The following is a 133,195-nucleotide window of genomic DNA, read 5'->3' as shown; positions in this document are numbered from 1 at the left end:
CACTTCTGACTACAAGGTCCTATGGACCTTTCAAAAGACTCACTCTAAAGGACTTTGGATAGTCCAGCGATTTTTATACATTTCAGAAGTCGTTTTAAACCGTGAAGTCCTTTGTAAAATTTCAGGGAACTCGGTCAATCCGGGAGCCCTTAGCCGACTCCGCTGGGCTGCTCCCCAAACCTGCAGAGAGGTGCAGGACTCCGTGTGCCTCTCTCTCCAGGCTCCCCGCTAACGTCTGCATCCCTGTGGACGGGCAGCTTGGTGCTGGGGCTGCTTCTCCTGGTGTTCCTGACCTACCACCTGTGGAAACGCTGCCGGCCCACCAGATGATGACCTGGGCCCCCTGCCCCGCCTGGACCACACGGAGGGGGATTTTCCTTCCACTCAGTTGCGACTAGAGGATGTTTGCAGGGTTCTGGACAGCAGGGGGGCTGACCGTGGACCCCTTATCCTGATAGCCAGCACATCCAGGCTCCCCAGCTGGCTGGGCTTCCCCTCAGTGGGGACCCTGGGGAGCTGCCCCCCCCCACACACGGTGCAGAGCTGGAGAATAAAGAGCATCTGGTCTGACCTCAGTGGTTCCTGTCGTGGTCTGAGGACACGGGGAATCCCCGGCACAGCTCCAACCATCCTCTGCTCTAGGTGACTCTCCAGAGAGACAAGGAAGGACAGGACACCCCAGCCCCACGTGGCCAGGGGTGGGGGGAAGAGGCGTGTGCTCTGTCTGGTGCCTTTCCCTGCATATGGGGACACTGGCGCTTAATGAGTAACTAGGAGTCCTCAAAAGAAGCGGAGAAAAGTATTTGTTGGAGGGAAGCACGGGCAAAGACACAGAAGAGAGGTGGCTTGATAAGGGAAATTGCATCTCTTTTGGGGTGGCTGGAGGCTAAAGCGTGGGGAGAGGCGAGAGAGAGGCTGGAAATGATACCGGCAGATGAAGGGCTGTGGATGCCAGGGTCGTCAGCCTTCTGGAACCGAGGAGCTATGGGAGAGTTTAGCGCGATAGAGGATGCGGTGTGAGAAAGTTCCCTCTAGTGGTAAGGAAAGGTAACAGCCTGGGACGGGGAACTGGGGACCGTGGGTGGTCCACTCGCTCTGTGAACCCGTACAGCGGACTAGGAGCCGCGGAAGCGCAGACCAGACCCCTAACCCAGCCTGGTGGGGAGAGGGGGCCTTTCCCCACGAGGTGAGCTACAAACTCGCACGGAGATTGGGTTAGGCTGAAGACCAGGCTGAGCACAAAGGCTCCGAGTTGAAAATCAGAAAAGGGGGCGGGAGCGGCGCTCAGTCCCGGAGTTGGGGGTGGAACCATCCCGCCCACTCTCAGCAGGGCTTCCCTGGTAACCAATGACACCGGTTGCTAGGGGACCATGCTAATGAAGGACTCGCCCACTACCAAGATAGCAAGCAATCCGGCTTCATACCAGAAACCAAGCCCTTCCTAGGGATCCATTTTGGAGTCTGGCAAAATTTAAGTTCCGGGCCTAAGCCAGGAAAGCCAACCAGCACACCTAAAGAGGAAAACGGAGAGAGAGTGAGTGCCAATGAGAACCTAGAGAAAAGGGTGGCCTGCGCTGGTTATTTCCCAGAGTCTCCCCGCGGGATCCGGGCGCCCTCTGCCCTCAACCAAAATGGCCGCCCCCGAGGTGACAGCGCACTGTGAAATATGGACGTCCTTCCGGTCCCGCTGCCCTCAGCAAAGATGGCGGCAGTGGAGAAGCGGCGGCTGGCTGTGGCCCAGGCGGCCAATTTCACAGGCAGCGGCCGGCCGGGGGTGTCCCGAGCAGCGGCGACGGCCGAGAGTGAGGAGGACTTCCTGCGGCAGGTCGGCGTGACGGAGATGCTGCGCGCGGCCCTGCTGAAGGTGCTGGAGGCGCGACCCGAGGAGCCCATCGCCTTCTTGGCGCACTACTTCGAGAACATGGGCCTGCGGTCTCCTGCAAACGGCGGCGCCGGGGAGCCCCCGGGCCAGCTCCTCCTGCAGCAGCAGCGCCTGGGCCGCGCGCTGTGGCACCTTCGCCTGGCTCACCACTCCCAGAGGTGCGGGGCTGGGCCGGGCCTGGGCGGGTAGGGGCCGCGGCCGGACTTCAACTCCCAGCGGGCTCCGCGCGGCTCCCCACCCCCGGCGCCGGCTCTCGAGCGCGGGGCGTGGTGGGAACTGTAGTCCGCTCTGCCTGGCGCGGGAGGGGCGCGGATGGCGCCGGGCTGCAGGGCCCCGGAGGGGCCACCCGAGTGCTGGCGCCGGTAGCTCTGGCCGACTTGGGCTTGGTGATGCCTATTTGCAGGTGTTGAGGTCCCCCTTGCAGCCTACCTCACTTTTGAAAATCATGGAGCCCAGACAGGACTTGCCCAAGGTTGCAGAGCCAGTCCTCCGAGCCAGGTCTCTCCTAGCTGCCTTGTTCCCAGCGTGGTAGCATCCCCGTCCATTCAGCCAGAAAATGAATATTTACAGGGCTGGGTCGTGGAGATAGAGAGCAATCCAGGTCCCCTGCGGGCAGGAGAGATGTCCAGGAAGGGGCCTGCATGACACACAGGGAAAGGTGTTGCAGGCACGAGGCCACCGGGTGCACTGGCCTGGAGGCTGTGGGGCTGCAGTGTGCGACCCACGGGGGAGGGGAAGGCCGGGAGCCTTCGCAGGGCTGAAGCATGGAGGGGTGGAGGGGATGGCGCCTGCCCCCCCACCCCCTTAGAAGCGGGTGAGGGAATGGTCCGTGTCAGGTGGATGGGGAGAAGCTGTTTCACTCGCAGCATCAGCCAGACAGGGTGGGCACTGGATGTGGGTGGGCTGGGTCTTGGATGGGGGTAGTCCCCAGAGAACCCAGGAAGGGGGAGGAAGCCAAGCAAGGGAGCGTTTCAGCCTGGCCCCAGCACCCGCCTCCCTGGGGGCAGCCCTCCCGAGAGAGTCAAGGTGCGGACCCCAAGCAGGGGAGCACAGAGAGGCTGGGAGGGAGCCGGATGTGGGAAGGGGTGTGGAGAACGGGCATCCCATTCGGAGCACCCGGTCTCCACCACAGGGGAAGGGCAAGCGGGTTGTCCAAAGTGACAGCCAGAAAAGGGAATGGCCAGGGCCACCCCTGAGATGGGGACCTGGCGGGGAGCAGGCTGGTGGGCATTCACGGGTTCTGGTTGTTCAGGAACAGCCCCAGGTGGTCCCTGAGATGGGAGGTCACTGGTTTGGGGGAAGTTTCCAGAGTGGCTTGGGGACCGTTAAGTTGGGAGCTGGGAAAACCTCGAAGCAGGAAGGTGGACAGTTGGGTCGGCAGCTGAGACGTGTGACGGGGCCGGGTGGTTGTCACCTGGTGGCGGGGGGCTGTTTGTGAAGGCTTAGGGGAGCTGAGAAGAGCCCAGGACCCGATTCTGAGGAGCCACAGCCTCAGTGAACCCACAGGAAAGCGTGAGAAGGCAGAACAGACATGAAGGAGGGAACCAGAAGACAGGGAACCAGGACATCTTCCAAGGAGGAGAAGAGTCAGCGGCAGGGTCACCACGTGCGGTCGTTCAGGTCAAGCACTGCACAAGCCGTTCACTCCATAGACGTCACAGAGGAGGACCTTTATGTGAAGGCTTTTTGCAGAGCTTTGCCTAATTTATGCAAAGGCACCTTGTGGGCTGGCGGCGGCCCTGCGTCCAATGGCCCTAGAGATGAGGGCTGAGAAGCATCTGTTGGATTTAGAACCAAGGGGGCCATTTGAGTGTCCTGGGGCTGCTGTAACCAATTACCACAAACTTGGTGACTTAAAACAACAGAAATTTATTCTCCCACGGTTCTGGAGGCCAAAGTCCGAAGTCCCGGGGCAGCAGGGCTGTGCTGTCTCTGGAGACTATAGAGGAAGGTCCTTCCTGCCTCTTCCAGCTTCTGGAAGCTCCAAGCATCCTTGGCTTGTGGCCGCATCCTCGCAGCCTCTGCCTTGTCTTCCCATGGCTTCTCTTCTGTGTCACTCTCTCAAAAGGACACTTGGCATTGGATTTAAGGCTACCTCACCCCATCTCCAGATCCTGAACTAATTACATCTTTCAAAGACCCTATTTCCAAATCAGGTCACACTCACAGGTTCTGGGCGGACGTGCACTTGGGGGGGCCCTATTCACCATACTGAAGGGGTGTTGGAGCGGTTCTCAGGAGGAGCAGAGGGAGAAGAGTGAGCAGGGTGAGCGGCCGGTGCTGGTGGTGCACCTGGTCTCCCCGAGGCGGGGCTGCTGCTGAACTCAGAGATCCGTTCCCAGTGAGGAGCCCCATAACCTCGGCTGCCGGGTCAGAAGCAGAAGTCAGGCCAGGCGGGTCCCCCCGAGGCTGGGCAGCCTCGTCCCTATGCTGAGGGGTGGGCCGGGGAATCCCGGGGCTGCTCTTGCCAGCGACCTGAGCACGAAAGATCTGGGGAGAACTCAACCAAAATCCCCTCTGCTGTTGTCTCGAAATCACACGTGCTGGCTGCTAGGACTGGTGACAGCGGCACTGAGATTCCACCGGCGCTCAGAGCACAAACACAGCAGACCCGGCATGGTGGCCCAGGGCCGCCTTCTAAGCTGCCACGTGCTAATAGGAACAGCAAGAGTGCCAACCGCTGCAGGTCCCCGTGGCCCCAGAGAACATGCAAAAGCACCAAAGGGTCTGAGCCAGTCTCCTCAGCTCCGAGCATGCTCTGTGGGGTGTCCCGGGCTCTGTGGGGTGTGGAGCAGCCTCCCTGCCCCCACCCACTCAATACCAGGAGCCCTCTCCATTGTGACAAGCACAGACATCCTCAGACATCACCCAGTGTCCCCTGGGGGCAGAATCTCCTCAGACAAGATCCCCCAGATTATGGGATTCCACGGACCCCCCAGGAGACTACGTCCCATGACCATCTGACCTCTGAGGTCCTGGAATGCTGCACACGTTTAAATACACGCCTGAGTGGGAGGGAGGGGAGGTGACCCACAGACGCTGGGGGCCACCCTGGTTTACACCGCCTGATTCAGTGGGGATGTATGCAGGCATCTGGTGTGAGCAGGGAGAGGACCCAATTTCTTTCCAAACAATTAACCAGAGTCACTCCTCCTCAGCACTGCTAACACTGTTGGGGGGTGGGGGTTGCGGTCACTCTGTGCGGGGCCGTCCTGGGCCCTGCAAGTGTTGGGCAGCCTCCTGGGTCTCCACCCACCCAGTGGTGGCAACCATAACTGTCACCAGTGTCCCCTGGGGGCAGAGGCACCCCGTTGAGAGCCCCCGGTCTACCTCGGAAAGTCTCCATGTCTCCGTGACAAGACCCATAAATAGGTTCTTTTTTAACAAATGCCCACGTGCTTTGCAAACTGCTCCGTGTGGGAGCTGACACAGGCGGAGCCTGAGGACCAGAGCCCAGGACGGCAGACGGTGTGGGTGCTCCCTCATGGCTGGGAGCCCCCGGGAGGGCGGCCTTGAGATGGGGTGTGGCCTTCCTCTGGCTTCTTGCCTGACGCTCTCATCTCACTGGACCGGAACTGCCCCCCTGTGCATCTTCCTGCCCGCGACGCCCATGGTACACAGAACCTGGACAGCGCTGAGTGGCAGCTGGTGACAGCTAATGATAGGCGCACGCGGGCCCCTGCCACACGCCAGGCACAAAATCTACCCTCTGTCCTCCCAAGAATCCTGAGACGCAAGGACTAGAACCCTTATTCTCCAGAGGAGGGAAGCAGAGCGCAGTGGCTAGATCCGGTGCAGGTCTGGGCCAGCCAGGAACAGCGCTGAGCGCACAGGGTGCTCAGGGGTCCCCGCACGCCACCGCCTCCAGGGGGAGTGATTCAGCTCAAGACAACTAGTGGGTCGACCAGGTTCCTTGGGGAGGCATCAGGCAGAGCTGGGCGGATGGTGGACGCTCAGGCCCCATCAGGACGAGCCGTCAGGCCACAGGGACACACCCGAAACCTCAGTGGCCTCACACGGCTGCTGCTGGGTTGGCAGGGGCTCTGCTCACTCAGGCTTGCGGGGAGTGGACCCTCCACGGGAAGTGGGCCATGTTCTCGTGGGGGTGGGGCGGCCTGCCTTCAAGACGCCCCCGAGATGCACTCACCCCCCCGTATTCACACCCTTGGGCAGCTGCCTGCGTTGCCACCCTGCCGGTCACTTGCTCCAGGGTCCAGCGCCGTGACCTTAGCACACTCACACTGCCCCGTGGGGAGAGGCCTCCGCAGGGAGCCTTCAGGGGACAGCAGCCCTGCCAGGGTCCTGGTTGCAGACTGAGCCGGGACCACCCAGCCAAGCTGCTCCCAGTTCCTGACTCAGGCTGCAATGTGATCTAGGTGTGGCGGTAACTGCCACGCGGCCACGGAGTTGACACGGACATCATCACTGCCAGGTCCCCCGGACCCACTCGTCGTGATGAAAGGAGTTGATAACAAAAGCTCCTGCAAGGGGTTATTGTGAGGCGGCAGCAGCTAACACGGTGCCAGTCCTGGGAACGGGAGCATGGCGCTACGTCTGGCACCCCCAGCGCTTCACGGAGTGATCTCACTGACCTTAAAGCGCCAGCACATCCTAAGGACCCAAGAAGTGAGAAGTGAATCCCAGATCGGCAAGACCCCAGGTCCTCCCCCCTCCCCTCTGGCCCTCGGTTCCTCCTCTGTAAAGGGCCTTGACCCACAGAGCTCACTGGGTGACCATGTCCATCCCTGGGCCCTGCCCTGGGCACCTGCCATGCTCCGGCCCAGCGTGGACCGGGCTCGCACCCAGCGTACGGGTACGCTGACCCGTACAGGTCCCACAGATAAGAGTGGAGCTGGGCTCCCAGAAAAGGCGAATGTGAGCCCTGGGGGTGCCCCTTCCTCTGTGGGACCCTTGGCCTGGCCGCTGCCCTGAGCCCCACTTCCCCTTTGCTTTAGTGGAGGTGGAACTGGGCCTCGGCCGGCCGCCGGCTGTTGAGAGGAGGATGGGAATGAGACCCGGGTTATCTAGATGCCCAGGCTCACCCCAGCCCACTCACTTAACCACTTGTGAGGCTCCAGTGTGGCCAGGGCGCGTGGCGGGACCTCAGGGTCCTCATGGGGCAGGCGGTAAGTAGTGTCAGCGCCGTGGCTGGTCCCTGACGTGACCGTTGGGTCTGCTGTTGCAGCAGAAGGCAGCATGTCTGGGTTGACGTGGCCACCTGTGGATAAATCTTTACCCACGAAGACAGGCGGCAGCGGGTTTGAGCCACAGTGTGGGTTACTGCCTCTGGGCCTGCAGGGGTGAAAAGAGGCAACCCAGATTAAAAGGTAGGGATGTGTCCTGCCACAGTGACACCCCATGGGCACACACATCATCGGTGGAATGGAGAGTCCGTGGGCGGATGCCCATCGTCGGAGTCAGCAGACGTTTCTGAGGCTCCTGAGCAGTGTTCTGGGCGCTGGGGTTGTAACAGTGACCAACAGATAAACTCCCTGACATAGGCCCCTGGGCTGAGCTGGTGGGAGGGAGGGAACTCGTGAGGACACCACAAAGAGAAGTACAGGAAGGGGTTAGGGGGTCAAGGAGGGTTCCCCCCCCCCATAAGGTGACATTGAGCAAAGGCTCAAAGCTGTGGGGAGATCTGGGGGAGGGCGCTCCAGGTCAGGGCGCAGCTGGTGCAAAGGCCCTGAGGCTGGACGGGCCGGCGCGTTGGAGGAGGGGCCGGGGGGCAGGGGCGGGGCTCTGGCGCGGCCCGACGGCCCCTCCGCCCGCAGGACCGCCTTCAACAACAACGTCGGCGTGGCCTACGAGTGCCTGAGCGCCAGCGGGCGCAAGAAGAAGCCGGGGCTGGACGGGCGCACGTACAGCGAGCTGCTGAAGCGCATCTGCCGGGACGGGGAGGCCCCCGAGGAGGTGGTGGCGCCGCTGTTGCGCAAGATCCAGTGCCGGGACCACGAGGCAGTGCCGCTGGCCGTGTTCCGTGCGGGGATGCTCACCTGCTTCGTGCTGCTGGAGTTCGTGGCGCGCGCCGGCGCCCTCTACCGGCTGTTGGAGGACCCGGGCCTGGCCGTGGCTGACCGCCACGTGGGCCAGGCCGTGCTGGACACGCTGGAGGGGGCCCTGCAGGCCAGCGACGACACCGCGCCCGCGCGCTACCTGGAGGCCGGCTCGCGCCTGGGGCCCGACAGCCTGGCGCTGGCCATGGACCGCGCGCTGGTGGCCCGGCGGCCCAGCGCCCCCATGACCCGGGAGGAGTTCCTGGAGAAGGCGGCCGCCCTCTTCATCGCCAAGGTCAAGCCCGTGGGCTGAGCCCCTCCCTCGGCCGCCGCTTCCTCCACCCGGATACCTGGGGCCCTCGGGGTCCGGCTCACCGGGGCCAGGACTGGGGTGTCCCTGCATGCCAGGGGTGCAGGGAGCCCCCCCTCACCCACCTTCCCACCTGGAATGATGCCCGAGCCCCCTTCGGGGGGAGGCCAAGGGTCCCTTCCCGCCCACCTGCCAAGGCCCCTCTCCTCAGCAGAAATAAAATCTGTTCCCCAGGCTGACCTGGTGTGTGTGTGTGTGCACCCGTGTCCAGCCCCCAACACGCTTCCCTGGAAACGCTCTCCACTCGGGCGCACTCCGGCCAGCCCCAGCGGGTCCCACCACTGCCCAGAAACCCCAGGGAGCCCCTGGACTCAGCTTTATGAGAGCAGAGGGCATTGGGGCCTGGACGCACAGCCCCGAGACCTGGGAGGCATGGCTGGCCCCCAGCCTGCCCTCCACGAGCGCCCCGCCCCAGCAGTTCCTCCCTGGACCTCGGCTTCCCCAACCACCAAAGGGAGAGGTCAGCTGGGCAGGTAGTCATGATGGTGACGACAGAAACAGCTAACACGTCTGAGACCTGACAATGTCTTGACTCACCGCCGCCCTATACGGAAGGTAATCCACTGCCCGCATTTGGCATATGGGGAAACCAAGCCCGGAGGAGTGAAGGTCGCAGCACCAGCAAGGGGCCAGCAGGGATCCGAACCCGGGCCCGCGCTCTGTAACCCAGAGCCACAGCGCCTTCACCACCGCCACGGGGCCCGTCCGGGATCCAGGCACACCCGTGAGAGTCACCAAGCACCCTGGGTGTCCCCCTTTCCGCCAGCAGGAGCACGTCCTGGACGGAGGATTCCGCAGGAAGCAGATTCCCAGCCCAGGACAGTTGCAGGCGGGTGACTTCACTCTCTTGGCCTCAGTTTCCTCCTCTGTTAAATGGGACCCAGGGCACCCCTATTTTGATTGAGGGAGATCACGCGGGGACAGAATCTAAAGCCTTTTTCGAGCTACCAATGGCAGGGACCTCCCTAGCCTACCATTTCCCAGCACCTGCCGTTGGCCGGTAATCGATACACCAGTGAGTTGCGCTGTGTTTTCCAAAAGCAGCCACGGCTTCCTTTCTGTTCCCATTTGCTCTTCCTGAATCTCCCACCCCGCCACTAAGGGGCAGGTAAGAGGTGGAATCTGCATTCCCTCTCCTTGCACTTGGTGGCTTTTGTGACCGTACTTGGCTTCCACGTCAGGGTCACAAAAGGCGGGTGCCGGCGGGGGACGCGGTGGCCTGAGGAAGCACAGGCCACACAGAGGTTCCCAACTAGAGACTCCTGCTTTGCAGGTAAATGAATGAATGTTACTATTTCAAGCCACGAAGTTTGGGGGTCATTTGTTACATAACCAGAAGCTTCACAAAGGTGCCCCCTCCGTCAGCATTAGCTGTTACTGACACCGCACACAGAAAATGGGCCGCCGTGTCAGCAGGCTGAGGCCCTTAGGGGGCTGGACGGCCTCGGGGAGCAAGCTGTGCTGAGGGCCCTGCGGCACGGAGCTCGCGGCCGGGCAGGACATCCGCATGAAATGCGCAGTGCAGGTAGACTCATGGGCCCCAGCAGCCTCCGGTCAGCTCTGTGGTCCCCTGGGCTAGATGCTGTGTAGCAGGTGTCACTGGTGCCACCAGATCCCCTTCCCATCTGCCGAGGCTCACAGCTGCCCCACCAGAGACCAAGCCATGTGGCCCAGGAGGCCTCATCCCCCCATCTGGGGCAGGATTGGCCAGTGACCACCAGGGGTCGTGGCCAGTGAGTGACCACAGGGGGATCCAAGAGCTGGCCCGCTTGCCTCAGGGGATGCTAACTCACATTCCAGGGTCCCCCCCCCCCGGATCAGGCTGAGGCCAACTCCATCTGGGGTCACCTGCCCTGCCCTGCCACCTTCCCTCACTGCCACCCCTGAGTCACCATCACGCCTGGTCTTGGGTCCTGAAGTCCTGGTTTGACCTTTACAGGCACAGCGCGGGGAAGCTGAACTGTTCTGCTTATCTGACCTCACAGCAGTGTGGACGCTCAGACTCCCTGCCCTCCAAACCCCCCGCCCCCACAGTGTTCACTCCACAGCACCCCGAAGGCTCCTCCTCTTCCCCAGCTTCTCTGGGGGAAGGCGTCCTCCTACTGTGTCAGGGATCTCTCCTCTCCTCATGCTTCCTCCTCACTTGGCATCTCATCCTGGCCATGGCTTCCATTATTGCCTGGTCACCAAGGAGTCTCAAATTCACGTCTCAGGCCCAGCCCTGCTCTGCTCCAGCCCTGGAGAGCCAACCACTTGCTGGGCGTCTCCTCAGGGACATCCCAAGGACATCCCAGGCCTGCCACATCCAGGACGGAGCCTCCGCTCAGCCCCCCTGACCCTGGGGCTCCTCTGGAGTCTGTGGTCTCCGAGGAAGCCCCCAGTCCACCCAGGACCAGGGCTCAGCCTGGATGCCTCCCCTGTCCCCTCAGCTGGCCCTTCTCTGCATCCTGTAGGTTGCACATCATAGCTTCATCCTGCCTGCGCCTCCCCACACTGGTCCAGCCCTCATCCTCACTGCCCTGGGCGACCCCACCAGCCAGTAGGAGTGCTCCAGGGAACCTGGCCTCAGTGCTTGGTTCAGGAACAGCATGTGACTCCCAGCTGGCCAATGAGATGCAGCCCTGGGACTTTTTCTGGGGTGGCTGAGCTGGGAGGACCTGGGCCTGGATCCTGGAGCCATCTGGTCACCACAAGGCCTGTGAACAAAGTGAGCACTCAGGAAAGCTGAGCAGAGAGACTCCCCAGCTTCTTTCCTTGACTCTGTCCCCTCACTATGCCCCAGGCACACCTCAGGCCTTTGCACGCGCTGTTCTCTTTCCCTGTAACACTGTTCCTCCAGACCCAAGGGGCTCACCCCATTCTGGTCCCCACTCAAATGTCACCTCCTGAGAGGCGCCTCCCCTGAGCCCCTATCCAAGATAACTCTCCTGCTCCACCCCCGTTGCTAATGCCTCACTATCCTTTATTTTTCTTCATAGCAATTATTGCTATCAGAAGTTGCTTACTTATTCAATAGCTTGCTTATGTCCTTTCTCCCTGTCTCCCCAAGGGGAGGGATTTTTACATATTTTATTCACTGCTGTACCCCCGGCACCTAGATTTGTCTGTGGAAGTCCTTGAATTAATTAATCAATTTTCCAGAGGAAGACTCTGACGCTCATAGAAGCGAGGGTATTCAGTTCCTGTGGCTGTCATAACAAACCACCGCAAAAACAAAACAACACAAAACAAACAAACAAAAAAACCAAAAACCTCAGAAAACCCCACGACAACACAAGTTCATTATCTTACAATTCTACATTTAAGGACCATTTCCAAGTTCATGACAGACCTAGATTTGAATTGAGGGCTCTTCTGTTGCATGTGATGGAAGGCTCAACTCAAACTCGCTTAATAAGAAAAGAAGTAATTTATTGACTTGCACCATTGCAAGGGGAGGCCAGGCATGGCTGGATCCAGGAGCACAAACAGGGTCTTCAGCACTTTCTCATCAGTTGGCTCAGCTTTCCTGAGCACCAACTTTGTTCACAGGCCTCGTGGTGACGAGACGGTCCTATAGCTCCAGGTCCAGGTTCTCCCAGCTCAGACGTCTCAGCAGCATCGTGTCCCCAGAAAAAGGCCAAGTCACATGCTGTTCCTGAACCAACCACTGCAGCCAGGGGGCCTAGGGTACTCTGATTGGAGGACCCATCCCTGAAGCCAGGGCTTGAGGATCAGTCCAACTGGAACCTTGCAGACTAAGAGTGGGAGACCCCATGGGAAAATGGAGGTGCTGTGGCCAGAAAATGGGCAGGTAGAAACCCCAGATGTCCACCACCTCAGGATATTTCAGAGCCTGAGGTGCAGGCTTTCCTGGGGGACAAGGCCTCATGTGGGACCAGCTGGAGGGGCCATAAACCTGGTACCTCTCTTTACATTTCCAGGGCCGCCCCCACTCACCCAATAACTCCTGCAATAACTCCTGTGGGGTGTACGCAGGGAGACATCTTGGGAAACGTCTCTGGAAGAATCATTATTAATTCTAATTACTATTCATCAACAAGCTGCCACATGTCGAGGCTATGACACTGGTGCTATGGGCAGAGAATGAGGGGCAGAGAATGAGGGACAGAGAACGCTTGGAACACTGGACAAACGGGCGTGCAGCCCACTTTACAGATGACGGGCCCCTCCAGGTCCCTCGGGGTGCAGGGCAGAGCCCCCTTACTGATGAAGCTGCTGCTTTGCCCAAGGCTTTCTCAGACTCCTTCCATCCCCACAGATGACATCTTGTTTTCCTTCCCCAGACGGGTTTACCTGCCTGTCCTCAGCGGGGACCAGCACAGGGCCAGGGCCAGGTGTCGGGGCAGCCAGGGGAGGAAATTAGCTCAGCTCAGCCCGAGGTGTTGGTGCAACTGTTGGCTGCCCGGGTCACCTGCCAGCAAGGCCACCACAGGCCTCGAGTGCCACGCCCACCCTCGTGGGGCGCTGTCACCTGCGGACGTGCAGGGATGGAGGCCAGGCCCCATCCCAACTCTCCGACCCAGAGCTGTGTGGGTGTCCGGGCCCGGGGCACAGCCAGGTCAGCGCTCTGGCAGGGTCGGGGTAAAGCCCAGGGTGGGGTCAAAGGTCGGCCTGAGACGCGGGCACAGCCAGGGAGGGTCAGGGCTCTGGTCTGGGGTTCGGCCCGGACGGGTGCCGAGTCCACGCTGCAGAGGTGTGCCAAGTGGGGAGGGGGCTGCGAGCGGCGGGACCCTCCCGGCTCCAGCGTCCGGGGGTGGGGGGGGGGACCCCGGCCCGGTCACAGGTGGGGAAACTGAGGCTCGGGACGGCTCCGCCCTGGCCCCGCCCTGCAACGGGACGTCACAAAAAGGCCCCAAAAGCGCGGCGGGCCGAGCCAGGCGGCGCAGCTCAGCCCTGCCCGCGGCCCCGCGCACTCGTCCGAGCTAGGGCGGCAGCGGCGGCCTCCCCAGGTGTCGGAAGCGGCAAAGCGCCTGCGCGCGCGGTCCCCGGGTCCCGGCGGCGCGCTCGGCGGCAGTGGTAGGGGTCGCTTCCCGGCGTGCCCCGCGGGCGGGCGCGCAGCGCAGGCGCGGGCGGCGGGGGCGGGGCGCGGAGGCTGAGGTGAGCGCCGGGCGGCGGTGCAGAGCTACTGGAGCGCCCGGCGGCTCCGGGTGGCGGTGGCGGCGCAGACGAAGAAGGCGGCCCCGGCCCCGGCCCGTCCCGCGCCCCCACGGCCCCGCGGCCCCAAGTGCCCCCGGCCCCGGGCCCGTCCGCCGCCGCCATGGCCCGGCCGCTGGTGCCCAGCTCGCAGAAGGCGCTACTTCTGGAGCTCAAGGGGCTGCAGGAGGAGCCGGTGGAGGGCTTCCGGGTGACCCTGGTGGACGAGGGCGACCTGTACAACTGGGAGGTGGCCATCTTCGGGCCCCCCAACACCTACTACGAGGGCGGCTACTTCAAGGTGAGCGGCGGGGTCAGGGGGCGGCGACCCCCTCTTCCGGCTCCTCGGGGCCCCTCCCCCGCCTCTGCCCCCTGCCCCTGCTCGCTCCCTTGGCGGGACCCGTTCTCACTGTCTCTCCTCCTCACGGGGTTCCTTCTCTCTCCCTCTCCTCCTCGCGGGGCCCCCATCTTCTGTCCCTCCTCCTCTCGGGGCCCCCTCTCTCTACCCCGCTGCCTGACCGCCTCTGGCGAGCTACGGGCCCTCGGTCAACCCCTCTGGCCCTAGGAGTCCCCGAGAAGCGCCTGTTCCCTCTAAGGCCGCTTCATGTCCCCAGAGGGGAGGCCCGGGACCCTCCCTGTTTCTATGGGTGCGGGGCCCTTGCTTCCCCCAGCCCCTGGTGCCCGTCCCCCTCCTCCCGGCCCTGCCCGCTGCCCGGAGCGGACAAAGAGGCCTCCCCAGAACCAGCCAGCACTGTTGGGAGGGAGGGAGGCCCGCCGCCTGGGGGCTGGCTCGGCCACTGGCTCGGGTTCCAACAAAGGCCCGGATGGGGTTGGCAGCCGGGACCTGCTTGGAAAGCGGCCACCCTGGCTGATAGCAGGGGACCCGGCCCGCTGGGCTTCATCCTGAGCTTTACGTAACCTGTTCTCTCCGGCCGTCGCTCCCACCCTCCGCCCTGTCCCCGGGAGCCACGCCACAGAGCCCACCCAGGTCCGGCCTCAGAAGCTTAGGCTCTTCTGCGCCCCGGCTGGCCTTTCTCAGGTTCCTCTGAGCAGGCGGCTTCTTGGGCCCCATGTCGCCCGCCCTGGGTCGCTTGTGGGCGCTCTGTGAGCGGGGAGGTCAGGGCTGTCCCCAGGACCGGCTGTGTTTCTGACAAGTGTGACGAGGGCTCAGGCCAGAACCTGGACAGGATATGAGTCCACATGTGGGCTTGGAAGGACCCTTCCCAGATCAAAGGACTTTGCTCCTCGAGCCAGACGGACAAGGCAGGGGGTCTCCTTGTGAGAGAAGCGGAGCCTGGGCCCTCAGCTGGAACAACCCCATTGCCGCCTGCCAAGAGCCCAGCAGCCAGGCTGGGAGGCCCGGGCGGGGGCGGGGTGGAGCTGGCACTGCCCGGACAGATGTCTGTGTTTGCACTTTTGGCTAACATTTTAGCCACGCCTGGTCAGTGGCCTGGACGGGGCAGGCTGGCCTGCTGGGGTGATTCTTGAGTTGAGATTCCCTCGTTACTGGGGTGGGATGGGGGGATGAGCATGGACAGTCCTGGGCTGAGTTCTGATGTGGAATCCGTCTTCCCCGTGCAGGACACGGGTTGGGGGCTGGTGACCAAATGGTTTAACCAGCCCTCCTCCCCCAGCCTCTTTTGTCTGCATCTGGGAGCAGCTGGCTGTGAGGATAAGGGCCCCACTCAGAGCTGGAATAGCATGAGTCCCACCCTGAGGCCACGCCAGGGCTCTGAGCAAGGGTGCTGGACTGGAAAGAAAGGAAAAGACCTGGGTTTCTGGCTATTGCCCACTGTTTGCAAGGGATTGTGGGTAGGACCTTCCAGGCTGGCTTTGGGGGGATGATCCTGTTATTCTAGAAACCTGGGCTAGGGAGGGGCGCTGCAAATCTGATCGCGTTCGCCGCGAGGGTCTGTCCTCGAGGAAGGCAGCGTGGGACCCACAGTGGTTCTGCCACCCTCAGATCCTCCTGTTCTGAGGTGGTTGGCTGGGGAGTGGGGGAAAGATGTGGAAATACAGGGGCTGGAAGTGCCCGGGGGGCACCATCGCTTTCCAGCACCTTCCTCTCAGCCCGCCCGGCCTCACCCACTCCTCCTAACAAGCCAGAGGGGCTCCGGGCAGCGTGTGCTGAGGGGTGCCCCAGAGACCTGGTTTGGGGAGCCCCTCCACAGCTGCATTCTGTGTGCCCTCAGGCAAGGTACTCTTCTTCTCTGAGCCTCAGTTGGCACAGCGGTAAAGGCATCTCTGGGACTTGATGGGTGTTTGGTGAGGGGAGGCCTGTCCCCCTACTCGCTAAGGAGGCCTCAGCTGGTCTCTGCCTTCACTTAGAAACGCAGCCCTGGGCTTAGCGGGACCAAGGGGCAGGGTCTGAGGCCCGAGTTCCAGACTGACTTCAGGCCTCAGCACGTTCACTCCAGAACAGAGGGCCTTCCCCCGAGTGCCCCCAACACCCCCTGCCCAAGAGGACGATTCTTTAAAGATGGGGGGCGCGTGCAGCAGAGGTGTCCCACGTTGGCCCCGAGAGCCTGAAGCACCATCAGGATCCCAGGACTGGGGCTTAAACAGGCGAGGCCGGGGCATAGCTCTCCCTCGCAGCCCTCCCCCGTCTGCCCGTGACCTTCCCGTTTGCCTTCCTGACCCCCCAGGGCTGATACCTGCGGGCAAAGAGCCTGTCCGCCTGGTGCTGACTCATCTCCACCCCCGGCGCCTGCCCAGTGAACACCCGTCTATTTTAATCCTCCCCACAGGCTGGAGACTGAGGCTGGGAGCCCAGCGCGGTGCTTGGGCACCCGGCTCCTGGGGCTGGGCCCACCACGCTCCCTGGGGCCAGGGCTCTGGTCCCCCCAGAGGCCTGGGCTGGGACAGGCCTGGAGCTGCTCCCTGGCGAGTGCCCACCCCCCCCACCCCCCGCCACCGACAGCAGGGCAGGGATTGGGGTCGTCAGCTCAGCTCGGTGACCCCGAAAAGCCCTCGGCCCGTGAAGGGCGCCGGAGACAGACGAGTCCCAGGCTGACCGCTGTGTGTGGTCTTGGGCGGCCTGACCCGGCCCTGGCTGAGCCTCTGTTCTCCCCCACCAGGCGCGCCTCAAGTTCCCCATTGACTACCCCTACTCTCCGCCGGCCTTTCGCTTCCTGACCAAGATGTGGCACCCCAACATCTACGAGGTGAGCCTGCTCCTCCGGGGGGCGGGCTGGGGCGGGGGGCGTGTGGACGGGAGCCTCGTGGGTGCTGACCCCCCGCCCCCGTGCCGCGCAGACTGGGGACGTGTGCATCTCCATCCTCCACCCCCCCGTCGATGACCCCCAGAGTGGGGAGCTGCCCTCGGAGCGGTGGAACCCCACGCAGAACGTCAGGTGAGGCGGTCGGCGTCGGGCAGGCCAGCCCTGTGGATGTAGACACGGGAGGACGCAGCTCCCTGCTGGGTGGCAGCGTTTGTGGGAGCCACCTCCCGCCAGAGCCCCCATCCCTGCCGGCCTCTCCCCCATTTCCTGCCATCCCTGCCCCAGCCACCTTCAGGAACGGTCTCTGGGACTCCTGTGGCCGTGTCTGCGTGCCCCTGGGGTCCCCCCTCCTTCCTCGAGCCCCAGGGAGCGCAGCCCTTCCATCCCCTGGTGCTGTGCTCACCCTGAGCGGTCCGGGCACTCTCCTCCTCTCCAGGCTGGAGTGAGAATGAGTGGCACAGGGGACCCACTCCAGGCAGGATGCCCCAGGGAGGGGACAGGCCTGCTCCAGCGGAGGGAAGATGGTCCTGGCCTTGGCTGTCCACCCACGTCCCATCCCAGGAGCCCGGCACGCAGCAGAGGGCAGGTGGAGGGTGGCGGACCGGGTCGGGGCATGAGGCTCCCGGGTGGACCGCCCCCACGCCGACTCCTGTTGCCTCCCCTAGGACCATCCTCCTGAGCGTCATCTCCCTCCTCAACGAACCCAACACCTTCTCACCGGCCAACGTGGACGCTTCCGTGATGTACAGGAAGTGGAAAGAAAGCAAAGGCAAGGACCGCGAATACACGGACATTATCCGGTGAGTGGGCCTGGGGCCTGGGGAGGCAGGGCGGCCCCTCCTGAGCCCTCCTCCTCTTGCCGGAAAAGCTGGGGTCTTTCTCTCGTGAAGCCTGTGGTCCACATGTGTACTGTCGTGTATGGACGTGCCACGTGTGTGTGCATGTCTCATGTGCGTGGCGTGTGGGAGCATGCACCTCACACAGAGATAAACACCCTGGTGCCCGCCAGGATCTAGCAGGGTCTTGCCACATCCTTCTGCTTTGACGCTGAAAGGGCAGAGATCCCGCCGGTACCCCCCATCCCCCGTGCACGTGGACCCTGCGTGCTGGGCCGTGCGCGCGTGTGTGTGGCCACGTGCTTTTCCCCACGCGGTCTCCTCCGGGACCACGCTGTGCGGGGTGTTCCATCTTTTCACCTAACAGGAGTGAATTTCGCTATTTTGAAACTTGGAGTTATTCTCTAAAGGCAGCAAAGCCGAGTGGTATGAGCACGTTTAGGAAATAACTTCTTTTACGAAAAGTCAGTTTCTCTTGGTTATAAAAGCAGCGCATCACTTAGGAGTTTGCCAGGGTGAACTTCTCTCATTTCCGTTGTTTTCTGTTTTTCCCCGTGAACAGGCAGGTGCCCGGCCTCGCAGGGGAGTCTGTGTGAAACATTCCCCAAGGGCCTGCGCTCTCTGCTCTGTTCTGTTCCTTGTGTCCCATGAGCTGCTCTAGGAACCCCTGGGGTTTGTGACTTCTTTCATGACAAACTAAACACTTCACTAAGTCTCCTCCAAAGAAGTTTTTAGTCTGTCATTTGCCTCTTAGAAAAGGGAGTAGGTCAGACACGTGTCTCCATGACGACCCAGCCCCCCCCAGGCCCAGCGTTCACCCGGGGAAACAGGTCCTCGTCCTCACCCGCCTCCAGGCGCATGCTCACCCACCGTGTCCGCGCAGCTGTGGGGACCTGTGCCCGTGGGCCGGCCGCGCGACCCCGTGGCGGGAGCTCCAGAAAGCCCACCGGCGCTGTCGGGTGGTGGGACCCCAGGCGCAGCAGGTGCGGTCAGAGCTCCCGCCGGCTACCATCAGTTGGATAAAGCCCCGGACGGAAAGCACGTGCTGGAGACACGGTGCTGGTGACAGGAAGACGCTCAAGTACAGAGAGGAGAGGACCCGGGACCCCTGCCTGGTGGGGATGTGCCGAGCGTCCCGCCATGGGTGCCTCCCAGTGGCTGGCCCTTCCCCTGGGACTGCTGAGCAACCCCGCCCGCCCCACCCGCCACCCTGCACCCTCCACCCTGCCCCTCACCCACTGGCCCAGCCCAGCGCCGTGGCTGCTCCCACCTCAGCGGCCAGGGCCGACCTGCGCTTCTCTTCCTGATGAGCTGACACCCTCCCTGTGTCTGCACAGCCCTCGTCCTGGCTCAGAGCCCGCGTTCCGCCCCCTCCCGCATGCGTGTGCTCGTGCCTGTGCGCGCGTGTGTGAGCAGAGGCCCGTGCACGCGCGGGGGCCGTGAGCGGTTGGGCCCGTCTGCTCTGCCCCGCCCCCCCGCCCCGGCCATCCTGTCGCTGGCCCCCGTGGCCCGGCCGTCGCCCCGGTTGTCCTACTCTGTTTCACGGGAGCGAGCGCGGGGGCCCCGGGGCTGCCGGCCGCAGTGAGGCAGACCCCGCTTCTCCCCGCAGGAAGCAGGTCCTGGGGACCAAGGTGGACGCGGAGCGGGACGGCGTGAAGGTGCCCACCACGCTGGCTGAGTACTGCGTGAAGACCAAGGCCCCAGCGCCCGACGAGGGCTCGGACCTCTTCTACGACGACTACTACGAGGACGCCGAGGTCGAGGCCGAGGCCGACAGCTGCTTCGGGGACGACGAGGATGACTCGGGCACCGAGGAGTGCTGACACCGCGTCTCCGCAAATAAACTTACAGATTTTACCTCAGCCGCCCACTCTCTGCCGCCGCCACTACCTCCGGACACTGCGTCCGCCCTGTCCCCTCCGCCTCCGGGGAGGCCGCTGCGCTCGCGGCCCCGCGTGGGCCGGACGCCGCTTGGGGACCCTGGCCCGCTCGCCCCACCCACCAGCTGGAGCCAGAGACTCGGGGTCCCGGCTTGAGAGCGGACAGATTGACTCGGGGTCACCTCTTCTCTCTGCTTGCGGTTGTTTGGAATCTAAATAAAGCGACTTTATGAGAAGCCCGAGGACCAACCTCTCCTTGGCCGTGAGGCCAACGGGGCCCAGGCGGGGACGCAGGCCCTGGTGCCATGCATGTGACCCGAGACCGGCAGGCGGCAGCCGCCCCTCCGAGCCTGGAAGCTCCCCAGGGGTCTCCTGTCAGGTTTGCTGATTTGGGGGGAGGGGCCGCAGAGACCGGGGTCTGGCCAGGCGGGGGCGTGGGGTGTGTTCTTGGGGCTGAGGGGTGGCCCCGGGGGTCCGAAGCCCCAGCTCCTGGGCAAAAATAAAGTTTTATTGGAACAAAGCCACACCCATTTCTTCCCCTACATTTGGCTGCTTCTGAGCAGCAGCTTTAGAACTGAGTGATTGCAACCTAGCGTCTGGGCCGAAAGCCAGAAATACCGTCTGGGCGTTTACGGGAAAGTTTACCCCACCTGCCACCACCCTTGGGCCTGTTGGTCCAGCCCCTCTGCTCCCCTGGGACCCCTTCTCCCCGTCCCCAGGCTGCTGTAACAAACAGATCCAGACTCGGTGTTCACCCTTCATCATGCTCGACTTGTGTGGGTCGGGGTCACATCGGTGTGGGGAGGGAAGGGTGCGTGTCCCTGCCCCACCGCCTAGATGACTGGAGCCTCAGGGCCGGGAGGATGAGGGCCCAGGAGCCAGGCCAGTGCCCACCAGCCTCAGGGTCACGCGGTGCCGCTTGCCGTGCACAGGACAGATGGGAACAGGCGTGAGCCCCCAGACCCAAGGGGAGGGGTTGAGGACCCACCCTCTAGGGAGCGTCTGAGGCTGGAAGCCGGGGTGTAAACGCCCAGCTCTTGTCCCCAGATCCAAAGGAGCTTGTGCACACAGTTGCCACGCACCGGGGCCTCGGGATCCTGTACTCCCACCCGGGGGCCTCAGCATTGGGTTTGCCCAACGTTGGGTTTGGGTTCAACGTGGATTTCAGGTAAACAAATTGTTTTTACTCTAAGATCATCCCATGTAACGTTGGGGACGTAATCATACCAAAAAGTTACTTGTTGTGTATCTGAAATTCGTCTCTTCTTAGTTGCCAAAATATGACGCCCTCCCCTGCCCCCCAATACCAATGAAACCTACTTCCTGGGGTTATTAGAAAGATTAAACAAGGTAGGACACGTGAACACCCTATAAATACTCATTTTTCTTAAACTGAACCCTGGCCTCACAAGCCGTCCTGGGTGAAGACAGCTCTAGCCTCACGTGCCAGACGCAGTCAGAGGAGAGGTGGACAGTTTGCATCTGGCCTCAGAGCCCCAGCATCGGGGCGCTCTCATCCACCTCTGTGACCCAGTTTTCAGCCAAATCTTCTTTATTTATCACAACCCTTTCAGTATCAGAGGGAAAAACGCTTGACTCATCACACTGACGCAAGCGCAGGAGAATTTCACTGTCTTCCGTGACTGACAGGGCGGGGGTTTCAGGCACAGCTGGAGCCAGGTGCTGGCTGTGCCCTGATTCTGTCTCCCCCTACCTGTGGTCAGCAGAATAACAGCTCTTGAAAACATCCATGCCCTAATCCCAGCATCTCTGTCACTAGATGCTGGAAAAGGCAGGAAATAATTCTCCCCTGGAGCCCCAGAGGAACCAGTCCAGCCCACACCTGGATTTTTGCCCCATGAAGCCCATTTCTTGCTTGCAGCCTCCAGAACTGTGAGAGAGTAAGTTTGTGTGGTTTCAGGCACTGAGCGTGTGATCAGCTTCCTCTGTGTGGGCCTCATTCTCATGTGGACGCCTCTCACCTTGGGCCCACCCACACCCAGGGTGACATCTTTCCAAGTCCAGCAGAGAGTGAGGGCTGTCTGAAAAGTTTCAGAAGAAATGCGGGCCACAGTCTTCACTGAGCTGGTTTAGGGCTTAGGGTGGCTCTCTGCCCTGAACCAAACCCTGTGGCCAGGGGTGTGCTCTCATTGGCTGGTTGGGGGTCACGTGGTGTCGGGGAGCAGCCAGGAGAGGGGTGGAGTGAAGGAGGGAGGACCTAGCTGAGCCCGGCTAGGACCCTCGGATTTGCAGGAGCCCCCCAGGTACTCATAGCACACGAGTGTTCATACCATCTTTCTTCAAAATTGCCAAAATCTAGAAGACCCCAGATATCCATGGACAGATGATGGATAAACACAATGTGGTCCAGGGAATTCCCTGGCGGTCCAGTGGTTAGGACACTGAGCTTTCACTGCTGAGGGCCTGGGTTCAATCCCTGGTCAGGGAACTACGGTCCCGCAAGCCCCGTGGCATGGCCAAAAAAAACACAAAAAACAAAAAAACTAAACAATGTGGTCTAGCCAGACAGTGGAATATTATTGAGCCTTAAAAAGGAAGGAGATTCTGACACCTGCTACCACAGGGATGAACCTTGAGGACATGATGCTCAGTGAGAGAAGCCAGACACAGAAGGACAAATACTGTCTGATTCCACTCACGGAGGGTCCCTGGGGGAGTCAGATGCACAGAGACAGGAAGTAGATGGGGGGGGGGGCCAGGGGCTGGGGGAGGGGCTGGGGAGTCAGGGTTTCATGGAGACAGTTTCAGTTTGGGAAGTTGAGAAAGTTCTAGAGATGATGGTGGGGATGGCTGCACAACAGTGTGAAGGTGCTTAGTGCTGCTGAGCTGTGCACTTAAAAATGGTTAATATGGTGAATTATGGTGTGTGTATTTTGCCACAATAAGACAACAGGGCAAGGAGATAATCCCACTAAAACCACAAAACACCATGTGTGAGATGGGAGCTTGAACATGATGGGACAGTAGATGCTAATGAGGGTTGCTTGTCAGTTTTTCAGGTGTGATCATGGTGACGGGGTTCTGTCTTCAGAGAGTCTGTATCTTTCAGAAGCACTTCGGAGTGAGGTGGAACCAGCCAGAGCTGTGAATGTCACCTCCCCCACAGGAAGGGTGGGTGTGGGTGGCGCTGGGGGCCCGGGGCCAGCATCATGGAGGCCCCGCGATCCCCAATGCTGCTGCTGCTGGCGGTCCTGGGAGCCCTGTGGGCAGGTGAGCGCGGTGGGGAAACTGAGGCCCAGAGCTGTGGCACCCGGGGTCTGGGGGTGGGAGACAGGGCACGGGGCATCAGAACAGAGACTGGAAACAACTCCCCCGTCCTCAGAAGGGACCCCACTGAAGACATGTTGGCTGCCCCAAAAGCACAGTGCGGCTTTCCTTGAAACAGCCTTGAAAAGAGATTGTGGGGTAAGCAAAGAGCAAAAGGCCGAGGATGCCCGCCGTCCTGGGGGTTTCTTTTCTGACAGTATGTGAGAATCCATTCCCTTTTGCTGGAATATTTCTGGAAGGAGGCTCCAGAGCTGGGAGGCATGGAGGGAGGGAAGGAGTTTCACTTTCCCCCAACAGTTTTGTGCGGGGCACGTGGATGACCTAGTGAGAAGATAATAAAAATTTTTGTAAATGGGAGGGATGTGGGACTTCCCTGGCGGTCCACTGGTTCAGACTTGGCGCTGTCACTGCCGGGGCCTGGGTTCAATGCCTGGTCAGGGAACTAAGATCCCACAAGCCTCAAGGCGTGGGGAAAAAAAAAAAAATGGGGAGGGCATAAATTAGGAGTTTGGGATTAACAGATACACAGTACTATATATAAAAGAGATGAACAACAAGGTTCCACTGTTTAGCACAGGGAACTATATCCAATATCTTATAACAACCTAAAATCGGAAAAGAAACTGAAAAAGAATATATATCTATAACTGAATGACTTTGCTGTACACCTGAAACTAACACAACATTGTAAATCAACTATACTTCAATTTTTTAAAAAGTGAGACCAAAAAAAAGCATTTTAAAAAAAAGTGTGAAGAGGGTTGCTAATGGCGCGGGGTCCCTTCCTGAGGTGATCATCTCACAGCTCAGTGCAGTGGAGGCTTTGCAAAGTTTAGCAGGTGGATTGAGGGTCTGTGAGTTTTATCTCCAATAGCTGTTAGGACTTCTTCTAAGTGAAGCCTGAGGGCGAGGCGAGGCCTTGGGGCAGAGGAGAGGCCCCATCAGGACAGATATTTTACATTCTTTTCCTTTTGACTTAATTCTGCTCTTACAGAGAAGGCGAGGGAATCATGCAGATAACTTCCATCTTCTCTTCCCTAAATTCCTCGTCCAGTTGCTTTATCATCCCCTCCGCTCACATCCCGCCCCTGGGTGTGTGTGTGAAATATAAATAGGTATGTTTATCATTCTTTCTCTGAGCCCTTTGAGAGTGGGCTGCAGATGTGCTGCCCCTCACCCCTAAGCGCTCCAGCAAGTGTTCTGAGAACAAAGACATCCCCTTATGTGACTGGTAGATTCTCAGCATCTATCCGCTCACCTACAGACCTTATTCCAACTGTCGCCACGGGGTCCTCTGTGGGTCACTGCGTCGTCCTGCTGTCCTCGGTCCCTGCGCTCTGGAAGCGTCTCCATGTCCCCCAGGTCCTCTGGCCAGTGCGGGCCTGTCAGCTGCGTCCCCAGACTGGGCTCCGGTGGTGCGGTTCCCACAGGAACCACGGAGGGGGCTGTGTTCGCCCTGTCCTGGTGGATCCCCTCGGCCGCTTGGAGAAGCTGAGGTTCACCGGGCTTCTCCAAAGTGAAATCAAGCCTTTCCCCTTGTAGTTGTCTTGAGGGGAGACTTCGGGGCTCTGAGGCTAGAGCGTGCTCCTCACCTCACCCTCGAGCTGGATTCACAGGACGTGGGGCAGATGCAGGCTGTTTGCCCCCCAGCAGCCCGCAGGAGGCAGGGTGTGCTACGTATGCTTATACACAACTCCAGCTTGCAGGGGCAGGAGACCACAGCCCAGAGAGCGAGGCAGCCTAGCCAGGACTGCCCAGCAGGGAGCGACGGAGCTGGAGTTTGAGCCCCCGCTGCCTGCCTCCGCAAATCATGAGTGCCTGGCCAGAACCGGCACCTGGCGGCGTGAGATGGAAGGACGGCGGTGGTGGGCATCCCACTCTTCTGGCCTGGCTGGGTGACAGTAGTTCTGTGATCAGTTGGTGACCCAGCAGGATAGGGACCCAACCATCCACCCGTATCCTTTCTCCCTCCCTTCTTTCCTTCCTTTGTTCTATCCATCCATCCATCCGTCATCCATCCATCATCCGTCATCTTCAATCATCCATCCGTCATCCATCCATCCATCATCCATCCATCCATCATCCATCCATCACCCATCACCCATCATCCATCTATCCATCCACTCATGCTTCCTTATTTGCTGAGCATATATTGTATTAGACCTGTTGTAAACAAGACTGGCACAGAGCCTGTCCTTGCATCACTCATAGGCTAGTGGGAATAGACAGGCAATGAGCAAGTGTGTGGGATACAACACCAGGGTGGGGTGAGTGCTTGGAAGAGAACAGAGCTGAGTAAGGGGAGGAGGTCTGTGAGGAGAAGACTTTTGAGCCGATACCAGTGAGACAGCCAGACTTGGGAATGTCTGGGGGAAATGCACTCCAGGCTTCCAGAACGGTACATGCAAAGGCCCTGAGGTGGGAACGAGGGCAGTGCCCTGGAGGAACAGCAGGGAGACCCAAGTGCTGCAGTGGGTGAGGGCGAGTGTGAAGGAAGCAGGGTCAGCTGATGTGTGTCTCGTGGGTCATGAGGAGTTTAGATGTTTAAAGCATGATGGGGAATCCCAGGAAGATTTTGAGCTGATTCACATTAGAGCACTTTTTATCCTTTTAATTCATGATTGGTTTTAGAACAATTTTTATAGCAGCTTTATTGAGATGTCATTCACATACTGTACAATTTGCCCATTTAAAGGATACAATTCAGAGAATTTCAGCGCATTCAGAGTTGTGCAACCAACCCCATAGTCTAATTCCAGAACATTCCATCCAGGGCTGCAGAGCTGGAGTTGCAGGGTCATGGCAGGGGTGGGGCACCCAGCCCTAACCTGGCTTTTTCTCTCCCCATCCCCAGGAGGCAACACGTTTGAGACCCACATCATTGGGGGTCGAGAGGCTGCCCCCAACTCACACCCATACATGGTCTCGCTGCAGAAATCCGGCTCCCACCTGTGTGGAGGGGTCCTCGTGCACCGGCAGTGGGTGTTGACAGCTGCCCACTGCCTGACCCATCCGTGAGTGACCCTGCCCTGCCCCACCCCCATCCCCCCAGGTGTCCCCAAATCTATCCTGTCGTCCCCACTCTCACCTGAGAGATTTAAGCCAATTGTAGCATTGTAAGGGGGTCCCCTTCCCCTCTGCAGTGATTGCTGAGGCCTGTGTATGTGACATTGACCTTAGGCGTGTGTATGTGACATTAGGCTGTGAGGATTCCTGGGGATGGTTTATCTGCTACAACAAAGCACCTTCCAAGTGGACAGAGTCAGGCCCCTTGTGACACCCAGGAGTGTGTCTCCCACCTGTGGCCATGTGGACAGAGCAGGTCTATGAGGGTGGCAGGGCCAACACAGAGAGGAACCTGGGTCCCTGATGCCATTGTGAAGCCACCAAATAAACCCATCCCAGAGCTGCCCTACCTCTGGTCTGGCCTGTAACAAAGACCACAGATCAAACTGGGTGAAATAACCAAAAGGGATCTGTTGGTTCATGTAACTGAAAATGCTAAGAGGAGGCAGCCTTCAGGGATGGCTTGATCCAGGTGCTCCCATGAGGCACTCAAAAGCCTGCCTGTCTCTCAACTCTGCTGTCTTGCCCCTTGCCCACATTATCAGGCAGGCTCTCTCCCATGGTGGCAAGGATGGGCCCCCTTAAGTCCTGTAAAAAGAGCTTCTTCCTCTCTAGTTTGGGCAAGGTTATGAGGATAGGTACTGATGGGCCCAGCTAGGTCACTGCCAGCCTCTGAACAAATCACTGATGTTGAGGCATAACATAAGCGCTGTCTGGAGCCCCAGGCTGATGGTGGGGGCAGGGAGGGTCAGCATTTTTAAGACACACACAGCACAATCCCCTGGCCGGGCCGAGTCTGGGGAGGGGTGGGAGCAGAGAAGGCTTCCTGGAGGAGGTGGGGAGAAGAACGGACTGAGCAGGAGCAGGGGAAGGACCGCAGAGAGAGGCCGGGTGAGGGGGTGAGAGAGGCCGGGTGAGGGGGTGCGGGACACCAAGTGCCCCTGAGGCTGCAGGGCTGCTGCCCACACCCTGATCCTGTGCCCCCAGGACACAGCTGCTGAGGCTGGTGCTGGGGCTCCACGTGCTCGGAAACCCTGGCCTTACCTGCCGCATCAGGGAGGTGGTCCTGCACCCCGAATACAAGCCAGCCCCCCATCTGAAGAATGACCTCGCGCTGGTTAAGGTGCTGCCAGTGGGAGAAATGGTAGTTCCAGGTCCCCTCCCTCAGTGTGGTGTTCCCCTCCCACAGGGTCCCCTCCCCCAGGGTCCCCTCCCCACTGTCCCTCCCCCAGGATCCCCTACCTCATCGCCCCTCCCCCAGTGTTCCCCTCCCCCAAGGTCCCCTCCCCCAGGATCCCCTCCCCCACTCACCTGCCCCTTTCTGTCCCTGTAGCTGGATGGGAAGGTGAAGCCCAGCAAGACCATCCGGCCCCTGGCCTTGCCCCGAGGACGCCAGGCAGTGGCCGCAGGAGCGCGGTGCAGCGTGGCTGGCTGGGGTCTGACCCACCAGGGTGGGCAGCTGGCCAGGGCGCTGCAGGAGCTGGACATGCATGTGCTGGACGCCAAGATGTGCAACAACAGTCGGTTTTGGCACGGTGGCATCAGCCCCCACATGATCTGCCTGGCGGCCCACTCCAAGAACCAGGCCCCCTGCAAGGTGAGGGTGCTGGGGTGGGGGGCGCCTCATCGGCCAGCAGCTGGGCACCCAGGCAAGCCCCAACTCTCCCCAGGCCCTGCTCCCTCCATTCCCTGGGAGTCCTGAAGGTTGGCACGAGCGTGAGCCCATTTTTCAAGTGCAGAAACTGAGGCACAGAGAGGTTGCCCATGGTCACATAGCCGGCGGCAGAGCTGGGGTTTGAACTCCAGCACCCAGGAAGATCAGGGCATAGGTAGAGCATGTGCAAAGGCCCTGCGGTGGGAAGAAGGCGCAAAGAGAGTTAAAAGGAAAGGAAGGGAGGAGGGAATGAAGGAGGTGGGGGGAGGGAGGGCACAGGGAGATGGGGGCAGGGGTCTCTGCCCTGGAATCAGCCTCCCACCCCCACCCGCCGCAGCGGGCAGCGAGGTGACCGGTGCTCTGTTGCCTTGGCAGGGGGACTCGGGAGGACCCGTAATGTGCAGCAGAGGCCAAGTGGCCGGAATCCTGTCCTTCAGCTCTACGGTCTGCACCGACATCTTCAAACCCCCCGTGGCCACCGCCGTGGCCCCCTATACGTCCTGGATCAAGAAGATCATCGGCCACTAGCGGCCCACCTCCCTAACCCAACCCTCCAGAGATGGCCCGACTCCCCTCCTGTGCGCCAGCAGGATTGCAGTGAGGGGCAGCCGGTGGCCTGCATGTGTCAGGGAACCAATAAACTGTAATAAGGAAATGGCATGAGCCGGCCTGGATTCTGCCTCATGCGGCGGGGGCCGGGGGGATGAGGGTTCCCCATTTGCAAAACAGAGGTTGCAAGTTTGAGGCTTCCCAGGCAGCTCAGCAGCTGGCGAGGGCCCCAAGGGCGCTGGCAGGGGGCAGCACTGGCCACTGGGTTCCGAAGCCAGATTCCCTCTGGCAGGGGGGTGGGCTGGGCACTGGGGAGCCAGAGGGAGACACTGAGAAAGCAGCCAGGGATCTTCTTCCCCCTCTCTTTTTTATTTTGGTACCGCCTTTATTGAGATATAATTCACATGCCATACAATTCACCCTTTTGAAAAGTGTGTAATGCAGTGGTTTTTGGTACATTACCAGGGTTGTGCAACCAGCCCCTCTGTCCAGTTCCAGAACATTCCATCACCCCGAAAGCAACCCCATCCCCTCCCCCAGCCCCTGACAACCACCAACCCACTTTCTGTGGATTTGCCTGTTCTGGATGTTTCCCATCAATGGAATCACACCCTGTGTGTCCGCGTCTGGCTTCTCTCACGGAGCATCGTGTTCTCAAGGTCTGTCCACGTTGTAGCGAGTGTCAGGGCTACTGAGTGACGTTCCCGGGTGTGGAGGGACATGTGTGTGTATCTGCTCACCTGTCCGTGGACACCTGGGCTGTTTCCACCCTGGCTGCTGTGGCCGTGGGTGCACAGGCGCGTGTGTGGCTTATGTAGCGCCCTGTCTCTCCCTCCTACGCGGCGAAATGCACAAATCTCACTCAAGGATTTGCTGCTCTGACAGCAAGGACAGATGTGAGCGACCCAAGCCCTGCAGCATTCACATCCCTGACCCCAGAAGATCGCTCAGCCCCTCCCAGGCTTGTCTTGAATGGAGCTTTTGCATAGTTACTACAGCACATGGGCGAGAAGTTAAAGGGACAAAAAGCCGCCAAGGGAAAAAAGTGCCCCACGTCATCCGTCGATACCCTTTTTCCCAGGAAGTAACTGCCTCTGGTGCCTTCCGTCCTCATCTGAGGGTTTTCTAAGCAGCAAAGGCCACCGCTCAGGCAGCCAGCCCGGCACTGCCTCAGCCCAGGCCAGGGAGCAGCTCCCGGCCCCCACCTGCCGCCCGGATCTGCTTGTCTGGGCTATGGGCCCAGAAGTGGAGTTTGCCCATCAGAAGGCAAGGGCTTTTCCCCTTTGGTGATGGCAGCAGAATTTCTTGTCTACTGAGCACAGACTGAGTTCCAGGCCTCCTGCAAAGTGTTAAGATGCTTTAGGAAACCCTTGCCATCTTTATTTCAGAGCCAGAGAGAAGGAAGGATGAAAAGGAGGAGGAGGAAGACGGAGACCACCTCTCTCTCTTCTTTTCCAAACTGCTAAAGCTTCTTTATCTTTTTTTTTTCAATAGACTTTATTTTTCAGAACAGTTTTATATTTACAGAAAAGCGATGAAGATAGCACAGAGTCCCCGGGTGTCCCTTCCCCTTTGGTAGACATGGTTATTATCATGATACGTGTCACAATGAACCAATCTTGATACATTATTCTCAACCGAAGCCCATAATTTATTCACATCTCCTCGGGTTCCCCTGAAGTCCTCTAGGCTCCAGGACCCCTCAGGGTACCCTGAGATGTTCAGGCCTCTCTGGGACCCCTCTGGGCTGTGAGGGTTTCTCAGACGTGCCTCGTTTGATGCCCTGGGCAGTTGGGGGTGGGGACACAGGTCAGGAGTTTTGGAGAGCAGCCCTCTCTGGAGATTTTTTTTCTCTGATGTTTTTCTCATGATTGGATAACCCATCCCAAGATTGATGGGTCTGGGAGGGGCAAGTGCCTCGTTAACATTTAACTGTTTATGGAGGTGTCACCTGTGTACAGAATGCACCCAGGTCACAACAGCCCAATGACTTTCCTTCCACAAACCAAACTGCAATATCCACATTTGGCCCTCATCCAGTCCCAGCAAAGAGCTCCTAAAACCCTCGTAATGAGCTCTTTTCAGCCACACCTGAGTTTATGTCAATGAGCCCCTTTCAACCACACCTTTCAACCTGAGGGACGGGGCTAGAAGCCACTTCCAGCCCCACCTGCCAGCCTGGGGTAGGGAGGCGGGGAAAGGAGGGGGCGGGAGACCCAGCCCCAGGAAAACTCTGGAACAAAGAGATGTGACGAGCCCAGGCCACACGTGGGCCGAGAGGGGGCGCACCCCACCCCCTTGGTACTCTCTGGACCCACCCTCTATGCTTTTTCATCTGCTCATCTGTATCCTTGGTCATGCCCTTTACTATGGAATAAACTGGAAAACAGGGGTAGGTGTTTCCCTGAGTTCCGTGAGCTGCTCTAGCAAATTTTTTTTTTTTTAATTTTATTTTATAGTGGAGTAGAGTTGATTTATAATGTCGTGTTAGTTTCAGGTGTACTGCAAAGTGACTCAGTTATACATATACACATATCCATTCTTTTCTAGATTCTTTTCCCATATAGGTTATTACAAAATATTGAGCAGAGTTCTCTGTGCTATACAGTAGGTCCTTGTTGATTACCTGTTTTATATATAGTAGTGTGTATCTGTTAATCCAAACTCCTAATTTATCCCCCCCACCTTGCCCCTTTGGTAACCATAAGTTTGTTTTCTATGTCTGTGAGTCTGTTTCTGCTTTGTAAATAAGTTCATTTTGTATCATCTTTTTAGAGCCCACATATAAGTGATATCATATGGTATTTGTCTTTCTCTGTCTGCCTTACTTCACTTAGTATGATCATCTCTAGTTGCATCCAAGTTGCTGCAAATGGCATTATTTCATTCCTTTTATGACTGAGTAATATTCCACTGTGTATATGTACCACATCTTCTTTACCCATGCCTCTGTCAATGGACATTTAGGCTGCTTCCATGTCTTGGCTATTGTAAATAGTGCTGCTATGAACACAGGGGTGCATGTTTCTTTTCGAATTAGAGTTTTGTCTGCATATATGCCCAGGAGTGGGATTGCTGGATCATATGGCAACTCTATTTTTAGTTTTTTAAGGAACCTCCATACCGTTCTCCATAGTGGCTGCACCAATTTACATTCCCACCAGCAGTGCAAGAGGGTTCCCTTCTCTCCACACCCTCTCCAGCATTTACTATTTATAGACTTTTTGATGATGGCCATTCTGACTGGTGTGAGGTGACACCTCATTGTAGTTTTGATTTGCATTTCTCCAATAATTAGCAATGTTGAGCATCTTTTCATGTGCTTGTTGGCCATTTGTATGTCTTCTTTGGAGAAATGTCTATTTAAATCTTCTGCCCATTTTTCGATTGGGTTGTTTGTTTTTTTTATATTGAGCCACATGAGCTGATTGTATATTTTGGAGATTAATCGCTTGTGGGTCGCTTCGTTTGCAAATATTTTCTCCCGTTCTGTGGGCTGTCTTTTCATTTTGTTGATGGTTTCCTCTGCTGTGCAAAAGCTTTTAAGTTTAATCAGGTCCCATTTGTTTGCTCTAGCAAGTTAATCAAACCCGAGGAGATGGGTGGCAGGAACCCCAATAGCTGGTCAGGCAGAAGCTCAGGGGACATGGTGGACTTGGGATGGGTGTGTGGGGTGGGGCAGACCTGTGGGGCTGGCCTGTAACCTGGGGGTCTGCACCGACTCTGGGCAGAGAGGGTCAGAACTGAGTTAAATCTTCAGGATGGCGTCCTCTGGGCATAGGAGGATTGCTGGGTGCTTGACAAACACCCCAGGCAAACAGCCCTGTGTAACCAGTGCCTAGGTCGACAGACAGAGCAGGAGCCCCCCAAGCCCCCTCCCCAGCAAGGTTCCCACCGCCGGATTCCCATCCCCGAGATGGGTCCTGCCTGCTGTGTGTCCCCGAGGATGCTGCTCTGTGCCCGGGTCCTTCCCTCAACACCAAGTGTGACAGTCCTCCCGCCTGGCCATCCACACCATTCCCACGGGGTGTTCCATCGAGCACCCCGCTCACATCTCCACGCTCCTGTAGACCAGGGGTCTCACCTGGGGCAATTCTGTCCCAGGGACACGGGGCCACAACTGGGGACATCTGTGGTCCCTAGGACTTGGGGGCTCCAGCGTTGAGAACATGGGGCCAGAGAGGCCGCTCCACACCCCACGGTGCCCGGGATACCCCACAGATGGTGAGCCCCCCATGGCAGCATGCGGGGTTGGGGAGCCCCGATGGAGGGGCCTCAGCTTGTCCCTGAAGGTTTGGGGCCTCACAAAGCCAGTGCCGCACTCACTGCGCTCCCAGCCAAGGGAGAGGGCTGAGCATCTGACCCCACTGGGCGCACCCCAGCCTTTCCTGTGTGCATCTTCCAGCCTGCAGAAAAGCTGAAGACCCTGCAGAGAGCGGCGGTATCCCCCACCTCTAGAGCTGGCACGGTTGGCACTTTGCACGTTCCCTGCCTGTTCTGGACGTTTCCTGTCAGTGGAGTCACACCCCGTGTGTCCTTCTGTGCCTGGCTTCTCTCACTGAGCATCGTGTCCTCAGGGTCCGTCCACGTGGTGGCGAGTGTCAGGGCTTCTCTCCTTTTCAGGCTGAGTGACGTTCCCATGTGTGGAGGGACCACATGGCACTTGTCCACTTATCCGTCGAGGGACACGAGGGCTGTCCCGGCGCCCTTGGCGGCTGTGGGTGCGCGGCTGCCCTCGCTGGCCGCCGCCTTCCCGCAGTTCAGCTGCGGAAGGATTTCGGCATCACACCGCCACCAGGGCCACCGGACCCTGCAGTTTTCAGGGATCTGCGCCATCCTCCAGTAAGTCCCTGATTGGGAGGAGGGAGGGCCGGCGGCAGGGACCTGGGGTGGCTCCAGCTGGACGGAGATCAGTGGAGGCCAGGCGGTGTTTGGAGGCCCGGCGCCCTGGAGGGGGAAGCTTATCTTCGTCCACAGCTGTTGCCTCTCGCCCAGCTGAGCCCCACCCCACGCCCAGGTGAGCAGGAGCCTGAGCGCCTTAAAGGGACAGAGTGAGGCACTGGCAGCAGGACATACTGGGGGACTCAGGGCACCAGGGCATCACCACAGGGGGTCAAAGGGCACGAGCGAGTGGCAGGGCTGGGCGGGGTCTCTGGTCTCTGCCGGTTTCAGCTGACCGGCTGGGGGTTGGGGGACGGTGGGAGAGGAACCCTGCAGGGAGCGCGTTTCCCAAAAGCAACCCTACACCTGGCCGCTCACAGCAACTGTGTTGTGTCCTGGAATAAGGGCCAGGAAAGCAACAGGACAGCTCAATGCAGTGTCCCCAGGGCCTGGGAAAAAATTGCCATAAGGGCTGAGGTTGGGGCCTTCAGGGAGACTGGACCGCAGGGAAGATCCAACATTAATTTACAGGGAGACCTCAGACGGGTCTTCGGATCCCAGCCTTCGTGTCGCGTCTTAGGGTGAAGGCGGTGGTGTCCTCACGCGCAAATGGTTCTGGAAAATGTGAGAGGGAAACACAGAGACAGAGACACGGAGAGACAGAGAGGGACAGAGAGAGACGGAGACAGAGGAAGGGGTTGGGGCACGCACGTGGCCAAGGCCCCTGGCTGAGAATCCAGGTGCAGGGGGCTGCTGTCCCCAGGGTGCCTCTGTAGGTTTGAGGACTTCTCAAAATAAACTGCTGAGAAACAGAGAACCCTCCCCTTGTTCCACCAGGACAAAGACATCAGCAAACAGGGTGAGGAAGCCTTGAAACGCCAGGACACCTTAAGGCTCAGCCCCCGCGAGGCCCAGGGAGGGCTTCCGTTGACAGCAGCGCCCCAGGTGTTCAGGACATTGTGCATCACAACTGTGCAGGGAAAGAATCTCTGAATTCTCCGCCATCTCGGCGGGGGAGGCTGGATCATCTCTCACTTTCAGATGCTTTGTTCTGTTTTGTTTTGTCTTGTTTTTACCTATCGGACTTGTTTGCTAGGAAAGATCACCAGCCCCCGGCCACGTTCATCTGGGGGAACCGCCTGTCACTTTTCCAGGGAGAGCAGTAGTTAAGGAGGAGAAGCCAAAGGAGGTCAGAGGGCAGCAGCTTCTGTAAATCCCTCCCGGGCGTGTCTGCCCTTGAAGCCGGAGCTGGACTGGCCCCAGCCTGCAGGGAGCCTCCCCTGGCTCCCAGCTTGGCATCCGCCCTGCCCACCCCACCGGCCATGTCAGTCAACCCGAGCGCTAAAGTAACCGACCACCCAACCCTCTGTACCATCTCCTGGGGCCGCTGCAGCAGAGCGCCACAAGCTGGGCTGCTTACATAGCAGAAATTATGTTCTCACGGTTCTGAAGGCCACAAGTCTGAGACGGGGTGTGGGCAGGGCTGTGCTTGCTCTGGGGAGTGGGGGTGGGGGGGTGGTCCTTCCCGCCCCTCCCAGCTCCTGGTGTGGCCCACGGTCCTTGGTGTCCTGGGCCTGTGGTCCCATCACCCCAGCCTCTGTCTCCATCTTCACGTGGCTTCTCCTCTGAGTCTGTCTCCGATTTTTTATTTTATTTTTACTTTTTAAAGATTTTTTTTTTTTGATGTGTACCATTTTTAAAGTCTTTGTTGAATTTGTTACAATATTGCTTCCGTTTGACGTTTTGGTTTTTTGGCCCAGAGGCATGTGGGATCTTAGTGCCCCCACCAGGGATCAAACCCACACCCCCTGCATTGGAAGGTAGAGTCTCCACCACTGGACCACCAGGGAAGTCCCTGTGTCTGTCTCTTATAAGGTCATTGGATTCAGGGCCATCCTCATCCAGGATTAGCTCATGTCAAGACCCTTAATTTAGTTACATCTGCAAAGACGTTTTTTCCAAATAAGGAAGGCCCCATTCTCAGGTCTGGAAGCAACCACTGCACCATCCTGTACCCCCAGTTCCACGCCTTCCCTGCCCAGGACCCTCTCCCCCCAGCCCCGGACCCGTCTACAACACAAGGAAGATAGAAGACTAAGACCCTCCCTCGCTCGGATCCCTCCCAGGGCTCCTCAGCATAAAATCCACACCCTCACCACCAGTCACCACCTGGGGAAGGGCTGGATTTCAAACTCCACCCTCTCAGAAAAACGCACTGAAAACCTTAAGCTGGGGACTACCCGGCTGGCACAGTGGTTAAGAATCTGCCTGCCAATGCAGGGCACACGGGTTCGAGCTGGCGCCCTGGTCCGGGAAGATCCCACATGCCGCGGAGCAACTAAGCCGGTGCACCACATCTACTGAGCCTGCGCTCTAGAGCCCGCGAGCCACAACTACTGAGCCCGCGTGCCACAACTACTGAGCCCGCGTGCCACAGCTACTGAAGCCCGTGCTCTGCAACAAAGAGAAGCCACCACCATGAGAAGCCCGCGCACCACAAGGAAGAGTAGCCCCCGCTCGCCACAACTAGAGAAAGCCGGCAGGCAGCAACAAAGACCCAACACAGCCAAAAATAAATAAATAAATAAATAAATTATTATTTTTTTAAAACAGAAACCTTAAGCTGGAACATTTTAGCAATGGACAGATGGGTGTGACAGAGAATAAAACCCTCATGTTTTCTTTCCCCTTGTCTTTGCGTTCAAAACGTTTCATAGGAAGAAGTAGAAAGCAAACAAACCAAAGCAGACATCCAGGGACAGGACGGTGGCTGGTGTCCTGAGTATGAGGCCTGGAGAAAGGACGGCTCGGAGGCAGCCAGGGCCAGGTGGAAAGGGCCGGGCGGAGACCCGGGAAGGCGTGCCGGGTGACAGGCACAGCCAGGCAAAGGCTCGGGGCCAGGGACAGTGCCAGCAAGGCTGGAGCCAAGCGCGGGGGAGGTGAGGGCGCTGAGGCCCGAGGGTCGGCGGGGCCGGGCCCCAGGGAGGAGTTTGGCTCTTCCTTCTTCCTGCCTGGCTAGAGCCAGCGGTGGCCCGTCTGTGCCAACAGCAGACCTGGGAGGCGCTTTCCTTGCCCTTCTGTTTGTGGATCTCTGGACCGCTCCCAAGGCGCCCGCAGGCCTCAGAGGCCAGTGGGGGAGACCCAGGGAGGATCCTGGCTCTCCCATGGCCAATTAGGGGCGTCCGCAAGCCCAGGCCTTGCCGGCTGTGCGTGTCCCTGCACGCACGCACAGCCGGCAAGGAGCACGGGGTGTGCACGGGGTGCACACAAGGACAGAGAGTTGGGGGGGCGAAGAGGAGAGTTAAGGGTGACCGGATCGGCTGCTTTCGACAGGCAGGGTCAGAGGTGCCCCGTGGAACACAGGGCTGCAGGACAACCAGTGACATCTGAATTTCAGATGGACAACAGATCGTTTTTAGTGTAAGTATACAGCAGATAGTGTGTGGGATATATTATACTAAATAATTAGTGATTTTTCGCAAATCTGAAATTCAAATGTAACTGGGTGTCGTGTGTTTTTATTTGCTGAATCTGGCCACCCTTGCCTGGGCTGATCCTGAAAGGCCTCTTCTTAGAAGCAGAAGGGGACATGGGACCCTCCTGACCCGGCTGGAGCCAGGACCCAGCTGAGGAGGGAGGGGGCAGGGAGGCACCACTGTGTTCTGGCAACCCCACGATTTCCCACGAGATCCGCCCTCAGCCCGGCTCTGGGCCGACGGGGGCACAGAGGTCCGCCCAGGCCCGGAGGTGCTTTGAGGCCAGCTGGCTGCTTGCCCCCCTCCTCCCGCACGTCCCTCTCGACCCCGCTCCGTGCAGCCTTGCTGAGCCTGCCAGTGAATCTCCAGGAGGAGAGGCCTCTGTCCTGGCCCCTCTGCCACACCCTTCCAGCCTTTTCCTCCAGGATCCCGGGCCGTGAGCCGGCTCTGCCCAGGCTCCTCCTCCAGCTGCCTCCCGCTGCCCTGCCCCCGACAGGCTGCTCCCAGACTCACAGCTCAGCCCTCCAGGGGCTGCTGCCCCTCCTCATACACGTGTCACCTCCAATGTCGTCACCTCCAAGAGGCCACCTGGCCCCTCATCTAAAGCGGTGGCCCCTGATCGACATCACCCCATTTTTTTAATTGAGATGATTCACATACCATACAATTCACCCATGAAAGCGTAAACAGCTCTGGTACATTCACAGAGTTGAGCACTCAGCCTCACAATCAGTTTTAGAACATTTCATCACCCTAAAAAGCAACCCCGTCCCCGTGAGCAGTCACCCCCTCCCCCTCCCCAGCCCCGACAACCACGAACCCACTGTCTGTCCCTGTGGATCTGCCTGTCCTGGACGTTTCCCATCAGTGGAATCACACACATCGTGTGTCCTCCTGTGTCTGGCTTCTCTCACTGAGCATCGTGTTCTCGGGGTCCATCCACGTGGTAGCGAGTGTCAGGGCTTCACCCCTTTTCGTGGCTGAGTCATGTTCCTGTGTGTGGAGGGACCACATTTTCTTTATTCATTCACCCATTGATGGGCATTCGGGCTGTTCCACTTTTTGGCTGTTGTGCTGCTGTGAACATTGCAGCAGAAGTTTCTGTATGGACGTGAGTTTTCAGTTCTCTGCAGCACGCACCTAGCGCTGGCATTGCTGGGTCAGGTGGTCACTCCGTTTAACCTTTTGAGGAGCAGCTGCACCATTTCACCTCCTCACCAGCCCTGCCCAGGGTTCCACTTCCTCATCTTGTTATTTTCTACCCTTCTGATGAGGGCCATCGTGGTGGGTGTGAAGTGGTGTCTCACTGTGGTTTCTGCCTGCCTTCCCCTGAGCAACTTCTCATGTGCTAATGTTATTTGCATGTCTTCTTTGGAGAAGTGTGTTTTCAGATCCTTCGTCCATTTTTTAATTGGGTTATTTGTCCTTTTTAAGAGTTAAGGGACTTCCCTGGTGGTCCGGTGGTTAAGACTCTACGCTCCCAATGCAGGGGGGCCGGGTTCCATCCCTCGTCAGGGAACTAGATCCTGCATGCCACGACTAAGAGCACACATGCGACAATGAAGAGCCCACAAGCCGCAATAAAAAAAAAAAAAAAAGATCCTGCACGCCGCAACGAAGACGTCACGCGCGGCAACGAAGATCCCCCATGCAGGAGCCAAAAAAATAAATTTTTTTTTTTAACTTGAGTTAAAAAAAAAGAGTTGAGTTGTAAGTGTTCTTTATATATTCTAGATACAAGTCCCTTATCAGATACATGATTTACCAGTATTTTCTCCCATTCCTTGGGTTGTCTTTTCACTTTCTTCTCTGAAGCACAAAAGTTTTTAATTTTGATGAATTCCAATTTATCTGATTTTTTGTGGCTGTTGCTTGTGCTTCTGGTGACATATGTAAGATACCATTGCCTAATCCAAGGTCACAAAGACTGCATACCCTGGTTTTGTTTGAAAGTATTTTGTCATTTTTAGAAGTATTTGTTGTAAAACACGGGGACCTCAGCGTAGGTGTTCCAGCCAAATACAGGACGGCCAGTTACATTTGAATCAGGTAAATGGTGATACTTTCCTTGCAAAACTGTGTTCAAACACCGCACGGGACACTTACACTAAGAAATTACTCATTCTCTGCTTGAAACTCAAACTTAACTGCTGTCCAGCTATTTTTATTTGCTAAATCTGGCAGCCTCACCCCAGGGGACACATCCCACCTGTTCACAGGGATCCCCATCGCCTCCCTCGATTCTCTTTAAATTTTTTGCACTATGGCAAAGTACACATAAGTTGAGCAATTTACACTTTGAGCGTAAAGTTAAGATCTTAAACTTGGAAAGACAGCTGGCCCCCGCCCGGTCTCGCAGGCCCCGCCCCGTTTCCTAGCAACGTAGCCTCGCCCCTGGCCGCAGCGCGTGGCCCACCCGGGTGGTCACGTGGTGCCGCCCATTCGGCTTCCGTAGCGCGAGTCGGCCGGGTCCGCGCGTGCGTACATGCGTCCGCGCGCGTGCGCAGGTGGTGGCCGACTCACCGTGCGCGCCCCGCCCCGTGACGCCGCCTGCGTGCGCGCGACCGGCGGCTGTCTGGTTCTTATAGCGCCGCGGGCGGCGGTTGCGCGGGGACGGCGGGACGGCGGGACATGGAGGCTGTGCGGCTCGTGGTGCTGGGGCTCGTACTGCTGAGCGCTCAGGGCGACTTCGGGGCAGGTAAGGACCTTGGGGAGGGGGCGCGAAGCCTGCTGGTGGTCTGGCCTGGCCTGGCTGGGGGTGGCCCGCCCTCTGCTCCAGGGGAGACCCCAGCCCGGGCGAGAGGGAGGAGAACCCGGCCGGTGGAGGGAGACCCCGCCTGGGGGATGGGGAGGGAGACTCCGAGCTGAAACCGATCTGCGCGAGGCAGCTTAGGAGGGACTTTCCTGCTCGGAGTGCTTGGGCGGGGGCCGCAGGGGAGCCCCCGGGCGCCCAGGCCCTGGCTGTCATCCGGGAGGTGGGCTATTGTCCTCACGGGGGCGCGGGCACCCAGGCACGTGACGGCCCCTGAGCCGGGTCGGCTTTCCGGCCGGAGGGATTGTCCTTCTTCCCGGGATTTAGGTCCCGTGTCTCGCTCTGGCTCTGCACTTGTCCTTGGAGTCGCCCGAACACTTAAACCCTTGTGGGGAGGCATACACTATGCTTCTTTCGTTTTTGTCTGATTTCGGGGCCCAGAAGAAGGTGGAGGCTGGTCCACCTTCCTGTTTTTACAGGGATGGAAACGGAGGCCCCGGCCGGGAGGGGAGGTGTTCTAAGGTCACCGTGAGACCCCCGGCTCAGAGCAGGAGCTGTGGGGGGACTGTTTTCACAGACTCTCAAACGGAGCTCCTCACGGGAAGGGCAGCCTGATGGGTGGGCAGACGTGGTTTAGAGAATGCTCACAGCAAAATGGGTTAAGGCGTGCTTTTCTGGGAGAAAGCAGGGCAGCCTCTCTTTTGCCTGAAAGAGATTTTTTTTCCTGTATGGAGCGCGACTTCCCGTTTGGTTCTGGGTTAACGATTTATAGTGACCAGCGTGTAGAGAACAAAGTGCAGACCAGCAGGGTCTGGGGCTCTTCCCACAAGGGAGGCAGGAGCAGGTGGGCTCTGAGGGGGGTGGCAGCTGCCCTGGGGCATGGGAGGGGCTGCCCCTTAGAGAAGCTTCACCGGCTTACTGCTGACCTACTTTTAGATCTCAGTTCGCCTCTTTCTTTTGCCTCATAATCAAAACGGCCATTTATTGACCGCCCTGTGGACGAGGCCCCTGGCAGGCAAGGTGAGTGCCTGGCAGCCTGATCCCTTTAGACGCAGCCCTCGCCAGCCAGCGGGGAAGGAGGGCCCTCGGTTTTCTGCTGGGGGCACAGCTCCTCCGACCCATCACCCTTGTCTGTGGGGTTGCTCTTACACACTCACACCACGTGAGTGTGTGCAGTGGGCGGTCCTGGTTTATTTACGCCGAGTCTGAATCCCCCTGGGACTGTATCTGTGCCTTGTCCTCCTTTTTCACTTTCCACCTTTCCCAGGGACTCTGGGAAAGACCTGAAAGTCTGGGTCACGCGTCCTTTTTCTGCCTGGGGTGAGTGAGTTCGTGGCAGTGTTTGCCTTTCCTGGCCAGGTCAGCTCTCCAGAAACCTGCCTCAGGGGACTCTGCTGGAGCAGGTGTCTTCGGTGCCCCCATCGCCTGAGGCCCCAGGTTGGTCCTCCTGCTGGGAGAGCCCTGCTCTCCAGGCTGTGCAGGGCCCCGTGGTCCTGGCGCGGCTGGTGGGCAGGCACGGACTTGCTAGCTGGGTCCCTCTCTGAGCCTTGGGTGAGGGGCCGGAGCCCCGAGCCCGCAGGATTGGAGGGGTGAGCAGCCCGGGGCTGGCCTCCCAGAGGCGGTCTCTCCTGGCCACCGCCTCGTCCCGATAGCTCCCTCCAGGATGTGTACCCAAGGCCTGCCTGGCCCTGCGCCCTGCCCGGCCCGGCTGCCGAGTGGGCACAGAGGAGGGGTGGCTGTTTTTAGATGAAGGTGACTTTACTTGAAAACATGGGTTGCAGTCACATGGTCGGGAAGGAAGGTCAGGCGCTCTCGGGTTCCCAGGGCTCTGGGAGGGCCTGCCTGTGCACGGCCGGGGCCCTTGTGAGTTTTTGGGGGTGCTGCCCTGGGCCTCCTGGGCGCTGGGCGTGGCTGGGGGTTGTGGAGGGTGGGCTTTTCACCCTTTTTCCATCACCGCCCCCTGAGGAGCATTTTGAGGCATTCTTTCTAATGGCCCTGTCCCAGTGACCTGTCAGCGTCACAGATGTTACATCCCCAGTGGCAGCAGTCTCTGCGGTGGCCCTGGGGGCCACAACCCAGTACCCACCTTGGAGTGACCCAGCCTGTTGAGGATGGGTGACCGGCATGTGGCAGATGACTGGGGCGGACGGGCTGGCTCCCTTGCTGCGTGTGTCCCTCCGGCCAGGACAGGGGTGTTGGCCTGCGGGGCCTCAGGCAGGGAGGGCTCTCCCGGGCCAGGCTGGCCAGCCCGTTGGCCTCTGCAGACCCCTGGGAGGGGTGGAGTTGGGGCCCACCTCTGCCCCTCTCTGAGAGCTGAGGCCCCGCCCTGCTGCCACCTGGAGGAGACCTGCGGGCACTCCTCTCTCCTCCAGGAGGCAGGGTGGGGCCTGGGTAAGACCTGCCTGAGCACCCCTGTCCGAGGCTCTAGGGTGCAGAGGCAGGCCCTGTCTGGGCGAAGCGCCACCTCTGGCCTCACTTCCTGCCCTGACTCACCTCCCAGCTCTGTACGGAGCTGCTGGTTCTGCAGTCTTGGGAAATCTTGACGGAGAAATGCGGGTTTCCGGAGGCCTTTGGTGAAAGTGACGCAGAGGTCCAGCCTCACGCCTTTGTCTGCCTGTAACCGCCTGGCCTGAGGCCTGAGTTGCCAGTGGGCGGACGTGAAGGTCGGCCTGTCCCCGGGGCCTTGTGGCCAGCCAGGTGTGCTCTCCTACACGGCCGGTGCACACGCATGTGCCGCGTGTGCCTCTGCACCTACGTGTCCATGCACACGTGCGGGCACTGCTGCGGGTGTGCCCCCAGGAGCGAGGAGCACCTGGAGCTGCAGAGGGGCCTCCTTTGCTTCAGTCCCTGCTGGCCCGGACTTCTGAGACATCCTGTCCCCTTTTGAAGAAAGAGCCAGCAGGTGGCCAGAGGCGGGGCGGTGAGGGCTGGCGGCTCAGGAAGAGGCCCCGCCAGGCCCTGCACGTGTTCTGTGCACGCTCTGGCCTCGGGTCCCGCCTCTTCCACCCAAAGGAGGCTGGCGTCCCCCGGACCAGAATGCAGCCGGGGCGCTGGGGCCTGCGTGCGGCCAGCCCACCCAGGACCTAACACACAGGCCCAGGCGCGATCTCAGATGCCCAAGGAGACGTGTGCTGTGCCCGCAGTCGTTGCAGAAAGCGGCCCAGCTGTGAAGTCTGTGCTGGGATTTGAGCTTTAATTTTCTTAGCGACTAAGGAGTCCATGAGGACGGGGGAGCCCGAGCAGGCTCTGCTGTCCTGTGCGGCCGGACACCATCTTCTCGTGCTGTCAGGACATCTTGCCTCTGGGTTGGACTATTGGGCGTCAGCCGGAGGGTTCCTGGTGCCAAGTCCAGCCGGGGGTCATGACCTGTGATCATTCTGCTTAGCTTCATGTGCTTTGTCTGTGCTCACACAGTTGTGCCGTCAGAAGTCACCGTGTGACCCCAGTGAGGAAGCGGGAGTCTGGGGTGGCGGCCTGCCCGGTGGGTGTTGGGGCCCCGCAGCCTGGCTGCTTTCCTACTGGCTGAACTGTTCCAGTGCAGGCCTGGATTCTGCTTTCACCTCATTTTATGCCAGAGGCCTCTGGGCCGGCTCCCTCTGTGCCCAAGTCTTGTGGGCGTGGCCTTCTCCAAGGGTCGCCTCGGGTGACGGTTCTGGAGAAACAGGCGCTACCTGGTAGACACCACTGTGCCTTGGACCCGGCTTTATAAAGTCCCCACTGTCCCCAAGGACAGCGCGGGCAGCCCTGTGCTGCCCCGGGATCCCGGGTGGCTTGACAGGAGTATCCCCAGGACACCTGCTCCCAGCCCTGGGATAGGGCTCTGGTGTGGACATTCAATGAAGGTCAGCATCTGGAGGTGCGGCCTGACCCCCAGCAAAGGGGTCCTCATTCTGGTCTGCCATCCTGGCCCCCTCCCTGAACGCCCAGAGGTCTGGGGTCTCCTGCCCCTGGTCCCCGGAGAGGAGCCCTCCCCAGCTCAAGCCCAGTCTCCTGGCTCCAGAACTGTCAGCGTGCTTCTCACTGTCTGGTTCTAACTGGCTTTACACTTTGGTTCGTAAAGAGAAGGTCGTATTGAATGGGGAGGCTTGCCTGGTTGGAAATTGAGCGGAAGGGCTGCTGGGAGTCGCACCAGCGTCCCAGGCAGGAGGACAGACTGTCATTTGTATGGGGGTTTGTGGCACATGCGGCCTTCTGGGAAGCAGGCACCTCCAGGACGGGGCCGCTGCAGCCCCCTGGCCCCCGTGGCCTGAGCACACCTGTCCCACCCACCCCGGGTGGCCTTGCCTTGGTTGTGAGAGAGAGGGGGAACATGCAAGACTACCCAGAGCGGGGGTGGTGACCTGGGCGGTGATGGACTTCAACTTTCCGAAAAGGCCTTTCGGGGCTGCGGGGCTGGACCCAGCAGTCGCTGCCCTGGTCCTTGTTCTGGGACCGGGGTGGGCGCTGCTGCTGTTCCCACGCCCAAGGCCCAGCCAGTTAGGACAATTCCTGGCAGAATCCTGCCCCAGACCCCGAGGGGAGGGCCTTCCAGGAGCCCCATGCGGTTCCGGGCCCTGGGTACCAGCCCTGGCTTCTCTCCCTCTGGGGAGTTGGGGTTGGGAGAAGTGGCAGACTCTTTGGGTTCTCCCCTGACGCCATTCTCTTCTCTTCTTTGGCTGCCCAGGGAGCAGGATCTGGACTTCCGTAGATGATGATGGCTCCAGAACCCGCCTCACATGCACCTTGAATCACAGCGCCACCGAGATTGTGGGCCACCGCTGGGTGAAGGGGGGCAAGGTGCTAAAGGAGGATGCGCTGCCCGGCCTGAGGACGGAGTACGAGTGAGTGAGGCTGCCCCAGCAGGAAAGGGCGGGGCCTGCTTGGTCTCCAGGGCCTCTGGTCAGCGAGTACGGAGGTTGTAGTCGGTGGGCTGGCTCTGGAAAGATGTTGGGAACGGGCTCAGACAGGGGTTTGGAGACGGCCGAGGCCCGGGATGCAGGGGGGTCCAGTGGCTGCCAGACTTCACCACCTCCAAGACCCGTCCTTCCTTCCGGCGCCCTGGGGACCCCGGTTCCTGGCTTGCTGGGTTCTGAGCACCACCGGGGCCACTGCGGAGCCTTGTCTGGGGGGAGGAGCGGCTCTGGAAGCCCAGGGCTCCTGGATGTGGGTGTGGGGTAAGCCGCCTGCCGCCCCTGCACCTCCTGGTCCCTCCTCCCCGGGGAGACACCCCCCGCCCCTGCCCGGCAGGGTTTGGACAGAAGCTTCTCGGCTCACACCCCGCTCACCGCGTCTGCCTGCAGCGTGGACTCGGACGACCGCTCGGGCCAGTACTCCTGCATCTTCCTTCCAGAGCATGCGGGCCGCACCGACCTGGAAGTGAAGGGTGGGCTCCTGGGGGCCCCGGGCCTGAGGGGCTGGGGTGGAGGCGGGCAGGGCGGCTCCATCTCCGGCCCCGCGGCCCCGGGGTCAGACTCCAGCTCGCCCTCCTCCCTGCAGGGCCCCCCAGCGTCAAGGCGGTGAAGAAGTCGGAGCACGCCACCGAGGGGGAGACTGTGGTGCTGGCCTGCAAGTCGGACTCCTTCCCGCCCGTCGCCGACTGGCTGTGGTCCAAGATGACCGACTCTGGGGACCAGGCCATCGCTAACAGCTCCCAGAACAAGTTCTTCGTGGTCTCCTCGGAGACCAGGACGGAGCTGCATATCCCAGACCTGGACCTGAGCTCAGACCCCGGCAAGTATGTCTGCAACGGCACCAACTCAGAGGGCGCTGGCCAGGCGGTCATCACGCTGCGCGTGCGCAACCGCTTCGCCGCCCTCTGGCCCTTCCTGGGCATCGTGGCCGAGGTGCTTGTGCTGGTCACCATCATCTTCATCTACGAGAAGCGGCGGAAGCCGGACGAGGTCCTAGATGGTGAGCCGGCCCCACACACCCTCTGCTCCCCTCCTGGTGGGGGGACCCCTGGGGCCGGGGCCGCTATCCGGGAGTGTGGGGCTGAGGGTCAGCCCCCTTGGCCACCGTGTCCCAGGGCCTCCCTGGGGCACCTGCCCCCTTCCCTGGCTGGGGGTGTCTGTCGGCCCTTACGGCCTCACCTGCCCCTCTCTCCTCCTCACTGGGCTGCCAGCAGGCGTCCTCCGCGGTGAGTGCTCCTCCACTGGCTTGGTCTCCGCCTGTGGAGGCTGCTTTGGGCCCAGGGCTGTGGCACCAAGGGAGCCCCTGGCCTTGTGTGATGGGGCCACTGGGGCGCCTGCCCGTGGGCGGGGCTGGGGGCCAGGCAGGGCCCCCAGGTGCCCCTCACACTGAGACCCCAGACAGCTCACGTGAGGGTGCGTGTCCTGGGGCGGGCTGGCCCCCACATTGCAGTCGGGGAAGCTGAGGGCAGCGCCCTGCGGGATGGGGCCGCCCGGTGCGTGGCCTGGTGTGCAGACCCGCCGCTGACAGCCCGTTCTCCTCTCTTGCATGTGGCACCTGCACAGATGAGGACGCTGGCTCTGCGCCACTGTAAGTCCCTGCCTTGCTGGGGGCGGGCGGGTCGCTGGGCAGAGCTGGGAGGCATGAGGGGCAGCTGTCTGGTCCTCCCGTCACCAGGAAGAGCAGCGGGCACCACGTGAACGACAAAGACAAGAACGTTCGCCAGAGGAACTCCAGCTGAGAGGTGAGGGGGGAGGGGAGGGGAGGGGAGGGCGGGGCGGCCGAGGGTGGGGCTCCTGCTCCTGAGGCTGGTCCGAGTGCCCCTTCCCCTTCCCCTTCCCCTTCCCCTTCCCCGCAGGACCAGTCTGCAGGCGCCCATCCCAGCGTTTGCACAACCCCGTGCCCTTTCCTCTTATGGAAACCCACCTGGCAAAAGCAAACCATGTTGTGCATTCAAATCACGTTTTCTCACCTTTTTAAAGAAAAACTAAGCTAGGGTTTTCTGTGTGTAGAATTCTGCCCCTTAGGGGCTTTGCTTTTCTTTTTTAACCATCTCGTGAGCCCCCCAGGGGAGTCGTGAGGTTTGTGTGAGGCCCCTGCCGCCCCCACCACCCATCCCCTCGCATCCCCTGGGCTGTTGGTCTCCTGGTCTGGGTGTGGAGGACAGACGGCCCTTTTTCTGAGGCTCCCGCCCCAGATCCACCTCCTGAGGCTGCTCGGTTGTGTGGGGCCAGAGCCAAGTCCCTGCCCTTTACAGAAGGTCCCAGGCGGAGCCGCAGTGCCAAGCATCCTGCCGTGAGAAGCCAGTGCTGTCGGGTCACTGCAGGTCTGAGCACGTGGCCGCCCTGAGGGCGTCACCCTCACCGCTGCCCCGTCCACACACCCAGGAAGAGGGTGTCTGCTGCTCTTCTCAGAGCAGGAGCCACTGTGATGGGCCTCTCTCCCCACCCTACCTTCCTACTCCCCAATAAAGTGTGACCCCTCATCCTCTCCCGGCTCCTGTCTGCGCCGAGCCTGGGTCTCACCAAGAAAGCTCGTGGGGCATTCAGCCGGTGAGGCGTAACGAGGTTAGGGTGCATGGGGGCTGGGTGGTGGGTAAAGCCGGGAGTGGTGGACGGACCACTGCAGCAGGACTGGCTCTCCAGTTCTTGTAAGCCTGCTTCTGCCCTTCAAAGGGTATCTGGACAAAACCAGGGCATCCTTCCCACGGGCCCCCAGGTCGGGATGGGCAGCCATTAGCCACCGCTGCCAGGCACCCAGCTGTCCTAGTCAGAACGCTCCCGGTGCCTTCGGTGGTCTGAGGGGCAGGTGAGCAGCTGGGACCTCGCTCTGGAGCTGCGAGTCCGGAGGCACATCTGGGGTGGGGGCGGGGTGCCCCTCTTGGGACTCTAGCTGGGGATGGGGGGCAGCCCAGAGAACCCCAGGAGCAGCTCTGCACCAGCCCCCGGGGGGAGAAGGGGGTTGCCTGCTTACCCAACCTGCATCCCGGTAGCTGGGCCGAATGGGGAAGCATAGGTGGGGTTGAAGGGGGTGGGGGAGCAGGAGGTCATAGGAGGTGGGGCAGAGCCCTGGGACTCTGGTAAGTACCACCTAGGCCTCCCACTGGGCACACCTGGGGAAACAGTGCCAGAGGGGAAAGGGTTTGTCCAGGGTGACCCTTTTCCCACACCCAGGGGCTGTAGTCACCCCATGTCCCCCTCTGGAGCCCTGCCAGACCTGCAGGTCTGGGTGAGGGTCTCAAGCCACCTACTGGTCAGTGGAGGCAGGGGTCTCAGAGTGTTGGGCCAGCTCTTCCCAAATCTCCAGAGAAGCCAGAAATCTGGGCACACGTGTGAAGTCTGCATTTTTCAATGTTGGGAAAAACAAATCACAACATACCAACACCTCAAAAATTGACGGACTTGGCCCCCTGGCCACCGGTTTGAGGCCCAGTGGGTTCTGAGGTGGGACGGAGAGGGCCTCTGCCCAGCAAATCCCACAGCCCCGGGATGGGGGTGGGTGGGGGGCAGGGGGAGTGGTTTGGGCTGGACCAGGCTGCCCCCTGTCTGCTGACCAGGTGTGTCACAAGAGTCACCCGCAGGTCTGGTTTCCCTGAGCACCCACGGGGAGAGTAGGGGTTCCTTTACAGGGGCCTTGCACCGCACAGTCTGGAGGAGATGCCCCCCAGTTCACAGGAACTGAGCCCGCTGGTCCCCGAAGCCCTGGGGCTGGGGCTAGGGGCTGCGGCTGGCCAGCCGTTCCCTCCAGCCACCACCAGAGGGCACCACGTGCACACCCCCGAGGGCACTGGGGCCCAGGAAGTCAGGGGAGCACCTGTCTACAGAGGTCTTGGGATGCCCTGCCTGTCCTGTGTGCCTCCCAGCTGGACACGCTGGGCCCTCGGTCCCGGGCACCCACCATCTAAACTTCTCTCGTCCAAAGGATGTACATCCCTGCTTGTTCACTGGGCCACGTGGTTGGCACTGACGGTGTACATGGGTCCGGGGGTTCTGCCAGCACAGAAGGAGGTGATGATGAGGCTGGTTCCTCTCTGGGGATGCTGGTGAGGCTGGGATCCATGTTGGAGGGCACGTGAGGTTGTCCCCGGCTCGGGGTCTGTGTGTGTCCTCACCGCACCCCAGCTGGGGCTCCGCCCACCTTCCTGCTGCACCCCTGGCGCCCACACACTTGGGGCTCGGGAACGACTGCTGGTTTCTTTGTCCAGACAGAAAGTGCGGGATTGTCCGCAGGCAGCGCCTTGGGGGACAGGAGAGGGTGGCATGTGGTGTGGAGAGGGGACCAGGGCCCCAGAGAGGGACGCTGCTCACACGTGCTTTTAGGAGAAGCCTGACCAGCAAACGGGGCCACTGGGCAGACGGCTCTGCATGTTTCCCTCACTGAGCATTTGATGAGCACTGGCAGTCTTCGGCCCCCTGTGCCACTGGGGGCTGTTCTTGGCTGCAGCCGCTGGAGCTGCCTCAGTTTCCCCAGGGGTGGGACAGGAAGTCACCGGATGCAATGAGATCATCTTTGGCAAATGCCTGGAGGCTCAGGACCCGGGGTCTGTCTCGGGGTCCCAGTCGCTGAGGCAGAGGGGCAGGGCTGGGCGTGCCTTCCTTCTGGGGCACAGGCTGCCCACCCCTTCCCTGGGCCCACCGCCCTCTGGACTGGGAGCCGTTCGAGGATGGGGACGGGCCCTGCGCTGGAGGCATCGGGGGCGCCTCCCAAGCCCCAGCCTCGTTCCTCCCCCACTCGGGGGCCCTGACGAAGAGCACCTCTGTTGTACACCGGGGGCACCCCAAGGTCCCATGGCGGCTGGCAGCGAGAGAGGAATTTAGGGGTCTCGCCTGGCAGCAGGGGGCAGAGGTGAGAAGGAATGGGCCAGGGGTGTGGGGGTCCCGGGGGGAGTAAGGTCCGCAGGGAAAGGAAATCCCAGGTCAGCCGAGGACCCCACCCTCATCGCACAGATGCCAGGAGACTCAGGCCTGGGTGAGGGGCCCCCTACCTAAGGTCACTCTCCAGTCGGGGCTGGACGCCAGGGCGCTGCCTCGTACAATGGCGCTCGTGCGGGCAGCCCAGACTGGGAGATGTCATCCCCCTTCCGAAGTCAGCGGCACATGTGGGCACTCAGGCCCCGCCACACAAGGCTGAGGGGACAGTCAGTATTGCTCGAGTCTGGCGGTGAGTTTTCCAGGCAGCCCTCGGAGCTTAAACTCTGAGACCCCTCCCTGGTCCGGGGCCTGCCAAGACCCTGGCCTGGCTTTGTCTCCCTGGTCTCTAACTATTTTGCACTCAGGGGGCCCCCAAACTGTGGGCTCCAGGGCTTCGGACCTGGACCTGCCCCAGATGAGCAGGAAACACGGGCCATGTGCTGAGGTGCTGAGAGGCTGGGGAGGGGAGCTGCGGGCAGGACAGCAGGGCAAAGGCCTCGGGCCCCGGCCAGCTGGGCCTGCTGGAGGCCCCTGTGCCCAGAGCCCAGCACTGGGGAGGAAGAGGTGGGGCAAACTGGGTGGGGAGGGACTGGGGCTTCCTTCCACGGGAAGTGGGAGTCCAGCAGCTTTGGGTAACAGACCACTCACTGTGAACTGACTTCGGGTTTTATTCCTGTTTGCCCAGGCTTGTCCCCAGCCCACTCCACCCCCACCACCTCTGGGTCCTCATCTCCTACAGCCCCCACCCACCAGGTCCTCAGTATCCCTTCTCCTCACACCAACCAGGCACTGTCCTGCCTGAGGACCTTTGCACAGGCCACGACACCTGCCGGCCGCTCGGGGCTCCGTCCTCCCCTCAGGTCCTGGCTCTGACTGACACCACCCACTCTGCAAGGCTTCAGACAACCCCCCAGCACCTCCTCATCCCCTGTCCCGGCTCAGGGTGAGCTCACCCCCTTCTAACGGACACTACAATGTCTGCTAAACATCACATCTGCTGTGTTGACTGTCACCCCACCAGGGTGGGGGCGGCCTGATAGGTTCACTTCTGAATCCCAGCCCCCATCAGGTGCCTCATAAGTATTTAGTGAATGAATGAATGAATGAATGAATGCTAAGAATGCTCTGGCCCAGGGCAAGTGGTGAGACGGGGTGGGAGGGACGGAGGCTGGTGGCAGCCTGGCCCAGGGTGGAGCCCGTGTGTTGGGGAGGAGTCTTCAGGAGAGGGGCTGGGACCCTCTCCTCCTCTGTGACTTGCAGGTCCAGGCCAGGTCCCTGGGGGAGGGGTGCCATTCTGCCTCTCCAGGCCTGGTGGGTCCTTGGGCTGGGCTGCGGGTCCTCCTCCTCCCTGCTCTCAGCCGAGAGCCCTGGGGCTCTGGCGGCCTGCCTGGACTGACATCTTCCCAGGGCGAGCATGAAAGATCCCCCTTCAGCTGGAACACACATCTGCCTGGGCGGGCCACAGCCTGGCACTGCCGACTCAGCTGCTCGCCCAGCCTCTCTCTCTCGCAGACTCAGGGCAGACGGCGGCCCAGCCCGTCCACCCATCTGGCTGTGGGTCTGGCAGGGTCTGACTGAAGACACAGCAGAGGTGACCCCTGGGAGGCCCCCCAGGGCTCAGGACAGCCTGCAGGGGGACAGGAGATGGCCTGGCTCAGCCCACCCATTGTTCAGATGGGCCCATCCCTCAATGCCCTTGAGTCCCACCTACTGTGTGCAGGGACATGTCACATCTCCACCCTCATGGTCCTGACCTCCAGGTGGGTGAAGTCACCCAATATGATGTCAGGCCTGAAAGCGCTAAGAAGGCCAGAGGGTCCCTGGGGGCCAGCAGTGGTCTTCCACCCCTCTCCCTGTTTCTCCAGGCCTTTCCTTATCTCTGCTCCCCATCTCTCCTTTGCGCAGGACACTCTGGTTGAGCTGGGGTGGGGAGCGGAGGCTGGGAAGAATCCTGGGCTTGTGGCCTATGTCACCTGACGCCAGGAATCACTCCCCAGCCTGACTCTAGCCCCAGAAGCAGAGCCTTGAGTGTTCTCCCAGATCTGGGGGCCTAGGGGGCGGGGGCTGGCTGGAGCCTGAGCCCAAGGGGCAGAGAAATGGGGTAGCCCAACGGGGCTCACATGTGGGCATCCGGTGGGAAGGGGTGGCAGGCCCTGGGTCCCCCTGTGACCCTGGGCACTTCCCCACTTTAAAGCCCACCAGCCTTTTGGGAGAGCCCCCCCCCCCACTGTACTTTAGGGCCTTGTTTGAAGGTGGGGATCCTCAGCACCCTTGGGTGGCTCTTCCTATTGGCCCAATTCGGCCTCAGTTTCCTCATATGCAGGAGGTGGGGGAGAGGGGGCCACGGTGGGACCTGGGGACTCCTGGCCTGACCCCACTTTGCCGCTCCCCACACAACACGTCTTTGTCCGGGGGCTCAAGTGACAAAGCAAGGGCTCGTGTGGCCTTTTATTATGGAAATTCTCAAACCTATAGAACGGATGGAGGCTAGCATGGGGGCGGCTCCACTTCTCCGAGCCCCAGCGTCAGTGGTTACCGCCCCGCTGTGTCTGGACAGAGGCGAACCGAAGCGCCAGGAGAAGGCCCCTCGTCAAGGTCGCACGCGGAGGCGATGACCTTGGGCGCGTCCTTCTTTTTCGCGGGCCTCAGTTTCCCCTTCTGGGACTAGGCTTGATCGGGTCTCCGAGGCCTCGAGCCGCGTGACCTTGGGCCGTCCCAGGGCCGGCGGCCTCAGTTTCCCGGGCGCGGGACCCGTGCGGGGCGCGCCGGGAGTGTGCGCGGGCAGAGGAGGGGCTCCCGCCCCCTCCCCTCCCCCGCGGCTCCGCCCCTCGCGGCTCCGCCCCGCCCTACCCCCGCCTCCCCCCCCTCCCTCGGGCTCGGGCCGGCGGCGGCGGCGGCGGCTCCGCTCCGCACTGCCCGGCGCCGCCTCGCAATGGACGCGCGCGGGGGCGGCGGGCGGCCAGGGGAGAGCCCGGGCGCGACCCCCGCGCCGGGGCCGCCGCCGCCGCCGCCGCCGCCCGCGCCCCCGCAGCAGCAGCCGCCGCCGCCCGCGCCCCCTCCGGGCCCCGGGCCGGTGCCCCCTCAGCAGGCGCCCCGGACCGAGGCGGCGCCCCCGGAGGCGGCGGACGAGGGCGGCCAGCGGGCCCGACTCCGCAGCCGAGACAGCTCATGCGGCCGCCCGGGCACCCCGGGCGCGGCGAGCACGGCCAAGGGCAGCCCGAACGGCGAGTGCGGGCGCGGAGAGCCGCAGTGCAGCCCCGCGGGGTCCGAGGGCCCGGCGCGGGGGCCCAAGGTGTCATTCTCGTGTCGCGGGGCGGCCGCGGGGTCCGGGCCGGCGGACGAGGCTGGCAGCGAGGAGGCGGGCCCGGCGGGGGAGTCGCGCGGCAGCCAGGCCAGCTTCATGCAGCGCCAGTTCGGCGCGCTCCTGCAGCCGGGTGTCAACAAGTTCTCGCTGCGGATGTTCGGCAGCCAGAAGGCCGTGGAGCGGGAGCAGGAGCGCGTCAAGTCGGCGGGGGCCTGGATCATCCACCCGTATAGCGACTTCAGGTACAGCCGCCCAGAGGGCCGGCCGGCCAGCGCGGAGGGGCACGGCGAGCGGACGCGCACAAGGGTCGTCCTGGGAGCGCTTTGGAGAGGGCGGGGCGGTGTGCCCCGCGGGTGACCTCGGGGCCCCTCGGTGACCTCCGGCGCGTCCGGGACCCGCCCCGGAATGACCTGGGCGCGCGAGGCGCCGCCCTTGGAGGGACGCTGGGAGGCGCGCGCCCCCTCCCACGCAGCCTGACATTCCCCGCCCTTCGGGTGGGCGCACGTCACGGGCCGCAGGACCAGGGTCTGAGCGCGGAGGGGCGGAGAGGACGAATAGAGGGGAACGTGGGCGCCGGGGAGGCAGCGGAGCGGAAGGAAGGAGGAAGGAAGGGCGCCCGGGAAGGACGCGCCCCGTAGAGGCTGGCGGAGAAAGGGTTAAGCGGACACGCCGAGTCCCAGGGCCTCCACCTGCGCCCCACGCCGCAGGGAGGCGCGTCCCGGGTCCCTGGGCCTCGGTATTGCGCAAGGAGGGGACACTGTTCGTGCTGGTGTCCCCCGGCTGTGTCTACTCTGAGCCGCATCAGCTCCAGCGGCTGGGTGGTGTGCCCAGGTGTCAGTGGTGGTGATGTTGATGTGAATTCAGCCGTCTGATCCGTGGAAAGGCTCAGAGCAAGGCCCGGAGCAGGCTCAGCCGCGTGTGTTTGTGGTGTGCCCAGGTGTCAGTGGTTGTGTAGATGCTGATGTAAATTAAGCCAGTTGGTGCGTGGAAAGCCTCAGAGCAAGGCTGGAGCAGGGTCACGCCGCCGCCTATGTTTGCAGTTCCGTTCCCGGGCGAGCGCTGTGTGGCCTGGGAGTGTGAACGATGCATATCATTGCAGGCCGTGTGTGTGATCACGAACATGTGACTGCGGCGGGCGGGGGCCGAGTGCTCTGGGGGGTGTGTCTGCATGGTGGATCACTGGTGTGTGTTGGGGAGAGAGGGTGTGTGTGTGCATCAGCGTGCAGTGGGTGTGAGGTGTGTGCATGGTGTGTGTGTGAGGTGATGTGTCCGTGACTGGGATGTGTGAGTTGGGGTGCAGAAGGTCTCCCCAGGCCGCCGGGCCATGATCTCAGGGCGGGCACGGTTTCAGCACCACGGACAGCAGTCTAGCGGCCTCCGAATCCTATGACGCCGCGTGTCTCCCCTCCCTCGGGCCTGAGGTCGGATTCCTGGACCCCCAGAGCTGGGAAAGGGGAGCTGTGGGACTCTGCCTTTCCCTGGCCCCTCCATATCCCCTGTGCCTGACAACTGGGGAAACAGGGGCCCAGGGGCACACAACTCAGGAACGGAGGCTGGAAGAATGTCCAGGATTCCAGCTCCTCACCCCTCAGACCATCCTGGGAGGTGAATGCAGCCTCGACCGGTGGCTTTGGGAGAGGCCAGGGGGCCCAGATGGGGTGCCTCTGGATGGTCCCGACCGGCATGGGGGCTCAGCACCCCTCTGCAGATGGTTCCAGTCTGTGAAATGGGGATGAACTTGACTTCCAGGGCTCCCTGGCCCACCTGGCCCCTCTGTGAATGGGGGCTAAAGCCAGCTGGCTGGAAAGGGACGTGGGGGCCATGTGGGCAGGGGGAGGTGGCTGCAGAAAGTAGCCATTCCTCTGTCCCCTCCAGCACATCCGCCTGCAGCATCCCCAGGGCTGTGGGTGGCCCTGGGCTTCCTCTCAGCTGCAGAAGGGGTGGGGGCTGCTGGGAGAAGGAGCTGGGCGTCCCCAGCCTTGTGCACGTCCAGCACAGTTGCCCGTGGGTCCCTGGGCAGATACACTGTAAACTGGGGGTGAGCAACGGGGTGGGGGTGAGGGAGGGGTGAGTAGGGCCTGTAGCTGGGACTAGGTGAGCCAGTCAAAGTAAAAAACCTTAAGATCCTGCCAAGCTGGGGTGCTGCGGGGCCTCTACAAGCCCCCACGTTTTGGGAACCCTGCTAGACCCCTCGGATTCAATATGGAGACAGACCCCCAAGCACATGATCGGAGAAGTGCTTCCTGAGCCCCTCTTGGGCCACAGCACCTTAAGAATATAGATCCAATCCTCATGTCAGTTGTGAGGTGGCTCCCGCAGCTACCCCAAATTTACGTGCGAGGAGAGGGGCTCACGGAGAGGTAAAGTCACTTGCCCAAAGCCACACAGCTAGTCCCCGGCAGATCAGGGGTTCATGCCTGGGCAGGCTGGCCCCTGAGTCTCCACTTCTGGACTGTCAGGCAAGCTGGCCCCTGGCCGTGTCCTGTCCAGGCCAAGAAGAAATGGGAGGAGAAAGGCATCCTGGGGATTGTTCGAGATAAGGGGGTTGCCCAGGGGGAGCTGTGGGTCATCTCTGTGTCCTTGTGAGTGTTAGTTTTAGGACCCGTTCGTGGAGCAGTAGGGAGGGGCCTTTCTGGGTCTGCTTGTCCACACTTGGCTCCGTTTGTCCTCATGACCTGATGGTGCAGACACCATCCCCGCTGGTGCCCGGGTAAGCCCTGGACATGTTTTAAAAGGGAAACGGGGCCGTGAGACCGAGGCTTCCTCCCCAGCCCCAGGTCCTGCCCAGGGCCGCGGCATCTCCACTTTCTTGAGCTACAACTTTGTTTAAAGTGGCCCGGCACCCACCTGGCACGGAGAACAGAACAATTCATGTTTGGTGAACTGGAACAGCCCTGGTCACGCCTAGCTCCTCGGGCCACATGGGCTTCCAGGAAGGGCAGGCGTCTGCAGAGTCCTCGGGGAGGGGGGCTCTTGAGGAAGGTGACCGGACCGAGGCCGGAGGAGCAGGAGTGCATCGTCCGGGCCGGGCTGCAGAGGGGCTGGGGCAGTCTGCGGCGAGGCCTGTGCCCCCTGTGCGTGGCCTGGAGTCCTCTCCGGACTTCCCTGCCTCGGTTTCCCCAAATGCGTGGTGCAACCCATTCCTCTCGGTCCGGTTGATGTCTGCACCGCCCATGCGTTCAGAAGCGGCCTTTTTTCCTTGATACGCTTACCTGCCTCTCCCGCCACCTCCATGGCGTCCTGGGGCCTGACATGTCGGGGGCGGGGCCCGGGATGGTTCTGGGGACCTGCCGAGGGGCACACATGGGTGCCAGGCAAGAGGGGCACACATGGGTGCCAGGCAAGAGGGGCACACATGGGTGCCAGGCAAGAGGGGCACACATGGGTGCCAGGCAAGGCCAGTCAGGTCGTGAGCCCCGTTTCCTGGCAGCTTTGGAACAGCCCCAACCCTTTCTGAGACGTGTCTTCACTTCTTCCTGGGGCCATGAGTAACACTAGAGCTGGTGCCTGGACACAGATGTTCTAGGAGCTTCCGTGGGGGTGGGGGAGGGGAGAAGCATGTTCGAGGGACAGCAGGAAGGATTCAGGTTCAGGAGGGTTGGTTTTCCTTCTTTGCACCCTGAGGTGCATTCCTGAGTCAGAACAGGCATGAATGAAGACCACCCCAGAGCAAAGCAGGGAGAGCGGCCGAGGGGCCTGCATGGAGGGTCACAGCCTGGGCCACTGCCTCCCGGAGGTCCTGGGGCCCCGGCAGGATCTTCTGCCCCTGCCCCCAACATGTATGAAGAAGAAATACAGTTAACTCCTTCACCTGGCCACCCCAGATTCTAGAGGCCAGAGAGAGGGGTTCACGGGAAGGAGGAGAGCTCAGAGGGGAGGGCGTGGGTGGTGGTGCCCCAGGCAGGTAGGGCCCGGCTGCAACTCCCCACCGCCCATTCTGGACAGTCCGCTTTTTCTGCCACTTCCTCCACGTCCTTAGTTGGTTGTCACTTGGTGGTCAAGGCAGCTGTGGCCGTGTGGGAGCGTGGGCAGGTCTGGGGGGTAGAGGCTTCATCTCCCTAGAGAGAGTGTGGGCAAGTGGCTTCCCACAGCCTTTCATCCCGTTCCCGAGTCTGTATGTGCTTCTGAGGTCTGACCTGAGTCTCTCCTGCTGCTGCTGAATTTCAGTTCAATGTTCCCGAATTGTGTACCGCCAGGAGGCCTGGTGTGTGGGGAAAAGATAAGTGGGTCCTTTTCCTGGCCCTCAGCGGAGTTTAGACAAAGCCAGGACAGGTGGATGCTGACCTGTATCTGTGTGACATCCTGTGGGGTCCCTGAGGGCCTGGGGTGGTGGAGGGGCTGGCCTGAAGATCCAACATGGCTGGAGGACTTCTCCTGCCCCAGATGGCCCTACGGATTAGCAGGAGATCAGGATGAATCAGCTCATGAGAATAAACCCTGAATTATCCCCAACTGGGGCGGTGGTGAGGGGCGGAGGCCAGAGTCCCCGGTTCTGAATCCAGCATGAAGGCACTCAGAGTGGGGGGTTGGTGGACATGCCCATTACCCAGGTGGGAGGATTGAGGCCCAGGGTCCACCCGGCTGGGAGGAAGGACACTCCATGGTCCCTGTGAGGGGTCAGGGGCCTGAGGTGGCCGAGGCCCCCCTCCTCACTCCATTGGTTTCCTGCCAGAATTTGGAGTTTCTGGCCCCTGAATTCCCTGCTTTAAAAACGTCACATCCCCACACCCCCTGTTTCAACATCCATGACCTGGGGGTTCAAGGGGACACTGGGGGGCCTTCCTTAGCTACCCAGTTGCTCAGGACAGACCCTGCCTCGCTTCCCCCATCAGCAAGCCCAACCCAAATGCAAAGAGCACAGGCTACCCCACTTCCTCCCTGGACGCCGCCCTCTGCCCCATCCTTGCATTCCAGCTGCTGGCAGGGGCATCTCAAGATTCACGTTTGTCCTTCTCACTTAAAACCCGCCATGGCCTCCACGGCCCTGCAGAACCCGGCTCCCACCCCCTCTCATCCCTTCTCACCTCGCTTCACACCCCTGCTCCAGCCACAGGCCTCCCGGCCGCCCCGAAAGGCAAACTCCATGCAGCCACAGGACCTTTGCACTTGCCGTTTCATCCGCCCGGGGTGCAGTGCCCGCACTCTGCCTAGCGGCCCTTCTCCATTATCCACCCACATGTCACTTCCTCTGAGAAGCCCTCCCAGCCCACCCTGGCTAAAGTGGCCCCTCTGAAGCATCCCCCTCATTTATCTGTCTGTGTGGAACGTCTGTCTCCCCCCTGGGCTGGGCCCAGGCCCTGAGGGAGGGCTGGGTCTGTCTGGTCGCCACGTGTCCCCCAGGCCTGCAGACAGTCAGCCCCGCAGTCTGCCCTGTCTTGGGATCACTCAGGAATCTTCCCCCGCAGGAGTCTCCGTTTCCCAATCCCTGACACCTGCCTGGGATCCGTAACTCATATCCGAGGGCTCAGGCCCTAATAATCCATCCCTAGCTCATCCTTAATCCCTGACTGCCCTCCTTCCCGGCCCCTAATCCCCTGGGATTTGCCCGATCCTATCCGTAATTCCTGGACTGCTTCCAGCCTGGTTCTTGGTTCTCTGACCCTGAAGGGAGGGAGCCGCTACCCTTGTTAACAGCGTCCCTGAGCAGCCACTTCAAGCTCCCAGGACACCCCTGCCCCTCGTCTGGCCCTGCCCTGCCTGGTCCTGGAAGAACAGGGCTGCTTATGAGCTTCTGGAATTGGAGGGGCCCCAAGCGCTAGAGACAGGAGGGTGACAGCATGGTCCTGAGCTCTGGCCCGGAGGCCTGGCCGCCTGGGTTCCGTCATTTCACCACTTCCCACCTGGGTTTCTCCATCTGCGCAGAGAGAAGGGTCGGGGCAGCTGCTGGAGCGGGAGCTGGGCCCACGGTGGGGGCCCCGCTGACATCAGAGCCATGTGGGTGTGGCGCCCGGGACAGGGTTCCAGGCTCTCCTGTCCGCAGGGCGCTGGGGGTCGTTGCCGCTGAGCCCCCGCTCCCCACCGGGAGCCCCGGCCTTGCTGGTCTCTCAGGGCCCAGTTCCTGTCCTGGCACAGGCAGGAAGCGGGATCTGAGTGTTTCCCGATGGGGCCCGTTGTTTGTTAGGAAGGACTTTTCAATACGAGGTTTAATTACTGTCCCTGAAGGCCCTGGGTAGCTGAGGGCTGACTCAGGCCCCTGCAGGCCCCGACCACATCCCAGGGGTCTCTGGGTCCCAGCGGTCTCTGGCGCAGCCTGATGCGGGAGGGGCTGCCGCGGTTGGGCAGAGGAAGCATTGTGGCTCAGAGAAGGAGAGTGATTTGCCCTGGGCTGCACAGCCCAAGGGGGCGGGCAGGGCGAGGAAAGGGGGTGCTGGGGAGAGGGACCTGGATCCTCTGCCCCAGGCCTCAGTTTCCCCTCCTCCTACCCAATTCCAGGAGGACCAAGGGCCACAGGCCTGGGGGTGGCAGGCTCATTTTCAGGTCTTTGCACCCCTCCCTGGCTGGGCCACCTCTCTGGTCTGTCAGTGGGGAAGTGTGGTGCCTGCCCCCCACCCCCAGAACAAAAGGAGGGAACGTCTATGACGAGTCACCTGTGAAGGAGGAGGCCCTCCTCATCCTGGCCATTTACACTGTGGCTACCCCCCCCCAGTAGTTTCTAGGCCCCTGGATTTAGATTGTTTCTAACCCCCCCTCCTTGGTTTCTAGGCTCCTGCCCCTGGCCTTCAGTTACTTCTTCCTGCTTGCTTTGTCCTTGGGAGTGAGCCCCGAACTTGGGGATTAGGATCGACCACTGCCGTGGACGCTCTGGGGGTGGAGATGGGGAATAGGCAAGTGCGGCCCCTCAGTCAGGTTGGGGCTGAGTCCCTGGGGATCTTGAGGATGAGTAGATGCCCCAGATCAGAGGTCTGAGCCCAACACCTTGTCTGGATTTAGGCAAAGGAAGGTCTTGAATTTGGAGCAGTCATTTGGGTTTTGCCCTTAACACTCACCTCAGATCATGTCAACCCTTTCAGCTCTCAAGGGAGGGACTTGCCCAAGGTCACACCTACCAGTGGGCGGGAGCCCAGGTTTGGCTGCTGTCACCACGGTCTTAGACATTGGGTCCCTTCCAACCTTGGCTCTTGCAGACCAAGCTGCTGTGAACATCTTGTTACAAATCACTTATTAATTTTTTTCTCTTCCTCTTGGATGATTTCCTTGGGATCAGTTCCCCAAAGTGGAAGGCCTGGATCACCCGGCAGGCGCGGTGCTGTAGCTCTTCCCTCGGGGGGCTGCTCAGAACAGAGCCAGTTCACAGTGAGTCCCAAAATAGGGAGCCCACTGCGGCCATGCCAGCGCTGGGGTTTACGGCTTTCTGCTCATTTGGGAGAGTCCCTCCAGCCCCTGGGAACCTCAGTCTCTTCTTCTATCCATCCAGGAGGAGCCCAGGGAGTGGCAGGCTTTGAGGGTCCCCCAGGCCTGTCCTGCCTACACATGCTAGAGCCTTCTCCAAGAGGACATGGGGACTCCGGCCATGATGGGGAGGGCGCCGGGCCTATGGGAGAGCCCTGGAAACCCACCGCGGGGTGGGCGTTTCTCCCTGCACCGTGATGGGCAAAATCAGACGAATGACTCTGTTCAGAATTTGAGACCCTCCTTTGTCCGAATCTAGACAGGGAGTGTGGGCTTAGACCCCGATCTGGGGCATCTACTCATCACTGAGACCCTGGGCCTCGGAGGTTTTCTCTTTATGTATATGTGTTAACAGAAGTATAAGTTAGCCTTTAACCATTTAAAAGTGTACAGTCAAGTGACATTAAGTACATTCACAGTGTGGTGCAAGCATCCCCCTTATCACTCGCCAGAACTTTTTCATCTTCCCAAACAGAAACTCCCCGGCCCCTACAGCCACACACCCACTCTGTGTCTGTGGATCGGCCTGTCCTGGACGTTTCCCATCAGTGGAATCACACACCGTGGGTCCTTCTGTGTCTGGCTTCTCTCACTGAGCATCGTGGTCTCAGGGTCCATCCACGTGGTAGCGAGTGTCGGGGCTTCTCTCCTTTCCGTGGCTGTGTGACGCCCTGTGTGTGGAGGGACACATGTGTTTGTATGTCCATCCACTGGTGGACACTCGGGTTGCTCCCACACTCTGGCCATTGTGAATCGTGCTGCCGTGGACACTGGTGCACAAGTGTCTCTTTGAGTCCCTGCTTTTGAGTCCTTGGGTGAAGGCCCAGGAGTGGAATTGCGGGGCCACATGGTAACTCTAACTTTCTCAGGAACCAACAGGTTTCCCTTGGAGTGGTTTTGATTCCTATTTTATCAATTGCCGCAGGGCTGGGCATCTCTCCATGTGGCCTTTGCTGCATCTGTCTGTCCTCATGGGTAAACACTGGACTCAGAACACTGTGCCCGGCTGTTAATATTCCTCAAATGGACGGGCCTTTTTCTGGGAGCACAGAATTCCCGGGTGGAGTTTTGGAATTGACCTGCAGGACTTCTATGGGTCCTGGGCATATTTGGCCAGTCATCCCTTTTTAAAGCGTATTTATCACATGAAACATCCAAGCCGTGGCCAAGTCCCATCCCTCAGGCTCTTCCGCCACACGGCCCTGCGCTCTGCCGGGCAAGCCTTGGCTTCTCCCTTTCTCCCAGACGGCCTGGCACCCTGGCCTCTGCCCGGTCCCCAGCCCTCCCCGGGTGCTTCCTGAAATGGATGGACAGCAAGTGCCCCCTGTTCAGCCTTCCGGTGCCCCACCGGGAAGTCCGGCCAGGGTGGGGGTCCTGCACCTGGATGTCAAACTGTGGGTGTCCGGTGCCCACCCGGCACCTGCAGCCCCCGGCCGCCCAGCCACTCAACCCTCCTGGCTGCAGCTCCCACCCCCCACGCCCCCCCACGCCCCTCCAGCTCCTTCACTTGTCTCCGCCTCCTGGCTCGGCCCTAGTGCTTTTTGGACGGCAGCCTTGTGCCAGGCACGTTGGGCCTTCTCGGTCCTGGGAAACATTTAGTCAATTTTTGAGCGGCCTCTTGGACTCTTCCAGGTTTCCGGCTTCTTCAAGGAGAGAAGGTCAGGCTGGGCCAGCGAGAGGGACCTGGGCTGGGGGAGCCCAGCCGGCAGTGGAGTGCTGTCTGGGGCTTGGGAGGGCTTCCTGGAGGCGGGGTCCACACTAGCCGGGGCCAAAGTCTCAGCTTTGCCGGAGGAGGCGAGCGCTGGGCTGGTCCTCAAAGGCGCATGCGCGCGTGGTGGGGCAGGCAGGCTCCGCGGAGGGCCCCGCGCAAAGGTGGAGGTGTGACCGCATGACCGGCTGCACCTCGCCCCCAGGTTCTACTGGGACTTCACCATGCTGCTCTTCATGGTGGGAAACCTCATCATCATCCCCGTGGGCATCACCTTCTTCAAGGACGAGACCACGGCCCCGTGGATTGTGTTCAACGTGGTCTCGGACACATTCTTCCTCATGGACCTGGTGCTGAACTTCCGCACGGGCATCGTGATCGAGGACAACACGGAGATCATCCTGGACCCCGAGAAGATCAAGAAGAAGTACCTGCGCACGTGGTTCGTGGTAGACTTCGTGTCCTCCATCCCCGTGGACTACATCTTCCTCATCGTAGAGAAGGGCATCGACTCCGAGGTCTACAAGACGGCGCGCGCCCTGCGCATCGTGCGCTTCACCAAGATCCTCAGCCTGCTGCGCCTGCTCCGCCTGTCGCGACTCATCCGCTACATCCACCAATGGGAGGAGGTGAGCACGGCGGCACGTCGGCGCAGGGGCGGGGCCGTGGGCGTGGGCAGGGTCGTGATGAGCGAGGAGGAGTGGTGACGCGGATGCAACGTGGGGTCTATGGGGTCGTGATGGGCTGGAGCGGGGCTAGGATGTAGGGGCGCGGGGTTGTGATGGGCGAGGGAGTGGTGATGGGTGAGGATGCCGTGATGGGACCCGGCCATTGGCTGCAGGAGGGGGCAAGGAGGCACCAGGAACGAAAAGGCGGGGCCATGATGGGAGACTCTGGGCGGGGCTGCGGGGGTCCAGGGCCCTGGTCACAGTGAGAGGATAGGTGGGGATACAGGCAAACGAGCGGGGTCATTGGGTGGGCGGAATTACAGGGACTGCAGTGAGGGGCCTAGGAACCTTAGGGGTGGAACCTGGGCCTCGGGGCGGTGGGGGGGCACGGGGCGTGGTCACAGGAGCTTGTACCCGGTGGAGGGTCGGGGGGTCACAGGGAGCGCAGCATGGACCCTTGACGCATCCGCACCCCTTCCCTTCCTTGTACCCTGTAAGAGGCGGACTCCACAGCCCCGGTGGCAACGGGGAAACCGAGGCTTCGAGAAGCGAAATCACGCCCCTCTCCCCCAAGTTCAGACCCGCCTGTGGACTGAGTGTGACCTGATTCCTGAAGCCCGTGGCCACCACGCGGGCTCAGAGTCGCCGCCACTGTCCAGGACAGCAACTAGGCTCCGAGGCGGGGAGTGGGTGGGGACAAGGCTGCGGAAAGAGGCCGTGGTCCCGGGAGAGGGCAGTGGGCAGCCGGCCAGGCAGAGAGATTTGGGCGCCCGGGGCGGCAGGCCGGGCAGGGGGCCATGTGCTCTAGTCTGGGGTGCTGCATTACCTTGAAAGGCAACGGGTCTCACAGGAGCAGGGGCCCCACCGGCCGCGTGGGGGGCGTGGTGAGGTGGGGCGCCTCCCAAGGGGAGTGGGCCCTGCGGAGGGCTTCGTCCTCCCACTGCCCGGGTCGCAAGAGGCCGTGGGCGGAGGCCTCTCCCTCGCACACCGTCCGCGGGACTCTCACGGGCGCCGCCCCACCCCCCAGATCTTCCACATGACTTATGACCTGGCCAGCGCCGTCATGCGCATCTGCAACCTCATCAGCATGATGCTGCTCCTGTGCCACTGGGACGGCTGCCTGCAGTTCCTAGTGCCGATGCTGCAGGACTTCCCGCGCAACTGCTGGGTCTCCATCAACGGCATGGTGGTGAGCCCCGAGCCCCCCGCCCCACATCCGCTCCCGGAGCGCACGGCGCCTGAAACACTCCTCTGGGGGTGAGCGCCCCTCTGGGCTGCTATCCGACTTCGAGCCTTGCCTTGCAGACCCCGGGACCATGGAGATCTTTGACCGTTTGAGGGCTATAGGACAGTTTCTATCCCCTAGAGATCGCATCATCTGCTTACTGTGCTTTGCAATGCATTCCGCTTTTTAATTTGCATACGTGTATTTAAAAGACAGTTTTATATCATAGTCCTCAAATGGAAAAGTGGTATCATGGGCCGTGAGAAATAAAAATTAGAGACTCACAAGCTCCTATTACTTCCTGGCTGAGATGCTGAGTGTTAAAAGCTTTCCTCCTGCACGTGGGGCACAGGGCAGGTGGGCGTTGACGAGCGGGAGCAGGGGAGGGAAAACCCGCGGGTGCCCAGCCCGGCGCCTGGCACAGCTGCCTGGCTGAGGCAGCTCATTGTCTGGCCGGACACCCAGGCATGTGGTCCTGTTTCCTGAACGGGGCCCGCTGCCCCCTCCCCTAGCCAGGTCAACTGAGGACTGGGAGGGGGCTCCTCCTGGTCCCGCCTGATGCCTCCCCCCTCTCCGCCCCTCTGATCAGATTTCAGTGTCCCCAGCTCACTGTCTCCGGGGTCCCCGGAACTTTCCCATTCTCTTGGCCTCACAGACACTCTCATCAGAGGCTGAAAAGTGGTGGGGGCTCGTGAGCCCCCAAAGCTAGACTCTGGCTCCTCTGAGCCTCAGTTTCCCAGGACTGAAGTGGGGAGGCGGCTTCAGACCCGCACCTGCTGCTGAGTTGCTGTGACGTGTGTGCACATCATGTCAGCTGCCTGAGTCTCAGTTTCCCTTGGTTAACTCTGGAAGACACGGAGCTCACCACCTGGATGCCTGGGGGAGGACGGGCAGGCGGGGCCCTGGGGGGGGCTGTCAAGGGGCTCCCTGGGGGCCGCGAGCGCCCACCCACCCGCCCACCCACCCGTGGCCTTGCAGAACCACTCGTGGAGTGAGCTCTACTCCTTCGCGCTCTTCAAGGCCATGAGCCACATGCTGTGCATCGGGTACGGGCGGCAGGCACCGGAGAGCATGACGGACATCTGGCTGACGATGCTGAGCATGATCGTGGGCGCCACCTGCTACGCCATGTTCATCGGCCACGCCACCGCCCTCATCCAGTCGCTGGACTCCTCGCGGCGCCAGTACCAGGAGAAGGTGAGAGGGGGAGGCACCCCTGTGGGTCTGGGGGTCCACCCCACATCCCCCCAGCTCTGTGCGTTGTGCTCAGGACAGCGGCCAGGGGGGAGTTGGGGGGAAGCATGGGGACCCCAGAGGGGCCTGTGGCTGTCATTAGGAGTGGACACCCCCCCCACCTCGGCGGGGGAGTAGCTCCCGGAAGGACAGTGAGAAAGCTCAGGGCCCTGAGGAGGAAGGAAGTCTGGAGCCTGGAGGGGGGCAGGGCAGGAGGGGTTGAGGGAGACACAGGCCAAGGAAGGGGGCAGGAGCTGGAGGGGTCCGAACAGGACAGGGCCAGTCCGAGGGGCATCAGGGGGCTCCGGGCGGGGGGCAAGGTCTCTGGGCCATCTCGGGAGGGGCTGGGGTGCTGGGGTCGCTAAAGGACACGGGGGAAGTCTCTGGGGGAGCAAGGATGTCCTGGCACTTGGCCTTGGTGGGGGAGCCTCCGTGGAGCCAATCCGAGGGCTGTGGGCCGGGAAGGGCCGAGAGAGGGCGGGTGCGACCCCACAGGCCAGCCCTTCCTGGAGGTCAGCCTCAGGCTTCACTCTGCCTCAGTCTCCCCTCCGTAAGGCCAAGGGCGGCCTGGTCCCTGGGACATCGCCCCATTGGCCCTGCACTGCTATCCGATGGCTGGCCTTGGCCAGGCAGCTACAACCCCCCAAGCAGTGCCCAGCAGTCGGGTCGGCTGGGTCAGCTGGGCCTGGTGCCAGGCACCCCGGCTGTCCGGAAGCCACCGGCCTCCCACCCAAACATAAGCTGGTGCCGCCACCCGCCTGCCGTCACGGGTTCCGCTGAGCTCAGGGCAGCTGTGGCCAGGCGGGGCTGGGGCGGAAGCGGGGCCAGGGCTCCCCTGAGGGTGCCATCCTGTGGACAGCAGGGCCTGGCACCCCTTCCTGGTGCCCACACCCCTACCCTGCTCAGGAGGAGCTGGGCTGATTTCTAGAAAGATCATTGGGGAGGGAGTCAGGGCCACCAAAGGGTCTGGGACCTCTGGGGCGGGGGCCAGTCCAGCCCCCTCTAAGGGCTGGGGGTGGGGTGCTGGTGGGGGGGAAGGGTTGCCAGATGAAATTCAGGACGGGACTTCCCAGTGGTCCAGGGGTTAAGACTCCACGCTGCTACTGTAGGGGACACGGGTTCCACCCCTGGTAGGGGAAGTTCTGCATGCCGTGTGGTATGGCCAAAAAAAAGGAAATTCAGGACATAGCAATAACTTTTTTTTTTTTTAATTCATTCATTCATTATTGGCTGCATTGGGTCTTCGCTGCTACGCACGGGCTTTCTCTAGTTGCGGTGCACGGGCTTCTCATTGCAGTGGCTTCTCTTGCTGCGGAGCGCGGGCTCTAGGCGCGCGGGCTCAGTAGTTGTGACGCACGGGCTTAGTTGCTCCGCGGCATGTGGGATCTTCCCAGACCAGGGCTCGAACCCATGTCCCCTGCACTGGCGGGTGGATTCTTGACCACTGCACCACCAGGGAAGTCCCCTGCCCAGGATATACTTATCTGGGGCATTTTGGTCGTTTATCTGAAGTTCAGATCGCCCTGGGCATCTCGTATTGTGTTATTGTTAAAGTCGAGGCCCACTCGGGGCGGGGGCTCGGGAGCACGGCCGCTGACCCGGGCCCCCCGCCCTGTTACAGTACAAGCAGGTGGAGCAGTACATGTCCTTCCACAAGCTGCCTGCTGACTTCCGCCAGAAGATCCATGACTACTACGAGCACCGCTACCAGGGCAAGATGTTCGACGAGGACAGCATCCTGGGCGAGCTCAACGGGCCCCTGCGGGAGGTGAGGTGGGCGTCCGCGTGCGGAGGAGGGTCCTGGGGGAGCCCCACGGGCCCCTGCAGGAGGTGAGGGGCGGGGTGCTCACTCCAGAGGCTCCGGGGAGGGTCCTTCCTGCCCCTCCCAGCTCCTGTTGTGGCCCATGGTTCTCGGTGTCCTTGGCTTGTGGACACATCACCCCGGCCTCTTCCTCCATCTTCACGTGGCCTGTTCCTGTGTCTCTGTGTCCCCTCCTCTGTAAGGACACCAGCCACTGGGTTCAGCACGACCTCATCTTAACCAATCACACCTGCAAAGACCCTATTTCCACATCTGGCCCCGTTCACACATACCAGGGCTCAGGACTTCAGCGTATGATGGTGGTGGGCAGACAGTTCAACCCGTGACCCTCAGCAAGCAGTTACTGGGCGCCAGCTGTGTGCCCTGCCCTGTTTCCAGGGAGGTGGTGCCAGAGGGGAAGCTCTGGGAGGGACGGAGTGGGGAGGGGCTTGGGGCGACTCACAGAGGCAGGTGTGAGCCTGCGTGGCCCTGAGCAGGGAGAGGAACGGGCACTAGGATTTCTTCTGAGGGTGGAGGTGCCTCCCAGCAGGCAAGCACTGTGGCTACCTGCGCTGAAAATATTCGCTTGGTAATTATTTTCATTCATTCACTCATTTACAGACAAACACCTCACAGACCACAAAACGCATGAAATACCATGTCAAGTGTATTCAGAGTGGTGCCACCACTGCCGCCTAATCCCACGGCCTGGCCTTCCCGGCCGCTTAGGACACCCGGCCCTCACTCCCCATTCCCCTCCCGCCAGCCTCTGGCGACCTGTGTTTGATCATTACTTAGGTGTTTACATAAAGTCAAATTTACAAAACCAGATATATTCAGAAAACGCCCGTCTTCTGTCCTGTCCCTCCGCCCGGTTCCCTCCTGCTCTCTCCATCCATTTTCTGCCTTTTTAACACAAAACAAAGGCGGGCAGGCTTCCGGGGTGTCCGTGCCTGGCGCTCCCTCTCTGGGTCCTGTTTGCTTTGCGGGAGGAGCTCGCGGCACAGGGCAGAGGCAAGAGTGGGGTCGGGGCCCTGCCGGTCTGTCCAGATTCCCCTCCGAGGGCGCCATGAGGGACACCCTGGATACGGTCCCAAAACGCCCAGGTGAGAGGTGTACCCCTCAGTGCGAGTCTCTTATTTTCCTGCCATCAGGGGCTTATTTGCATTTCTCTTTCTGTAAACTGTTCATAACTTTTGCTTGTTTTCCTACAGAACTTTTGGTCTTTTTGTTGTTTTTATTTATTTATTTATTTATAAAAGATCGGGAGCGTTTTATTTATTTATTTACTTTTGGCTGCGTTGGGTCTTCGATACTGCGTGCAGACTTTCTCTAGTTGCGGCTAGCGGGGGCTACCCTTCGTTGCGGTGCGCGGGCTTCTCATTGCGGTGGCTTCTCTTGTTGCAGAGCACGGGCTCTAGGCGCGCGGGCTTCAGCAGTTGTGGCTCTCGGGCTTAGCCGCTCCGTGGCCTGTGGGATCTTGCCGGACCAGGGCTCGAACCCGTATCCCCTGCATTGGCAGGCAGATTCTTAACGGCTGCACCACCAGGGAAGTCCCTGGCCATTTGTCTTTAAAACTTGCTGACTGTGGTTTTTTTCCCCCACGTGTGGAATTTTTATGCCCTGTACATCAGGTGCTGCGTGTATGCTTGCTGTACACAGTAAGTGTTCAATGTGTGCTTGTGTAACAGAGCAAGTGTAGTGTTCAGTGTTTGCCTTCTGTACACAGCAGGTGATCAACACCTGACTGCTGTACGTAGTAGGTTCTCAATATCTATTCTCTGCGGACATCAGGCACACAATACATGCTCGCCGTATACAGCAGGTGCACAATACCTGCTTGCTGTACACACCCAGGCTTTAGAGGAATTTGCCCACGTTTTCTTCTAATACTTGTAGAGTTTCATTATTGGCATGTAGACCCCCTATGCCTTTGGAACTTATCGTGGAATCTGGCGTGAGGAAGGGATCCAGGCTCATCTGCTGTGGGGCTGGACCATCTGGCTCTGCCCCGAGACTTGGTGGGGGAGGGGCACCTTAAGCTGAAGTTCCCTCCTGCTTGGGTCTATTTCTGGACTTTTCATGTGTCCCATCAGCCTGTCTGCTCTGTGTGTGCCAAACCCACTCTGCATCGCAGAGGTCTGCAGTGTGCCTTGGTGTCTTAGAAGGTGAGTTCCCCCTCCCTGATCTTCTTTGTCACAGGCTTCCTGCTACTTCTGCTCATTTGTTCTAAATGAACTTGACTAGCCCTGGTTATCGAGAAGAGAGCCGGGCGGCATTTCCACAGGGCTCTGTGACCTGTATCCCTGCCCGGGGAGAATGAGTGTCTTCCATCTCAAAGATGGTGAGCAGTGCTCTCTAAGGACACAATGTGTTCAAGGCTCTTCTGTGCCTCTGGGAGGGTGTTCAGAGTTTCCTCATATAGATTTGGCCATGTCTTGGTAAACTCGTGCCGTGCCATCTTACTTAGCTCTTTATGTGGGTGGAAATGGGGTCTTCTCATCCATTACGTCTTCTTCGGAGTGGCTTTTGTTTGCATGTACAAAAGCTGTGGATTTTTTAAAAAATTTATTTATTTTTGGCTGTGTTGGGTCTTTGTTGCTGCGCGCAGACTTTCTCTAGTTGAGGCGAGCGGGGTCTACTCTTCGTTGCAGTGCACAGGCTTCTCATTGCGGTGGCTTCTCTTGTTGCGGAGCATGGGCTCTAGGCTTGCGGGCTTCAGGAGTTGTGGCATGCAGGCTCAGTAGTTGTGGCTCGCGGGCTCTAGAGCACAGGCTCAGTAGTTGTGGCGCACGGGCTTAGTTGCTCCGCGGCATGTGGGATCTTCCCGGACCAGGACTCGAACCCGTGTCCCCTGCATTGGCAAGCGGACTCTTAACCACTGCGCCACCAGGGAAGCCCGGTTTTCTTTTTAAGATAAGCAAAGTGCCCCATCATCAGGGCACACCCGATGGATGTTCCATCAAGTGAAATCCCCACATGACCCCCACCCAGATCAAATATGGAGCATTTCCATCCCGCAGAAGCTTCTTTGCCAAGGATAACCGTCATCCTGACTTCTACCACCGTGGATTCATTTTAAGGCTCTTGGTTTTCATGTTGGTTTTTTTAATCACTTGCTATTTTGACTAATTTCCCTTGTTACAGTTTTCCATTGACTCTTTTGGGTTTTTCAGGCAATCCCATTCATACAGATAGTAAAGAGATAGTTTTACTTTTTCCTTTCCAATTCTTACGTTTCCGAATGCTCTTCCATGTCTAACTGCATCGGCCAGTATTGCCAACACAGAGTTCAACAGTAGAGGATCTTGGGAATCTTTTCTTGATCCTGTGTCTTTGGTGGCAAAACCTCCAGTGTTTGCCTATTAAGATGCTGGCTTTCAGGCTAACGTGTTAAATCCCTTTCACAAACTGAAGGTCTGAGAGGTGCAACAGTCCCAAAGGTAGGGTGAGATGGAGGAGCGGGTGTGTGCCCTGGCGTCACCCCCGCCTCCCACCCCTACAGGAGATTGTCAACTTCAACTGCCGGAAGCTGGTGGCCTCGATGCCACTGTTTGCCAACGCCGATCCCAACTTCGTCACGGCCATGCTGACCAAGCTCAAGTTCGAGGTCTTCCAGCCGGGTGACTACATCATCCGTGAGGGCACCGTTGGCAAGAAGATGTACTTCATCCAGCATGGGGTGGTCAGTGTGCTCACCAAGGGCAACAAGGAGATGAAGCTGTCCGACGGCTCCTACTTCGGGGGTGAGTGTCTGTGGGCAGGGGTGCCAGCGGCAGACGGAGGTCAGTGTGGGGAACCCAGGGGCAGGGGCGTGGCTGGCACGCGCAGCAGGAAGGCCCTGGGGCGGTGGGAGGCTGGACTGCTCCGCTGGCCGGGAGGGCCCTGGGGACAGCTGGCTGGGGCCGTTGGGTGTGGCCCAGCAGTGAGGACGCTGCCCCTGACTGCACGCAGAGATCTGCCTGCTGACGCGGGGTCGGCGCACGGCGAGCGTGCGGGCTGACACCTACTGCCGCCTCTACTCGCTGAGCGTGGACAACTTCAACGAGGTGCTGGAGGAGTACCCCATGATGCGGCGGGCCTTCGAGACGGTCGCCATCGACCGCCTGGACCGCATCGGTGAGTGGGCCCAGCGGTCAGCCTCAGTGGCTGTCGGGGGGCAGCCTGAGCAGCGGGGTGGCATGGCCCAGCTGACCCTCAGGGCCCCTTCTGACCCCCCCGGACCAGATTCCTTGACCCACTTTCTCCCTTGGCCAAACACGGCCCCGGTTTCCCAAGAATGGGGAAATGGGTGTTTCTGCTCCCTAGGCAAATGTTTGAGCACCTACTGTGTGCTGGGAGGTGTAGATGTGGCCCACGAGGCTGACGTGGTGGCCACCCTCAGACTTGTCATGGAGAAGGGGATGTTGGGGGGACTTCCTTGTGACTCCAAGTGGAGACCCAGATGGGTAGGCGTTGCCGGTAGAAAGACAGAGGCATGTCCTGGGAGTGGAGACAGCATGTGCCAAGGCCCTGAGGTGGGAGAGGCCTGGGGTCCAGGGACTCAGGGAAGCTGGGAGGGAGGCGGGCACCAGGCACATGAGGCCACAGGGCTGTAGAGGAAGGGGTCTGGGCTGTAGGTCAGAAGCACTGGGGAGCCGTGGATGATCCTAGCCAGGGGAGGACCTGATCAGATGTGCACTTTACGAGGGTGGGCGTATGGAGGAATCTGGTGGCCTGGCCTGTGTGTGGGGGGCTGGCTTTGGGTAAAGGGAGAGGTGGGCGGGGGGAACCTCAGAAATGGCTAAGGACTTGCTGAAGACTAGAGCAGGATTCAGAGAGGTAGAGGCCCTTGGTGCTATGTGTGGGAATAAAGACAGCGAATGGCTGGAAAAGCAAAATGGGGTGCGGTAGGGAAGAGTTGTTAAGACTTCCCACTACACAGAAAGCACTCAACATGTTTATATTACAAGAGGCGCTTAAAATTTTGCTCTGTACAGTATTCACTTAGATGTGTTTCCTGTATACAGTAGGCACTCAACCCATGCTTGCTCCGTACACGGTAGGCATTCAGCATGCCGGCCATGTACAGGCAGGAGTCTGCGTGTGCTGCTGTGCACAGTAAGTGTCTGATACCTGCGTGGTGTACACAGCAGGTACACAATACATGCTTACTGTATACAGGAAGTGCTCCATGCATGCTGGCAGGATTCGGGTGTCTCATACTTGCTTTGTGTGTGAAGCAGGTGCTTGATGTGTTTGTTGGCTACACACAAAGGAGCTTGATTCATGCTTGCTGTATACGGTAGGTGTACAGGTTCAGCTTCTATACACAGCAGACACTTGGCATGCTTGCTGTATGCAGGAGGGGCTCCATTCGTGCTGGCTGTACAGAGCAGGCACTCAGATGCAGGCCTACTGCACGCAGAAGGTGCTCCACGCATGCGTGCAGTGCACGGCAGCAGGCCCCTCTGACGCGCCCCCCTCCCCTAAACCAGGCAAGAAGAACTCGATCCTGCTGCACAAGGTGCAGCATGACCTCAACTCGGGCGTGTTCAACAACCAGGAGAACGCCATCATCCAGGAGATCGTCAAGTACGACCGCGAGATGGTACAGCAGGCCGAGCTGGGCCAGCGCGTCGGCCTCCTCCCGCCGCCCCCGCCGCCCCCGCCCCCGCCGCCGCCGCCGCCGCAGGGCGCCTCGGCCATCGCCACGCTGCAGCAGGCTGTGGCCATGAGCTTCTGCCCGCAGGTGGCGCGCCCGCTCGTCGGGCCCCTGGCGCTCGGTTCGCCGCGCCTTGTGCGCCGCTTGCCCCCCGGGGCCGCGCCCACCGCCGCCTCGCCCGGCCCCGCGCCCGCTGCCAGCCCCCCGGGCGCGCCCTCCAGCCCCCGGGCACCGCGGACCTCGCCCTATGGCGGCGCGCCTGGCTCCCCCGCTGCGCCCCGCGCCGGGCCCGCACTGCCCGCGCGCCGCCTGAGCCGCGCCTCGCGCCCGCTGTCCGCCTCGCAGCCCTCGCTGCCCCACGGCGCACCTGGCCCCGGCCCCGGCCCCGGAGCCTCGGTGCGCCCGGCCAGCAGCTCCACACCGCGCCTGGGGCCTGCGCCCACCGCCCGGACCGCGGCGCCCAGCCCGGACCGCAGGGACTCGGCCTCGCCCTCACCCTTGCCCAGCGCCACCAGCGGACCCGACCCACTGGACTCCGCGCGCTCACGCCTCTCGTCCAACTTGTGACCCTCACGCGCCGCCCTGTGGCCCAGCCAGGCCGGGGCGGGGCTGTCACTCAGACCAAAGCCATGCCATTGCGCAGCCCGGGCCGCCCGCCCCAGAAGCCATAGAGGAGACGTAGGTAGTTGTAGTCGGACGGGCGACCCGGGCCGGCGGGACACCCCCGCCAAGCCACCCATCGCCCTGCGCCCACCCACATCGCCCCTGCCCCTGGCGGCCGCGCGGGCGAGGGGGCTCCCTTCACCTCGGTGCCTCAGTTCCCCCAACTGTGAAGCGGGGACAGGCCGGCCGGGGCCGAGGGGAGAGGGCCGTGGAGCCCCACCCGCGCCCGCCCTCGCCCTCGCCCTCGCCCTCCAACGAGGATCTGTTTTTAAGTGCAATACTTAGCCCGCCGGCTTCCCGCTGCCCCCATCGCGCTCACGCAATAACCAGCCTGGTCCCTGTCCACGCGCGTCCGCGGTGACCGCCCCAGAGTGGGCACACACCACTCCCTCCGGCGCCCCAGCGTGGGGACGAGGCCGGGGGGGGGGGGTCCCCGCCGTCGTGGTGAATGTACTGACGAGCCGAGGCAGCAGCGCCCACCGCGCCCCCCACGCCCCACTAAGCCCCACGCCCCCATTCCGCGCAATAAACGACAGCATTGGCGCCCAGCCTGCCGCGTCTGATCGCTCTGCCCGGACCCAGCGTGCAGCCCGCCCCTCCCCGAGGCAAGCAGCCCCCACGTGGTGACAGACCCTTTATTCACACTCAAGTACAGGGAGGCAGCACTGGCCGTCAGCTGAAGAAGTACGTGGAGTGCTTCACCTGCTCCAGGTTGAAGGTCCCTGCGGAGCGGAGCAGAGCAGAAGGCTGGGGGCGGGCCCTGGGGAAGGCCCTGCCCCCAGCCCTGTGAGGGGCCGTCCAGCCCTGGGCCTCACCTGCCTTGGGCACAGACAGCAGCGTGTCCATCAGCCTGGAGACCCAGATGCTCTTGGAGGTCCTGAAGGCAAAGGCGGGGTGGGGGTAAGGCCGGGGCGGCCTGGGGAGGGAGCGGCCACTGCGGTGCTGGGCTGGGGGGGCCTCACCTGGGGTCGGAGCAGAACCGCTTGATCAGGAACCTGGACAGGTTGTGGAGAATGGGCTGGCTGTGCAGACGGACGAACTGCTCACGGCAGACCTGCGGCGGGGGGGTGGGGGTGGGGCGTCAGCAGCCAGGAACCAGGCCCAAGGGGCAGGGGGACCGGGCTTCCCAGGTCAGGAGGGGTTGAGGTTGGGGGCGCGAGAGCCGGGGGTGTCCGCCCTAGCGGGGGTGGGCCTGCACCTGGTTCATGACCGCAACGTCAGCGGCGTGGGTCCAGAAGCAGTCGTGCACCGAGACGAAGGTCAGGCCCTTCCTGCAGCAGCAGTGAGGGGCCCCCGTGGAGAGGCCACGCCTTGAGGTCTCCTCCCTCACAATCCACACCCCCCCGCCGCCCAGCACTGGCCCAGCACTGGCCCAGCTCTCATCTCAAGCCCCTCCCCACCGCTCAGCCGGGGGGGCCCACTGTCCAGTGACGCCCACTCTCCTCTCGCCCCTCACCCCCGCGCACTCCAGCAGCTGTCTGTGCGCCACACGTGCCCCTCAGCAGGCAAGTGACAAGTTCTCCTCTTAGGAAGAAGCCTCTTTGCCACCCTACCCTCAACTGCCACCCAACTGATTCTCAGCTTCCCGTAGGGGGTGGCTGAGGCTGGGCCCCCTTCCACCACAGGGCTCCATCCCAGGGGTCCCCAAGCCACCCCAGGGGGGCACAGAACACAGAACCCCCACAGCAGTCTGGCTCAGTGCGGCCACACCCCCCCCAGAGGAGCAGCCGTTTCTAAGAGAACCGTGAGAAACTAGACACCTCTGCCTGCCCCGGCAGGTCCACACACATCAAGAGCAGGCCACACAGCAGGCCGGGCCCGGCGACCCTCCGAGGGCCAGCTTCACACTTGGAGCCCCTCCCCCACCCAGTCAGCCGCATCCCAACCCCTCCCTGCCTCGCGGCCTGTCGCCTCCGGGGCACCAGGTCCCCCAGGCCCCCACGGCTTCGGGCCTCGCCTGACCCCATCTCCAGCGGGCGGCACCCACCGCGGGGTCCCCAGCCCTGGTGCACCTGTAGCAGTGCAGGGCCGTGAGCATCATGTGCGAGGAGTCCAGCGAGTGGATGAAGTTGGGTGGGAAGCCGTTCTTCTGCTTCAGCGTATTGGGCTTCCTGGGGGCGGGGTGCAAGGTGGGGGACTCTGGAGCCTCAGCCCGGCCCGGCCCGACCCCAGTGGCCTCCCGGCCCAGGCGCCCCGGCCCCGCCCGCCCGCCCCTCCCTCCCCCCCCCCCCCCGTGCACTCACTGGCTGGTGTCCACGCTGCTGCTGAAGGTGAGGCTCTGGAGCCCGCCTTTGATCTGCAGGGTAGGGGCGGTAGGGGCAGGGGGCGCTGAGTCCTGCCTGGCGCAGCGGGGGCGGGGGCGGGGCAGGGGCGGGGCTGCACATACCATGACCTTGGAGTCACGGTGGTAGGGCTGGATGATGGGGATGCCCAGGGGCGTGACCCACTCCACGGCCGAGCCCGTGTGGGAGATGAGCCGGGCGCTCTCGGTCAGCCAGCGCTGCAGGGGTGGACACCGGGCTCAGGGGGGGCCGGCTCTGGGGAGCCACGGCCGAGGCGGGGGCAGGGGGAGGATGAGGCCTCACCTGGATGGACCGGGTGCCCGAGAACATCTCCTGCAGGCTGTTGAACACCTGGCGCACGAGGTAGTGAGAAGCCTCCCACACGAAGTCCTGGGGAGAGGGCGAGGGGAGGGCGTGGGCGGGGCCCAGGTTCCCGCCACGCCGCCTGATGGCCCTGGGCCAGTGACCTCGCACACTCTGAGGGGGTGGGCTCGCTCCCATGGACCCCGCTGGAGGACCCCACGGTGGGCAGAGACAAGACCCTGTGTCAGGACCGCCTGCTGCCCAGCGGCCACCTGCTACCGGACAGTGGCCGGCAGGATCTGGAGTCTCGGCCCCGCGCACCTGGGGGAAGTCGTGGATCTCCCGGAGGCGCTTCTCGATCTGCAGGCGGCCCCCGTAGCGGGTGACCCCGTACACGACGGTCATCACCGTCTGCTTGACCACCTTGCGGCTGATGAAACCCTGCAGCACCTGGGCCACCCGCACACCCTGTTCGGCGTCCTGCCTGCGGAACACCTCCACCTGGAGGAGTGGGGGTCAGTGGGCAGGGCCCTGCCCACCCCGAAGCCACCCACCCCGAGGCGCCTTCTCTTCCCGTGGACCTCACCATTGCCCCCCGACACGTCCCCCAGGAACCCTGCCTGACTGCCGGGTCACGTGACAGGTGGCGGCCGTGGCAGTGGGGTCCACAGCACCCAGATGTTCGAAAGACAGACCCGGGTGGGTCTGGGGGATAAGAGCAAGCGGGGGCGGGGTGGGTGCGCACCTGTGCAGCCACCTCACTGTACACGTCCTGCGGCAGGTCCAAGGGCAACAGGTTGACGGAGGCGGCCCCCACGCTGTCCCGGCCCAGGGCGGCGTAGTGCTGCAGGCCGTTACAGGAGCCATCCTGGGCGACGGGTGGAGGGTGAGGAGCAGGGAGCGAGGGGCGGGGCAAGGCGAGCTCCAGGCTTCCGCAGCTCGGCTCACGGGGTGCTCCCTGGACCTCCCACAATGACAGGCGGGCATCAACCCCCACAAAGCGGAACCGAGGCACAGAAAGGGTGGGGGGGGGCGTGTCTGCACAAGCTGCTCACCGTGGGAACACCAGCCTGTCAGAGTGGGATGGGCAGGTGCCGGGCACCCGTGCCATCCCTCGGCACCTCAACCCGAGCGAGACACCTTTGGCAGGCGCCCACAAGGGCCGGGCACGCTCCACACCGGAGTCCCCCAGCTCACCTGGTGAACCGGGAAGTGGGAGACATAGGCGGTGGGGTCGGGGGCACGCACCGCCTGGGCGACCTCCATGCAGCAGGCCAAGGCTTGCCAGGGCTCGTCTGCCTCCATCCACCACTTGCGGCCCTGCAGGAAGCAGCGGGCTGGGTGAGGCCAGGCCCGGTGGGGTCAGAGCCAGCCTGGGGGCACTTCCTGGGCGGGCCCAGGTGGCGTGGGGACACCGGGAGGCCCTGAATGGCGTGGAGAGAGGACAGGAGTGATAGACCAGGGAGGGGTCAGCCTGGAGGGAGGCCTATTGTGGCATGGGAGGCTGCTGATGGCCCAGGACAGAGGGAAAGACAAGCAGAAGGGTGCCTGGGAAGAAGCAGGGGGTGGGGGGTGCCTGCATGGGTCTGAGGTGGGCGCCACGGCGGCCAGGAGAGTGGTCAGGGGTCAGGGGTCAGGGCCCAGCCACTGTCCTCCCCACGCCACCCACCGTCATGGGCCGGTCCGCCGAGTCTAGGATGTCCTCCATCAGCTCGTCCGCATAGTCCCGGCGTGCCTGCAGCGACTCGCGCTTCTTGAGCCCTGTGAGGTTGACCAGGTGTATCTTGAGCCAGTTGAGGCCGTGGGGGCCGAGTGGGCGGCCCTGGGCGAACTCCAGCAGTGCGCGGGCCAGGTCACTGCCCAGGTGGTTGAAATGCGGTGAGCAGGGATAGGTCCGGCCGCGGAAGTCCATGTTGTGCGGCAGCCAAAAGACGCGGTGCCGCAGGTGCTGGGCCAGCGACAGGCGGTACAGTGCATCGGCGCGCAGGCTCTGCATCTCCCGTGCCACCTTCAGGCGCCGGGCCAGCTCCCGCCGCATCTCAGCCTTTTCGGCAGGCGAGACCTCGGGCAGCAAGCAGCCCTTGGGAGCCTGACGGCCCTCGGGTGGCCGGGGGGCCTCGGAGGGCGGGGCGGGCACACCCAGGCGAGGGCAGCCCTTGTCAGTGAACAGCTCCAGCACCAGGTCCAGTATGCGCCCGTTGACCCGCCAGGCACAGTTGCCCAGCTGGGTGAGGGCATCCAGGGCACCGTGCAGCTCGGCAGGCGGGCAGCGCTCCAGCAGGAGCTGGTGCTGCTGGCTGCCCTCCACAGAGCGCATCATCTTGGTGGGGCTCAGCAGGAAGGCACCCGAGTGGGGCGACGTCCAGGGCAGTGGTGGGCACAGCATGGGCACGTCCGTCGACTCAAAGGTCAGCGTGCGCTCTGCCGCCGTCTCCAGCAGCTGCGTGAAGGCCGGGTGAGGCTTCAGGATCCCGATCTGGGGGCGGGGCAGGCGGAGAAGGTTCGGGGGCTGCCCCAAAGGCAGTGGAGGAGGGCCCTGGGGTCCCCTCAGATGCCCCGACCCTGAGACCAGGTCCAGGGCCACAGCACCATTCTGGCAGGATCCCACCATGGCCCCGGGGACCTGCACCACCAGGAGCCCGCGGCCTCCCCGCAGGCCCGTCCCCACAGTGGCCCACCTGGCGGAAGCTGCGGAAGGAGTACACGTGGTAGAGCACGGGGATGAGCGTGCCTGGGCTCCGGGGCGCCGCCAGGCTGCTGGGCATCTGCGCGGCCCGCACCAGCACCTCCGCCAGCTGCTTTCCCAGCTGCACCACCACTGACATGGGCCAGGGCTGCTCGTGGGGGGCCTCAGGCGCCCCCAGTGCCTCCCAATGCTGCCGTGGCAGGCATGGTTCCGCCACCTGCAAGCCGGAGGGTGGCTCAGGGGGATGAGGGTCTGGGTGCAGAGCTGGAGACCTCCGCCCACCCCCAGGGAGGGGTGAGCTGACTGCTATCCCAGGGCTAGGTGAGGAAAATGAGGTGGAGTCTGGGGGCAAATCTGGTCGCCTCAGGAAAGGGGAGAGGAGAGAGGGGAGGGGACCTCCGCTCAACGCCTGGGTTTCCCCACCCAGGCTTCCTGGGCCTCACCTGGGTGTCGGAGGCCAGCAGGTGCAGGTACTTGGAGTAGCGCTGCTCCAGTTCCTGCACCTCGTTTCTGAGCTGCTTCCTCTTGAAGACACGCAGACCCAGCTCGTGCGCCAGGAAGAGAAGTGACTCTCCTTGCGCGGGCAGCGCCTGCAGGGTCTGGAGGGCAGCGAGCGCCATGAGCCCCGCGCTCCATGTGGACCCCACAGGCACACCCCCAGCAGCCCCTCCCCCTGGCCCCGTGCGCACCTGCAGCAGCACCCCCACAATCTCCTTCTCGCTGAGCAGGCACAGGTACGGGAAGAGTGAGAGGCGGCCTTCTCGAGCAGCGTGGGCCTCGCTCTCCTTGGTCTCTTGCAGCTCCCGGTACAGCGCCGTCCTCCATCGGGTGCGCAAGCCTGCCAGGGTCTTCCGCTGGGGGGAGGGGGTACACAAGGAGTCACCACCGTGCCCACCCAACCCTGCAGCCCGCGAGGCCCCAGCCCTACGCCTGGCAGTGCCTGGCTCAGTGGGGGTGGGGTGGGGGGGTGCCGTGCAGCCGGCCTCCCCCACGCGACCCTGCCCAGGCAGGGGACGCCCAGCTCGGCCGGAGCGGACCACCCCCCAGCCCCTTACCGCATGCAGGACCTCCTTGGTCAGCAGTGGAACCTTCTCCACGGACTCCACGGTGACAGTGGTGGCCATCTCCACGCGAAGCTGCTGTCGGAAGAGGCCCTGCAGCTCCTTCAGGGACAAGTGCAGCCTCGGGTAGGACACAGTGGGGTCCTGCTGGTGGCAACAGGCTGGTGGTGAGGTCCCGGTGCCTGACCTCTCGACCTGAGTCCCCCAGGGTTCCATCCACACCCGAGGTCAAGAAGAGCAGCTGCCCACCCTACACGTGCCAGGACCCCCACCCGCCCCCATGGCAGAATCACAGTCATTTTCCCAAGTCTCCTGAAAATCATCCATCCTTAACGCTGGGGGGAGAGCAGGGCCCAGGACAGTGAGACAACGATGCTGGTGTAACCGCATCTGCTGGCCTTGCCAGGCGGGCAGGACGCCCAGGAAGACAGTGCAAGTCCCCGGATGCTGCTGTTTTCTCTTTAAACTTGCAACTGTGTGAACGTGTGACCCTTCCAAAAATAGATAAATTAAAAATAGCAAAACCCAACACACTGAGAATCCAAAATATACATCTACACAAAGACCTGTCCACAGCCACAGCAGCACAGTTCACGATGCTTAAAAACTAGAAACGACCGAAGTGTCCATCAACAGATGATAGATAAACACAATGTGGTCCCTCCACACACGGGAACATCACTCAACCCTGAGAAGGGGTGAAGCCCTGACACTCGCTACCGCGTGGATGGACCCTGAGAACATGATGCTCAGTGAGAGAAGCCAGACACAGAAGGACACACAGGGTGTGATTCCATTGATGGGAAATGTCCAGAACAGGCAGATCCACAGAGAGTTAGTGGCTAGTGGTTGTCAGGGGCTGGTGCGGGGGGTGGGGGGGTGGGGGGGGGGATGGGGACTGACTGCTGATGGGGACGGGCTTCCTTTTGGGATAATGGAATGTTCTGGAATTACATAGAGATCAACGTACTAAAAAAAAAAAAAATACTGAATTACACTTTAAAAGGTGAACTGTAGAACAGGAGAATTATGTCCCAGTAAAAAGAAAAAACCCAGTGCCTCAAGGTGTCATGCTCTACTCCACCCTGGGAGGCGATGCGGCCTCGCCCGCTGCCTGCCGCCTGCGGAGTTAGCTGTCCAGTCTTATTTAGGGAGGGCACACAGGCCCTGCGACACCCCGACGCTCGGCCCACGGCTGCATTGCCACGTGGAAACCGAGGACTGTGCAGCGTGGGCCCCCCACAACAGCCTCCCTCCCGCCAGCATGGGGTTGGGTGGGGCCGACCCCGCCAAGAGAGACGGGGAGGGGCCGAGGCGCCCGGAGACAACACCTCACCCCCGGCCCCCCGCTCCCGGCAGGTGCCAGGCCACAGGCGCCAGCTCACCTTGGCGTAGATCTCCCGGAGCAGCGGCGAGGTGTTGACCTGGGGCGGGGGCACGGGCGGCCGCGGGGGGGTGAAGGCGGGCTTGGCCTTGCGCACAGCCCGCAGGAGCTCAGCCCGCTCCTCGGCGCTCAGCGGCCCAGCCGTGAAGAGCCCCTGCAGCTGTAGCCCGTCCTGCGCCATCTGCTTCAGGCACCTGCAGGGCACACACACCCGGCTCCCAGCGCCGGTGCCCGGGGAGCCCCAGGGATCCCAGCCCCCAGCTCAGCCAGGCCACCCCACACCGACCCACCCACCTTCGGATGGTGCCAGCATCCTGGTCCAGGCGCCCCATGCACTGCAGGGCAGCTGCGTAGGACCGCAGGTCCGGGGCGAGGCCGGCATCTTTCAGCATGAAGAACACGTACATCAGCTCTTTGAAGGAGCCCTGGGGGAACCAAGCGGGGTGAGGGCCTGCGGGGGGGCCGGGTGTGGGCGGAAGGGAGGCCCCAGCTCGGCCCACAGTGCTCCCTGCTGCCCACCTGCTCCTCTACCCAGTTTCCCGACGACCGGGCCTCCTTCCTCCACACAGGCCTCCCCGCTACCTTCCCCTGCGGTTTTTCCTCCAGCCCACTGGTGGCTCAGGAGAGATGCCACAGACCCTTCCAGAGAGAGGCATTCCCAGCACCCCGCCATGTGTCCTGCACCCTGTCTGAGAGGTGCTGCCACCCCAGACCACGTGCCAGCAACTGGGTCCTAGGTGCTTGTCTGCACGGCCCGGGGTGCGATCAGTCCGGTAGTCACCAACCATACCGGCCACTTAGCTTAGTTTAAATTAAATACTCGGTTCAGCAGCAACAGGAGGCTGGAGCAGATGAAGAACACTGGCAACGTCACAGAAAGGTCTACTGGACGCTGCTGGTCTAGATTCAGCCCATCTATCCTACCTCTAAAAACTCACAGTAGGAGTACTTCCCTGGTGGCTCAGTGGTTGAGAGTCTGCCTGCCAATGCAGGGGACACGGGTTCGAGCCCTGGTCCAGGAAGATCCCACATGCCGCGGAGCAACTAAGCCCGTGCGCCACAACTACCGAGCCTGCGCTCTAGATCCCGCGAGCCACAACTAAGACCTGATGCAGCCAAATAAATAAAAAATGGAAACAACTTTTATTAAAAGAAAGAAAAAAAAAAAAAACTCAACAGTAATGTCACCACCACCATGAAAACATGCACTCGACCCTTCACAGTGTTAAACACACACACACATGGGGTTGGAGCCCTGGATTACAGCCCTCACTCCTCCCAAGATGGGAAACCCGAGGCGCAGAGGGAAGGGAGGGGTGTGGCCACGGGGAGCACACGGCAGAACGGGACTAAACTCAGGTCTGGGTGGCAGCCAGGCCTGCTCGACATAGGCTGGCTGCCTAGGGCCCCCAAAACTCACATCCACCTGGAACCTCAGAAAAGGGCCTTATTTGGAAACAGGGTCCCTGCAGGTGCAGTTAGGATGAGGTCACACTGGAGGAGGCCGTGTGACCACTGAGGCAGAGATCAGAGGGACGCGGCCACAGCCCAAGGGACATCGCAGACCCAGGAGCTGGCAGAGGCGCGAAGCACCCTCCCCTGGAGCCTCCAGAGGGAGTGGGGCCCTGCCACGCCCTGACCTCGGACGTCTGGCCGCTGGGACTAAAAGAAAACAAACTTCTGCTGCTTTAAGCCTCCCGGTTTGTGTTCATTTGTTCGGCAGCCCCAGGAAGCTCATCTAATCAGAAATATGCTGCCGTAACAGGACCCTTTGTGGGGGGGACGCCGGAAGCCAGAGACCTGGGAAGGCAGACTAACTCCTGGGAACTGAGTGCCCTCCTGCAAAGACAATGCAGGCAAGAAGCTCCCTGTGACTGTCGCTGTGGAGCCCCTGGAAGCCTCCCAGCGCTATCAGGCGGCTCTGGGCCGCGTTCTGTGCGTGAGTCAGCACAGCGAAGTCCCTGCCGCCAACCTGCCTTAGCAAGTTGCACCTGTGTCTTCACACAGCTGTTTCCCTTGTTTGCCCGGCACTAACGCTTTCCCTGCTGCTCCTCAAATGAGGCCACAGACCCACGGGAGGGAGGGTGTTGGGGAAGTTCTCACCGCAAGGGCACTTAAGCAACTCTCCTAAGCAGCCACGGGTCAGAGGAGAAATCGCAGGAGAAAACAGAAAACGTGGGAGAGGGAAGCAGCTAAAGCTGTTCCCAGAGGGAAATTCACAGCTGTGAATGTCTGCATTAAAAAGAAGGATCCCACCTAGGAAACTCAAGACAAGAACAAGCTAGATGGAAAGCACTGAGGTCGCAGCCCCAAGAAGGGTCTGCAGCGCCCCTCACACCAGAGCCGTGGTCAAGTAACCAGAAGGAAATGCTCTGAACCAGAGCACAGCTTCTTCCTGCTCTTTTGGTCATTTTCCCACTTTGCTTTGAAGGCCATGTGTGACTCATAATCGACAAGCCTAAAGAATTATTAAAACAATAAAAGATATAAAGCAGAAGCTAACACACCATTGTAAGGCAATTATACTTCAATAAAGATGTTTAAAAAAAAAAAAAAACAATAAAAGACAAAGGCCTGAGCCCTGGGGCTAAAAGACAAGGGTTCGAATCTAAGTGCCCCCAAGTTGGCTTCTGCCTCTGGCCCCGGGGCACTCGCTCCCGGGGCCCAGCCACTCACCTGGCGGGCCCAGCCGAGCATGACCATGTTGTACATGGAGAGTGTGAGCAGCCGCTGCTGCTGGGACTTGCTGTGGTGGGTGACCAGCACGTGGTGGGCCAGGGGCAGGTTGCCCGTGAGCAGGCAGCACTCAAAGAAGGACAGGAGCCTCTGCCGCTGGCCCTCCAGCCGCGACTCGGGGCCTCTGTCCGCCGGGGCCGCCGCCGCCTCGCCGCTCCGCCCCTGCGGGGCCTCCTGCAGCAGCTGCGCCAGCTGCTCCTCCCACGGGCTCCGGGGCGCCCCCTGCTCCCAGTGCTGCAGCTGGCTCGCCAGCTTCCTGCTCAGCAGCCGGGGCTCCGAGCGCAGCTGCTTTTGCCAGGCCACCTTCTCCATGTGCTTCTGCAGCTTCCCCTCCAGCCGCTGCTTGCGCCTCTCCATCAGCCGCTGATCGTCGTCCAGTTTCTGCGCCCAGCGGCTGCTGAGCATGGGGGCGGCCCCCTCGGCCCCTGCCTGGGCCTGCCTGGGTGGCTGGGCGCCGCCAGCCTCCGGGGCGCGAGCCACGGCCACCCTCTTGGCCACCCTCTTCACCGTCACCTCTGCCACGCCCTCGGCCTGCAGCTGCCGCACCCGCGCCTTGAGCACTGTGGGGCAGAGGGCGAGACGTCAGGGGACCCCGCTGCCCAGGAGGCGAGAGACCTCAGCCCTGTGTGTCTGCTGACCACCGCAAACGTCCCTAGACTTACCTCGTCGGCCACGCACGCCCCGCCCACCCAACCAGCACCCATCCACCCGAGCCACTCGAACCCAACGTCCCGAACAGGCTCCCGGTGTTGCCCACAACCTGCCTCTCTGCGTCCTCCCCCACCCCCCCAAGCTCTGTCCTTCCCAGCCCGACCAAAAGTCACAGGTCGTCTGCGACTCTCCCCCTCTACATGCAGCCCGTGAGCGCCTCCTCAGGGCTCTGCCTTCAAAATCCACCCGGGTGCCGGCGCCTCCCTGCACCTCCCACCCCCACTCCATCTGTAATGGCCTCAGGGCCTTTGCACGTGCCATTATCCCCTCACACACAGACAATTCACAGCCCGCCGCTGCCCTGTGCCACTTCACCGACAGTCAGCTCTCAGGACCTGGGGCAATTCTGTTCTACAGAGTTTCAGGCCACTGAGCTGGTGAACAGGGAACCACCACTCCCAGGCAAACACGGGGCTCCTGAGAGCCCATGGTCACATTTCCATCAACAGGTCCACACATAACCCTGTTTTGTGAGTTCTCATCTGAGATATCTTACTTCCTGTGTACTGCTGATTCACTAACATTGAACTCACAGCCAATACTTCTACAACTCATTCCTCAACAAAGCTTGTCGAACACGCAGATTTTCTACAAAAGGCACGTCACAGCCCCCTTGAGCTGAGGAAACTAGACAGCACCCCAGCACCACGCCTGGGGCGATTTTAAACTGCAGAACCACCAACAAAGAGCACAAAATGCAAAAACGTGGCACCAGATACACCCTGAAAAGGACGCCTGTTGACAGGGAGTCGCCCAGCTCCACCTCAGCTGGGAAGGCATGCATTGGCTTTGGGGTTACAAGTTCAGCTGGTAGGAGACTTTGCAAACACAGAATCCACGAACGTGAGGACCAAGGGTATCCATCTCCTGCCTGCGCCTGTCTCACTACAACATCGGCCCCAGAGAGAGCTGGCCCAGAGCAGAAACACAGGTGCGGCCCTGGCCCCAGTGACTGGAGACTCAGCAGACCCTTTCTGCACGTGCGGGAGACTGTCCGGCGGCAAAGCGTGGGGCAGGACACGAGGCAGAAGCTGGATGTGGGCACAGGTTTCCCTCGGAGGCGGCCGCATCTGAGCCACCTGGGGGGTGACCCGGGACAAGCAGGTGCAAAGCTCCTGATGCCAGAAGCCGAGGAGGTAGGCAAAGGCCCGGAGGTCTATGGCCCTCAGTGGGGGTCTGGAGATTATTCTGTGAGAGAGGAAACAGTTGGACGGTTCAAGGCTGGGGAGTGAGATGAAGTGATTCAGATTTCCAGACCCTGGGCTTAGCTTTAAAATAATGAGATGGGTGAGAAACGAAAGAAGGTTGCTCTTGAAGCGCGTGGGACCTGTGGCTTCACTTCTGTGTGTTTGGGGTTTTCTGAAATTAGGTGTTTTTCAAAGCCTCCCCCACCCCACTCCTGGCTGGGGGACACACACTGGACGAGGGACAGGAGGGGAAGCAGGAGGCACTGGACGTCTGGGAAGGAGAGGACAGTGAGGTGGCGAGAAGGACAGATGCCCCCCACTTGCTACAGAGGCCGCCAGGACCTGGCTGTCCGTCCCAGGTGACAATGACCACAACTAGACCCCATCATGCACCCAAGCCCAGGAAGCTGAGCCAGGACCACTGAGCTTGGTCAAGTCACAGCTCAAAGCCCAGCTCTGCACGTGCAGCGGTGTGTGGCCTTGAGCCAGTCTCTCCAGCCACAGATCTGGGCCTCAACTGTCTCATCTGGAAAGGGGGAGCCCCTGCTGGGACGAGGGAACTACAAGAGCTCGCTGTGTACAGCACTCGCTTCACCGTGGGGGCCCTCGGACCACCAGAGAGCGGGACCCCATGAGTCACCCCACCTTACAGACTGACATCCCTTCTCACCGGGGTTACTGTGGGGAACCAGGGAGGCGGCTCCCAGCAGCGCTGCCGACGGGGGGGACAGTGAGGAAGGGGCTTCAGGCCCCAGACCTCGGGGGTCAGGCTCACCCTCCAGCAGCTCGGCATGGCCCCAGTCCTTCCGGCGGTCCTGCTCACAAGGGCTGGCAGTCGAGCTCCTCTTACGGCCCCAGACGCCACCAAGGGCCCCTGCAGGAGAGACCAGGGAGGCTGAAGGAGGCGGGCATCAGGGGTGGGGGAGGGAGGGCCCTCACAGGGTCAGGAATCGCAGGATCCGGGGCAAAGGAACCCTAAAGGCAGTGGGAACTGTCAGTGGTCACCGGTCTCACACTGGAAAGAAACTAACAGGACAAAAGTGAAGGGGACACCACGGGCAAAGGAAAAAAGAAAACTGGGGCGTGGGGTGGAGGATAAAATGTTCGTCGAACTAAGGCACAGACAATTCAAAGGTTAAAAACCCTAAACCGTAAGTAGTGGGTCATGGGGCTCCAAAAGAAATCAAGGGTCGAAGATCAAAGTGCCCCGCCGACTCCTGTCCGGAGAGTGGGCCAAGGACGAGTGAAAGCTGCGGCGAGTCACTGGGTTCCCCAGAACTCCCAAGGGCAAAGGGCAAAGGTCGGAGGGAGCTGGATCCCGAGGGTCGAGAAGCCAAAGGTCACGGCCGCGGGTGGGGGGCAGGGCAGCGGTCCCGGGACTCCCCTTCATTACCTTCCTCGGCCAGGAAGCCGGGGGCGCCCGCCGGCCACAGGGCCCTCCCGAACCCCGCCGCGCCGCGGCCCCAGCGCACGGCAGACATGCTGCCAGCACGCGGGACCACCGCGCCGCCCGCGCCCGCCGGGAGTTGTAGTCCTAAGGCCTACGGCGGCCGCGAAGGGACCACGCGCCTGGAGAGCGCCGACAGAACCACAATTCCCAGGGGGCAGCGGGGCGCCGGAGGCGGGGGGCATGCGCCGGTGGCGCCCTCTGATTGGCTGTTCACTGTCGAGGCGGGGCGGGACAGAGCCGTTGCTTGGGCAACACTGCGAGAATCTAAGCCATCTTTGGGAGGACCCGGAACCTGGGTTTTGTTGTTGTTGTTTAAGGAATACTCGCCAAATAATTAGGACAGCGTTCTGCAATTTAGAGATTCCTATCCGCGATCTTCATTGATCCAAAGATAGCTCTGGGGAGGGAACTATTACTATCTCCGGTTTATTGTGGAGGAAGCTGAGGTTCAGAGAGGTCAATCAAGTTCCCCAAAGACACACAGCACAAATGTTAGAGAGACTGGAATGAAGGCCCACATCCGTCTGACTCAAAGTCGCAGAGCCAACGGTCAGCTGGGTCATCGTGTTTCCTGGACATTTCCCTCATTCACTCTTTCTGGCCTCAGTTTACCCACTAGTTCCCAAGGCCAGGGACGGAGTGGGGCAGAGAGCGCAGACTCACCTCTAACTAAGTTGATTTGATGACAAGTGGAATGAAATAATCCCTGGAGCCTGGAGCATCTCAGCCCTGGTCTCCAGGGAGATCCCACTCAGGAGTAAGCAGGGCCAAAACTTTAGAATCAGACCTGGAAGGCATGCCTCACCTTATCATTCAGCTGGGGAAACTGAGGTCAGGGGAGGGAGCGTCTGCTCTGGGATTGGCTGGTATGTGAAGGATGAGAATAGGCACACATGGTGTAACTGCGCTCCAGGCAGCAATCAAAGCGAGTGCAAAGGCCCTGAGAGGCAGGAATAACTGTGGAAAGTTGGAATTCGAGCAGTGTTTGGGAGAGAGGAAGCAGAGGCAAAGGTGGAAGGGTGCTCAGGGGCCAGACCACGGTGGGCCTTAGGGGCCTCAGCTCAAGCTGCCACCTGTCCCCAGTTGCTCAGACTTCAGTCTCCCCACTACCCAGAGTGGAGGCCGGACCTGTACTCTGGAAGGGTCAGACTCCTAGGTCTGGACGCCTCTCGACAGCACATTCCAGACGCAGCTGCCCACGCGGGCCTGTGCACTGTGATGCCACCAGCTGGGAATGTTTTCAACAGACAGCAGCATCCTCCTGAACCCGCCCCAATCCACCCCAAGATGCCCTGGGGGGCCGTGACCTCAGACCTGGCTCACACCTAGGGTTTCCTTCCTGGCCTGGTGGGGGAGGGGGTCACTGAATCAGCTGGCCCTGGCCCCCCCAAGACCTAGAGACATCCCCTCGTATCCCCGCAGTCTGGCAGAGCCAGGAGCCTGGGCTGGAAGCCAAGACTTCTGAATTCTTTTGCCTCAGTTTCCTCTTCTACTCTCTGGGACATCAGATTCCCTAAACTAGTATCTCCCCAAGAGCTGGATCCTGGATCTTGGCGGTGAGGAAGCCATTCTCCTTTCAGTCCCTGCTCAAACACGGGCGGTCTCGCTTGGTGCCACCTGTGTGTTACCCCTGTCTCAGCTCCCGGGCTGGGGTCCTGCCAATCGGAGACTTTTGTCACATGGTCTCTTCTCTTTGTATTTCTTCTTACAGCTTATTGTCAATGTGTCAATGTATGGCACTGGTTTTCCACTCCTGATGGGGATATCAAATTTCCTTGTAAAACTTAAGCATGAAAATATGAATAACACATGAGACAAGTGGAGACAGATGTCCTTAAGAGGGGGTCATGGCATCGAGACGTTGGGGTTTGGGCAAGACTGTGTTTCAGAAGCTGTTCACGTGTGCTGGGTTCTTCCCCAAAACTTTTCACCCAAATTGAACCAAGAGATGTTCAGATGAACTTAGGCTGTGGGACATTCTGTGAGACTTCAAAAGTGTTGGGGGGTGGGGAGGGATAAACTGGGAGATTGGGATGGACATACACACACTACCATATATAAAACAGATAACTAGTAAGGACCTACCGTGTAGCACAGGGAACTCTACTCAGTACTCTGTAATGACCTATACGGGAAAAGAATCTAGAAAAGAGTGGATATATGTATATGCATAGCTGATTCAGTTTGCTCTACACCTGAAACTAACACAGCATTGTAAATCAATTATACGCCAATAAAAAATTAATAAAAAAAAAAGAAGACGTGTTGAGGAAGGCAAGGAATGCTCTCTAGATGGAAAGACATGGCATCAGATTCCTGGGGCCACCGTAACAAACGACCACAAACTTGGTGCCCTAACAACAAAAATTAATTCTCTCATATTTCTGGAGACAAGACATCCAAAATTAGTATCACTGGGATGAAATCAGGGTGTGGACAGAGCCGTGCCCCATCCGGAGGCTCCCAGGGAGGGTCCTTACTGCTTCTTCCAGCTTCTGGGGCTCCAGGCATCCTGGGCTTGTGGCCGTGTCCCTCCCGTCTCTGCCTTCGCCTTCACGTGGCCTCTCCTCCGTGTCTGTGTCTCTCATAAGGGTACTTGTGACTGCATTTAGGGCGCCTAGGATGATCTCATTTGAAAATCTTAATGTAATGGCAGCTGCCAAGACTCTTTATCCAAATAAGGTCAGATTCACAGGTTCTGGGGATTAGAATGTGGACACATCTTTGTGGGCCTTTATTCAGCCAATCACAGCGACAGAGAACAGAAGGCACTGCATGTGCCCTACTCAGGTTTGGGATGAGAAAAAAAGGTATTCAAGGACATAACGGTGAAAAGAGGGGGCATTTGAGCGTGGATGAGGGATAAGTTTGCCACTTGGCTATGACGGAGCACCTTGCCATTAGAAGACTCGTCCGGGAATTCCCTGGCGGTCCAGCGGTTAAGACTCCGCGATTTCACTGCCAAGGGTCCGGGTTCGATCCCTGGTCGGTGAAATGTGATCCCCAGCCGCATGGCACAGCCAAAAAAAAAAAAAAAAAAAAATACTCGTCCGACCATTTCTGAGGCTGCCTCTCAAATACTCACGTACATAAAAAGACCACACGTGTGTATTTTTCAGGTAGAACATGAACAGTGCACACATCAAGAATACAGTTCACGGGACTTCCCTGGTGGTCCAGTGGTTAAGACTCTGCATATCCAATGCAGGGGGCGTGGTTCCATCCCTGCTCAGGGAACTAAGATCCCACAGGCCGTGTGGGCGCGGCCAAAAAAAAAAAGAAAGAATACAGTTCAATTAATTTTCCAGGACACAGGGGTGTTCCAAAGAACACCCAGCCCCTGAAACCCCCTCACGTCCCCTATCATTGCCCCTGAGGGCGACACCCATCGGAGAGTTCACACATGGGTTGGTTTTCCAGAATGTCCCATAGATGGACCTCTATCGTGTCTGACTGCTTCTCCTCATTCTGTCTGAGAATCATCCACGTTGTTGTGTATTCAGTGGGTTACTCTTTTTCGTGGCTGCATAGTACTCCCCCGTGAGTTTGCTGCAGTGTATTTACCCATCCTCCAGCTGATGGAAATCAAAAATAATATGTAGGGGGCTTCCCTGGTGGCGCAGTGGTTGAGAATCTGCCTGCCAATGCAGGGGACACGGGTTCGAGCCCTGGTCTGGGAAGATCCCACATGTCACGGAGCAGCTGGGCCCGTGAGCCACAGTTACTGAGCCTGCACGTCTGGAGCCTGTGCTCCACAACAAGAGAGGCCGTGATAGTGAGAGGCCCGCGCACCGCGATGAAGAGTGGCCCCCGCTTGCCACAACTAGAGAAAGCCCTCGCACAGAAACGAAGACCCAACACGGCCATAAATAAATAAATAAATAAATATTAAAATAATAATAATAATATGTAGAATTGGGGACTCCCGGAACAGGGCGTTCATTGTGCTGTTCTCACAACTTGTCTGTAGGCTTGACATCTTCCAGAAAACCACAGCGAGATGCCACTGTACCCAACTAGGATGGCTGCAATCAAAACGATGGCCAATCACAGCTGCTGGTGAAGAGGTGGGAACACTGGAGCCCTCGTGCATGGCTGGTGAGAATGTGAGATGGGGCAGCCGCTGTGGAAGACGTTCTGGCAGCTCCTCAAAAAGCCAACCATAGAATCACCATGTGACCCAGCAGTTCCACTCCTGGGTATATACATGAGCGAAATGGCGACTTATATTCACACTTAAACTCGTACACACACGTCCACAGTAGCATGATTCACGACAGCCAAAAGGCAGCAACAACCACGTGTCCATCAATGGATGATGGATAAACAGAATATGGTCCCTCCACACACGGGAGCATCACTCAACCATGCGAAGTGGTGAAGCATTGACATTTGATACAATATGGATGGAAGTTGAACACGATGCTCAGTGAGAGAAGCCAAACACAGAAGGACACACAGGGTGTGAGTCCATTGATGCGAAACGTCCAGAACAGGCAAATCCACAGAGACAGAGAGTAGATTCGTGGTTGTCAGGGGCTGGGGAGGGGATGAGGGCAACTGCTGATGGGGACGGGGCTTCTCTTTGGGGTGATGGAATGTTCTGGAACTAGACAGAGGTAAGCGTTGACAACTCTGTACTGAAAGCACTAATTGCACAGTTTCCTGGGTGAACTGGGTGGCATCTGAATTATATTTCAGTGAAGCTGTTGTGAAAAGCACCTGGGGCGCAGCTGTTTTCCCAGGCGTGGGTCCCCTCCAGTCATACAGGGCCCTGGATCTTGTCCTCCTGGCAGGTGGGGTGGGGACAGTCTAGGAAGGGAAGACCAAGTTTCTAGCTGGCGGGACATGGAGGTGTTATTCCGAGCACCCAGTGAGGTCGTGGATTATCTCATTCCATCCTTCCAGCCTTCCCTCTCCAGGCCTATTTTCCACAGGAGGAGGCAAGGCTTGGGGAGGTGATGCCTGCAGGCCAGTCCCCTGGGTGCTGGCCTCAGGGCTCTGAGTGTGGGGAGACAGTCCGGGCTGGACTCCCATCTCAGTCCTGGGGTCCTGGGCTTGGATGTCTGCCACACCCCCTGCGTGGCCCTCCTGGGGCCAGGAAGAGGGATCAGGGAATCTCTGGAGCCACCAGGAAGGCATCCCGGCGACACCGTCCGGCTGGACCGGTTGGCCCCCCAGCAGTCCATCAGGGCAGGGTTGTCACCTTGTCCTCACCCCGGTGCTATTTAAAGGTGTCGCCTGCATCCATGGCTGTAGAACTGAGCCGCCAGGAGCCAAAACGCAGGGAGCCCTGGGATGTGTCCTGTGTGGGGCCTTGGGGAAATCCCTGCCCCTCTTGGGCCTTGGCTTCCCCACCTGTCAATGATGTCGCTTGGCTCTGAGTCTGTGAAGGTTTACTGCATTCACCTCGCAGGGCCCTGGGCACTGGGTGGGTGTGTCTGTAAATGATGAGCAGGTGTGGGTGTAAACAGTGCGGCCCCATTCCTACCACCTTGGACATGCAGAGATGGATGCTGGGGACGGGGTGCTGGCCTTGGTCATCATCCCGGTCCCCATCAGCTGGCCGCGGACATGCCCAACTGTCCATCCTCCCATCGGCCACCTTCCTGCCCAACACCTGTGTGCACAGCATGCTCCAACAGTTCACCTGCTCCTCCACCCACACTGTCCCCCAGGCCCACCCCTCAGCGAAGCCGCATGCCCCCTGGGCCTGGCTCTCAGGAAGCGCCAGTTGGACGGGTAGACAAGCCCCCCGGGGCATTCCCTGCCCAGGGGCCTGACTGGCAGGGACAGGCACTCGGGCCAGAACTTCCGTCCCAACCTCTGACCCCTGGGCAGCTCCGTCTCTCCCTGTCTCTCTGTCTCTCACACATCTGTCTGTCTCTGTCTCTGTCTCAGCCATCTCCGCCTGTGCAGTCTCATAGTCTCTGTCCCTCCATCTTAGTCTCTGTCTATCTCTGCCTCTCAGTCTCCTGTCTCTTTGTCTTTGTCTTTCTCTGTGTCTGGCTCTGTCTTTTTTTTTTTACCCTGTTAAAAAATTGATGTGTAGTTAATTTACAATGTTGTGTTAGCTTCAGGCGTACCGCAAAATGATTCAGTTATACATATATATCTATTCTTTTTTGGATTCTTTTCCATCATAGGTTATTACAAGACCTGTGCTGTACACCTGGCTCTGTCTTTATATCTCTCTGTCTCTGGCTCTGTCTCTCCCTCTCTCTGGCTCTGACTCCCGCCGTTTCTCTGTGGCCCACCTCTCTCACACTCACACCCCCGCAGCCCCTGCAGGCCAATCTGGCTACTCACGGAGAAGCACCGCCCTCCCCGCCCCGCAAGACAAATAAACACGCGTGGAGGCCGGAGTGTTTTCCCGAATGGGCCCCGCCCTTGTACTGGCCCCGCCCCCGTGGGGAGTCATCCCGCCCCCTGCGGCTCTGGCCCCGCCCCCCAGGAGCCGCATTGGCCTGTCCCAGACTTTGCAGGGCGGTCAGGCCGCCCTGACCACGGCCCCGCCCCGCATCCCGGCCCACCCACTGTGGCTCTGGCCCCGCCCCCGAGGCCCCCATTGGCCCCGTCAAGCACTCCGCCCCCCATCTCGCAATGGCAGAGCCGCGGACGCGCGCGGGGAGACAAGAGCAGGCGGCGGCGAGCGGGGCGCGGGGCTATACGCGGCCGCCTGTGGCTGGGCCTGGCGTGGCTACTGCTGGCACGGGCGCCCGGCGCCGCGGGGACCCCGAACAGTCCGCGGAGACCGCGCAGCTACACGCATCTGGAGGGCGACGTGCGCTGGCGGCGCCTCTTCTCCTGCACCCACTTCTTCCTGTGTGTGGACCCCAGCGGCCGCGTGCAGGGCACCCGCTGGCGCGACAGCCCTGACAGTGAGTAGCCGGGGGCGCTGCGCGGGGGCAGGGGTACAGGGCAGATAGGCGGACAATAACAGCAAAGGCAGCAGTAGTAGCAGCAGTGAGCTGGGATCCTCTCTCACTTGAGGGAGGGTCCGGAGGCTTCTCTGGCTGGGTGGCGTCAGCCAAGTCATTTTCTGACTGGGGCCTCAGTTTCCTCAACTGTAAAATGGGGTCCAACCCACTTGGAAGGAGGGTTGGACAGTTGGGGTGAAGGTCACAGGGGAAGCTCCCAGCTCCGGGCCTGGCTCAGCAGAAGGGTCTTTGTGAGATAGTTGAGGTTGGGGTCACGGGGCCCATTTACAGAGGGGAAGCTGAGGCTCCCGGAAGGGCCCCCGTGGGCCCAGTACATAATGAGATGGGGGCAGAGCTGGGTCTGAACTCTGAACTCCCCACCCTGCAAAACAAAACTCAGGACCTGCCGGAGTTGGGGACCCCTCTATGTCTTCCTAGACACCCATTTGGCAGATGAGGAAACTGAGGCACAGAGAGGGCAAATGACCTGCCTGAGGTGGGAGGTGGGGGCATGGAGCTGGGGCTCCAAAGTGCCCAGAACCTCATCGAATTGGAGTCATATCCCTGCTGCCCTGCCCAGCAAACAGTAGGTGCTCAATATGTGTTTGTGGAATGTATGAGGCAAGAGGAGATGAAGGGACAAAGAAAGAGAAGGAGGAGGTTGGTGATAAGTGGGAGACCAGGGTGGTCGGTGACCCCAGGCCTGTCTCAGTCTCCCCACATTTTTGAGGCCGGGCAGGGGAGCGGGGGAGCCGAGCCATTGCCGGCCACTGCCTGAATCACCACCATTAGGGCAGATAATCACCCCTGCCCTTCCCACCTGCTTTCATCTGGGGCTCTCAAGGCCCTCATTAGGCTAACTGGACGAGGGCAAGACAGGGGGCTGGGCCAGTTGCTCAGTGGTGGGCCTGGCCAAGAAGGGTGGCCTCGGGCTGGGGGTGAGGTCTGGCTCTGCTGGGTGACCTGGGACAGTCACTGCTTCTCTCTGAGCCTCGGTTTCCCCATCTGGGCAGCGATAAGTGTGACAATGAGGAGGTGGGCTTGAGTTGAGCCTCATATAGAAAGAAGGAGCGGGCCGTGCACAAGAGGAGCTGAGTGCCTGACCCAGGAAATAGCAGGTGCAAATGTCCTATGGGACATGAGGTGAGCTGCCCGTTACCTGAGGCATCCAAGTCCAGACTGAACACCAGAGGGCAAGGCCTTGACTCCAGATTAGGCCCCAGTGCCTGGGTGTGGCTCAGAGAGTGTGGGCTGGGGCTTGTCCCCCAGCTCTGCTTCACTGGACAGGAAACATCAGCTCAAATGGGGCAGGGCTCGCCCAGGGTCATCCATCCACAGACAGGGCCCGAGGAACTGGCTCTGCCACTTCTCAGGCCTCAGTTTTCCCCTGTGGGAAGTGGGCACGGTCCACACCTCCCTCCTGGGGCTGCTGTGTGGGCTTGGTGGGATACAATGCCTGGCATACAGTTGGCACTCAAGCAGTGTTAGCGGGTATCACTGATGTGAACACACTGTGCTTTAAACACCCTGTGTCCCACCCCCAGGCCGTTGCCTGGGCCGTCTGTCTGGAATTGTCTGGAATTGTCTCCCCCATAACCGGACACGGCCGCGGCTAGCCGAGCTGTCATGGTCACTGCCGGTGGCCTACATCTGATAGCAGCAGCTCACCTGGCAGGCACACACCTCCTCTGGCTTGGTTTTCTCATCCCTGACTAACGGGGCCCTCCCCTGGGCTCCCCATTGCCCTCCAGAGAAAAGCCTGAGCCCTCCCCACTGACTTCCCCCGACCCATCCGGGCCAGTCCTGCCTCAGGCCTTCCCCCTGGCCTGGTGTCCTTCCTCCCCCGCCCCCGGCCTCGGGGCAGATGCGGGCAGGACCTGCGTGGTCCCTGGTGCGTCCCCACGCCCAGCACAGGGCCAGGAGCACGGTAGGTACTTGGGGAATGTTCCCCACACGAATGAATGAATGAAGAGCGGGGTGGGTGGGCGAGTGGGTGGTGGGCGGGCCCTGACCCAGCCCCTCCCCGCAGGCGTCTTCGAGTTGCGCTCTATCCGCGTGAGCATCGTGGCGCTGAAGGCCATGAACACCGGCTTTTACGTGGCCATGAACCGCCGCGGCCGCCTCTCCTGGTCGGTGAGTGCAAGTGCGCGGGGTGGGCTGGGGTGCGTGGGGCGCGCCCGGTGGGGGCGTGTCCAGGGGCGTGCCCAGGGCCGCTTACAGCCCGCCCCGCAGCGGGTCTGCGTTAGGTTCCGGGAGCGCATCGAGGAGAACGGCTACCACACCTACGCGTCCGTGCGCTGGCGCCACCGCGGCCGGCCCATGTTCCTGGCGTTGGACGCGGGGTTGGGGGGGCGGGGGGGTGCGGCGCGGGGGCCCGGAGGCGCGGGGTCCGCACGCAGCGACACCACCCGCCCACGCACTTCCTGCCCGTCCTGGTCTCCTGAGGCCCAGGATCCATGAGTGACGGCTGGACCGAGATTCCAGGAGGCGCGCGAGCCGGGCGGGCGGCTGAAGACCGAGGCCGGGGAAGGCCCGGTCCGGACGAGCCCGTGTCTGGTGACTCACTGGTTTCACGTGCGTTGAGCGCCTGCTGTGCTGGGCACTGGGGACACCGCCGGACCCCACAGACGCGGCCGGCCCTCAGGGAGCCCCTGAGTCTAGGGGACAGTGAGCTGAGCAGGGGCCATAGGAGTCCAGTCACAAGCTGGGGGGCAGGGAGGCTTCGACAAAAGCACCTGCCAGTTTGGAGACGGGGACTCGGCCACGTGGGGGCCAGGTCTGGGAGGGCACTCCAGGCCGGGCACAGCCAAGCAAAGGCTCGGACCTGGGAACTCATTGGGGTGCCTGAGGCAGCGAGGAGGTGAGGGAGGCTGGGGGACACCGACCCGCCATAGACTGGTAGGGCCTGGTCCTGGGCCTCTGAGCACGTGTCACCTCACGGGGCAGAGGGGACTTCGCAGGTGGGATTAAGGCCCCTGAGACAGGGACGACCCTGGATTCCCCGAGGGGCCCAGCGTCATCCCAGGGTACTTATACGAGGGAGGTGGGAGGGTCAGAGGCAGAGAGACGGGAGATGCCGCGCTGCTGGCTGTGAGGATGCGGGAGATGCCGCGCTGCTGGCTGTGAGGATGCAGGAGGGGCCGCGAGCCAGGGATGCGGCGCCTCTAGAAGCTGGAAAAGGCGGGAACCGATGCTCCCCTGGAGCCTCCGGAAGGACCCGCCCTGCCCACGCCTGCATTTAGCCCCTAAGATGCAAATTGTGACCCCAGGACTGAGATGATAAGCGTGTTGTTTTAAGCCACCAAGTTTTGGTGACTTGTCACAGCTGCCCTTGGAGACGCGAACACAGAGCCCCTCAGATCCAGCAGGGTGTACAGGCTGGGGTGGGGGTGGGGCACGATCAGCCTCCTGGGGGTTGATCTTCCTCTGAGGGGCAGGGGTGGAGCCAAGAGGGTGCAGGGGAGGCTCCCACCCCTCCCAGCAGCCACCTTCCACTTCAGAGACGGAAGACCAATATGGGGGGCACTTCCCAGGGTGCAGGCTGGACACTCACCGGCCAAGGCAGCCGTGTGACCCGGATGGGGGACAGCCTGTGGATGACACGCCAGCTGCGGGGGCTCGGCCGGCTCACCTCCCTGACCCGGGGCTGCGCCCCCCGACGCACACAAGTAACACGCCAACCACCTGCTTTTCTTTCTAAGTAGATGTATTTTTAAATAGCTTTCAAGATACACATATTTTCTCCTTTAAAAAACGTCTGTCAGAGCAGTTTCGTCCTTGTTTTGCTGGTCATCCTGGTGGTCCCGGGCCCCCGAGCTTGGGGTGGCGTGCAGCGGCCTGTCCACGCGGTTGGGACCCCAGCCAAGCGACTCCACCCTGTCTCTCCACAGATCATGCAGGGCCGCGAGTGAGCTCAAACGTCCATTTATTTCAAAGCAGTAATAATTTAAAATTATAAAAACCTTTCTGCCGCCGAACACGTAGAGGGTGAGGTCAGAGACAAACAGGAAGGGAGTCAGACGCCCCGGGCGGCATGTGCCCAGCCCGGCCCGGCCCATCCCTGGGGAGGCCGGGCTCCCTCCGCAGCCGGGAGGGGCGGGTCCTCCAAGCCTGTGCCGCGGTGGGCCCGGCGGCACCACAGTCCGTGAGCGTGAGGGGTGCAGGGGGGCCGCGGCGTCCGCAGTCCCGGCCCGCGGCCCGGTGCTCGCCCTGGGGGCCGACCGGGACGCTCAGGAGCTGCTGGCTGGGTTCTCGTTACCAGGCGAGCTGGAGGAGGAGGACGAGGAGGAGGAGAAGCTCACGCCCGCCAGGCCTGGGGGGTCGGTGGCCGTGTTCTGTCCTGTGAGGCTTTTTCGGCAGACGGGGCAGCTGTCGTGCTTTGCGGGGACAGAGGGGAGAGGGGAGCCGTTCAGAGGCGGGCGGGGCAGGGAGGGTCCCGGGCTGGCCCGCTGCTCACCTGCTCCAGCCAGGGCACGATGCAGCCGTCGTGGAAGAGGTGGTTGCAGGGCAGCTGCCGCACGCGCTCGCCCAACCCGTAGTCGTCCTTGCACACGGGGCACTCCAGCCCGGAGCCTGTGGGAGCGGGCGGGCCGCGGGGCTCTCAGGGGGGCTTCTCTGCAGCCCCCACCAAAGGTGTCCCAGGGGATGGAGGGCACACTGGCCTCAGGACCACCGAGAAGGCTGGGCGTGGGCGCGTACCTACGTGCTCCTCGGTCACGGGGATGGTGGGGAGGGCCTGGATTTTCTCTTTGTCTGCGGGCGGGGGACCCGTGTTTTCAAACTGATTGAGGAGCTGAAAGACAAGAGGCCAGAGTGCTGGGAGCTTGTTGGCGGGCGGGCAGGGCCCTCGCCCCACGGGGCTCTGAAATGCAAGGCTGGGTTACCTGCAAAAGCACCGAGGCCCCGTTTGTCCTGGCCCGACCCCCTCAGGGGTCAGAGGTCAGCTGCCCCCAGGAGGCCCAGCCCCGGGCTTCTGCCCACTCTTCTGCTCATCTAGTGAGCGTCACTTCACAGCCGGGGCCAGCGGGCACCTCCCAGGGCCGAGGCACCTCCCCGAATCCTCGCGCGGCTACAACCAGGGGGCCGGGCGCCAGTGACAAAATACTCAGTGGAAGGCCCCAAGGTGGTCACGTCCCCACCTCACAAGTGCCACCAGGGACGTGGATGTGGGAGACGACACCCCGTCCTCCAGGGAGCACGGGCCTGTAAAGTCGTCGTGCCCAGTACCAGCCCCAGGGAGGCCCCTGTACCTGCGTGATGATCGCATCCAGGCCGTTGGCCCCCCAGGCGTAGTCCATTGGGTTTGAATGCAGGACGCCCCTGGGCAAAGAAGTCTGGGGTTCAAGTGGCAGAGGAGCCGGACAGGGCGCAGGGGGACCCCCCCACCTACTCACCAGGGGCCCAGGCCCAGGTTGGGGATGGTGGCCGGGGTGATGATGCCGTTGACCAGCTGCTGGATGATCCTGGAACAGAACAGCCAGGCCCAAGGTTAGCGCCCTCCCAGGGAGGGGCCAGCGTCAAGGGGTTGACTTTTCAACTGGTAATAATAAGAACCAAACACGAAAGGCGCCCCAAGGCAGGGTCTCCTTGAGGCCTGCATGGCGCCTGTCAATGCACGACTACATCCAACTCTCATTTTGCAACCTGGGGAAAGCACCGTGGGTGATCCCAGGGGCTTAAGGAACTGTGGGGTCAGCCCAGCTGTTCGCGGCAGCCCTGAAACGTGCCGGCTGAGGTCACAGTGAGCCAGGCTGTGTCCTGAGCTGGACCGGCCTCGGCCTACCTGCAGTCAAGTTCCATCTACAAAGACCCACGAAAGCTCAGCCCCATCTCCTGCAGAGCTGGGACGGGCCTACTAGGTCCTCCTGTCCTCACGACCCCGCACACGGGAGGGAGCAGGGACACCGGACACCGCACACCGCTGCTCGCCTGCACCTGGGACGGCTCGTCTGGGCGTGGACCAGCACATCTCAGCAGATGAAGATGCCCACGGGGCGGAGGCCCCCCTGAGAAGGACGATGGGGGGCGTGGGGGGGGGCAGGCAGGCGGTGGGCACACAGCTCCTCGGGCCAGCCGGACCCACCGGGGAACCGCCCTGCCCAGAGGACGGCCCCTGAGCCAGCACCCACACCTCCGTGCCCACAGAACCTCCTGGAAGGATAGCTGGCTGCTCTGCCTGAGCGGGGTGGGGCGGGCTCGAAGCCCCGAGCGTCCCGCCCGCGGCCGCCCCCGGGCCCCCTCACCCTTCCAGCGTGGGGACGCCTTCGTGCCGGCCGGTGGTCCGCCTCGCGGTGAGGCGGGCGCGGGGCTGCCGGGCGCCGTACCGGTGCCGGGAGTGCTGCTCTCTCTCCCGCCGGCTCTCGGGGTCCCTGCCGTCGTCGGCCTGCGCCCCGGGGGGGAAGGTGGGAATCTCGAAGCTGTCGTCAAAGATGCCGAAAGCAAAGTGCCCGTAGCCCTGCGGCAGCGTGAACAGGGGCTGGTCCACGTTCTGCAGAGAGGAGGGCCGTGACCGCGTGGATGGGGACGCAGAGGGGACAGGGGCGGGGAGGGAGGCCACCGCTCACCGCTCACCTCGAACGGCTGCCGGCTCTGGTCCGCGGGGGCTGTGGAGGGGGCCGAGCCGTTCTCTGCACTCCTGGGAGGACAGGCGCCGTCAGCAGCGGGGCAAAGGCGGGACCCCCGTACCCATGGGCCTCAGGCCGCCTTCCGCAGCCCCTGCCCAGGGCCCGAGGCAGGAGGCTGAGGAGCCTAAGGGCAGAGGTCCAGCCCACCCCCCCACCCAGGTCCAGCCGCCGGCCCTCGTCACGGCCCCCCCATCCCCCCTACCAGGTTCGGCCAGCGCACCCTCGGGCCGAGGGTCTGTACTGGGGCCAGCCTTACCTGGTCTCTTCCGGAAGCTCCTCGATAAAGCCAGACTCGCATCTTGGGCAGATGTAATCCTGCAGGAGGAGAGGGCAGCGAGCATGATCTCTGGGCTGCGGTAGGGCCAGGATGGGCGTCATCTCAAGGCCCTGGGTATGAACCCGCCAGGTCTGGTCGGGCCGCCCCGGGCAGGGCTGGCGCACAGACGCCCTTGCCCGTGGCTACAGCCTCCGATGCTCCCCTCGCAGGTGGGCTCCGAGCTCCCCAGTGGCCTCCTCGACCTCCCATGTCCCCGAGTCCATCAGCCTGTGTTCCCCACAGTGACACAAGTCACAGTTTCGGGGCCTCCAGTCAGCCGCATCCGTCAACAGGCTAGTTGACATGGGTTCAGCGAACTCTCCCAACTTGGGAGACACGAGAATGTTCTGTGACACCCTCGCCCACACATGCACATAAAGGAGGGCTGGGAGAATGACTAGCGGGGCTCCAGGACTATCTGGGCCTCGGAGCAGATCCGCTCCCAGGAAGGTGGCCGCCAAGGGTGGGAGGCACCACCCAGGCAGAGGGACCGGCCTGCGGAACATTTTGGCAGCCCCAGCACGCAGCCCATGACACCAGGCTGGAGCTCAACTCCATCCACACCGGCCACCTGCCCTCCCAGCCCTCACTTTCCCCAGGCCGGACAGCCAGCGGGCAGAGACCATGATGTTCCAAGGGAGCGGAGAGGGGGACCCGCCCCAGGGACGGCAAGACGTCTGAGCATCAAAGCCACCACTCAGGCCCAGAACCGGGCCCAGGCCCCACGTGTCCCAAAGCCATGCAAACAGGGAGCTGAGCCGCGAGCGGGAGGTGCTTCCACCCGAGGCCACCCGCGTACCCACAGAGAGAGGCGCGGTTCCCGGGAGCAGAGGGCACCGCTGGCCTTGCCACCCTCTGCAGGGAGCGACGCCGGGGTGTGGCGGGCACGGCCCACCCTGCGGACGGCGGGACCACCACGGTGCATACTGTGTCCCCCCACCTGCCTCGCTCCAGAAAGCAAAGCGAGGTCGAGGATCAGAGGACACTGTCTGAGCCACGGGGAGGGCGGCTGGAGCTGCACAGGTGATGGGGACTTGTATCCAGAATACCTACAGAACTCTCACAATTCAACAACAAAAAGACAAACACCCTGGTTAAAAAACGACCAGAGAGAATGGTAGTGTGATGAATTGGAAGATTGGGATTGACATACATACACTAATACGTATAAAATGGATAACTAATAAGAACTTGCTACATAAAAAAAATAAATAAAATTCAAAACTTAAAAAAAAAAAAAAAAGGACAGAGGATCAGAACAGACGTTTCTCCCTAGATAGACAAGTGGCAACAAGCCAAGAACAGACACACAACACAGGCAACAGGGAAACGCAACCCGAAACCAGTGGGACACACTTCACACCCGCCCGGATGGCTGGACCCACAAAGCCAGCAGAGACCAGTGTGGGGAGGAGGTGGAGAAATCGGAACCCCTACACGGCCGGTGGAGGCGTGAAACGGGGCAGCGTCCTCGAAAAAACAGTCACAGTCACCCCACGACCCTGATTCCACTGCCAGGCGTCCACCAGGGGCAACGGAGACACACGTCCACAGCAGCCAAAGGTGGACACAACCTAAGTGTCCAGCAGCGGATGACGGATAAACACGACATGGTCCCTCCACACACAGGAACATCACTCAGCCACGTAAAGGGGTGAAGCCTCGACGCTCACTACAATGTGGATGGACCCCGAGAACACGATGCTCAGTGAGAGAAGCAAGACGCAGAAGGACACACAGGGTGTGATTCCATTGATGGGAAACGTCCAGAACAGGCCAATCCACAAACACAGAGAGTGGACTAGTGGTTATCAGGGGCTGGGGTGACAGCTGATGGGCACAGGGCTTCTGTTTGGGGTGACGGAATATTCTGGACTTGGACAGAGGTGACTGCTGGCTTCAGGACTCTGAGTGGACTGAACACACCAACGTGTACGCTTTTAAGTGGGTGGAGTGTATCGCAATAACGCTGAGCCAGAAACGACAGGGATGGCAGCGCTCTGCCCTCCTGAGCAGGGGCGAGGGGCCCAGGGGAGGCTCCCCTACACAGTGAGTGGCCACGCCAGTTGTCACTGGCGTGGGATTTCCAGGGCCGGCGGGGGCATCACTCAGGGGCTCCTCCTAAGGCCCCCCAGCCAGCCCTCAACCTGTTGTTTATTTCAACGTTTCACAGGGTGCAAAACGTGGCCACAGGAGGCTTTGTGATGGGTGACCCGGTGACCAGGGTTCTCACCCACTCCGGGAGCCCCCGGGGGGAGGGCAATGGACACGGGCAAACGTGGCTGCAGGTGAGTCTGTGGTGACCGAGCTTAGGAAGCTGGGAACCAGACGGCTCCTGAACACAAGCTCACAGGCAAGCTGGGACTCTGGCCTGCCCACACCACCAGGGTCTGACCCGGGTCAGCAGGCAGGTCCAGAACCTCAATGGAGCCTGGCAGAACCCCCGTGAGAAGCGTCTCTCTCCCTCCTGGGGACCCTGCCTGCCCCAGGCCCGCACCCTGCCCCGGGGTGAGCCTGGAAGAGCCAGGGCGGGGCTGGCGCCACACCCTCCTGAAGACTGGGCACCCCCTCTTCCACTCTTGAGGCTCGCCACTGCTCCTGGGTGCCTGAGAGCCTGTCACCTCGCCATTCTCTGGGGTCCCTGTGTCTCCCTGAGCCCAAGTGCTCCCCACCTCACCTTGCAGCCCCAGAACAACCCAGCCCGGCCACGCCCACTCCCAGCTCCGCCCATCTCTGGGCCTCTGCCATCCCCTGTCCCCTGTGTCCCCTCGATCCGAGCAGATATCTACCTGGCTTGCTCCCTGTCGGAAGCTGGGTCTGCTCAAACATCACCTCCCGGCTGCAAGCCTCGGTCTCCCCATCTGCAAATGGAGGGTGGCCTCAACCCCAGGCTCTGGAATCCGGCAGCCGCGGCCGTCCTGCGGCTCAGTGCTGGCTGTGGTCAGGCCCTGCTCTGCGCCCTCCGTCCTGGAGAGCCCCATGCCCTGAGACTGAGTGGCCTGGCTGAGCAGTGCTCGCTCCACACCCAGGGATTCAGGCAGGGCCCCGGGCTCTGCTCGAAGGCGGTGGCGGAAGGCCCAGACCCTGGTCTTCCAATGCTCTCCTCCAAGGGCGTGTCCCTGAGATTTTTATTACATCACTGTGTAATAAAAGCGGTGGAAACCCTGGGATGGAGTGCTAGCCCCCCACAGGGCAGGGCCTGTCCCCCTCGGCAGGACCCCAGCTCGTGAGCACCTGTTCCTAGCCGAAGACTCCTCATCTTGAGGAGATGGCCGGCAAGGGGGCCATCCTGTCATCACCACCACAGCAACAGTGGCCGACCGGCAGACGGCGAGAGAGCAAGCGCTACATTTACTGAGCGTTTGCTCCCTGTGCTCGGCCAGCTGGGGCCCTCAGAGACAGGCCTCACCCTTCACGCGCCCCTTCACACCACGTGCAGACCCAGGCTCCCCGGCCAGGCGCGTGTGGTGAAGCCGAGGACACTGAGGTGGGAGCTGGAGAGACGCTGGCCTCGGCAGGCCCAGGCCCCCCAGAAAGGGTTGGGGCGCAGAGCTGCCGGGGGTATGTGAGCTCAGGTCCAGACACAGACGTGACGAGACTCCCCACGCCCCTGCAGCCCCTCGTGCTCCCAGCCTGGGCTCACCAGCCCAAAGACCCCAGGGGCAACCCTCCTCAGATGTCACTGGGCCCAGGGGCCCACCCAGACCCCGTGGGCAAGTGCCCCCAGCCCGCAGCACTCTCTTCTGCGTCTTAGCAGCTGCCCTGCAAAGCGCATTCACGCCCCTCTGTCCCCCCACAGTGTCTGTGAGCCCCACGCATGCCGGGGTGCAGCACCGTCCCGGGGCCTCGCGTCACCTGGGGCCTGCTGAGTGCCGGCAATCTCCCATCGTCGTGACACGTGGGCCCACCCTGCCGGGGGTGCGCCTCACTTCAGCCTCCAACGGCGCCGGGAGGCTCGGAGATGCAGCCGGGGAGCCCCACGGTGTGGCTCTGTCTGGTGCCCCTCGTCCAACCACCCCTCCGGGGCTCAGCCCCCTGCTGTCCCCCCAGACTCCCGCCCTGCGCCGCACCAGCTGTCTCTGGAGCAGCCGTCGGGTCGGCCCCGTGGGGCAGCCCTCATCTCTGGGCCCCTGGGTCTCAACTCCAGGCACGGGGCTGAGCCTCCCTGGGCCTCGGCAGCAGCAGGGGAAATGGGTGCCCTCGGCAGCTGCACAGCACGCCGCCGGGCGGGCGGGGGCCCAGCCTGCTCCCCAGCGGCTCTGTGTGGAGGACAAGGTGCGGGCGCGTAAGCCTGGGGACACACACGGGCCTTCTCTCCTCACCCTGATGGCCCTCTGAGGCAGCCGCCAGGTCCTGTCCTCGTCCTCCGACCCTGCTCAGGGACACTTCTGAGAGCAAGGCAGGGGCCATCCACAGGACAGCAGGCCTCAACAAGGCCACCCGTGGTGGTGGGCCGAACCCCAAATGCCACCTGGTCCGCCCACCCGCGGGCCCCGCCCACGGACACCCCACATCCACCTCGTCCCCGGTGCTCCCATTTCCTGGGGGAATCGAGTCTGGGCCTGCGCACCTGCGCAGAGGCCTCCGGGTCGGCCAGCCGGTCCGGTTCCTGCTCCCACACGCCCGCTCCAGGCAGGCACCGGCCCCTCCCCGGCTTCCCGGGCCTCCCCTGCCCACGCGCGCCCGTCAAGCACAGGGGTGCCCTCGCCAACCCGTCTGACAGGCGAGGAGACCGAGGCCCAGGGCGTCTGGGCTGCTGGGAAGAAGCCTGCGGGCAGAGTGCCGCGACAGCAAGTCAGGAGGAGCAGCTCAACACCAGCCGGCGTCTCACTGCACACCAACCTCGGGGCCAGTTTCCCGTGAACAGAAGTCCGTGCTGGCGTGGGGCGGGGGGGGGGCTAGCGGGGAGCACAAGTGCTGGCGGGGAACTCCCACTGTCACCACGTTAAGAGCCCACCTTCCTGCCCCCGAGAACACCAAGTGCGCCCCTTACTCATAAACAGACACCCACTCTACTGGGCCTCATCGAATCCCGTCCCAAACCCCACGCCAGTCCCCTCCCTGCCATTATTTGCGCTTAACAGAATTTACCAACATTCCCAATCAAATATTTGCCAATCGCTTGTTCAGCGTTGGCTCCCTATAAACTGGGAGGGCAAAGGTCATGGCTACCTTGTCACCACTGGATCCTGTGACTAGGAGGGACCTCGCTAGACCAGTGACAGTTGGAAAAGGTCAGGGTCCTTCTGGGCCAGGACCCGGGCCCCAGGCTGGCCCCGGGAAGGGAGGCCAGAACAGCTAGCAACACAGACTGCTCGGCCCCAGGCTTCCCGATGGCTCTGGACAGGCCACTCTGGGGTGAGCCTGAGACCCAGGGCCTGTCTGTGGCTCACAACAGTTGCGAGGGGCTGCGTGCAGCTCCTCCAGGCTGGGGGCTGTCCTGCGACCAGCCCCTTCCTGCCAGTCGAGAAAACCAGACCCATTGCTGGGGCGCGCAGGAAGCCGGAAGAGGCAGGAAGACTTCTTCCGGGACGCTGGAGTGGGGGAGTGGGGCAAGTCTCAGCTCCTCAAGTCTGCTCATGCACCCAGGGTTTCGATTTATGCCCCCCCGCCAAGCCCCTTGCCTCTGGAAGTCACACCACCTCTACCCTTTCTCTCCTCCTGGGCGCAGGCACTCCTCTCCGCTCCAAACCCTGACTCTGGCTCACTCTCCTCTGAAGCTGGGATAATGTCCACCAACTCCTTCTCCTGCCTCCCCCAGGGAAGCCCACAGCTGCAAAGGCAGGACTAAGAGTCTGGCTCTATAATCAACCAGGTGACCAAGGAGAGCTGGTGCTCTATCAATCGTTGCCACCTGCAGCTCCTTCCCCTGGTCAACCGCACCGCCCGCTTCTTGCTCCCCGGGAGCTAGCCGAGCGGTAAATGCCGGGAGCGGGGCCGCCCTGGGGCGCCGTGCCTTCAGTCTTCCCCCCGTGCAGCGGGGGAGGGTCGGCCGGGAGCGGGGGCACTGATCCCATCCTAGACCTACCGACTCGGAACTTCCGGGCTGACAGGTCTGGAAACCGAGCCTTTCACGAGCAGCCCTCCCGCGGCCTCCACCCGGGCGAGGGCGCAGGGCCCACCTGGGTGCAGGCCCCCACCCCCGGGAGGCAGAAGAACGCAGGCTCGGGCCGCCGTCGGGCCCGAGAGAGCGGCGACTCCCTCCCACGAGGCGCCCGCGGCGCCGACCGCGCTCGGGGCCGGCCCCGTTCCCTCCCGGCCGCCGGCCCCGCTGCGCCACCAGGGCCGCCCGCTTCCAGGCTCTCCGCGAGGACCTCAGTTTCCCCGTCCGAGCCAGCTAGCCTCAGCCTGAGGTAAAGGCCCCCGCCCGCCCGGCCTGGGCCTCACCGGCAGGCGCGGCACGATCTCGACCGAGCAGCAGTGGCAGAAGTACCGTCCGGGCTGCGGTGACGCCTCGGCCATGGCCACCGCCGCCTCCTCCGCGCCGCCCGCCCCCCGCGCGGCACCCGCCGCCCGCCGCCGGCCGTTTGCAGCTCCCTCGCCGGCCGACGCTCCCGCGCACGCTCACGCAGGGCACGCACGGCGTGAGACAGGGAAGGGCGGCGGAAGCGGGGCAGGCGGCGCACGAGGCGGGCGGTGGCTCGGGCGACGGTGGCTGCCGAGGGGCAAACTAGAAGCGGGCGCAGTGCCGGGGCGGGGCCAGGCCGTGGGGATGGCAGAGGGGGGCGGGTCCTGAGGGGGCGAGGCCGAGTACCCTTGGCAAACCTGGATCAGGGCCCAGGGTGGGGTTGGGGGCGGGGCCGAAGGCTGTGGGGAAGCCCGAAGGCTGCGGGGAAGGCCGAAGGCGGGTCTTGGGCGGGGCCGAGCCCCTCCTCTTATACAAATCTACAAAGGTCCCCGCTTCCCTCGTTATTGCTCTTATTGCCAAGTCCCACCTTTCTCTTACCTTTCTGTCCTCACTGTTCCTGGGACGCTCCTGAGCGCTCTCACCTCCGGGCCTTTGCACTGGCTCTGCCCCTACCCGGTGCACCGTTCCCAAGACACCTGCGTGGCTTCCTAACCCACGCGTTTCAAGTCTTTGCTCTAATGTCCATCTATTGAGGCGCCCTCCGCAATAGCACTTATTTCCGCCTGATAAACTGTAGGGTCAGCTCCACAACAGAAGGGATTTTTGTATCTTGTTCCCGGCTGGACTCAGAACAGTGCCTGGCACACAGGCAATCCATAAACATTCGTTGAATGCATACAGACAGGAGACCCATTTCTGGATCAGGGAGGGCTGCCCTCCCATGCCTCAGTGTGGCACATGGGATAAGAGAGTCTGAGGCCTGCCAGGTGTGGCCTTGTTTCCATGATGCCTTCGGGTGAGAAGAGGGCAGAAAACCTAAACCCCCAAAAAAATTAATCAGCAGGCCAGGGTCATTTCTGAGGTTAGTTCCAGGCCAATCATGCACTTATTTCTTTATCCACTCGACAAACTTTCATTGAGCTCCTGCAGTATGCCAGGCCCTCTGCTGGGTGCAAGGACACAGCAGGGGCAATCACAGACTCAACAGGCAATAAAAGTGGTTTTCTGAAGTACTCCATGTCTGGAGGAGACAGAGCTGGTTGCAGATACCCCCCAGCCCCGTGAGGTTGAGCCGGAGGATGAGTCCCTAGGGTAGCCTTGGTTCAGCCTGGGGAGACAGACAGGACTTCCCAGGGGAGAGGACATTGGAGCCAGGGCTTTGAAGAGCGAATAGGAGTTGGTTGGAGTTGCGCTTCCTGCTGAAGGGAGCATTGGAGCACGAGTGTCAAGGAATTACAGGTTGGAGCCTGTGTATAAAGGATCTTGAATGTCAAGAGACTAGGAACAGGGACTTGTCTGCCAGCCACCATTTTGTACCCCTCAAGGCTCAGTGATTCCAAGCCATTCCTGCTCTGACCACCAGAGAGCGCCCCAACCCTGTTGCTGGGAAACCAGGCAACACCCACCCACCCCCGCCCCGCCCCCCAGGATGGACCTTTTGCCTCAGGCCGTTAATGCCTAGCCCTGGGCTTGTTTCACACCAAAGACATATATTCATTCATTCATCCTGCAGAAGTTTGTTTCTGTTTTTTTGGTGTGGGTTTTTTTGTTTGTTTATGTTTGTTTTGCCGCGCAGCTTGTGGGGTCTTAACTCCCCAACCAGGGATTGAACCCTGGGCCCTCGGCAGTGAGAGCACATAGTCCTAACCACTAGACTGCCAGGGAATTCCCCATCCTGCAGAAGTTTATGAGGTACTGCCCAAGAGGCCTTGGAGTCAGCGGGCATGCGTTCAAATCCCACCAAGTCACACTGGCTCTGTGGCCCTGGGCAACTCGCTTAACCTCTCTGGGCAGGTGGCAGAAACTGCCTCTCAGGGTTGTGAGATTGGATTAGGCTTGGGGCACCTGTGGGTACCCAAAACACCTCCTCACTGGGCCCTGCTGCCTGCCCTGAGTTTATCTGCCCCTCTCCCACCCCTCCCCAGCCCAGTCTCATTGGCCCCCATGGATGGGCCAATCTGTATCCCACCTCAGGGCATTTGCCTGGTCATGCCCTCTGCTGGGAGTGCCATTCCTACCTTCCCTTCTCTTTCCCTGCTTCTCAGGAGGCTGCCCCGACCCTGTCCTGGGGGAGCCCACATCTCCTGCTGCACCCGGCTGCCCAGTGCCTTCTTCCCTCTCTCCCCGCCACGGGCACCCCTGGATCCAGGAGTTATCAGTGGTGTCTCCCAATATGTGAAGCCAATACCCTGCATATAGTAGGTGCTCAATAGCACCTCAGCGCCAGGCCCGCGCAGGGTGCTGGGGATACAGTGGGAACAAGAATATGGGGTTTTGTATATTATAAAACTAAGAGCTCAGGATGTGCCAGGCCTGAAGTTTAATCCTCACACAAGCACCATGATGTAGGAAAAATGAAGACTCCCATTTTACAGATGAGGAGACTGAGGCTCAAAGATGGTCATATAGCAGACTCCACCACTGGACTTCTGGGTCTGGGCTACTTGCCCCGCTGGTCACCCTGGGACTGGGGCATCTGAATTCAAGAAATCGGGTCACTGTCTGCATGTGATCCAGTGTTCCTGAGGTTCTCGGGCCTCAGGCATCTGTTTGTGACTGGTGGCCACCTTGCTGCTGTCACTGATGGGACAGACTTGTGAGGGGTGCCCTGGCCACCCCAGGGCTCTCTGATTGCGGGGTGCAGCGAGACACAGGTGCCTCCTGATGGGTTCTCAGCATTTTCTTGAAAAGTATTTGAAAGTGGATTATGAGGTAACCCCTCAGGACAGGACCATGTCACACACACCCCTCCCAAGTCACTGACTTGGGTTCAAATCAAGCCTCTGGGAGGGACCTTTGGAGGCTTTGGAGCTGGAGAAAGCAATGCTGTTACCCACCTTGCAGGCAGGCCACCGCCCCACCAGGCATTATTTCAACAGGTATGAGTACACTGCTATCTGCTCATGCATTTTTGGGTTTGCTTTTTATTCTTTTATTTAAATATTTTCTTATGTCCTTTTTTTTCTTTTTATATTTGTTGGTTTGTGGTTTTTATTTCTATTTTCTCATTTGCTTTTTTAAAATTAATTTATTTATTTTTGGCTGCATTGGGTCTTCGTTGCTGCGCGCGGGCTTTCTCTAGTTGTGGCGAGCGGGGGTACTCTTTGTTGCGGTGCGCAGGCTTCTCATTGCGGTGGCTTCTCTTGTTGCAGAGCACAGGCTCTAGGTGCGCGGGCTTCAGTAGTTGTGGCACGTGGGCTCAGTAGTTGTGGCTCACAGGCTCTAGAGTGCAGGCTCAGTAGTTGTGGCGCACAGGCTTAGTTGGTCCGCGGCATGTGGGATCTTCCCAGACCAGGGCGCGAACCCGTGTTCCCTGCATTGGCAGGCGGATTCTTAACCACTGCGCCACCAGGGAAGCCCCATTTGCTTTTGTGTTTGTTTGTTTGTGTTTTCTGTTGATACTTTTTGAGTTGTGCTTTTTCCTCTTTTTTTCACTTTTTAATTCATATGTTTTAGTTTGTGGAATGGGTTTGTTTTTTAACTTTGTTTTTGATTTGTTGGTTTGGAGATATAAACAGACACAGTAACTCCTCAGAGTTCTGTTCAAATGGCCTGACGTGGACCCCTGAGTCACCCATACCCAGACCAGGGACCCAGGATCCTGCAGCCCCAGAACATCCGATATTCCCCAAGCTATTCCCCAGGAGGGTAGTCACCATCATGTTAGATCAAACTTCCTTCATTTCTACCTGCTCAAAGAATCTTTCAGGAATAAGCTGTCAGAACAGGGACGGGGAAGCCAGTGGGGGAGATGGATGCCTCCATTCTCTCTCTCCTGATGAATGTCCCTTGAGTGCTGCTCAAAAGCTGTTATTTTAAACAATTTCTAACTTGCAGAAAAGTTTCAAGAATAATACAAAGGGCCCCGCGCGTCCTTGACCCAGACGCCCCGGTGGTTAACATTTTTCGCTCTCTCTCTGTGTCTGTGTGGAATTTCAGGCAACGTTACTGCCCCCACGCCCCTTTATCCCAAACACGATCAGGCGTACTTCCAAAAGCAGGCCTCTCTCTTACCTGAACCAGTAGCACATTTAACAAATTGGGTAATCAGCTTTCAGGGCTTTACCAAGGCTGCCCCACCCCCACCCCCACCCCCGTAAAAGTGGGTGGGGTCCCTCCATCTCTCAGCCTGGCAGGGACAGAGACCACCATGCAATCCCTCAATCACAGATGCTGGTGGAGGATCGACTGTGTGCCAGGCGCAAGAACACAGCCGGGATGCAGCAACAAATGTCTGCGAAACGAGCCACGCACTCAACAATACTGAGCGCCGTGATGCGCAGAATAAAGGCCCCCAAATACGTCTGATTTCAGCCCAGTAAGACTCCTGTCGGACTCCTGATCTCCAGAAGTAATAAATGTGTGCTATTTTCAGCAGCTAAATTTACGGCACTTTGTTAAAGCAGCAAACAGGAAACTCATACGTCAAGCTATACTGGGTCCCCTCCAGACACAGTCCGCCTGGGCATTTGTGAGTTTCCTTGAAGCCCCACCCCCAACAGGCCATTGGCCAGAGCTGGATCACATGGTTGTGCCTGACAGCTCGTCAACTCTGTTCAACCAATCAGAATTCACCTCTGGGCTGAGGGCGGGTCCTACCTTCTGCAGCAAACGTGGCCGCCAGATTCCTGCGTAAAATCCCTTTGTCTCCTGTAGGGAAGGGGATGGGGTGGGGACATTCGGGAGTAACGTGGTAAAGTAGCTGCGGGAAGGGGCATGAATTGAGCAGGCTCCGAAGCAAGTGCTTCAAACCCAGGCTGGCAAGCCTGGACTACATCCAGGGGCTATGGGGAGCCATGGGTGGCGTTTGGAGCAGGGACCGTACGTACGATGGGGGCGTTATATAATGCCCAGCTCTGTTCAGAGATCTCCCATGCTATCTGCCATGGCCGAATCTTCAGTGCTGCCTTGGTTATCATCATATGCCCCATTAGGGAACAAGCAAGGCCTTGCTTCCCACAGCCTGGAGCGTTTCACGTCTAGTCCAAGGGCTGCAGATGCTAAGTTCATGTGGAGTCTATCACAAGCATTCTTCTGGCTTGAGTAATATGGGATCGAGTGACCCTGAGCGTTCCGGACCAGGCCATGACCTGCATCCTGGACGCAGTGGCACATCAGGGTGTGTGTGATTCCTACAGCCCCTGCAGAACCCGCTGCTGTGGATTCTAAAGTCTCCGCTTGAATAAAATGTAAACGGGCTTATTGTAAGCTGGTTTTGTCCGCAGCAAGTGACAGAAATGCCTCTTAAACCAGCTTTATCTTATTGGGGAGGCGGAGTTCAGGCACAGCTGGATCCAGGACCTCCAAAAACAACACAGGGCATTGCTGCTGCCTCCCTTGGCTCAGTGTCCCACTGCGCCGGCCTCTCCCTGGCCATTGGCAGGAGCCACCTGCAGCTCCAGGCTCACACCCCTCTAGCTCAGGCAAGAAGTGGGTGTCCCTTTCCCAGCAAAAGTCTCAGAGCTGACTCTTCCTGGTCTGCTGAATGTCCGATGATTCTAAGTGGTTGGGCCTTGGTTGGTGCCCACTCTTGGGGACATTTGAGCTGGGAGTGCAGGAGATGATCCCCCAAAGGAAAATCTGGTGCTGGAACTGGAGCAGGGATGCCAGCCACAACCTGCGGGCTCACCCTGATTGCTCAGGGCTCAGCACATGGGTCCTGGAACATTGCTTACCTGGTACTGACTCCATTCCCGACCTTGCGGGGCTTTGTAATGCCCCCCCGCCGAAAGTCTCTTTCCTTCCTCCAGCCTCAGTTTCCCCCTCTGTAAAATGGATGCCTGCCTCACAGCATTGTGGGGAATGGCAAAATACTTACCCATTCTTAATTAATAAGAATCTCTGCACCATGTCATGTCCCTACCATGCACCAGGCACTGTCCCTGGTGTCCTGGCTGAAATCTGCAGTACTGGGATCTGTGCCCATTTTACAGATGAGAGAATGGAGGCATGGAGATGTCACATGTGGCTTGGCCAGGGTGGCACAGACTGGACTGGGCTTCCACCAGATGCCTCCTTTTCCCTCCAGGCCTCAGTCACCTCCTCGGAAACCTTCCTGCTCCTAGGGTCTCTGTCCTGCGACCGTTTTCCACCAGTGCTCACTCCCTCGTTTGTCTTCAGCCAGGCAGGGACCATATCACTGCGACACTGAACCCCTTTGTATTAGCTGCTGTCACAAATCGACACAAACTTGGGGCCTTAAAACAACACAAATTTTTCTCTTCTAGTTCTGGAGGTCAGAAGTCCAACATGGGTTTCTCTGAGCTAAAATCAAGGTACAGACAGAGCTGCATTCCTTTCTGGAGACTCCAGGGGAGAATCTGTTCCTTGCCTTTTCCAGCTTCTAGAGGCTGCCCACATTCCTTGGCCGGAGGCCCCCTCCTCCCTCATTAAAGCCAAAAACGGCAGATCAAGTCCTTCTCATGTTGCATCTCTCCAACCACAGTGGGGAAGGTCTCCACTTTCAAGGATCCTGTGATGACACTGGGCCCAAATGGATAACCCAGGATCATCTCCCATCCCAAGGGCCTCAACTTAATCCTATCTGCAAAGTCCTTTTGCCATGGGAGGTGACATATTCACAGGGTCCAGGGACCCACATGTCTCAGGGGGCTGTATTCAGGCTTTCTCTTACTTGTAGCACACACATCCCATGACTTCTTTTCCCATCCCCCCTTCCCTCCCCCACTGTTCAATCTAACAATGTAAATGTCCTTCTCTTCTGAGAAGTCTGCCTTGATCTCCCCAGGCGGGGTCAGGTACAGCATCCTCCATCACAGCTCTGTTTATGTTGGACTGTCACTGTCGGTTTCCCTGGGGTGGTGAGCAGGGACCTTGGGGAGTCATGATGGGTATGGGCTAGGGAGGAGCCTTATGGCAGGCGTCTGGGGTAGGAAGCAGGCTGCAGGCTGGGTCGGGGTGGTGAGGAGGGCACAAATGGGAGATACTCAGAAGAGGGCTCCCCAAAGAGGGCCATGACTTGTTTGAGGTCACCCAGTGCAGAGCCTCTGGGTTGGGGAGACACGCCAGGCTGGGGAGCAGAAGGCCACTGGCCACTGGCCTCGGTTTCGAACCCACGCCAGGCCGACAATGGCCCTTTTATTTGCACAGCCCAGGACGGGGTGGCCGAGCCATGGCAGGGTCAGGTCTCGGCCAAGGTCACCCTGTCCAGCCCCCGCACACCCTTGCTGAGAACACAGGGTCTCATTCCTGCCCCATTTCCCAACCAGGGGAGAATCTCCTTGGACTGTCAGAGGCCAAGGCCAGGTCGAGACAGCTGGGTGCCCTCCCTCAGTGCTGCTAGGAAGTAATGTGGCCCTTGGCACTGGCTGGGGACACGGGTCAGGCTGGACAGCTAAGGTGGAGTAAGTGGTCTGGGCATGGTGTCGGCCAGCAGCAGATCTCCTGCATGAAGAGGAAGGGCTGTGCCTTCAGGTATCCTGTTTCTACACCCGGGGTGGGGGCAGATGCAGGGATGGGGGGCAATGAGGCATAGGTGGCCCTGGGAGATAACCAATTGCTCTCATTTTTGTTTTTTCCTAAAAGCATTTTCCACTCTTTAAAGTTATATATTAGTTTGTTTTTCTATGTATTTTCTTGTTTATGACTCCGACAAACCATGAGCTCAGCAAGGACGGGACTGGGTCTGCCTTGGTCAACCTGAGGCTCCAGCACCCCCCAAAGTTCCCTGCTACCAGCAGATTGTCACTAATTATTTCCCAGAAGCACAAACACAGAGATGCTGCACAGGACCCATGAGCCTGTTGGGGTGCCCTAACAATTTGGGAGGCCCCCAAGATCGAAGGGATCAGCTCCAAAATAGGAAAAGCATCCTGCTGCACTGAGGCCCCAGCGGACTCAGGGCTTCCCAGGCCCACGCTGATGTGGCCATCATAAATTGTGGGAAACCCAGGATTCCAGGGTGTCCCAGGACAGGGAGCACTGACCCTTAGAGGAGAGAAGCCAGCAGGTTGTTGATGTGGCCTGGGGGCACGGTTTGCAAAGGCCTGGGGTGTTTGGTGCAATCTCAGGTGTGAGGGGCAAAGGCCAGGCACAGTGGGCACTATGGAAATCTTGTGGTATGATTATTGCTGTCAGCGATGTTGTCGGGACCATCGTGTCTCTGGGGTCTCTCTCTGCCACACCTCTTTGCCTCTGTTTCCCACCCCGCCAGCCTCCCCATCCCCCCACGAGCTCACACCCAGCCGTGCCCACCGGCTCCAGCGGCCAAGTGGCCAGGCGGGTGGCCGGGGGGTGTGATTAGGGAACTGGCTGGGGCTGAGGTCCCCGGGTGTGTGGGCGTGTATGGACGGGGAGGACAAGCCAGGAGTCCAGAGCACACTGGGGCCACCCCAGCGACCACATGCAGACCACGACGCGCACGGATCCGCAGACGCACTCCCCTTGGGTCACCGGCCAGTCCCCCAAACGCACGGCGACACCTCGAATTCACAGCCACCAGCCCGGCTCCCGGGTCGTGCCCCCGCCCCCCACCAGCTGCCGCCCACATCGCGCGCGACACTGCCCCGCGCCCCGCCCCGGCCGGCCCGCCCCGCCCCGCCCCGCCCGCAGCCCGCGGGACCTTTATAGGGCGCGCCGGCCGCGCGCTGGAAGTGGTGCCGCCGCCGCCGCCCTCCCTGCCGCCCGCCCGCCTGCCCGCCCGCCGCCCGCGCGTCCGACGCGGGGGCCGCCGCCGTGTCTGCGTCCGCCATGCGTCCCGGGGCGCCGGGGCCACTGTGGCCGCTGCCCTGGGGGGCCCTGGCGTGGGCCGTGGGCTTCGTTGGCTCCGTGGGCTCGGGGGACCCCGCGCCCGGTGAGTGGGGCGGCCGGAAGGGGCGGGTGGGGCGGGCCACCCACGTGGGCCTGCCCGGAATGCGGGCCTGGGGGCGAGGTCGGGGGGCGCGGCGGCGGTGGCAGCTGGGGGCAGAGAGCGGTGACCCGTGGTGACCCGTGGTGACCCGTGGCCGCTGCAGGTTGAATCTGGGAGGGCTTGAGACTCCCCCCTCCCAGCCCCAAAAGGCCCAAAGGAGGGTCACCAGGAGGTCAGGAGAGAAGATGTGACTCCTTCACAATTTATTTATCAAGAATCTAGTCACAAGAGCTGCTGACAGTTATTGGGCGCCTAGTGTCTGCCTCTTCCGTCCTGGAATCCACGCAACAGCCCAGTAGTGTGGGCACTCTTCTGCCCGGTTTCCAGGTGGGGAAACTGAGGCACAGGGTCACACAGCTTGTAAGTGGCAAAGCGGGGATTTGAACCTGGACCATCCGGGTCCCGATGCCCCAGAAAGGCAGGGCTGGGTGGCTGGACTCAGGACCTCCAGCTGGGGTCTCAGATTTTCCCTGGGTCTGGTTCAGGCAGACAAGTCATTGAAATCTCACACCTGCCACTTGCGGAGGTGCTGGGGAAGTCACATCCCCACTCCTGGCCTCAGTTTCCCCTTTTATACGGGGTGCCAATGTGCTGGGCTCCCAGAGCTGGTCCCTGGGAGGCGCTCAGCACAGAGCCTGGGAGCTCCATGGAATGGGGGCCGTGGCCACCCCCGCCCCCACTTAACGGTGCAGAAACCGAGGGCCATCTGCCCCCCACCCCACCCTGCAGCCCCACCCCAGCCCCGCAGTCAGGGGAGAGCCAAGCCCCCTCCCCGAAGGCCGCGTCCCCGGGGAGACAGTGAGCTCATGCGAGGGGAATGTTCCCGAGTTGGAGTGAGTAAGAGGCGGGCCAGGCGAGGGGGGGCTGCTGGGCGAGGGGGCTCCGCGTGCCCTCGGGCGCTGTCTAGACAGAGGGCAGAGGCGGGAGAGGCGGCTCCAGGGCCCACTGACCCTGACACGTCCAACTCCGGGTGTTTGCCTGCTCGGGCAGGATGCCAGGCCCGGGCTGGGGGCCTGGACCCTGGGGGGAGAGGTTCCCAGGAGGGGTTGGGGTGGGTGCTGCAGCAGTGTTGGGGCTGGAGCCCAGAGAGGAAGGGTCCCCAAAGAATCTGCAGCCAGGGTGGGGACACCTGTGCGGTTCTCTGCCCCTCCTTCCCAGGTCAGGGGCAGATTATCCCCTCCATAATTACTGAGCACCGACTGTATGCATCGCCATGGGCCGGCAGCTGGCTGGAAGGCCAAGGCCTGGGTGTGTGTGTGTGGGCACCGGAGGGCACCTCTGGCCACGTGGGAACTGGCCCGCTTGTCCGCAGGTGGTGTCTGCTGGCTCCAGCAGGGCCGAGAGGCCACCTGCAGCCTGGTGCTGAGGACGGACGTGAGCCAGGCTGAGTGCTGTGCGTCTGGTAACATCGACACTGCCTGGTCCAACTTCACGCACCCGGGGAACAAGATCAGCCTCCTGGGCTTCCTGGGCCTCGTCCACTGCCTCCCCTGCAAAGGTGAGACCCTGGGTGTCGGCCGCAGGCCAGGATCACTGTGGTCAGAGGCGGGACAGCCAGGAGTGAGCCCCCCATCTTGGGGTCAGGCAGAAGCTTGAGGCTGCCGGCACGGGGATCCCAGGCTCAGAGAGGGGTTGTGGGCCTTCAGGCTCCCAGCTTAGGCTCCTGCAGGTGAGGATTCAGAAAGCTCCAAGGAGTCCCCAGTTTGGATTCCAGCCTCTAGGCCCTTGCTCACGAGGAGCCCTCTGCCAGGGTGGCCTTTCCCACCTGCCCTGCACCTGGTGGATGTGCTCACACCTACCTCCTAGGAAGGTGGATTCTCCCTGACTGGCCAGTAGGGTTTGTGACCCCACACTCAGTGTTCCCAAACACTTATCTGCCCTTGACCCCGCAGATTCCAGGGTCTGGGGTTGGGCTTAGCTGTGGTTAAACAGCTGCATGTTTAACAAGCATGTGCCTCTGCACCATGCTCTGCGAAATGCTGCCTCCCCCATCAGACTAGGGGCTCTTTGAAGGCAGAATGAGTGAATGACTAAGTCAAGACATCGTCTCTGCCCTGGAGAAGGGGTTGGGGACCTTCCCAGCCCCCTGTGCAAGGCTGAACCTGCAAGGACCCAGAGGGCACAGGGGAGCATGACTTGAAGAAGGTGGGCTCTAGAGCCAGGGTGCTGGTGGATGATTAGGAGTTCGCCAGCTGGAGAAAGCATGGGGGAGAGCATCAGCAGAGACCGTGGCCTGGGATCAGACCCTGGTGGGTGGGGTCAGGACAGGGGCACAGGGAGGAGGCTGGAGCTGAGGGCTGCAGACCTGCAGGCCAAACTGAGGAGCCTGACTGGCCGCTGGGATGTGATTAATCCCAGATCAGCCTGGCTGGGTGGTCCTAGACTCAACTGCCATGTGCCCTGGCTCCCTCCAGAAGCCCCTCTGGCTTCTGGGAGGAGGACAGACTTCAAAAAGTGCCTGGCCTGGGCATGAGATGGTCCAGGACCCCCTCCCCCCCCACCTTGTCTGGCCTTGGGGACAGGAAGTCAGCCCTGCCACTTCTGTTCTTGCTTGCGTGAAGCCACCCCGGGGAGCGTTTCCAGATGTGCGTGTGGGCGGGCAGCATGGGAGGCGCCCAGGTGCAGCCCACATGCCCTGGCAGGGGGACATGGGGGGCGCCAGCTAGTCTCTTAGGAGCATCCATCATTTTCTGCTCACCCTGTAAGGTGGGTTTCCCCATCAGCCCCACTTTACACACAGGGAAACTGAGGCTGAAACGTCAACTCGAGCTCAGAGACGGCCCTCCAGACCCACAAGCCACAGAGCTGGGGGGTCCATCGGGTCCGGCCTGGAGTTCTCACGCCGAAGTGCCCTGGCTGTCTCCAACTCACAGCTGTAACCGTTTGCCCCTTTTGTAAAATGACGACAAAACGGCACCACCTTGTGGGGGCAGATGGGAGGCTGCACTGGGCCTGGGAGGCCAGAAGCAGCCGTTAGCCGGGCCTGAGTGGGGGCGGGGATCTCAGCGAGAGACTTGTTTCCCTACCTGAGAAATGGGGCTGCGGGGGGCGGTAACCCCTGGTTCGGAGGGCTCGGGCTGTGGGAGGCCCCCTCCTCAGGAAATGAGCCTCAGACCAGGCCGACGCCCCGCCCTCCCTGACACCTCCTCCGGGGAGGTCCTGGCAGGCACGGGGAACAGACGCTGCCCGTCCTCCCCATACCCGCGCCTGGACGGGGTGGAGCCCCCCGCCCCCCCCCCCCCCCCGCGGGCTGACGCAGCCGGTCCTCCGCCGGCCTTCCCAGAAACACGCGTAAATCAGGGAACAGACGTCAGCCCGAGCGGGTGGCCCAACTGCGGAGCGAGAGCTGGACCGGGGGCGGAAGCCCGTTCCTCCCGGACCCCCAGATTCCGGGCAGAGACCCCCCTCCCGCCCACACTGAGCCCCGCCCCCCGACAGAAGCCCGCCCCAGGAGCAGCGTCGAGTCCGGGTCCACCCGGGCCGTGGCTGAATCTCGCCCCTAACAGTCCCGCCCCCAGACCCCCAAATCAGTCCCCTCCCCCGTAGGCCCCGACTCCGGACCGCCCCTCACTCCGGCCCGGCCTCTATCCCTCGGAACAGGGGGCGAGGGCGCGGGGGGCTCTGAGGACCTCCGGCCTCGGCCACGCGCCCCAGCCCACACGTGTGTGTCCTCTGTCCACAGATTCGTGCGAGGGCGTGGAGTGCGGCCCAGGCAAGGCCTGCCGCATGCTGGGGGGCCGTCCGCGCTGCGAGTGCGCGCCGGACTGCTCGGGGCTTCCAGCGCGCCTTCAGGTCTGCGGTTCGGACGGCGCCACCTACCGCGATGAGTGCGAATTGCGCTCCGCTCGCTGCCGCGGCCACCCAGACCTGCGCGTCATGTACCGGGGCCGCTGCCGCAGTACGTAGGGGCGGGGCCTGAGGGAGGGGCGGGGCCACCGGGCCTGAGCATCCTGTAAGAGGCCGCTGCCGCAGCGCGTGGGGGCGGGGTCTTGGCAGGAAGAGGCGGGGTCTGCAATCCAGGGTGTCCTGTTATGTCTTACGGATTTGGGCGTGGCTTGTGCTAGGCGGGGCTTAGATGGGAGCTCGTGGGCGGGGCCTAGTGATGGGAGTCTATTGTCCCGCGAGAGTGTCACTGGATTAGGTCTTTTGTGGGGTCATGAATGAGAAAGAGTTGGGTGCAGGTTTGGAAAGGGGGGTTGTGGGGCTCATATGGGGTGAGAGATACGAGTGTGTGAGTCAGAGAAGCTTACTGGTGCAATCAAAGGGGGGAGGGATTGAGGGTGGATCTGGAGTGTGGGCGCGGTTCGTGGAAGGGGTGTGGCTTCTGGTGCAACAAGGGGGCCGCGTCTGAGGGTGGGACCCTGAGGGCGGACTCGCGGCGGGGGCGGGGCCCGTGGCCCAGGTTAGGAGGAGCGCCCCTGACCCTCCCCGACACCCGACCTGCAGAATCGTGTGCGCACGTTGTGTGCCTGCGGCCGCAGTCATGCGTGGTGGACCAGACCGGCAGCGCGCACTGCGTGGTGTGCCGCGCGGCGCCCTGCCCCGCGCCCTCCGGTCCCGGCCAGGAGCTCTGTGGCAACAACAACGTCACCTACATGTCCTCGTGCCACCTCCGCCAGGCTACCTGCTTCCTGGGCCGCTCCATCGGCGTGCGCCACCCGGGCAGTTGTGCAGGTGCGGCGAGGGGCGGGGAGCAGCGGCGGGGTCTAGCCCCCAGCCCCTCTCCGCGCCCGCATTTCTCTTTTGGTCCCTCCCGCTCTGCAGGCACCCCCGAGCCGTTAGATGCTGAGTCGGAGGAGGAGGAGGAGGAGGAGGAGGAGGAGGAGGAGGAGGAGAACTTTGTGTGAGCCTGAGGGACCGGCCTGGGCCTGGCGTTCAAGGCTTCCCCGTTTTATTTATTGCCACAGCAGAGTCTAATTTATGTCCCACGGACACTCCTCAGAGCCTGGACCGGGACCACTTTGGGAGCCCTGTTGCCCCCCGACGATATCTTGGAAGGACTGGGGGAAGGAGGCCTGGGAGCAGGGCTGGTGGGTGGGGTGCCACCCCAGGCCTAGGTACCCTACTGCCGAGGAGGAGCCCACGCTTCTGCTTCCTCGGGGATAACTCTATTAATTGTTGCTGCCACCGAGAGGGCTGGGGATTTCCTGCCAGCAATTAATGAAGAGGCACCCTGGCCTCTATTGATAGAACAGGGACCAGGGGGTGAGAGGGGATCCACGGCCTGGGTGTGTATAGATGAGTCTCAGAACATGCCCAGACCCCAGACAGGCCAAGGAAGCAACCAGTGTCCCCCACCAGCCCCAGGGTAACCAAGGGGCTTACCTTCCCTCTCCCTCCAGCTTCCAGTGTGTTCTGTGAAGGCCCCTGAGAAAAGCCCAGCTTGTCCCCAGGGACAGGGTGCCATCTGGGCCTCTGGACACAGGACTTGGGCATGGAGAGGCCGTATCTGCCCAGAACAGGGCACCATGTCCAGTGGGGCCCAGTCCACTTAGGGTGGGACCTGCTGGGGTCCCTGCTCACCCACTGGCCCCGGATGCAGTATAGACACCAAGACCCACTGCACACCTGGCATCCTGGAGCCGTGTGTCTGAGGGGCACCCCAGTGCCTGCTGCCCCGTGCACAGGTGAGGTCCAGACCCGGGACCCTCTGTCCCCCGCATCCTGCCCTGGCCACGCCTCTAGGCCCAGTTCCCAGCTGAACCCTCCCTGCCTGCCAGCTGGGTTCCCTCCATCTTCCTGGGCTGTTGCTCTTTGTCACCTCCCTGTGCCTGTGTGTAGACTGGAGGTTCAGACCAGGGTGGGGGCCCAGCGGGGCAGGAGCCCAGCTCCCCGAGTTTGGAGCGAGGAGCACAGGGCAGTGGTGCTCGTCCGTGTCCTTCCCAGCCTCCAGGAAGTGCCTTACCTGTGACACCTGGAAAAGTGTCCTTGAGCAGTGGGTTCGCCCGAGCCCCCGACAAGGCAACCTCCCCCGCCCTGGGGTCCTGCCTCGCCTGCCAAAGAAATAAACACTGAAAAAGCCACTTTGGATGTCCAGGCCTTGGTTTGCCCACCACCTCTCTGAGCCTCTGTGCCTCCACTTTGGTAGGGGGTTACCAGCCTGGGTCCTGGGGTGCTGTGATGCTGGTGCATAGGGTGTTCTGGAAGCATCCAGAGCAGAGACACAGGTGTATGTCCTTGGGGCGGCCGCTGCCCGACTCGGGGCCTCAGTGTCCACCTTCAGGCAGTGGGCAGCAGCCGAGGTAGAACTGGGGCAGGTGGGGTGAGGGTGGGTGGGAGAGTCTTGGCCTTTATGGGGCAGGGGAGGGGAAGAGGGGGGTCAAGATGGCTTAGGGCAGCCCCAAGAGGCCACCTGGTTTAGGGTCCAGAAACGGAGGCGTGGCCTGGAAGGGTTGGAGGTACCATAGTGACACTAACACGATTAGTAAAAGTACCAGCTGGGACTCGCCCAGCCTTGCCGCCAGCCGGGCACCGTTCGCTCAAAGCGCTTTTCAGAAGGTGAGCCAGGCCAACCTGAGACCCCACCCTGAGGGCCAGAGACCCTATCCTCTCCCGGCCTCAGTTTCCCCATCTGTGGGTGGGGTTGGCTGGAGGGCAGAGGAGTGGCGGTTCAGGTAGGGGCCAAGGCGGGGAGGCCGCCCCAAGCTCGGGCTGTGAGGTGGGGTGGGAAACTCCAGAGGGGTCAGCACGATGAGGGTGTGGGAGGGTGGAGAGGGGCCCAGGTCCTATGGCTCAAGGTCCCTCCGGGAGGGAGTGGTGGAACTGGACCCCCCGCCACGCTGAGGCCAAGGAGAAGCTCAAAGACGTGGGTGGGCCCTGGAGGCAGACCATCGTGTCTGGTGAGCCAGTTAACACTTTATTGTGTTATTTTGCCCTTTTTGTTCGGAACTGATGCCCCCCTACCCCACCTGCCACCCCACACACACCAGGCTTCCTGGGGTTTGGGGACCCATGGACCCTCTGCCCCAGCCATGGAATTTTCCAGGCCGGAGCTAACCTCATCTTGTGCAGTGGTTCAGGCAACTCCTGCAAGGGCTCCCAGTGGTCCTGGGTGGGGGGCTGGGCTGGGGGCCGTGCGGGCCCCGACGAACCACGTCCCAGATCCAGGTCACGAAGGCGGACACCAGTGTGTACACGTCGGGGGTCTTGGGGTCACCACACCAGAGGCCAGAGAAGGAGACGAGGCCATGGGCCCGATTTCTGCAAACCAGGGGTCCCCCAGAGTCTGCCTGGAGGTGGAGGCAAAGGTGAGGCCAGGGGTCCCTCTCTGGGCCTCACTTTCCTTAAAGGAGCTCATACGGGTGAATCTGAGAAGGACCCTCCCTGCCTCAAAATCCTTCCATGGCTCCCTAGAGCTTTTACAGCAAAGACTAAGCTCCTCACCTCAGCCTTTAAGGCCTGGAGGATCCAGCCCCCACCCACCTGTCTGCCCTCCTCTCCCCCGACTCACTTGGTTCCAGCCATGCCAGCCTGCCTTGCTCTTCCTGCAGCAAACCAAGCTCCAACCTCTAGGCTTTTGCATATTCTTGAGACCCGTTACTGCCCCCTGCTGGACACTGCTTGTATAAATACACAAGTCTAACCTTGTGCAGTGCACGACTTGCGCAGCTGTACACAGCAGCCCTGTGACTGGTCTCCCTGCCTGGCATGCCTCCCCTCAGATCTTCTCAAGGCCCCTCCAACTCTCAAAAGTACTTTCCTCAGAGAGACCTCCCGGAATACTCACCCTAAAACTCCTGCTTCCTCCTCTCCCCTCACCTCCCCAGACCTATCACCCTAATTGTCACCTGGAATCAGCTCTGACCCTAAGAAGTAGGTCCTATTTGTGTGACAGTTTTACAGATGGAGAAAGTGAGGTCCCGAGAAGTGAGGTGACTTTTCCAAGACCACACATCTGGGAAGTGGCTCAGTCTGGACGTGGACCCAGGCAGTTGGGCTCCAGAATCTGAACCACTGCACTCTCATGGCTGGAACAAAAGACACCGCCCCCCCCCCCCCACACACACACACCTGGGCTGAGTTTCTTCCTTGGCACCGGGGCCAAATTTGCCATTAATCCATACAAGGGCTTAGGAGCAGGAGCTTCTTCCTTGAGATCTGGACCCTGCTTTTTTTTTTTTTTTGACACTGCTTTTAAAGACACAAATCTGTAGCTCTTTGTGCAGTGCGCAACCTGCACAGCCATACATGGCAGCCCTGTGACCCTGGGCAACTCCGTGCCCTTCTAGGGCCTTAGGCGAGGCCCATCTGGGCAAAGGTGAGCTGGGACTTAGTTCCCAAGGCTCTGCCCAGCTCTGACCCTCTCTATGGGCCTCAGTTTCCCCACGTGGTAAGCAGGCAGGACAGAGACTGAGTGTCTCACCGAGCAGAAGCCACGTCGCTGGCTGTCCCCACTGTGGGTGCAGAGCATGGCAGGGCTCAGCAGCCCCCTCCAGGAGCTGTTGCAGACGTCCAGGCCCAGCACGCGGACCTCAGCCTCCATCAACACAGGCGGCATCTCCCCGAAGTTGGACACGGACCCCCAGCCGGCCACCTTGCACCGTGCCCCGGCCCTGGGTGGCCTCCGTGGCAGCCCGAGCAGCCGCACTGCAGGACCCAGGATGGCAGAGCTGTTCAGCTGCAAGGGGAGCACTGAGGTTAGGCGCCCCCACCGCAGCCACCCACCACTGCTCCTGCCTCTTTACCTTTCTGAGTTTCTTCTTGGCCTCATGGGGAGAAGTCAGTGGCAGCCGTCATTAGGCTGTCAGAAGGCCCTGCCGTTTTCACCACCACGCGCCACCACCCATCAGGCCTCAACTGCCTCAGACCAGGACTCTGGTCTTCCCCAGCCTCCAGGCCTCCAGTCTCACCTCCTCAGCTGCCCAAAGGGTCTTTCGAACGAGCCTCTCCTTCCCTGCTCTGAGCACTGGTGCTCACAGGATCCCAACAGCTGATTTTAAACAAATCAGGCCATTGTGGGGGGGCCGGGGACCCGCATCTGGTCCTCGTCCCCCACGCAGCATCTCACCTGCAGCAGACAGATGTCACTGGTGTGGGTGGCCGGATGGTAGTCGGGGTGCATGAAGATAGCTGAGATGCTGAACACCTGCTGCGTGGCCTCTGCGGTGTGCAGGTCGTGGGCCCCTAGCACCACCAGGCCCGTTCGGGGGTCTCTGCCGGTTGGGGAGGGTGGTTGTGAGCGAGGCTGGGGTGAGGGCCGCCCGGCACGGGGCTGGGTCTCTCCCCACCTGCCAAGCAAATCCATGTCATCCTCACACCAGCCCGTGATAATAAGCGTCACGTTTATTACCGTTCCACCTCAATTATGGTATTAACTCCAATCGCAGCAATATTAATTTAATTTAATTTTTTTTTTTGGCCACGCTGCGTGACCTGCAGGATCCTAGTTCCCCGACCAGGGATTGAACTCGCTCCCCCTGCAGAGAGAGCATGAAGTCCTAACGACTGGACCGCCAGGGAATTCCCGCTGCTGTACTTTTTTTTAAAAATTTATTTTTTTCATTTATTTATTTTTGGCTGCATTGGGTCTTCGTTGCTGCACTCGGGCTTTCTCTAGTTTCGGCAAGCAGGGGCTACACTTCGTTGCGGTGCCCGCGGGCTTCTCATTGCGGTGGCTTCTCTTGTTGCGGAGCACGGGCTCTAGGCACGCGGGCTCAGTAATTGTGGCTCGCGGGCTCTAGAGCGCAGGCTCAGCTGTGGCTCACGCGCCCAGCTGCTCCGCGGCATGTGGGATCTTCCCGGACCAGGGCTTGAACCCGTGTCCCCTGCATCGGTGGGCAGATTCTTAACCACTGCACCACCAGGGAAGCCCCTGCAATACTAATTTTAATACTTATTATAAAAATATACTTAGAATGAATATAATACTCATTATATATTTATTCTAATTCCCACCTCGATTATAGTATTGCCTCCAATAATTTCAATATGAATGTTAGTAATCGTTATAACAATATACTCAGGACAAACATAACGGTTATAACATCGGCTTATGGTCACAGCTGCTGCTCCTTCCCTACTTCTCCTGCCGCCCCCCCCTTCCCTGGTAAACTCCCCCAGCTGAGAGGCCTGTCTGCACGAGCCCTCGCCCCGCCCACACAACGGCACCCCCTCATCCTGGCTCACCTGTCGCTGAAGCAGTGGGCGGCCGACACAACCCAGCGGGTCCGCAGCAGGAAGCCCCCACAGTGGTGCTGGCCCTGGAAACGCACGGACGCCATGTAGGGCCGGGAGTGGGGGGTCACCTTGTGGCCCCCGATGATGCGGGACGCCCAGGAGCCTGCAGGCAGGGTGGGCAGCGGGTCAGGGAGGGGGCAGGATGGGGTAGGTAGGGGTCAGGCTGGGCGGGGAAAGAGGGCAGAGATAGACAGAGAGACACAGAGATGCCCAGAGAAGGCTGTGGAGTTTGCCGGGAGAGGGGCCGGGTGCACTAAAACCTGGGCCCGGGCCTGGCCGAGACCCCAGCTGGGCCTCCTGCCCGCCTCCCAGCTGAGGCCCGAGAGGAACAGCCATGCAGGGGGCTGAGTAACTGACCACGTGGCACTACCTGGAGCTTCCTGGGTGGGGCCCCTGTATGGGGCTCTGATGGGCTTGGTTGGGCTACTCGGGGGTCCTCACCTGGGGGCCTCATGGGCAGCATCAGGATGACGGTCACAGTCAGCAGCAGGCAGTCCCAGCTCCCCTCCCCGGGCCTCATGGCTGCTGCAGGTCGGCCTCTCCCTGGAGAGCTCTGCGGGCCGTGGTCCACCCAACGCCCAGCGGCCCAGAAATGGGGAACTGGGCTGTGGCCTGTGGTCAGAGGCCCCGCCAGCCCCAGTTCTGAGCCAGTGCTTCGGAAAGCCTGATGATTCTCCTGCATCGGGGCTGTTGATGATAATCATAATGGCATGGGAAACCAGGAGCCAGGGCAGTGGAGTGGGCACGGGGGCTCTGGGGAGCTCCTGGCTCTGCCAAGACATGTGACCCCAGAGGTCCCTTATGCGTGCCATGCCCCGGTTTACCCAGCATCTCCCAGGTACGCAGTCGGCAGCACGACAGCCCTCGCTGCCCCTCAGGGCCGGGGACCAGCTCTCCAGCTGAAGGGGGTCCGGGCGCAGCCCTGCCCGTCACTGCCTCAAACCTCAGTTTCCCCATCTGCAACCCCAGTCTCCGGAAAGCCTTGTGACTGCTGCTGCCTTTGTTACACGTATTGAGGTATTGAGTGCCTACGGTATTACCAGCCTCCGGTAAGTGCTGGAGATGGAGCGCGATGTGACAAAGGCACCCACCCTCACGGTGCTGGCGTTTCTCAGGGTTGGGGGTATAGATGAGGTGATCCGGGTTCGTGGCTGAAGCACAGGCTCTGGTGCCCAGAGAACAGCGAGCTTGTCAGGTCAGTTCAGGGCCTTGAAGGCAGAGGCTTCTCCTGTGGGTACCGGAGAGCCATGGAGGCATCAGAGCAGGGAAGGGGCAGCAGGGCCTTGGTGAGGGGCCACACACAGGGGACACACAGGTCAGAGGCCCTGTGCTGCCTTGCGGAGGCTTTGCTGAGACCCCGCACCCGCCCGCCATCAGTCACTAAGGTGGAGACGCAGAGGGACATCTGGGAGGCAGGGGACCCCGCACAGCATGGAGGAGAGTGATTGGGGCTGGGGGTAGCCCTGCGCAGAGAGGGGGCCAGTGTCATGGGAGGGGGAACGGAGGTTCAGTGGCCACTGCTCACGGTAGGCTCACCCCGCACACGCCTCGGAGGCACAGAGGGCCCCTCGCCAGAACGCAGTGCCCAGCCCGGAGGACCAGGGTGGCCTCCATCAGTGCCGGGCGGGGGGAGGGTGGTCCTCCCAGCCCGTCACTCAGCATTGCGACAAGGGTGTGAGGGCGTGGGGTGGACGGAGAGGGTGAGGTGGAGCTGGAGGTGGGAGAGACCCAGTGGCAGAGACACGGAAGAGAGACAGAGACAGAGAGATAGACACAGAGACAGAGGGAGACAGAGAGATAGAGGCAGGACAGGACTCCAACATGGGTCTCACGGAGCTAAATCCAGGCCTGGGCAGGGCCGGTCCTTCCGGAGGCTCCAGGGGAGCAGCGGTTCCCGCCTTTTCCAGCTTCTAGAGGCGCCGCATCCCTGGCTCGCGGCCCCTCCTGCATCCTCACAGCCAGCAGCGCAGCATCTCCCATCTCTCTCTGCCTCTGACCCTCCCGCCTCCCGCTGGGCCCCCGGGAATCCAGTCATCCCCATCTCTCTTAACCCAATCCCACCTGCGAAGTCCCTTCTGCCCCATCAGGTGACATGCCTACAGGTCCCAGGACCAGGACGGGGAGGTTGTGGGGCCGTATTTAGCCAACCTCAGTCCCCTGTGTTAATTAGTTTGCTGTGTTGTTATCACACCCATTTCACAGACAAGGAAACTGAGGCACAGCCTTGAAAGCGGCCGGGTGGGGGTAGAACCAGCTGGTTTGGAAGGAAGCGGCCATGCTGGCATGCAGACTCCTAGATCTCAGCCCGGCGAGGCCCACTGATCAGGTAAGAGAACGTCATTCTAAGCCACTAAGTTTGCAGTGATGTATTACTGCAGCTGCAGGAAACCATCAGGCCCTGAACATGGAGGAAAGTGGGAAACGTCCATGCGAAAGTCGTTTCCGGGGTCTCGGCCAGAGCTGGACCCCGCATTTCCCTCAGAAGTCAATGCAGGCGGTAGCAGATGATTCTTTGGGAGACTTTGGTGGCTCCTGTCCACTCTGGCTCCCTGGGGCTATCCTGTCTCGTCTGCGCCCCAAGGCCTCAGTCACTTCCCCCAGCCACACGCCCCTGGGGGTTGGTATTACCCGAAGCTGCAGATGTGTGGAACTCATGCAGTCCTAGAGCAAACCAAGGCTGTCGGTACTGTTTCTGTCCCCATATTACTCATGGGGAAACAGAGGCACAGAAAGTTTAAGTACCTTGACTAAGGCTGCACAGCGAGGGAGAAATGGGGCCTGGGTTGCAGCCTCAGGCCAGCTCCTGTTGCCTCTGCCGGGGGCCGATTCTTCCCACAGCCTGTTGCATTTCCTTCTTGTCTGGTGAGCAGTTGTGAAACCTTGCCTGTTGCATTTCCTTCTTGTCTGGTGAGCAGTTGTGAAACCAGCAACTGTCCTTCATGGACCCAAATTACCAAGTGCTGAGGAACGGACTGTGTGGAGCTCAGTGTTTCCACTTCCAAACTGAAGCCCAGAGAGGGGAGCTTGGCTGGTCTGGGGCTGCACAGCAGATGGTCTTGAACCCAGAACTCCGGGACTGTCATCCTTGAAGGGTCTTTCTATGGAGGATTTGGGTGGCTTTCCAAGTCAGAGCAACTCAACAATAATAATGCTGCTGCTGCTGATGATGATAATAATAGCTCCCTTTACTGAACTCTTACTTTTGTTATTGATTTGTTGGAGCTCTTTACATATTGAGGAGATTAGCTCACAGTTCCTGAGCATCTGAGTGGGGTATGCATGCAGTCGGTGTTCATCACCCAGCCCTGAGTGGGGCATGCAGTCGGCGCTCAGTAAGTGCACAGCCTTTTCCCTAGCCCAAAGCAGCAGCAGAGGTTCAAGAAGTCAGGAGAGGTATGGGGCTTGGTCAGGAGCCCCTGAGAATTTGAGCAAGGCTCAAAATCTTCCCAGGAAACCCCCCAGACTCAGTGTTGGAGCCCAGGGACCCCCCCCCACTTGGCCCCTGTGTGCCTCAGTTTCCTCATCTGTGAATAGGGTTGGTCCTTGGAATGGGGCACAGGCCCGGCAGGTATCAGCTGGTGACGCTTTCCCTTACACCCCACACTTTACTTTTTAACCTCGTTAACTCACATTCCAAGGAAATCACTTCTTCTTTCTTTCTTTCTTTCTTTTATTTTTTATTATTTTTTGGCTGCGCTGCACAGCATGCGTGATCTTAGTTCCCCGACCAGGTATCAAACCTGTGCTCCCTGCAATGGAAGCACAGAGTCTTAACCACTGGACCGCCAGGGAAGTCCCAGCTTCTTATTTCTTGAGTGGACGGCACTGCCTTAAGAGTAAACAGTCTGGGATTTCCCTGGTGGCATAGTGGTTAAGAATCCGCCTGCCATACGTATAGCTGATTCACTTTGTTATACAGCAGAAACTAACACAACATTGTAAAGCAATTATACTCCAATAAAGATGTTAAAAAAAAAAAAAAAAAGAATCCACCTGCCAATGCAGGGAACACGGGTTTGATCCCTGGTGCAAGAAGATCCCACATGCCGCGGAGCAACTAAGCCCGTGCGCCACAACTACTGAGCCTGCGTGCCTAGAGCCCGTGCTCTGCAACAAGAGAGGCCATTGCAATGGGAAACCCATGCACTGCAACAAAGAGTACCCCCGCTCGCCACAACTAGAGAAAGCTCACATGCAGCAGCGAAGACCCAATGCAGCCAAAAATTAAAAAAAAAAAACAAAAAAAAAAACAAAAAAAAAAACAAAAAAAACAAAGGAAGCAAATAAATCTCTAAAAAAAAAAAAAAAAAAGAATAAACAGCCCAATCCAACAGCATCCTGCATCCCAGCCAGGTTCCCTCTGGATGCCAGCCATGGCCAGTGTGGGGTGGTGACAGACACCACTGCCCTTCACAGACTTTCTCCTGGACCCGCATCCAAAGGCCTGGCAGAGAATGGAGGAAGAGACAAGTAGGGGTGAGTGGCTGGCACGTGGGGGCCCTGAGCAAGCCCATTCCACGGATGGGTGAACTGAGGTGGCGGGCAGAGTGTCACCACTGCTGTCCACCTCGTCTGTCCTTGCAGCCTCCAGGATTTCCGCAGGGGGAGGATGGGTGTGGGGATGTGGCTTGGCCACTGTTGTCTGGGCCTCGGTCTCCTCCTCTGGGAAACAGGTGACCCCAGAGCATCTCTGAGGGTGTGGCGAGAGCTCAGCGTGGGGCTGGGTGCCCTGGGCGCCCCTTGTCTGCAAACTGGACGCCAGTGCCACCCTTCCTGCGGGGAATGTCAAAGGAGATGGAGGGAGGTATGCAGCCCTTCATTCCATGAGTGTTTATTGAGTGCCTGCTGTGTGCGGGCACTGCATGCGTGCGGGGGGGGCAGGGGACACAGCAGCAGGAGGACACAGACCACTGCCCTGGCGGAGAGACAGTGAGTTGACATCGTCTGCAGCAGAATTAAGTGGGGAAAGAGTGACCGGAGTCGGCAAGAAGCATAGGGAGGGGATAGGATTTTAGGGCAAGAAGGAAACCCAGGAACCCTGGGAGAGTGAGGAGGGGAATCCAGGAGGAGCGCCCAGCGGGTGGGTGCGGAGAAGGTGTCTGGACGGCCCAGCGGGGTGTGCGGCAGGGGCAGGGGAAGGAAGGGTGCTTCCAGTGTTCACCTGGGCCTCGGGAGCCAGACTGCAGAGCACTGGGGAGCCATAGAAGGTGCTTGAGCAGGGCAGGTGGGGGTGGATCCTCTGGTAAGAGTGGAGAGGAGAGAGGAGATGGGGAGATGGGGAGGCTGTAGTTGAGCTGGGGTGGGGGACACAAGGCCTGAGCTAGAGTCAGGGCTGGGAGAGGTGAGGGGGTTTCCGACTCAGGGACAGGGGAGGAGTGGGCTCTTGGGGCCCACACAGAGTCCAGTGTCAGACCCCCCTGGAGTCCAAGCGCCCAGACGATGTCCGGGAGCAGCCGGAGCTGCTGTAAATAAAGGTTTTTTTTTTTTTTTTTTAATAAATTTTATTTATTTGTTTTATATTTACTTTTTTTAAATTTATTTATTTATTTATTTATTTTAGTTGTGTTGGGTCTTCGTTTCTGTGCAAGGGCTTTCTCTAGTTGTGGCAAGCGGGGGCCACTCTTCATCGCGGTGTGCGGGTCTCTCACCATCGCAGCCTCTCTTGTTGTGGAGCACAGGCTCCAGACGCGCAGGCTCAGCAGCTGTGGCTCACGGGCCCACTTGCTCCGCGGCATGTGGGATCTTCCCAGACCAGGGCTCGAGCCCGCGTCCCCTGCATTGGCAGGCAGACTCTCAACCACTGCGCCACCAGGGAAGCCCCAATATATTTACTTTTTTTTAAAAAATATTTTTATTTATTAATTTGGTTGCACCGGGTCTTATTTATTTATTTTTATATTTATTTTTGGCTGTGTCGGGTCTTCGTTTCCGTGAGAGGGCCTTCTCCAGTTGCGGCAAGCGGGGGCCACTCATCATCGCGGTGCGCGGGCCCCTTCACTATCGCGGCCTCTCCTGTTGCGGAGCACAGGCTCCAGACGCGCAGGCTCAGTAGTTGTGGCTCACGGGCCCAGTTGCTCCGCGGCATGTGGGATCCTCCCAGACCAGGGCTCGAACCCGTGTCCCCTGCATTAGCAAGCAGATTCTCAACCACTGCGCCACGAGGGAAGCCCTTACATTTACTTTTGACTGCGTTGGGTCTTCGTTGCTGCGCGCGGGCTTTCTCTAGTTGCAGTGAGCAGGGGCTACTCTTTGTTGCGGTGTGCGGGCTTCTCATTGCGGTGGCTTCTCTTGTTGCAGAGCACGGACTCTAGGCACGCGGGTTTCAGTGGTTGCAGCACGCGGGCTCAGTAGTTGTGGCTCGCGGGCTCTAGAGCGCAGGCTCAGTAGTTGTGGTGCACAGGCTTAGTTGCTCCACGGCATGTGGGATCTTCCTGCACCAGGGATCGAACCGGTGTCTCCTACATTGGCAGGCGGATTCTTAACCACTGCGCCACCTGGGAAGTCCCTATAACTAAAGTTTTATTGCACATGGCCACACGATGTGGCCACCTTCTGCCTCTGGCCGCTTTTGCGCTGCAATGGCAGAGCTGAGTCCTTGCCACAGAGAGCGGCCGGCCCGCGATGTTGAAAATATTTACTATCTGGCCCTTTACAGAAAAAGTTTGCCAACCCCTGAGCGAGTGTGTGCTGGGCCCTGTTTCAAGTCCTTTGTGTATGTTCGCTCCATCAACCCTTCCAGCAGCCCTAGGAGGTAGGGAAGTGAGGCTCAGAGAGGTTAAGAAACAGACCCAGCGTCACACAGCACCTACAGAGCTGAGCTGGAACTGGAACCCAGGCCCCCTGATGTTTCTGAGTCTTTTTCTTTGTTCTGTTTGCTAATTTATCTCATCGTTTTCCTGCTAAATGGGTACATGTTCATTGTAAAAGGAGGCTGCAAAGGCCTGTGAGAGGAAAGGCAGACACGCCCTCCCCCCAGTCTGGGGTGCATCGTGCCCCATCTTTCTCCAGAGCTCATCCAAGCCTCTTTCCCTTTACACACCCATTTACTGAGCACCAGCTGAGCAGAACAGTTTTACAAGAACCCTAAGGGCTTTGGAAGAACCTCCCTCTCTGCACCCACCCCCCCCTTGGAGTAAGCGTGTTTGGGACCCGGTGGCTAGTGTCCTTCTAAGAACACATTGGTGGGGACAGATCCTGCCTCCCTCCTGCTCTGTGGGGTCTGCATAGATGAAGGATCCAAGATGGACTACAGGGAATCGAGGGGACGGCAGGTGAGCGAGTCGGCTCTTTCTGCTGCCTGCACCTGCTCCCCACCCTGGGGAGCCCCCCCTCTAGCCCAGGCTGGGCCTCACCCTAAACTCCAACCTGGGCATCCAGCTGCCCGACCAAGGCCCCCTTGTCATCTCCCAGGCCCCGTTCATGTCTGCATGTCCTTCTAGGAGCTCAGGCTGGAGAGGGGAACCCCGATGCCTGTCATCCCTCATCCCACCCCGTAGCAATCCTG

General features: G+C 60.7%; 11 protein-coding genes and 1 long non-coding RNA gene across 28 annotated transcripts in view; 9 read left to right on the top strand and 3 right to left on the bottom strand.

Moving 5' to 3' along the window:
* The window catches only part of MADCAM1 (mucosal vascular addressin cell adhesion molecule 1), a 4,862-nt gene extending 4,291 nt beyond the window's left edge, over window positions 1-571 (top strand). Inside the window, exon 5 of the mRNA XM_082381277.1 lies at window positions 221-571. Coding sequence (XP_082237403.1) covers window positions 221-330 — 110 coding nt within the window. The 3' untranslated portion in view covers window positions 331-571. The remainder of the gene's footprint in view (window positions 1-220) is intronic.
* Window positions 572-1,666: 1,095 nt separating this feature from the next.
* TPGS1 (tubulin polyglutamylase complex subunit 1) lies at window positions 1,667-8,427 on the top strand (the record flags this gene model as incomplete). The annotated part of the gene is made up of 2 exons (XM_082381278.1): window positions 1,667-2,040; window positions 7,657-8,427. The coding sequence occupies 2 exons, from the start codon at window positions 1,667-1,669 to the stop codon at window positions 8,189-8,191; spliced, it is 909 nt and encodes a 302-aa protein (XP_082237404.1). The 3' UTR covers window positions 8,192-8,427.
* Window positions 8,428-13,293: 4,866 nt separating this feature from the next.
* CDC34 (cell division cycle 34, ubiquitin conjugating enzyme) lies at window positions 13,294-19,557 on the top strand. Of its 2 annotated transcripts, none has more exons than XM_082381076.1 (5): window positions 13,294-13,685; window positions 16,462-16,548; window positions 16,640-16,737; window positions 17,271-17,405; window positions 18,296-19,044. In XM_082381076.1, the coding sequence occupies exons 1-5, from the start codon at window positions 13,509-13,511 to the stop codon at window positions 18,462-18,464; spliced, it is 666 nt and encodes a 221-aa protein (XP_082237202.1). In that variant the 5' UTR covers window positions 13,294-13,508; the 3' UTR covers window positions 18,465-19,044. The 2 variants fall into 2 exon arrangements, with proteins under 2 accessions (XP_082237202.1, XP_082237201.1); XM_082381075.1 differs by lacking the exon at window positions 18,296-19,044 and adding an exon at window positions 19,051-19,557 and having other exon boundaries at window positions 13,304-13,685.
* A 2,528-nt stretch (window positions 19,558-22,085) lies between these two features.
* GZMM (granzyme M) lies at window positions 22,086-27,989 on the top strand. 3 transcript variants are annotated; one of them, XM_082381073.1, is made up of 6 exons: window positions 22,086-22,552; window positions 22,665-22,747; window positions 25,464-25,623; window positions 26,663-26,798; window positions 27,009-27,272; window positions 27,705-27,989. In XM_082381073.1, exons 3-6 carry the CDS (start codon window positions 25,529-25,531, stop codon window positions 27,855-27,857), a joined length of 648 nt encoding a protein of 215 aa, XP_082237199.1. In that variant the 5' UTR covers window positions 22,086-22,552; window positions 22,665-22,747; window positions 25,464-25,528; the 3' UTR covers window positions 27,858-27,989. The 3 variants fall into 3 exon arrangements, with proteins under 3 accessions (XP_082237199.1, XP_082237198.1, XP_082237200.1); XM_082381072.1 differs by lacking the exon at window positions 22,665-22,747; XM_082381074.1 differs by lacking the exon at window positions 22,086-22,552 and having other exon boundaries at window positions 22,564-22,747.
* Window positions 27,990-38,774: 10,785 nt separating this feature from the next.
* BSG (basigin (Ok blood group)) lies at window positions 38,775-46,364 on the top strand. Of its 2 annotated transcripts, none has more exons than XM_082380693.1 (7): window positions 38,775-38,933; window positions 43,651-43,807; window positions 44,267-44,349; window positions 44,463-44,876; window positions 45,440-45,464; window positions 45,552-45,618; window positions 46,132-46,364. In XM_082380693.1, the coding sequence occupies exons 1-6, from the start codon at window positions 38,867-38,869 to the stop codon at window positions 45,613-45,615; spliced, it is 810 nt and encodes a 269-aa protein (XP_082236819.1). In that variant the 5' UTR covers window positions 38,775-38,866; the 3' UTR covers window positions 45,616-45,618; window positions 46,132-46,364. The 2 variants fall into 2 exon arrangements, with proteins under 2 accessions (XP_082236819.1, XP_082236820.1); XM_082380694.1 differs by having other exon boundaries at window positions 46,109-46,364.
* A 5,352-nt stretch (window positions 46,365-51,716) lies between these two features.
* HCN2 (hyperpolarization activated cyclic nucleotide gated potassium and sodium channel 2) lies at window positions 51,717-72,967 on the top strand (the record flags this gene model as incomplete). The annotated part of the gene is made up of 8 exons (XM_082381071.1): window positions 51,717-52,330; window positions 61,391-61,814; window positions 62,881-63,042; window positions 64,057-64,275; window positions 65,933-66,079; window positions 69,618-69,858; window positions 70,067-70,231; window positions 71,590-72,967. 8 exons carry the CDS (start codon window positions 51,717-51,719, stop codon window positions 72,321-72,323), a joined length of 2,706 nt encoding a protein of 901 aa, XP_082237197.1. The 3' UTR covers window positions 72,324-72,967.
* Window positions 72,968-73,040: 73 nt separating this feature from the next.
* POLRMT (RNA polymerase mitochondrial) lies at window positions 73,041-86,309 on the bottom strand. Of its 4 annotated transcripts, none has more exons than XM_082381067.1 (21): window positions 86,163-86,309; window positions 85,440-85,643; window positions 82,812-83,431; window positions 80,430-80,560; window positions 80,137-80,329; window positions 78,746-78,898; window positions 78,380-78,544; window positions 78,134-78,289; window positions 77,683-77,907; window positions 76,674-77,480; window positions 76,202-76,324; window positions 75,750-75,872; window positions 75,326-75,505; window positions 75,005-75,091; window positions 74,806-74,919; window positions 74,663-74,715; window positions 74,432-74,530; window positions 73,618-73,690; window positions 73,382-73,473; window positions 73,235-73,296; window positions 73,041-73,141 (listed from the first exon to the last, which is right to left on the bottom strand). In XM_082381067.1, the coding sequence occupies exons 1-21, from the start codon at window positions 86,248-86,250 to the stop codon at window positions 73,092-73,094; spliced, it is 3,798 nt and encodes a 1,265-aa protein (XP_082237193.1). In that variant the 5' UTR covers window positions 86,251-86,309; the 3' UTR covers window positions 73,041-73,091. The 4 variants fall into 4 exon arrangements, with proteins under 4 accessions (XP_082237193.1, XP_082237194.1, XP_082237195.1 ...); XM_082381068.1 differs by having other exon boundaries at window positions 78,746-78,895; XM_082381069.1 differs by having other exon boundaries at window positions 78,746-78,895; window positions 85,545-85,643.
* Window positions 86,310-91,067: 4,758 nt separating this feature from the next.
* FGF22 (fibroblast growth factor 22) lies at window positions 91,068-96,628 on the top strand (the record flags this gene model as incomplete). The annotated part of the gene is given in 5 exon segments (XM_082380474.1): window positions 91,068-91,092; window positions 92,696-93,100; window positions 95,169-95,272; window positions 95,360-95,500; window positions 95,503-96,628. Coding segments are annotated over 5 exon segments (756 nt in total). The 3' UTR covers window positions 95,584-96,628.
* Window positions 96,629-96,827: 199 nt separating this feature from the next.
* RNF126 (ring finger protein 126) lies at window positions 96,828-106,652 on the bottom strand. 9 transcript variants are annotated; one of them, XM_082383152.1, is made up of 9 exons: window positions 106,466-106,652; window positions 100,019-100,077; window positions 99,710-99,773; window positions 99,382-99,555; window positions 98,533-98,601; window positions 98,389-98,472; window positions 97,838-97,931; window positions 97,596-97,711; window positions 96,828-97,515 (listed from the first exon to the last, which is right to left on the bottom strand). In XM_082383152.1, the coding sequence occupies exons 1-9, from the start codon at window positions 106,538-106,540 to the stop codon at window positions 97,369-97,371; spliced, it is 882 nt and encodes a 293-aa protein (XP_082239278.1). In that variant the 5' UTR covers window positions 106,541-106,652; the 3' UTR covers window positions 96,828-97,368. The 9 variants fall into 9 exon arrangements, with proteins under 9 accessions (XP_082239278.1, XP_082239282.1, XP_082239276.1 ...); XM_082383156.1 differs by having other exon boundaries at window positions 99,463-99,555; XM_082383150.1 differs by having other exon boundaries at window positions 98,389-98,458; window positions 99,382-99,626; window positions 106,466-106,651.
* An 8,595-nt stretch (window positions 106,653-115,247) lies between these two features.
* Window positions 115,248-121,538, top strand: FSTL3 (follistatin like 3). 2 transcript variants are annotated; one of them, XM_082381859.1, is made up of 6 exons: window positions 115,248-115,458; window positions 116,828-117,013; window positions 118,256-118,390; window positions 119,198-119,413; window positions 119,962-120,189; window positions 120,280-121,538. In XM_082381859.1, the coding sequence occupies exons 1-6, from the start codon at window positions 115,356-115,358 to the stop codon at window positions 120,360-120,362; spliced, it is 951 nt and encodes a 316-aa protein (XP_082237985.1). In that variant the 5' UTR covers window positions 115,248-115,355; the 3' UTR covers window positions 120,363-121,538. The 2 variants fall into 2 exon arrangements, with proteins under 2 accessions (XP_082237985.1, XP_082237986.1); XM_082381860.1 differs by lacking the exon at window positions 118,256-118,390 and having other exon boundaries at window positions 115,250-115,458.
* A 282-nt stretch (window positions 121,539-121,820) lies between these two features.
* PRSS57 (serine protease 57) lies at window positions 121,821-129,406 on the bottom strand. The gene is made up of 5 exons (XM_082381858.1): window positions 126,133-129,406; window positions 125,641-125,794; window positions 124,523-124,667; window positions 123,878-124,132; window positions 121,821-122,744 (listed from the first exon to the last, which is right to left on the bottom strand). Exons 1-5 carry the CDS (start codon window positions 126,371-126,373, stop codon window positions 122,514-122,516), a joined length of 1,026 nt encoding a protein of 341 aa, XP_082237984.1. The 5' UTR covers window positions 126,374-129,406; the 3' UTR covers window positions 121,821-122,513.
* Window positions 127,937-130,009, top strand: LOC309624135. Its single transcript, XR_014241780.1, has 2 exons — window positions 127,937-128,017; window positions 129,396-130,009. It is a non-coding gene; the product is annotated as an uncharacterized lncRNA (long non-coding RNA).
* The last annotated feature ends 3,186 nt before the right edge of the window (window positions 130,010-133,195 follow it).

The sequence above is a fragment of the Balaenoptera borealis genome (genome assembly GCF_965194805.1).
Source record: "Balaenoptera borealis genome assembly, chromosome: 2".
In the NCBI taxonomy this organism is placed as follows: domain Eukaryota; kingdom Metazoa; phylum Chordata; class Mammalia; order Artiodactyla; family Balaenopteridae; genus Balaenoptera; species Balaenoptera borealis.
Note: the sequence above shows the minus strand (reverse complement) of the source record. Positions and strands in the feature narration are given on the sequence as shown.

Bases quoted from the DNA above. Each gene is read 5' to 3' on its own strand.
- CDC34 (XM_082381075.1), top strand. From the start codon at position 13,509: ATGGCCCGGCCGCTGGTGCCCAGCTCGCAGAAGGCGCTACTTCTGGAG. The intron at 13,686-16,461 runs GTGAGCGGCGGG...CTCCCCCACCAG, and splicing joins ACGAGGGCGGCTACTTCAAG to GCGCGCCTCAAGTTCCCCAT. The intron at 17,406-19,050 runs GTGAGTGGGCCT...TTCTCCCCGCAG, and splicing joins GAATACACGGACATTATCCG to GAAGCAGGTCCTGGGGACCA.
- GZMM (XM_082381072.1), top strand. From the start codon at position 22,492: ATGGAGGCCCCGCGATCCCCAATGCTGCTGCTGCTGGCGGTCCTGGGA. The intron at 22,553-25,463 runs GTGAGCGCGGTG...CCCCATCCCCAG, and splicing joins CCTGGGAGCCCTGTGGGCAG to GAGGCAACACGTTTGAGACC. The intron at 26,799-27,008 runs GTGCTGCCAGTG...CTGTCCCTGTAG, and splicing joins ATGACCTCGCGCTGGTTAAG to CTGGATGGGAAGGTGAAGCC.
- BSG (XM_082380693.1), top strand. From the start codon at position 38,867: ATGGAGGCTGTGCGGCTCGTGGTGCTGGGGCTCGTACTGCTGAGCGCT. The intron at 38,934-43,650 runs GTAAGGACCTTG...TTGGCTGCCCAG, and splicing joins TCAGGGCGACTTCGGGGCAG to GGAGCAGGATCTGGACTTCC. The intron at 45,465-45,551 runs GTAAGTCCCTGC...TCCCGTCACCAG, and splicing joins GACGCTGGCTCTGCGCCACT to GAAGAGCAGCGGGCACCACG.
- POLRMT (XM_082381067.1), bottom strand. From the start codon at position 86,250: ATGTCTGCCGTGCGCTGGGGCCGCGGCGCGGCGGGGTTCGGGAGGGCC. The intron at 80,561-82,811 runs GTGAGTGGCTGG...TGGTTCCCCCAG, and splicing joins TGCTCGGCTGGGCCCGCCAG to GGCTCCTTCAAAGAGCTGAT. The intron at 78,899-80,136 runs GTGAGCTGGCGC...TGTTGCCACCAG, and splicing joins TCCGGGAGATCTACGCCAAG to CAGGACCCCACTGTGTCCTA.
- RNF126 (XM_082383150.1), bottom strand. From the start codon at position 106,540: ATGGCCGAGGCGTCACCGCAGCCCGGACGGTACTTCTGCCACTGCTGC. The intron at 100,078-106,465 runs GTGAGGCCCAGG...CTCCTCCTGCAG, and splicing joins AGATCGTGCCGCGCCTGCCG to GATTACATCTGCCCAAGATG. The intron at 97,516-97,595 runs GTGAGCAGCGGG...GTCCCCGCAAAG, and splicing joins TCGTGCCCTGGCTGGAGCAG to CACGACAGCTGCCCCGTCTG.
- FSTL3 (XM_082381859.1), top strand. From the start codon at position 115,356: ATGCGTCCCGGGGCGCCGGGGCCACTGTGGCCGCTGCCCTGGGGGGCC. The intron at 117,014-118,255 runs GTGAGACCCTGG...CTTTACACACAG, and splicing joins CCACTGCCTCCCCTGCAAAG to GGAAACTGAGGCTGAAACGT. The intron at 120,190-120,279 runs GTGCGGCGAGGG...CCCGCTCTGCAG, and splicing joins CCACCCGGGCAGTTGTGCAG to GCACCCCCGAGCCGTTAGAT.
- PRSS57 (XM_082381858.1), bottom strand. From the start codon at position 126,373: ATGCAGGAGAATCATCAGGCTTTCCGAAGCACTGGCTCAGAACTGGGG. The intron at 124,668-125,640 runs GTGAGCCAGGAT...CCCAACCGGCAG, and splicing joins GCCCACTGCTTCAGCGACAG to AGACCCCCGAACGGGCCTGG. The intron at 122,745-123,877 runs GTGAGACACTCA...CTCCACCTCCAG, and splicing joins AGCGACGTGGCTTCTGCTCG to GCAGACTCTGGGGGACCCCT.